Below are 122,869 nucleotides of genomic sequence, written 5' to 3'. Positions count from 1 at the left end.
GCTAAGTCCCATCTCCACTAATTGTCATTATAGCTCACGACTTTCACGCTGCCATGTTCTCTATCATTCTCTGCTGTCCACCAAACACACTCTAAAACACATCCAGTTGGCTGTGTAGGTAAAGTGCTGTATACACGTGAGGACCTAAGTTCTGATCCTCAGTGCTCACAAAGAAGCTGGTTACAGATCTGTAACCGCAGGACTGGGCAGTGGAGACGAACGGATCCGGGGGAGGTTGTTGTCTGACCAAAACGACCAGCTCCAGACTCGGTGAGAGATGTTGTCTCCAAGAATGTGGTGGAGGGCTGGTGAGATGGCTCAGCAGGTTGCTCTCCGTCGAGTCTGAAGACCTGAGTTTGGTCCCTGGAACCCACACGATGGGAAGAGGAAACGACCTCCTCACATTGTCCTCTGACTTCCACATGTGCAAAGGGGCATTTATGTATACAGATGCATACACACACTAAATATTGTTAATGATGATGATGATGATAGGGTGGATATGACAGAGGACAACACCTGCCATCGACCTCTGGTATCTGTGTGCATATGCACGAGCTTGTGTACCACACACATGAGTACATGCATGCGTTTTCTCTCTCTCTCTCTCTCTCTCTCTCTCTCTCTCTCTCTCTCTCTCACACACACACACACACACACACACACATACACACACATTTACACACACACATTCTTTGGGTTGTCATTTTCCTATAAAGACTGTTGGGCCAAATAAGATTTATTTAAATAAATTAGTATATTTTCTTCTGTTAATTTTTGTTAGATGGATCTCAGACATGGACTTAGAATGGTAGGTGTGTGAGAGGGGCGGGGAGGGGAACAACTCTGGCCATCAGGCGTGGGAGCAGGCACCCTTACCCAACGAGCCGTCTCATGGGCACCAAACCCTCCCTCCTGCCACAAGCAATTGAGAGGACAGTTTGTATAAGAACTTGTTATTCTTCCTTTCTAGGTCGCAAACTAAAATTGTAATTTTAAAATTTAGGAACCGGAGATTTGACAAGTGGAACTCATCCTGTCTTACTCTGTCTGGGTGTCCCTAATTAGTAGACGAGCCAGCTCGGGTCTCAGATTTTTTCCGCAGGGGTTTAGGCTTCCCTCATGATGAAGTATGGATATTCTTCAGTTTCCGAAGAGCCAAATTACTGTTTCTCTTCACATTCCCTATTATGCTCTGACAGATGACTTGGGAATCGATGGGAGCTTGGCTTCCAACAGGCATACATTAAGCTTCTGGTTCTACTGGGTGTGGCAGCTTTCAGAAAGCGATTTCGCTGACTTACACTCAGTATTACATTACTAAACAGTGAAAACCACGCAAAGGTGTATGGAGCTGGTCTGCCTGTGGGGCACACCACTGGGCTTGAAAGAGCAGGTGGTTGTGCTTGTGTCCTGCAAGGATCCGAGATGACAGAATGGCTTCCAGTTGTGGGGAACTGCTTCTCAGAAAGGTGGCTTCCTCTGGTATCTCAGAATCCTGAACCCTACTGGGCATACATCTTCCTACACACCATCTGTTTGGTGGCTATTATTTAGAATTATTTTTGCAGTTATTCGTATCTGGCTTTCTCTTTAGACTAGATGCTGCAGGAGGGAAGGGAACATATTCAATTCTGCACACTGGAGCATTTGGGCCAGTTGGTATAGTATTTAGTCGCCAGCAGGGGCTTCATTTTGTCTGGACGAAGAGCCATTTGTGGAGCTCTCAGTAAAATGAGCCATGTGTCGTCATTTCTATGCCTTTTTCACAAGGACATATGGAGACAGGTGCTATTTCCCCCAGGAAGCTCGGACAGAAGCAGCTCACTAACTTGCCCTCCTCCTCAGCTCGGCCTACTGGCGTTCCTCCTCCATGTGCTTCAGGCAGAGGTAGCCAAAGTGAGCAAGGCAGATGGAAGACTGCCTCAGAGAAGAAGCTATATCCAAGACCACGATGGAGCTCCTCTTCTTGGAGAGCAAGGGACTGGGGATAAGAGAGGGCACTTCAGATTGTGGCTGCTGCCTGCTCACTGGCCCTGCACCTCTCCTAGAACTTTCTGCTTCCATCTCCACTCAACTGATGCTGGCTGAAACAATCCCATGGTCCTTAATGCCTTCCCTAAGTCATGGCTTCCTGTAGATAACACTGACCCTGGCCTTTAGTGTGTTTTGAGATTTACTGGACTCACTTAAAGCTTAGACTGTCATTGAACCATAGATATCTATGACTGAGACCTCTTCACTAGACTGTGAGAGGGGGAACCATGCCCCAGTGACAGGAACTCACTTCTTCCTGCTCTGTTCCTCTCTTGCAGTCCTCGCTCTGGTTGATGACAAATGAGTTGCAAGTTCATTGAATGGCTACCTATAAGGGGACAGGATTGCAGGCTTACATACATAACACACCGATGATGTCCTTTAATAAACATGCTGGTGGGGACTGTACATAAGAATTCATCATGTGGAATTATACCCGGTCATAATGAAAAATGGGAAAATATCAGAAAATGGATAGATCTGGAATATATTAACTGAGGTAACCCAGGTCAAGGATGACAAATACATGGTTTTTCTCATATGCATCCTAGCTGTTAATGATTGTATGTATTTGTGGGGGACAAGGCATGAGACTGGAAAGGGAACCTCAAAAATAGAAAAAAGAAAACAGAGGTGTTGAGAAGGGGGGTAGGGTAGTAGAGAAAATGTGGCATGAAAAAAAATTGCTCCTGAGGGGGAAGGATACGAGGAGCTTGAAATGCTGTAATGGAATCTGCCAGATCAGCCCACAGTGGCTATCCAGCCCGCAGTGGCTGTCCATCATGAAGGGATGTCAGGGCAGGAACCCACAGCAGGAACTGAAGGAGAGGACGTGGAGGAGTGGTGCCTTCTGGCTAGTTCATCTGCTTTCTTTCTTTCTTTCTTTCTTTCTTTCTTTCTTTCTTTCTTTTTTTGGTTTTTCGAGACAGGGTTTCTCTGAGCTTTTGGTGCCTGTCCTGGAACTAGCTCCTGTAGACCAGGCTGGCCTCGGTTCATCTGCTTTCTTATACAACTCAGGATCATCTGCCCTGTGGTGGCCCTGCCCTCAGTGAGCTGGGCCCTCTCACATGTAGTGGGAGCTGCGGGCTGTGTTCCTGCCGCCCCAGCTCCTGGTAGCCTGGCTGGCTTATGCCCCAAAATAACAACACATAAACTCTATTCATTTAAACACTGCTTGACCCATTTCTGTTCATGTGTGTTGCACCCCAAGGTACACTTACCAGAAATATTCTAGCCTACGTCCATCCTGGGTTGGAGCTTCATCGCATCTGCCTCAGAGAGCAGAGCTAAGGTGTATGAGCTCACTTCCTCTTCCTCCCAGCATTCTGTTCTGTTTACTCCACCCACCTAAAGGCTGACCAATCAAATGGGCCAAGGCAGTTTCTTTATTAGCCAATGACCTTCCTCCATCAGACATAGAAAAGAAAACAATTGTTAGGCACCTCTGGGAATATTCTCCTCTATTCTTTTGATTTCAAGGGACAGTGTGGGGAGAGAAGCTGATTTAAAACCATATTTTGGGGATTGAATCCAGATCTTTGGGTGTGCTTGTCAAGTGTTATTCTACTGGGCTACACTCCTGGCTCCAGAATAATCTCTGGAGGAATGCCAAGACTGTTTTCAGGCACATGTCATTGCCCAGTATCATGTACGGCTGTCCATGTCTAAGCTCGAAGACGGTGCTTTTTGGGGTCATTATCTCTACCCAAAATCACATGTAATTTCAAGTGATAGTCTCTGCGTTTTCACATAGGAAAGGTGTTGTGTTACAAAGGCATGTTGCAGTGAATGTTGTACAATAGGTGATCTCTCTTTTGGCTGTGGCCCTACTCCAGGCTCATCCTCACTTGCTGAACATCTTGGGGAGACTGAGAATCCATGTTGCTTGTACAGCAGCAGGGGTGGGGTGTACCTGGAGGTAGATCAATGCAGTTGTCTGCCCCGGGACTTCAAATTACAGGGGCACCACAAAAAGGTGGGGAAAGAGAGCCCACTCATTCATCTCAGGAGCTGAATTGCCTGCTGGTCCCTACCCACAGTTCACCCACTGCCTACCCAGAGGCCTGTTCCCCTCCCTGGTTCTCTTGCCTCTCTGTCTCTGGGAGCTCCTGGACGTCAGGTTTAAAGGAAATTCCAATTCCCCAAACTCCAAAAGACAGTCCAAATATTCAGAACTGGGCTCAACCTGGACTCCAGGAGGATCTCTGTAGTTCGATAAAAGCAGGTGTTCCTCAGGAACTGGAGGAGCCAGCTCTGTGTGCCAAAAGGAGTCATTTCCTTCATCTCCGGCAAAAAAGACAGAATTCACATACACTGTGTGGCACGGTTCAACACATCAAGGCCCACGCTGGCCTCCAGGCTCCCTCGGTTCCTACCCACAAGTACTGGCTATACATCTCAGGCCCCCCACACTAGCGTCCTGGCCCTCCCTTCCCCAAGTTACGCCCCTTCTTATAACCCAGCTGTTCTCACTTTGCTTTCTCTCTTTATCCCTAGCTGTTCTCCCCTCTCCACAGATTGCCCTGGCCATTTCCAATTTACTGGATATGTTCAGTCTGCTGGCTATGTTCAGCCTATTTCTTTCTCTCTCTGCTCTGGATGCCTCCAGATGCCTCTGGCTGTTCTCTCTCTCTCTCTCTCTCTCTCTCTCTCTCTCTCTCTCTCTCTCTCTCTCTCTCTCTCTCTCTCTCTCTCTCTCTCTCCCTCCTCTCTCATCTACAAGAAAAAACCTTCCCATACCATGGAGAGGTCATGTTGTCAGTTTATATGTGGGTCATGGCCTTACTTTGAGGTCGCTTCCTGTTTCTGTTTCTAGAATTGCTTTCTCTTGCCTGTCATCTACATCCAAGATCTATATTGCCTTACAAAAGCCACAACCTGGTGGAATTGTGAGACTCCAGTAACCCAATTTAACACCCTTTTTTTCCAGGACGAGAAGTTGAAGTCTCTGTGCAGGAACAGAACTGAAGGAAAAGATCTCCTTCTCAGGCCTGTTGTAGGACTGGTTTTATTTTAAAGCCCTTTAAAATATAAAGCATGACCTCTTTCTTTATCCCTTTGTCTTTGAAACTGTAATATTTAATAGAGGATAATACCTTCAAAGTTCTGATGTCCTCCACAATTGACAGTTTGCTTTGAGTAGTGTAAGACTGATTTCTAGGTAGGACTAGATTTGGCATCTCACCAAGCCAGACGTCCTGGCCTGTCCTTATACGGAGCCGAACTCTGACTCCTTGCAAATGTTCCTTCTTGAGTTTGGAAAGGAAGTGGATGGCTCTGGGGAAGTTTCTGGGCTGGGCTTCCCGAAGTGCCTGTTTACAGCTTCCAGCCGGACTCTTCCAGCTGGGAGCCTGGGGAGGAACTTCACTTAAACAATGCAAAATCCCTCATGCTTTTGGGGAAAGCCTTTCAGTAACTGAGCCGCCTTCCCAGCCGTTAAGGCCAGAAACTGTGTTGGAGACAGCTCTCCCGCAGCTGTGGTCCAGTGTTTTCAGGGGTGCTAGGCCAGTCTTAGCTCAGGTGAGCTCTGTCATGGCTGCCCTGAGCTGGAGTGAGATTTAAGAAGGGAGTGGTAACTACATATGTGCCAGAAATGATGTGAAACATTATGTGTGTTTGAGTTCATTCATTTCTTCCTATGTGGCTAAGAGAGGAGTCTGTCATTCCTTCCTGTGGTGGTGTGAATAAAAATGCTCCCCTCCCCCAGTGGCTCATATAAGCGAATGCTTGGCCATTGGGGAGTGGCACCACTTGACAGGGATTAGTGGGTGTGGCCTTCTTGGAGCAAGTGTGCAATGGGGTGGGGTTTGGAGGTTCAAATGCTCTGCCTAGGAGCAGATTCTTTCTCTCTTCCCGCTTCCTGTAGATCCAGATGTAGAACTCTTAACTTCCCCAACACCATGTTTGCCTATTGCTACCATGCTCCCTACCATGATGATAATGGACTACACTCTGCATCTGTAAGCCATTCGCAATAAAATCCTTTCCTTTCGAAGAGTTGCTGTGGTCCCGGTGTTTCCTGGCAGCAACAGGACCCTGACTGAGACAACCCCCTTTATGAGGAAAGAATAGGCAGAGAGTCAAGTCCCTTGCTCAGTTCAAGCTCACAGCAAACTGAAGGCTTGCGATTTGAATACAAGCAGGTGTGTTTTCTTTTCCTGTGCTGGAGTCAAAACCAGGGCCTCACTTGTGCTAGGTAAATGCCCTACCCACCGAGCAACACTCTCAGCTCTTCTAGTCCGTCCTTTCAGACACAGACACTTTCTCTAGGGAGCTAAGTAGGTCTTTTTCCCTAGGAACAAAAACCTCAGTCCGGATAAATGCCTTTCCCGAAGCCTTTCTAGTTGTCTCCATTTGAAGGTTGTTATGAAGGACTACCCTACAACAATTCTCTATCATAGCCTTCTCTTCTGTCTACCCGTGTAACCAGACTTCAAAGACCTCATTTAGGTGGTAGTTATGAAGAATCATAACAACTACAGGGGGATTTTCTTGAGGGGGGGATTAGATGCTCATAAAATAAGATCAATAAGTAATGTGTTAATTGACTTTTTCAAAGAAATTCTTTTAGCTCATCTCAAGCTCCTCTGAGATGAAAAGGATTAACTATAATGCAAAATCCCCCAGTAAGGTCAAAAAAAGAAAGGAGCATGAGTCTTTGAAAAGGCCCCTTTTTCTTTAAGAAACACAATTCCCTACTTGAAATTTGTTAGAGAGAGACAGGAAATATCTCTACTCGATTTAGGCCAACAGACAGTGTTGGCTCCTTTCTCTCTTTTGGTGTGGGTGGCCTGGGGTGGGGTTGGGCTGAACCAGGGCCTGGCCTGCTAGGTCAGGCTCTGTGCCGAGCTCCACCCCCATCTTTAGACTTTCTCCCTTAGCAGTTTATTAGTACAGAGTCCCAGCTCGTCAAAACAAAACGACAACCGCCATGCTGAGTGGCAGAGAGTGTGACTTTTCTTTTCCTCTGTTACTTTTTATTCAGAGTGAAAATTTCAGTAGGAATAAAGCGTTGTTTACTTCAGCTCTAAGAGACTAAGATTAGAAGGAAGGCTTTCTGGGCTTCAGTAATTGGTGCTTTTTAACACAATAATTAAACCAGAGAAAGACAGAGAAAACCTCTTTCAATGCTGCGTGTTTGTGCTAGAAGTTTATGTGTGTCCATTTGGATGCACATATGTTTTAGCACAGGTGTAAGAGCGTGAGCCGTGCGTGCACATGTGCATGTGTATGTGTGTGTGGCCCATGGAAGCCAGAAGAGGACATTGGATCCCTAGACACTGGAGTCCCAAGTGACTGTAGGCCACTCCTTCCATGTGGGTGCTGGCCCCTGAAGTCCACCTCCTCAGCACTGGTCTTACAAGCATCCCAGGTTATTACACCTGGCACTTTTCTGAAGTTTCAGGCATGGAATCCAGGTCCTCATGCTTTTGGGGAAAGCCTTTCAGTAACTGAGCTGCCTTCCCAGCTGCTAAGGCCAGAAACTGTATTGGAGACAGCTCTCCCACAGCTGTGGTCCAGAGACTATGCAGGTTGGGATGGCGTGTGCAGAATGAGGGAACAGCAGGAAGAGGAGCAGGGAAGACCCGAGGAGCCAGCTGTGTGTGTGTGGGTGTGGGTGTGTGTGTGGTTTACCGGAACCCTGGTAAAGGCAGTGTGACATTCCATCTTTCCTCAGAGTAACTGAGGATCATGGAGCTTCTTTTCTCAGCCAAGCATTCAGATCTGGTTACTTAATAGATTTGATTTTACTTTATATTTACTGATCTTATTTTATGTATGTGAGTGTTTTGACTATATGTGCACTACAGGAGTGAGTGCCTGATGTCCAAGAGCGAGTCAGATCCCTGGAGGCAGAGTGCAGTGCAGACTCTAATTGGTCTTAATAATACAAACCCAGTGTCAGACATTAAGGGGTGAAAGAGAAGCAGAGCAGCCAGCCACAAATTCTTACCTCTATGAAATCCTCAGACAGAATGGGGTATCCTGTCTCTACAAGTCCTCAGACTGAATGCCCTGAGCTCCTGTCTCCTCCCGCCTTATATGTCTCTCTCTGCCCAGCCATATCACTCCTGTCTCCACCTCCCTAGTGCTGGGAGTAAAGGTGTGGGATCCAAGAACCACAAGAATGTGTACCATACTTGTGATTAGCCTCTGGACCATCTCTCCAGCCCTAGAACTTCGTTTCTTAAGGGGCTCTGTCTGAACATTCAGCCCAAGTACCTGACACAAAAATTACCCAGTGTTTGCTAATGAACAGAGAACTCAAAGGACACCAAATTGAGGTCACAGAAGCAAGGAAGGGTTACCTGGAGGAGGGGACACGGGTAAGGTGAAGGATCCTCAGAGGATGGGCTGGTCAAGAGGAAAGAAATGCATGCACGTGGTGGATGTGAGGAGTGAGGGGGGCGAGAAGGGAGTTGGAAGGATGGCGCAGTGGGAGGGACACTCTCAGTACAAGCTCGAGGATCCGAGTTCAGCTCTCCAGCGCACAGGTAAATAAATACCCGGGGTGGAGGGGTGGTGGCAGCCCATCTGCAATTCCAGAGCTCAGAGGGCAGAGACAGGAGATCCCCAAAGTAAGCTGGCTAGGGAGACTAGCTGGAATGGTGGGTTCTGGGTTCAACGGAAAGACCCTGCCTCAAAAGCTAAGGTGCAAAACGATCTAAAAAGATTCCTGATGCCATGTGTTGTCTAGTGAATTTTAAGAAAGATGCTTCACGTGTGCCCACACACATGCTGACATGACACACTCTGACATCACACATATAGATGCATTAAAAAGTAATTGAGAAAAAAATCATGTAGTATACAAAACAAATGGGATCTTTCAGCAAGGCCTAGGTATCTTCCAACACACACACAGAACACACACACACCATGAACACATATGTGACCTTCTAACATTCAAAAGATAGAAGTGTGTTCTCTTTGTAAATGAGTTCCTATTCCAACGACACTGCAGTAATTAATATATGGGGAGATGTGGCCTTTTGTTATGCTTGAGAATGTCAGAGTTCTTCAGGGGAGAACTGACAATATTGTGATCTATTGCAATATTTTTCACGCGGTATAATTTGAGCATGTAACTGCTTAACCAATTAAAGATTAAGCAGGCAGGCTTGAAATGCTACCGCACAGCTGAAAGAATGATTTATTATCCCAAAGGTTACTGGACTACGGGGAAGCCAGAGCACACTGAGAGAAAACCACAGTCTGCTGCTGTTAGTTGGTGTTCCTGAGCAAGGTTTTCCTGTTAACCCAGAGAAAAGATGTTTCTTAACCCTAACTCTCAGAGAGTTCCAGTACACAATCTGAAGGGCGTGGGAAGGCTCTGTTAGCTATGGGCAGATATGACTATTACCGGTGAAGCAAACATATATCCTAGAGAAATTATAATTGCTTTCTTCCTAGTTGTATCTAAATAACAATTTTTAAATCAATGACATAAGAGTATTGAGACACTGGAAGGCTTGGGGAATTCCGTCTATACTACTGGGGTCATAATGTAGCCAGATTTAGAAAAATACAGCCATATAAACACAATTCCATTCATGTTGAAGATGCTATCCTGATTTGGGGAGCACATTGGTTGGTGACATCAATATCGTGGCTCTTTCAATTCAAATGCATTTCTTGCAGGGCTCAGGCATGGCATGGTTACAATATACCATAGAGAAGGTAGAAGCCGTATAAAGCAATGGGTAACTGGTGAGAATTTCTGCAGGTTTTCTCTCATTTGAGTCTTGTGGGAAGAACTGATGTAAATGCTTGTTAGACTGGCAGGGTCCAGGGTGTACAGGAATGCTCCTGAATCTTGGCTCAAGCCCATGAAGACTTTAATTAGGGAAAATCAGATTTGTACCCTTAGTCTGTGCTGATACCGCTGCTGTGGATGGATTAGAAGGGGTTTGAGCCCTGTCCTGAGACCAGCAGGTGCCTATTACCTTGGGGCTGAAGAAAACAGGAAGCAAGCTTGAAGCAATAGGGTGGAAGACAATGCAACAAAGAAGCAAGTGCCAGCCCTTGGTACTCGGCAGGAAATGCATCAAGAAGCAAGGGTTTGGGAAAATGGAACGCTGTGTGTCCAACTAAGACAGAATATGAGACAGAACAGATGATGAATTCAACTTGGCCATCTTTAGATTAAGCCCAGTGGGACACACAAATACTGCTGTCTGGTAGGAAGTTGGCAAAAAGGCTGGAAGCCAAAAGTGACGTCCGAGCTTTAGGTAAGAAGCTGGGTGTCATCAGCATATTGGTGATGGTGGCTGTGGAGGCCATACATTGTCCAGCAGATTTCTTTACTCAAACTAATAACTTAATTTTGGATAAGAGAAACATAAAAGATATTTCAGATGAAACCCCACTTTACTTGGGGAAATGCACACACATGCATGTAGACTCAAGACCCGCACAAGATTGAGCTGGTAACACTCCATTACGAGTGGGGGTCAGAGTCTTAAGAGCTCAACCCCTACCTGAGGAACCACTAACAACTAATGGCTGCTAGAGGAAGGAGACCTTTTCCTCAATGGTGTAATTACTAGTATGCTGCCCGTGGTCCAATAAATAACCCTATGCCTAAGTTCATGCTAAGAGCCTTAATGAAACACAATACATTATAAAAATTAAATGAAAAGACATGAGAGTAGTATAGGAACTTGTTAGTAAAAGGAAGAAATTCAGAAGGGGATAATAGGATGGGAATAATGGGGCTGGATATGGTTAAAATTGTTATACATATATTTGAAATTATCAAAGAATAAATTAAAATATTTTTAATTATGTGTATTTGTGTCTGTATGTGCAGATGACTGCAGGTGCCTACAGAGGGTGTTGCATCGCTGGGACCTGGCATTGCAGGTGGCTGTGAGCTGCCCAGTGTGGGAGCTGGGAACTGAACTTTGCTCCTCTGTAAGAGCAGTTATTATGAGCTCTCACCCGCTGAGCCATCTCTCCAGCCCCATAAAAATATTTTCAAACCGCATCTGTGAATGGACTAGATAGATCTGTAATTAAATAAACGACAAGCACAGGTTCATAAAAACCAATAAATATTCTCCCAAACTTTATTCTGCAATTTGTTTCGGTTTCAGCTTTAAAACTTGCCTACTTCAAAGAAGTAAAAAAGGCAACATTTGGATGCGCTACGTGGAGGGCTTTATCCCTGCTTTTAAAAATCAATGAGCCTTTCATTCTTTAAGTTTGCCAATTTCAGACCACTTGGTGTGTATTCCCACTTGGTACTGACACTGGCAGTGAGTGGACCAGCTGCCGCCTCTGCAGCGGACTCAGGCGGAAACGCCCAGGCGGAGTGGCAGCCTGGGTGCTATTCAGCAAGCGAATGCGTTATTTAGTGCATGACTTCTCATGGGGAACTCCGAGCCTTTGCTCTAGAGTCTTTGCCAGAGACGGCGTGGTTTTAAAAGGGATGTGTAGGATGCCCGCTTTGATGGTTAAACTGTCCACTTGACGGGGGTTTAAAATCAGTTTAAAACCGGTGAGGCACGCCTTGGGTATGTCTGACGCTGGTGTTTCTGGGGAGCTAACCGAAGGGAAAAGACTCACCTGAATGTGAGCAGCACAGTGCTGCAGGGTAGCGGAACAAAAGGCGGAGAAGGCCAGCCAAGTATGGCTTTCTCCCTCCCTCAGCTTCCTGGCAACCATAAAGTGAACGGTTCCACTCTGTCACAGTGTCCTGTAGCCGTGATGTTCGGCCCCAGTGTGCGCCTCTGAAACAGCGAGCCCATATCAGTCCTTCCTACTTTAAGTTGTTTCTGTCAGGAAGTCCAAGCTTTCAATGGTTACTTAAGTACTTTAAAAGGTCTGGGACGGCCAAAGTGATTCCACACCTCTCTATATGCACCAAATGCACCCTGCCAAGGAACTTATAAGCCCACGTTCCGGTTCTGGGAAGTCATCAGGACTCTAGTCCATTGTGTGCTTTCTATTTATTGCTCTCCTTTGAGTGAACTGAGCTGTGGAGCAGAGCGGAGATTCAGATTCATTCAACCCCAACGCATTGTGTCTGCAGCTTTTCCCATCAGTTAGGAGCGGGGGAGACAGAAGTTGCAGACGCGGGCATTTAAATGCCCTGGCGCTACATTTGTGGAGAGGAGCAGATTGTAAACTGTCTCCTGCAAATATGATCTGCATCTGGGCAGCAAGCTCCTAACTCCAAACCGCAGACTCAATTTGGTTGCCTGGCGTTTCTCTCCAGAAGTTTCTATAGCCATTATGGGTCCCAGAACCATTCAGGTTGATAAGGATGATGGGGGAGAGTATCTGGCTAATGCAGCTGGAGTTGGAGTCTTTTTCCTGTGAGACGGAAACGTGACGTTTTCCCGCTTAGATTAACACTGTCTTTAGAAGTTAGGCATTGAGAACGCTGGGTTTGCGCTATCCTGAGAAATCAAGGGGAGACGCGCATAGTTATCAACATGGGCCCTGAAACGTCTAAGAAACTCAAGTCATAGACACCCCCAAGGACTTTTGTCTTTTCTTATAAATTAATCTGTGTATTTCTTGCTTTTCATGTCTGACAAGAGTCTATAATTTCATCTCCCCATGAGAAACAATATATTTAGACTCTTGATTTTTTAAAATGTACTTATATAATTCTCTTATTAATACATTTTTATTCAAAAGTTTTAATTACTTGGGTCTGGAGAGATGGCTCAGTGGTTAACGGAATTGTCTGCCCTTCCGAAGGACCCAGGCTCAATTCCAGCGCCCACATGGCAGCTCACAGCTGTCTGTAACTCCACTACCAGGGACTCTAATGCCTCTGCTGACCTCCTCCGTCACCAGGCAAGCATGTGGTGCATAGACATACATCAAGTAAAACACTCGTACACAGTAAAGAATTTACATGTAAGAGCTCTTCACTTACTTTACAAACAGGGCTGGAATCCTTCTGGACGATTCTGTCAAATTCTGGCATTCGTGCCCACTTGTCCCCTTGTACCTGTGGTTCTAGCATGGTTCCTGGCTTTTTTCTGTAGTTTTTTTTTTGTTTTTTTGTTTTTTTTTTTTTTTTGCGCTTTTTCAAGACAGGGTTTCTCTGTGATCTTGGAGCCTGTCCTGGAACTAGCTCTTGTAGACCAGGCTGGTCTCGAACTCACAGAGATCTGCCTGCCTCTGCCTCCCGAGTGCTGGGATTAAAGGTGTGCACCACCACTGCCCGGCCATTTCATTCTTTTGTAAAAATGGTTTCACAGCATTCCACAGTTAACCTAATTTTCACTACCGTTAATCTGACTTTGAAGTCTTGACAGGTGAATTCTTCAAAGCAAAATCTACAGCAAGCCAATTAAGTGCTAAGTAGGGTACTGGGAATACGACAGAGGGCAAAGCAATGAGAAATCCTCCCTTGTGGAAATCACATCCCAGCGGAAGAAAGAGAGTAGAAACACGCAGGACTTAAGGATTTTACATGAATATGCCCTAAAGGGAAAAAGAGCAAGCAGGGGAGGTGCTCCATTCAACAGACTTCATTGTTATTGTTTTGAACCAGGGACTCATATAGCCCAGGCTGGCCTTGAACCCCCTCTGTAGCCAAGGATGATCTTAACCCCTGATCCTCTGTCCTATACCTCCTGATTGCTGGGATTACAGGCGTGTCCCACAGCAGGCGTTTAAATGGAGACCTCAAAAAATATAGCGGGAGCATGAGGCCATGCAGTAGAAGAGCGTCCCTAAGATGCTCGCTCGGATCAAATGCCTTTTTATGGACAGACATGGCCAGAGTCTGTCTTGCAGCTCATTGTTTGCTTTCTGGTCCTGTTTCAGTTCCCAGCAGGGAGCTGCTTCCTCCGGTCCTCACTTTGTTCGAAGATGGCTGACAGACTTTCGTGTAGCCGCTTCCCAGTCAACAAAAGACCATCTGAGTTTTCAGGGAGCCACGGTCACTCAGCACAGGAGGCTCACAACATGAGGACAATGAGGAGAATGGGACATGCAGGCGACTGGTCCTCTCCTGGGCTCCAAGGCGCTGGCAGGGACAATGTGGAGCAATTGCTCTGCTTGAGGCTGTGGGATCTAGAGAGGGGCATCCAGGGGTTATTAGAAGCAAAGAGTTCAGCCAGTGGGGAAACAAAAACCCAAATATTCTGTTTTAGTGTCAAGCAGGTATTGGCTCGTCCTTGGACTCTGTCTAGCCTTTTGTACACAGCTGGGGTAGAAATCCTGCTCTTACAGTTATTAGTTGGCTAATCATAGGTGGCTTATCTTATCTCTGATACAGGCGTTTCGTCTGTAAATGGGTATGCTAGTAATAGTATCTGCCTTATGAGATGGGTGGGGGGATTAGATGAGACGGGAGGCAGAGTGTTTATATCAGGTGTCTGAAATACCGGAAGTGGTTGTTTGCTTCTGTCATCTCCACAGGCATTACCATCACCACCCCCATTACCAGCACTACCACTGTGTCTTGGCAGCAATACCAAAATCAGGGGGCAGGAGGCATCCACCAGCATTTTTTTTTTAATATTTCCAGAATCTTATGAAACTCAGTATTGAAGACACAACTTAAAACTTGTCTAGACAAGGGAGAGGATTAAAAACAGCCATGGTCCAGGAAGCCAATAGATGTTCAATGCCCAGAAATGGTGTTGATTACAGACTGGCTTCCCTGGCACCAGAGAAGGGGATGGGGAGGGAAGAGGAAATGGAGAGGTTTTCGTGTTGTCAAAGGCACCTGGGAGACTGGACAGTTAAGCTGCTTGGTTTAAATGTCTATGAAAGGATAAAAAAAAACCTGTGGTGAAAGCCACCCAGGGACCAAATAACTGTACATGCTCCAGTTTGGTCTCTCTAGGCCCTGTTTGTTCTCAGCTGCTTGAAAAGAAGCAAAGCCCACAACTCAAGCTTTTGGTTGTATACCTACCCCAGGGCTTTAGAGAGTTAAGCCTCTAGTTGGAGGCTGCTGGTTTGTGTCCCAGCTACTCAGACCTAAAATAATCACACAGAAACTGTATAAATTACAATATTGTTTGGCCTATTTTATGCATATTTCCAGCTAGCTCTTATATCTTTTTTTTTTTTTTTTTTTTTTTTTTGGTTTTTCGAGACAGGGTTTCTCTGTGGCTTTGGAGCCTGTCCTGGAACTAGCTCTTGTAGACCAGGCTGGTCTCGAACTCACAGAGATCCGCCTACCTCTGCCTCCCAAGTGCTGGGATTAAAGGCGTGCGCCACCACCGCCCGTAGCTCTTATATCTTAAATTAACCCATCTCTGTTAATCTGTGCATCACCATGAGGTCATGGCCTACTGGTAAAGCTCTGGAATGCTCCAGCAGGCGTCTTTCTCATTTTGCAGCTACATGGCTTCTCCTCGACTTTGCCTACTCTCTCTATATATCTTTTCCAGATTGGCAATATTCTGTTAAGCCACTGTCTGAAAGCAGCTTCTTTATTAACCAATGGCAATAAAACATACTCATAGCAAACAGAGGGGAATCCTACATCATAAGCCTGTAAACCTGAACATTCAAATTTCCCCAAGACTTTCCTCTGTTGTTGGGTGGCTCCATCTAGTAGTTCAAATGCTAGCTAGTGAGGTCAGACTGACTGGGTTCAAATACTGGCTCTGTTGCTACTCATGCCAGTTACTTAACCTGTCTGGGTCTTGGTGTTTTTGTTCTTGTGGTGGAGATTATAGTCTGTGTCTGCCCAGTTGGGAGACTGTGAATATTTAATGGGGCCATGCACTGAGTGCTCAGCACACAGCCCAGCATACAGTATGTGTGCACTAATGATCATGGTTGGAGTTCTGAGTGGATGGTTTTCTGATAAGTGGGGAGAGAGAAGTGCCGGGAGAGGGGAAAGATGGGCAGATTGTTCAAAAACAAAAAAACAACTGGTCTTGGAAGCTGTGTATTTTAATGGCTTAAAAAAAAAAAAAACCCTGCTAGAGAAACAGGATAAAGATGGCAAGGACTCAAAGGCAGAGCTTGGCTTTGCTTTGTGCCGAGGTTTCACCCATCTGGCCTTGGCGTCTACACTGGCTTTTTCTTCCAAATAGCATCCGAGAAGCTTGCCTGTGGAACATGAAGGGCAGGAAGACAGACCAGCTCAGAATCGCTCCAAATGTCTGCACTCTGAAGGCACTAGAGATATCCACGTGTTACTCTTTTCAGGTTAAACTTCTTTCGAGACTAATGCGAGAGGCGGGCCAGTCAGGTGAGCTGCAGCCACTACAGGCTGACATAATCCTATTGCTTTTTGGCCAACAGCTCATGCAGAGAAAAATCCTCTGTGATCCAGACGAGGGTAAATTTAGCTCAGATCTCAACACAAAATCTAACCCTCTGCAGTCAGACTCTATTCCAGATCTGTGATGGCCTCAGACACTGGCAGGAGTAGAAATAACATTAATGATTCTCACGATTTGGGTTGTCATAATTTGATTATAAAGGCTGTACGTTCAAAGTGTGCAATAACTCCTTGATTTTAGGACGGAACACAAAAGAATGAAGAAAATGATGTTTTTCTTCAGACCTTTTTAGTGGCAGATATTCTGGAAGATCATTTAGTATGGGTGAACACAGAAAATAAATGCAAACCTGCCTACGGGATGAGATAGCTCAGAAAATAAAACACACAGTTAAACACCTCATTTGTCTTCTTTCGTGTGAAGAATGGCTGATCTGAAGCCACTCCTGCGCCATTAGGAATTCCAATCAACTACAGAACCAGGACCCAATCTCACATGGATTTTCAGTATGGTCTTTTCTGAAGTGACTTTATAAGCACAGCAATTTAAGGAGCCAAGGTGAAGCCCAGATCTGAACATTAGAATGTAATGTTCTTAAGAGGAGGACCAAAGGGCAATTTCTTACATTATCAAAAAGTATAACAAACAAACAAAATCCCAAGTTTGGCCCTGTAGAGTAATTACTTTTATAAAACGAAGCACCATTTGAAGTACTGTAGCCTGGCCAACCTCATCTGCTCAGCACGTGCATGCATGTGAGCACGTGTGAGCATACACACAGCACTTCATTGTAGGACAAAGAGAAATGCAGCAATAACTTCAAACTTTTGTAGACTTGAGTGGACTCGTCTGCTTTTGTACCTCAAACAGGCACAGCGTGGCCAGCCTGCGCTAGTGCATCTCAGACAGCGTGGCCAGCCTGCGCTGGTGGCTCTCAGACAGCATGGCCAGCCTGCACTAGTGCATCTCAGACAGCGTGGCCAGCCTGCACTAGTGCATCTCAGACAGCGTGGCCAGCCTGTGCTGGTGGCTCTCAGACAGCATGGCCAGCCTGCGCTGGTGGCTCTCAGACAGCATGGCCAGCCTGCACTAGTGCATCTCAGACAGCGTGGCCAGCCTGCGCTGGTGGCTCTCAGACAGCATGGCCAGCCTGCACTAGTGCGTCTCAGACAGCATGGCCAGCCTGCACTAGTGCGTCTCAGACAGCGTGGCCAGCCTGCACTAATGCGTCTCAGACAGCGTGGCCAGCCTGCACTAATGCGTCTCAGACAGTGTGGCCAGCCTGTGCTAGTGCGTCTCAGACAGTGTGGCCAGTCTGCGCTAGTATCTCTGACAGTGTGGCCAGCCTGTGCTAGTGCGTCTCAGACAGCATGGCCAGCCTGCACTGGTGCCTCTCTGGAATTATAAGCACCTTGGGGCACGTTATTTCCACCCAGCACAGGAACACGTTTGCTTCCTGCATTGGGTTCTATCTGCCAATTTGCATGTTCCTTTAGCCAGCACTTTGTCAATGCTTCTTTCTTATGGGATGAATCTGAAATGTGCTCCTCCCCCACCCCAGGCTCCTGTTTTGAATGCTTGTTCCCCAGTTGGTGTTGTGTTTGTTGTTGTTGTTTTGTTTTGTGAGAGAGGACCTGGAAACTTTAGGTGTGGTGTGTGGAGGGACAGAGTTAATTGGTGAGAGTGTGCCCTTAGGGGCCTTTGAAGGTTTCATCTAGTTCCTGTTGGACTCTCAGCTCCCTTGATCTGCAGTGATGTGAAGAGCCTCCACCACACGCTCCCACAGCCACACACTGCCCAGTTTCACTGTACCTTCTCCATCAGGATGGACGGAAATCTTTAGAAACTGTGCCCAAAGAAAACCGTTCTTTCCTTAAGTAGTTTCTGCAGGTATAATGGGCACAGGCACACAAAAGTGTGAACACACTCGTGGTCCTGCATCAATGGTGTGCCATTCCTTTGCAGAGATGAAAAGTGTGAATGCGTTCCTGGTCCCTCTGTGCCTGAGGGAGGCCATTTCTTTGCTGGTGTGTAGGGCTTTCTTCTGTCACAGCTTCAGTAAAGTCACACTGCTGCTAGAACTCCGAGCTCACGTGAGACCAGAAATAGCACATACTCCTGTTCTCGCTGGGAGAGAATGCTAACTTAGCCCCGTCCTTTAAGATTTAGGACTCTGTCCTTTAGATCTGTATGTATCAATACCCCAAAGCAATTTTTCTTGAATGTTCTTTGCTTTGAAACATGCTTTGGATGCTTTTTATTTAATAGGGCACAGACGCAGGACTATGTTTAATATTTTCATCAGAATTCATTTTGTACTTGATGCAAAATCTGGCATTGCTTGTTCAGGGTAATTGTGTGCAGTGCAACGAAGCTAATTTATGTAAAGTATTATTGAGAGAATACCGAACTTCCATGGTAAGCCTATTGAGTCATTCATTCAGTAATAGACTCACATCTCCCCAGGTCTCCATCATGGGTTTTGACAGCTTTTAAAGCAAAACAAGGCAAAGCAGCCATTATGTTAAAGTGGTGGTGGAAACCGGTAAGGAGAGAGAGAAACCCTAGACAATGGGTCAGCGATTATTTCTCTTAAATAGTTTAATTTATAGACCATGGATCAGGAAACACTTTCAGTTCATGTCTCCACTTGGTAACTTGGATAATTTTTTTATTAAAAAATAAATAAATGAAATGTCAATAATGTTGCTTTCTTTAAAAATAGTTATCTATTATTTTAAAGAGTTTTTAAAAACTTTGTTGTATAATTAAAACTGTTGCCGTACAATAAATGGGTCTAATGTAGCCCAGGCTGACCTTGAACTTGCTATGTAGCCAAGGATGATCTTGAACTTTTGATCCTCCTGCCTTACCTCTTGAGTGCTAGGATTACAGTCACACACCACCACGTGTTTTGAGCTCCTCTTTCAGGTGTATGTCTGGTGCACACACATATTTGTGCAGGCACGCGTGTCACAGATCCACCTTGGCCATCTCTACAGTTCTTCATGTTATTTTCTTTTGAGACTTGACCTTCCACTGAACCTGGAGCTCATCAATTAGGCTGGGTGACCAGTGAGCCCCAGGGTCCTCCTATCTCCATCACCCGCTGCTGGGATTACAGGTGTGCACCCGGATTTTATTTTTATTTTATTTTTATTTTTTTGGTTTTTCGAGACAGGGTTTCTCTGTGGCCTTGGAGCCTGTCCTGGAACTAGCTCTTGTAGACCAGGCTGGTCTCGCACCTGGATTTTATATGGGTGCTGGGGATCCAAACCCAGGTTCTTACGTTTTTCTCAACACTTTGCCTGCTGAGCCACCACCCCAACACTGACAGCTGAGAGACCAAGTCTGGGATAGAATTCCTTTGAGGCATTTGTTTTTCTTCTATATTTCTAGTTAATGTACAAACCCATCTGATGTGGAAAAAAAATGTACACATCTAGAGTTTTCTTCTGCTCTAACATAAGAATTATAGAAGTCATAAAGCAAATGCGACATTGTTACCAGTTAATCACCACCATACTTAACATCAGAAACACTCCAGGTGTCAGGAAAGGAGAAGTGAATCTTTCCTTGGTTTTATAAGAGAACTTTATTTTTTCTAGGTCGCAAATAAATTGTCCTTCCGTTTTTATTTGGTTGTTTCAGGAGACATACAGCTGAGAAACAAAATAGGGACACACAAAAGTTCTGCTGAGACTTCAGATATCTACTCAACCTGTAGGGAACAGGGAGAATTGATTCTATCACAGAAAGAAAGGCAAAGGGACTTTCTCCCTTTCGAGACTCCACGCATCATTTGCCGTGGGAGAGCCACTGGGCATGACTATTTTTGACACTGCTGGTACAAATGTCAGTGAGGGTCTGGAACAGAAGCATACTACAGACTCCCAACCTGCCAAGAACAGGTGTGGCATTGCTGCTGCCGGCTGCAAGATCTTCGAGGCATCTCCCTGAACCAATATACCAGCATGCATCAGTATTTTCTACCCTTGCCACCACAGTGCGTGGGATCAGTTTAGTGAGTATTTTTGGAATGCAGGTCTGGGCTTCCACTATGCTAAAACCCCTTTAATTTTCTACTGAAATACATTCTAGCTTTCTAATTTTGCCACTGCATACCCTAAACTAAAATACGTCTGTCTTCAGGCCAGGCAGGTATGGTTGTGCACACCTTTAACCCCAGTACCTGGGAGGCAGAGACAGGCAGATCTTAGTGAATCTGAGGCCAGCCTGGTCTACATAAAGAGTTCCTGGCTAGCCATCTACATAGTGAGATCCTGTCTCAAAAATAAATATTTTTTCATACCCCTTTTCATACATATTTTTACCCTAGAGGTAATTTTGGTATTTAAAAGAAGTTCAAAGAGGTTGAAAAACTAATAAATTGAAGGGTAGCACATTTTAAGTAACTACCAGTTTACTTGGTTCTTCAAGTATTTTAAGGTTTAGAAAACATCTTAATATCTTTGAATATGTCAAGGGTTACTATAAATCATCTTTCAGAACATGTCTATTGAAGTGAGGTCACATCCTTTATGAAATACACATAGTAGGTGCTCAGTAAATCTTGTCACAAAACGAAGGACCACAAAAATATATTCATGCCCTTTTTAAAAACCAGATAAGTAGTGTTATTTTTGCTTGTGGTATTTATGCAACAAAATTAAGTTCAGTATAAGAACTGACTTAAAGGCATGTTTTAGAAAAATAGGGCATTTAAAAGTAGACATTTCAAAGACGAACAAAAGTCTAGGGTCTTCCTATAAATTTCTAAATAAAGCATGTTCGACCAGGAAAACACATATTTGTGAATGAACTGAAAATTAAAGGAAATTTTCAATATAACAAGTATAAGTTTAAGTTAATATAAAGAAAATACAATTATTGATAAAACAACAACAATATACATTAAGGGAAAAGTTAACCCTCTGTATTTGCAAAACTGTGCAAAATTGCTTGTAGTGTCCTCAGATGAGTGGTCCCGCCTGTGACTTTGAAGACCATCGCCTTTAAAAGGTGTGTAGTGAAGAGGCTTGGCCTACCCCCAAACTAGCTGGAGTCTGGCTGGGTCTCCGCTTTCGAGCAGCTGGTATGGATGTGGGAGACCTGCAATACCGGGAGCAGCAGCTGGAGGGCGTCCTGGATGTATGTGGTGCTATTGCAGCCCTGCAAGATGCAAAAATGGAGCTGAGGGATCGTTTCATAGTTCAGTTCAGTGACTGTCACCTTTTGACAACATTCTTTTCTGTCTGAGGAGAGGGAACGCCAACCATCAAACTACATCATGAAATTCTTAGAATGTTCGTCCGTGTAGCAAATGCAAACACATGTTTTTTGGATGGCACATGCCCGGGTCTAAATTATGTAAATTAATGAAGGGACTTCATTCAAAATGAGATAAATCATTGCCATGGGCTTTTAAGGGATGCCGGTATGTGTAGACCCATGGCCCAGTATGGCCAGTATTATCCACCCTTTCTCAGGTCAACCTTACGGCCCTAAAATCACAGGACAAAGGACACTAGAGACAAAACCACAGAGGATTTATAGAAAACTCTGCACAGAGAGATTATTGTAAAAATGGTGAAATTTAGGGTATCTAGAACACGAACATTTCTTCTGGGCCAGTGAATAAGAATTGGGTCTCATATTTGTGGTGCACAAATATGGTCAATTGCTGTGCTAATGTACAATTTAATCTGGAAGCCAGGACAGGAATTTGGGGTGGGAGAATGAGAGTTGAGACAGAATCTCCCTATACAGCTTGTGTTGGCCTTGAACTTACCATCCTCCTGCCTCCGACCTCTGAGTGCTAAGATTGCTGGTATACAGCACTACTGGCTTTCCAGGAGGTAGATTTTCTAATACTATATTCTGTTTTCGACTTCCAGGGTTTCTATTAACTGTGTCTGTTCCACTGGATTTGTCCCTGTAGCTCCTGCCCCTTCTGGTTGATCCATTCCATTGTGTGGCTGGGATCTAAGCAATAACACTCACTGCCACCGCTTTGTTAACTTTTGTCCATCGACAGTTTTGCTTAACAACGAGGCACAATGCCCAGCAATATTGCCATAGACAACATTTCTGATGCTTTGTAGTCTCCGGAGCTTTCCATTGACATCTAATGTGAAGATGATGGTATGTGTCTGTATCCTGCATCTGCTTGTCCGGCCCTGTGGCTACCCACTGCGAGTGGTTTACAGTCCGGTCTCCAATAGAAGACCCTCCTCCGCTGACCGCATGCAGAACACAGTGCCCAAGTTCTAAGAGTAAGAAGGCATCTTGGGCTGCTTCTCTCTTGCATCACTGGCGTCGTTTTGGCAGAGCCACAGCAGTGATGGGACAGCCTCCCTTTTGTGCGGCGGATGCTATGAAGTCCTAGTGAGCAGGCGGGGCGGGCCGTGAGCCTTCATCACATATTCTACCCTTGTTACTGAACGGGCAGGCATGCTGCATCCTTTTTGCTAACCTGGAGCTTAGACTTAGCTACACCAAAAGTTTTCGTGAACGATGGGAAAATGCCTGCCTTTATGGAAATCACCAGTGGGCAATAATCCTCCATGGCAGCCAATAATCACAGTGTCAAACTTGGCAGCAGAAATCTGCCTCTGCGGGGAGGGGAGTGAGGGGGAGTGAGGGAGAGACAGTAGCAGGAAATAACCTGCAAGCTCAGCATTTTCTTTTATAACCAGGAATTCATGAAAATTAGGCATTGTGGCTTCACCAGAGGTTTTACAGCTGCTGAGCTACAGAAATGCATACACACACACACACACACACACGACTGTTAGACTACTGGTGATAAAATTTAGACTTTTGATAACACTTGCTGACTGGGAGAAAGAAGAAAGAAAGAACATAGCTGTGACATTCGCTTTGATTTGGAGTACTTTTCTCTCTGGGGGCTACTTACCTCTAAAAACACACTATTGATCATGGGGTTAAGGACTTCAGCCTTCTTGTTGCTCTGTGAAATTGAAAATATAAAATTGACAGATTAAGGGCTTATACCGTAAGGTTTAGCACATCAAATGTACGACACTGCTTTGCAGAGGGAGGTCTTAGAGAGAGGAAGGAGAGCAGTGTGTGCTTACTGTAGACCAGGCTTCGTGTCTGCACCTTCCTTATGTGGTCTCTAGTTCTACCTGCAATCCTAGCAGGGGATTGGTGCTGTGATAAGCATAGGTGCTAGATGAAGAAATAACAATCCCGAAGGCTGGGCAATTTGTGCAAGTTCACTTTGCTAGAAATGTAAACTAAGATCTTTTCAGTTGTTGGAAGCTTATAGCTGATTGGATCCTGTCTTTTTGCACAAGGTGTTTGTCTGACACCATCCTACACCCTACACTTCCAGGGCTGATAGTGAAATCGTCATGGTTTTGATTACTGTGTTTGAAAACTCTTTTTGGTCTCTATGTAGCCCAGATTGGCCTCAAACTCATGAACCCCCTGCCTCAGACTTCCGGAGACTGGAATTACAGACATGCCTCATGCCTCACCGCACATTTTAATTAAGACAGCTGTATAGCTTACTGAGATTTTTATTCTTGAGAGTTTCATTCTACTTATTTTTAATTATGTATATAGATATTTGTTGGTGTGGAGTATGTGCATATAAGAGCAGGTGCCCTCAGGGGCCAGAAGAGGGCACTGGATTCCCTGGAGCTGTAATCATAGGTGGTTATAATCTGCTCTATGTGGGTGTTTGGAACTGAACTTGGGTCTTCTGCAAAAGTAGTCCATGCTATTAACTGCCGAGTCATCGCTCCAGGTCCTGAGTTTTTGTATGTTTTTTTTTGTTTCATATTTTGGTTTTTCCAAAATTTTTGGGCGGGTTAAGTCCTTCTTTTATTTATCCTGGTAGTTCAGTCTGTCTGTCTGTCTGTCCTTTCTTCGTCCCCTTTGTTCCCTCTTTCCTTCTTTCCCCACCTCGCTGCAAACACGAGTTCCAGGTTCTCTACCAGAAGAGCAATAAGGTGCAAACACCCTCAAATATAACTTTCAAACACGCATGCAGAATCAGGTTTGAAGAGCACAGGGATGTGTTAAGCATGGAGAACAAATCCCTACTTCAGGCGCTCTGAAAGGCAGAGACGACCATTATCCTTACTTGTACTATTCAGCTGTCAATCAGCAGACTTCCCTATCTAAACTGCTCAATCTACTCCTACAACAATGAATCATTAATGGGGCATCTTAGTGGGCTGCCTTCCCTTGCCGTTCCTGGGAGGCTCTATGGCAAACAAAAGCACATGAATTAAATATATCTTCCCAGAGAAGCCTCCCTTCGCTGGCATTGCGTTACTCTACAGAGGGCTAGGCCTTGCTGAGGGAACCGCAATGGAGTCTTGCGGGAAGTGGGGGAGAACATCTTTAAAAATGCAGTCATTTTAGTAAGTAACCCGCAAATCCATTATTAGGACATGCTTTCACGTTTATGGGATTATCAATAAACCTCTAAGATATGATCAAAACGAGGGCAGTAAAATTGCATTGGTTTTCAGAACCAATGAGATGTGTGAGCAATTTAAACGGAGTCTGGAGAGCAATACGCACTCATTAGTTCCAAGTTACGAATAATGGCTGTTTTGGAGGACAGAAACAATGACAGATGCGAATGATTCATCACAGCTGCAGACAGGGGCTCTGCTGTGGTGTGGTGGCATCCCTGTAGGCTCCCTTCTGAGATGCAGTAGCTTTCACTGTCTCCAAACAGACAACACATTTGCTGATTTTTGCACCTGAAAATGTCAGTGCGCGTGTTTGTATCTGCACACAACTGTAAGTCCAAGCACGTGCCCACTTGCTGGAAACTTGCTTCAGCCAGTGGAGTCCCTAGCTCAGGCACGGACCTTGACTTGGTAACCCTAGGGCTCATTACCAATGCAGAACCTCCATCCTCAGCTCACATAGACTGACTGAGCGAGAACCTGCATTTGAACGAGGTCTCCAGGTGGTCAATGTCATCGGTAGGGTTTGAGAAGCACTATGTTAGAGTATGATATGGCACAAGGAGAAGAAAACACTGTCACAAACACTACCCACCCCAGGGAAAAGCCTATTTTAACACAAATCATATAAAAACCACAGACACCCCTGGGACACTCAACAGTTGGCTATCTGATGCTTGATGCTGCAGTGGGGAGCCCAGAGACCGACGAAGAGGCCTGGACGCATGTGGTCACCTCTCTGGAACCTGGGTTCCTCAGCTAGTGAACTGCAGAAAGTGAGGAGGTGGAACAGAGGAGGTTGGGGACCTGAATGGGTGAAGTCAGCCCTGTACTGCGGGGTAAACACACGATTCCCACCAAAGACTGTCACCAAGTAACTGGGAGTACAGAGTGTGCTTCATCTCGCCTGCCATGCCAATGGAGTCCACCACCCATCACTCTGCTTACAGACAAGGAGATACCATTGCTGAAAGCCCAAAATTAGATAAGGCCAAGATATGACAAGCAAGCCAGACTCTTGACAGCAGAATGGACTGGCAGCCTGTAGCTCACCCTTTATCAGACTGACTTACGGAAGTGTGGGGACAGATATCCTACTTCTTTTAAGAACTTGCTTTGGACCTAACGTACAGTTACGGCACAGCAGCTGCATAGTCTGTGTGTCACAGTCTTGTCCCCAGCCACTGCTGAGTGACACCATCTGACCCACCCAATGGTCTTTCTGAAGTTCGCACCCAGGGGAAAGGAAAGGGAAAGGAGAAGCATATTCCAGCGGTGTTTCGGACTGTGGGTGAGCTCTATTCTTGGGTCTCCAGGGCTGTGCAGTCTTCCACTGCCTTTCATAAAGCCCCCCATTTATCTGAGGAATTTATAACTCATCCCAGGGGCCTAGAAGAGAGCAGAACCCTGGTGGCAGACTTCCAGGCATCCCCAGAAAACTACATAGCAATCAGATACCCTAACTGAAACCTGTCTCCTGTGTCTCTGGGGAGAGCCAGATCTTGCATCCAGGACTTTAAAAGAGAAGTAGGAAGGTTGAAGAGAAATGGTTTCCACTTGTCTCTTACTACCCTATGAAGACAGGGCTTTAGAATATGAATTTTCTTTCTCCTGCCATGTATATGTGTGTAGCATGGAGGTACATGTGTGTGCACATAGGCATGGAGGCCAGAGGTTGATGCTAGGTCTTCCTCAATCACACTCTTATTTACTGAGACAGGGTCTCTTGCTGAACCTGGAGCTAGTCAATTTGGCTACTCTAGCTAGCCAGCTTGACCTGAGGGAGCCCCTAGTCCCGCCCCACCCCCAGAGCACTGACATTGCAGGTGGGTTCTGGGGATCTGAACTCAGATTCTCAACCTTGCACATCCAAGCCTTTATCTACTAAACTATCTTCCCAGCCCATCTGTCACCTGGGCCAGAAAAGGGACAGAAAAAAGCAACCTGGATATGTAATCAGAAGCCACACATTGAAATAAATGGAGAGTTTTTCAAAGCTATTATCTTGAGAACAGAAACACTTAGATCTTAATTGGCATTTTGTTTTTCTTTTGAAACTCTTATCATATGTAACTTATAATAGAGAGGACAATATGAGTGATAATATTTAAAGTTAATTGTGTTAGTAGCGACTCTTGAGTAGTGAAATCATATATGATAAGCAATGGAAAAAAACCTTCATTTTACACTCTTTCTTTTGATGTATGATCTGATCACTCACCCCATAATTCAGACAGACAGCAGACTGGAGCCGGCAGCCCAGACGGACAGTGGACTGGAACCCACAGCCCAGATGGACAGTGGACTGGAGCCTGCAGCCCAGATGGACGGCAGACTGGAACCCACAGCCCAGATGGAGAAGAACCCTCGGCCTGATTTTAGCAAACAGCATGACACAGCTCTACTTATGGAGTTGTCTCCAAAGGTGTCATATTCCTGACTTCTCTTCACAGCTCCGCTTCCCTAAACAATGCAAGAAAATGGTCCAAACTGTATTCTTACCCCAACAGTGGTTAGAGAATCTGTAAACTTCTTCGATAAGGAGGCTACTTCATTGCACATTGCTGTGGTCAATCTGAAATAAGAACAAAGAGGTTCGGGAGTTTTTCATAAAGTAAAGGAACTTAACCCTTGAGACAATTATTGACATGAATGCTGCCTGACATCAAAAGGACAGCGCCTAAGTCTGAAGTCACTCAACAGAAATGAGCAGTTTTCCTCGACAGTTGTCCACAGGCACTGTTTCCTTTCCAGTTTAATTAAGGAATAATCATCTAATTAGTTTGCCCTCCTTTTAGAATCGAAGCCATGTTCAGGGAAATATCAGGCCTGAGAACCATTTTCATAGGACTGGAAATTCAGGCCAGGTGGCTTTCCTCCAGCATCTGGGTCATTTTAAAATAATGGCTGCTCACCGAGGCACTTAATCACATGTCACCCAGTGACTAACTCAACCTGCCAGGTTACCTGCATGGAACATGCAGCAGTAATCACAGAGAGGGGATTAAAACACAGGTATTTCACACACACGCACACACACGCACACACACACGCATGCACGCACGCACGCGTCCCCACACACATATGCACACACTTTCTGTTGCCAGGGGACAACCCAGGGTCTTGTACTGATGAAGCAAGTGCTCTACCCCTTGCCTGCCCTTTAAGCAGTGTGTCACTGTGTGGTCCAGACTGACCTGCCTTGAATAACCGGAGATCTCCTGCCTCAGCTTACAGAGAGTTGGGGCTATGGGCATGCCCCACCATCCAGCTTCTCTCTGTATCCTGATTACATTTTTACTACATGCCTCAAAATAATGATCCCCTGGAAAATGTGTTTGGGATACCTCAAAATTCGAACTTTACTTTGGCCATTCTACTTCTAAGTCTTTACTCCAAATAAAGCAAGACAGACAAAATTAGTGAGAATGTTTATCCTAACACCACAGATGACAAAAACTGAAAACAATATAATTGCCAAACAACGTGTGTTCTGTCTGATTTTGTCCTAACAATTAGAGCGGGTGATTTAATGGTGATTTAAAGGCTATTAGGAAAACAATAGTTCCATGTTCTCCTAAAGTCAGTGAAGGAGTTTTTCTTTTTTGAAGGGACTCTATCTAAACTGCATATTCAGAGTTTTCTTTGTGTGTATGTAGGTGCATATGCCACATGTTGGGGAGGGAGGTGTGTGTTTACATGTGTGTGGAGGTCAGAGGTCAATATCTGAGCATTCCTTAATCTGCCCAATCTCCCTCCTTCCCGCCCTCTTAATTGCTTGCTTGCTTGCTTGCTTCCTTTTCTTCCTTCCTCCCTCCCTCTCTCCTTCCCTCCCTCCCTTCTTTCCTTCCTTTCTTCCTCCCTTCTTTCCTTCCTTCCTTTCTTTGATTTTTCAAGACAGGGCATCTCTGTGTAGCCCTGCTCATCCTGGAACTCACTCTTTAGACCAGGCTGGTCTCAGAGACCCACCTGCCTCTGCCCCCTAAGTGCTGAGACTAAAGATGTGCAGCAGCACATCCAGCTGGGTCTGATCTTATTTCCTGAGACAAGCTCTCTCATTGAACATGAAAACTCGCAAGTTCAGCTTAAGCCCCAGGGCTCCTCTCTCTCCACTTCTCCAGCTCTGAGACTGCAGGTACCTGCAACTCTTCTGGCTCTTTGTAAGAGGACTGAGGATGAAGTCGGCTCCTCAGGTGAACACAGCAAGTACTTTACTGAATCTGCCCCCTGCCCAGTCCCCCACTCCTCCTGTATGCTGCTGGGGAATAGACCTAGGATCTCCACGTGCTAATCCAGCCCTGTCACTGAACTACAGCCCTGGGCCTAAGCAGTAGGCTGATGGACTCCACGGAGGCATCCATCCATCGGAAATTTGTACGTAGGAAGCATCATGGGCCAGGCCAGGAGACGGCAGAGAACCATGCTGTGTGTTCTTGGGCAGGTGGTGGAAGGGCACTCACTGAACTGACCAGCTTGGGGCCGGTGCAGCTTGAGGAGGTTGGCACAAACAGGGCAGGGGTCAAAAGGTGCTCAGAGCAAGGTCCAGGATTCATGCCCTGGGACTTCTGAGCCTCAGCCCTCTTCCTTCCAATCTGTATGGTGAAGACAGAGCAGTCTCTAGATTCTGTCTTCAGCATTTCAGAGCTTCCTGCTTTGTTGTTCTCTTTTCCTTTCGTATGTTAGAAAGTACACGATCCTATAGAATTATTGCATAAGATATAATTTCTTTCTAAATACATAATTTGCCTTGTCAGATGTAGTAAGATTAGCAAGCTGGGAAGTAATGTGGATAATGTGTGTGTGTGTTTGTGTATGTGTGTGTGTGTCCCAATGTATTTTCTTGGGGGCTACTTGGGCTCCCTTGTTTCAGTAAGAATGGAGGGATATTTGGACATCAGCTAACATTCCATGTCATAATATATAATTATACACATAAAAGTTAATGACTTATTTTTAGCTCTGTTTTTGATTTTCAAGAAGATTCCACACCAACTGTTTTCCAGTGTGCATATATATACATATACATGTATATATTTATGTATAGTGTTTGCATAACACTAGATAAACTAATAATAACAACAACTGCTTACTGAAGAACTTAAACTGAAATGCATGATGCAGGAATGCAGCCTACAGAGAACTGGCTTGCAGCAGTGGCTATCATGTCCAGAAATATAGACTATACAGGGCCCGTAAAGTCTCTAAACCGGTGGTGTGTGTTTGTCTACTTTAGGATATCCTTGCTCTGCTGGTGTGGCATAAAAATAGAATTCCCCTCAATGTTCTGTGCTGAATGATTTAGTGTGCCTTCTTTTTCTTTTTGTCTATTTCAAGACAGGACTTCCCCATGTAGCCCTGGATGTCCTGGAACTCACTCTGCAGACTATACTGGCCTCAAACTCACAGAGACTCACCTGCATCTGCCTCCCGAGTGCCAGGATTAAAGGTGTGCACCACTAACGCCCAGCTTATTATGTCTCCTCTTAAATCTCCTATGTTACATTATTATTATTTACTACTATATAACATATTTCCTAAGGGCATCCTTATCTTTTGAAATGACCATCGAGTAACAGAACAGTTGACATGAAAATCTAAATCTTCAGCTGCTTGGAGTATGTGCATATGTGCATTTGAATGGCATACACGCATGCACACACATGTACACACATGTACACGCACAGACACACACATGTGGGAGCACACACACACAATTTAAAAAGTAAGAATTAAAGTGGCATTTACTTTATCAGAACTTTCGCTTGGTCCTGAGCTGGTTTCTCCTCTTCTTGTCCATGAAGAATTAACTCTGCAACTTTATGAAGTTGCTCAATACAGCGCGCAGTTACTTCAGCAAGACTTTCGATGGATAACATGTACACTTCCTGAAATGAATGCACGCAAGGGAATTATTCACAAAAACAAACCTCTTTCCAAAAATCCCTGTCACCTTACCAAAAAAAAAAAGAGATGCTGCTAAGCACACACTATACTACTGAGCTACCCCCCGCCCCTAGATGATGTGATCCTGTATCCGTATATAACTCAAGGGTGGGGTGATGCTTTAGTCAGTAAAGTGCTTCTGCATGAGCATGAGGACCGGGTATGGATCCTCACCTGCACACCTCTAACCCCAGACTGAAGGATGGAGACAAGCTGATCCCTGGGGGTGATGGGCCATAGCCAACTGGGGGACTCCAGGTTCAGTGTGAGACATGAACTCAAAAGGAAATAAGATGGAGAGTGACTAAAAAGGATGGGAAAAGTCAACCTCTGACCTCCGCACAGAGACAAACGGTGCATACAGTGTGTGTGTGTGTGCGCACACGCGCGCTGCCAGGTCCCCAGGGATAAGACAAGCCTAGTCACACCTGTGTCCTCAACAGAGGCAGGTGGTGAGTGAGGTGTGGAAGGAAAGCTCCTTAGAGAACACGCTTCCTCCGCGTGATCTCCCTTAGTCGCTTGAAAGTTCGAACCCGGCATAGCGAGCAATTAGCGCAGATGACTCTGGAGCACGGGCAGGACATAAAGCATCGCATAGACATTAAACTGCAGCAAAGAAGCCACAGCATGAACGTTTTTAGGGGAAGAAAAGAGCTTCAATTACCTCCTTAGTGAGGGAACATAAAGGAAATTTATAGTAACAAATTTGCATGTAAGATGGAGATTTACTGTAAAGATAAATCAACTATGCTCCGGAAGATCTTGCTGCTTCTAAATTATGAAGTTATGGAGACAAGCTACAAAGTGTGCGGAAGTGTACAGGAAGTTAAGCCGTATGGCGTCTTCGAGTAGGGGAACTCTCACTTTCTAGAAGGCAGGGCACGGTGTGAATGGGAAGTGGCTATACACACCTGAAAAGAAGCTGACATAAAGCAATTATTGATAACTGTGGGTGATGTGGTGTGGATTTACCTCTACAGTCTTAGTTCCTTTTCCCCCCGTTTTGTCTTCTTCGGGTTCTTTGGCTTGCTCTTCCTTTTCTTCCTTCTTCTCTTCTTCCTCTGGTCTTTTGGTCACATCTATTGACACCAGGCTTTGATCCTCTTCTACCCAGTCATGAGCTTTCTTCATGGCCTGCAAAGGCCCCAAACAAACAAGACATTTGCCATGGGAATGGGGAAACCAAGTCATTTCAAGCCGGACCCTCCAGGGTGGATGTGTGGGGCCATTCCTTCAGGGCCTAAGACGGCAACCTCGTTGTTTGTAGAAACTATAGACGAGGGAAAGAGGGTGGAAGGGAAAGTGCACAGAGCATGTTGAAGGGCTCTAGAAGTTTAGAAAGGCCATTTAAGAGATAATTGATTTGTTTTTATTTTACGTGCATTGGTGTCTTGCCTGCATGTATGTCTGTGTGAGGGCTTCAGATCTTGAAGTTACAGACAGCAGTGAGCTGCCATGTGGGTGCTGGGAATTGAACCTGGGTCCTTTGTAAGAGCAGTCAGTACTCTTACCCTCTGAGCCCATCGCTCCAGATCCTAAAGAGAATCTTTTAAAATGATATTCAGATGAGAATAAAAAGAACAGACAGGCTGTACCATGTACGGTGTAGTCTTCGTGTTTCATGGCCAGCGACAGAAGACGAGCTGCAGCTTTTCTTGTAGGCATTAGAAATTAGTAAAGGGTCATGGCTACAGCGAATTTCCTCATGTAGTGGTTTTTCTAATCATCTCAGAACCGATAATGTATAGTGATGGAAGGAAGAACCATGGCTTTGCTCCTTCTGACTCAGGGCGGGCCCTCCAACCCCTACCAGGAGTGCAGCATAAACAACCCCTGACCCACAAAATCGTGGCGATTTGGAAGCTGCAGAAACCATTTCCCTGGTCCGGTCTGTGGCTTCCTGAATTCAGAGAAAGTTCAGCCTCATGCAGGACTCATCAGATCCTTCACACGGTTTGCTTAAGTAGACACTGTCACTCATCTGACGCTGAACTACTTACCGTAAAGCCTATGCGTCCAAGCTTAACAGGTCAGAATGTTGGGGGGCGGGAATTTAAGAGCTAGGAGATTAGGGGAGAGGCATCCTAAAACATCCTCTTTTGGGAATAAAGGCTGACCCACGCAACTGAGAAATCCCCACGCTCCTCTCCCACCAGTGCTGCAAGGAGACGAACGAGGCGATTTCCCAGTGTTCAAGTCCCTGAGCTGCCGGATCAGGGACCCCTAACAGAGAGAAAGAAATTACCCATCTGCCACCTCTATACCTCATTCTGCCCTTTCTTCACGCATTGGGATAGGTGAGTGGCTATACAAACCTCTGCTAGATAAGGTAAGAGAAAAGGAGAGAAAAAACCATTTAATGTTCAGTGTCTTCATAGGAAACCCCACAGCAAGACTCTGTACTAACTTGCAAAATGCACTGTGGTGTTAAAGGAAACTGGACCGCCAAAGCTGGACCGTCCTAAGACAGTTCTAGCAGCAGCAGCAGCCCCGGTGGGAGGAGAGGTATGACTCTCAACTCTCAAAACTGGCCTCTCTCTTTAAGAGGCAGGGCAAAGAGTAGAGTCTGGAAAAGGCCCCTGGTGATTCCCCTCCACCTCACTTTGAAGATAACCGGCTTCTGACAGAAATTTCTATTTCACTGTGAGAGATTAACTGACTTTTTCAAGGTCACAGATAATCACTAGTAAAATTACAGAAGGCAGGTCCCAGAATTCCCGCAGACATCACGTTGCCCCTTAGATACTAATTACCGACCTCAGACTCCTCTCCTTCGGCGGTGCCATAGGGGTTTGGTGTTTTTCCATTTCTGTGGAATCTTACAACTGAGACCCTACCTCCCCAAGTCCCTTCAAAACCAAAGGCACAGAATGGGTTGTTTCTGACCTTATTGAGTTTGTCAGGTGTGGCGGCGACGTGTAATTCGAACAGGAGTTCGGTAAGCATACTAGCAAATTCTTCGCCCTTTTCTTCTAGGCCTAGAAATAGAACATGACAGAAGTAAGGAGCGTGACTTATTTATTTTTCATCCTTCAGAATGTGGCAGCTCTCCTGACTTTGCAGCCTGTACGTGGGGTAGACTAAGGAGAGGCAGTGGCAGTGTGCCTTGGGGCTGCCTGGGAAGATGGATGTCACGTCTTCAATTGGTGAGCACAGCAGGGAAGCGGCAGGCTGCCTGAAGAGGGCTGCCAAGGCCTAGCTGCAGGCCTCTGGCACAAGGGCACCCCTAGGCTGGCTCAGACACCACAGAGGGTAGGGAGAGGCCTTGCGCGTTTTGGGACCACAGCTCTAGTGGCCCATAGCTAGTTGGTAAAAGAATAAGAGGACAGATAGAAGCACGACCCATGTCAGGCCTGAGAGGCCTGGTGTCCAGAGTGTTGCTAGGCTTCAGGCTGTGACTCTGATAATGCCCAGGGTGCCCTGCTGAGGAAGGGCTGCAGGGCTGAGTGAGCAGAATTCTCAGTTGGGTGTGTACATCATGTAACATCCTCTCTCTGGAGAAATTTCCCAAGGTTCCCTAGGATACCTGAGAGGCATTCTAATACTTTTTAATAATCTATTTTATCAGACTGGAAGCTACCTAAGGACAGAGAGGAATTTAACTCATTCCTAACCCAGTGACTGGAACATAGTACCTGGTAAAGAAAATATCACCTTGATGATACAGTATTTACCATATGTCTACAATACAATAATCACATGATATTTGTTATATAGTATAGTCATATATCATGAAATGAAAATAGATATTCCTGGTAGGAAAATTCAACAAAGAACTTTAAAAGTTGCAGTGTCCTTCTCTCCTTTGTGACTTCAAGACAAAGCTATCTTAAACCTTCAGGCAGTTGCTGAAGTACAGACTCTGGTTTCGCAGCTCCCTTGGGGGGAGAATAAAAGTAATCTGGTCTGATGGTACGTGTGCAAAGCCCTCCGTGAGTGCACCCAGGCTCATGCCAGAACCCAGGCGTACCTTTGGGGAAGGCTAAGGCATGCAAGAAACACTGTACCTCACACTTGCCTGGATACGCTAGTTTCAGCTTTATAGAAAAATGGTTAATAGGCAGCTCATAAAGATAGCCAGGGCGGCCTGTGGGTCTGCTCAAAATGTGTGTCGTTGATCTGTTTATTATGATCTATATTCTCACAAGGGAGACAGGTCAATAAACAAATGGATAAACAAAACATTTATGTCAAGTGGTGAATTTTATGGAGAAGTATAAACCGTGGGAGAAGGATGGGGTGGCTATAACTTAGGAACTTTAAAATATTTATTTATTTATTTATTTTATTATTATTATTATTTAGCAAGAGCTTTACTCTGAATGTTTGTGAGTCCCTAGAACTCGTGTTGAGTAATATTATGAGCAGCCGGGGCTTTAGGTCATGGCACCACGGCATTCTCGGGAATAATTAGTGTCCTTTGAAAAAGTCCCCAGGGAGCTGGCTGGCCTGTGCCCCCATGGAAGGACATAGCTAGAGGACCCCGCCTGTGGCCCAGAGATGGACCCCGCCTAGACACCAGATCTGCTAGCACCTGATCTTAGAAATCCATCTAAACCATGAGAAAAAGTCCCTGCTGTTTATGAGGCACACTGTGGCGCTTGCTGTGGGGGCCTGAACAGAAAAGGGGAGGAAGGAAGGAGGGAAGCTATGAAGAACGGACACACCCTTAGAAGCTGGACAGTCCTGAAACGTTTTTGTTCTGATTAAGCGTCAATTCCTGCCAAATACATTTAGTGTTTGTGTGTTCCTGTCAGTGTGGTACATAAGAACTCATTCACCCGAATTTTCCAGTTTTGCGAACAGTTCAACATTGTTGTGTTTGGTTCATATGGTAACTAAAAAGTGAAAGATAGAATTGGTGCAGCCACCACCTGACAGCCTCAGAGGTAAGGGGAGACACAGCCTTGCAGCCTGGCAGTGGCAGGGAATGTGCCTGTCAAAGTTCAGGGGACACTAAGGAGGCCAGAGGTGAGGTGTGTGACCTGGGGGTAGACAGAGCCTCAGGATGAGGCAAGGAGGGGAAAACTCTTTAGCCAGGAAGGGAAGTGCTCCTCTGCACTGTGGTTCTCAGAGCAGGAGTGTGGATGCCTGAAGAGACTCCATTAGCCAAGGAGCGGAGGTGGGAAGGGAGGGTGAGAAGGAGGAGGAAGGAGAGAGAGGAAGGAAGGGAGATTCCACCAGACTGCCTCAGCTTACCACTTCCTGTCCCCCCATGCCCCACACCCCATTAGCTGGGGATAATCAAACTCACTCTTAGTCCTTTTGTAAATTTTATTTTGTACTTTTGGAGAGTTACTCATGCTAAGCAAGCATCCTGGCACTGCATTATGAGAATCCCATCCTTCCCACTTTAGTTACTATAAGAGCCAAACGCAACATTGTTGAGTTGTTTTGGAAAAATGGAAACCATGTCCACTGACATGGACACACAAGGTTAAATACATTTGGTGGGAATCCACAGTAAATCAAAACACAAGTACTTAAGGTGGGTCCAGCTTTTAAATGTGCGTCAATTCTACTGGACATATACCAGTAACTTTTAGCATGTATCTCAGAGGGAAAAAAAATCACCAGAAATAAATAGATAAAAGCAGATGAAAATAAATGTTGCCACGAAGACTATTACTGCTATTCTCGGCCTGTATACATGGCCAAGAGAACTTCCCCAAGGCAATAAAAACAGAAAATGGACTTTTAAATTCTCCTCAGAGTCATGGTAAAGCAAATTAGAGAGCCATGCCGTTTGATGAGCCTGCACTGTGCCGGAAAGACAGGCGTGCAAACCATGAGCCAGTGTTATTTAGTGTGCAGGAGCCCAATATTAAATATATCTAGAAGATGACAGTTTATTATTATACTTCCTGAGACTACCAAATAAATTATTTAGTTGTTAGAGGCTTTTAGGAATATAAGTGCATTTATAAGAACAAAAAAATCACAACAACAACAACAAAAGGAACCTGATGAAAATGCTTAGATTTCTGCCAGAATTTTGCTGTTGGAATTTTTTTCACATTCCGCTGATAAAATTCCTTTCCCGTGTGTTTGGGTAACCCCTCCACCCTCCGGATTTTGGGTAACCCCTCCACCCTCCGGATTTTGGGTAACCCCTCCACCCTCCGGATTTTGGGTAACCCCTCCACCCTCCCGGAGCTGCCACACACCACGGGGTGGGGTTGGTTCTACAACAACACCTCTGGTATTCTCTCCCAGAGCCTCATTAAGAGTCTAAATGACATTTATTTATTAAATTAAGTTAATGAAAATTAATAGTGTTTTGATCATCTGGAGATGCCCTTTAGGGAAAATGGATCTATTACAGGAGCTAATAGGCTTTTGTCATGGAAAGAGAGACAAATTTACCATCTCTCCACCTTCCAGCCCCCAATTTTCTCAAAATATGACATTTAGCACTTCGGTGTGTGTGCGTGCGCATGTGTGCATGTGCGTGTTTGCGTGTCTGTGTGTGAAATCCAAAAACCTCAATTTACAGAATGAGGCTCTGTATTATGAAAACGTACCACGTTGCCTGTGGCGACATTTTCTTTCAGCAGTACAGACTCAAGTCTCCTCTCTAAGGAGCGGCACCGAAGAGAAGCGGTGTGATTTCACTCTGTTAGCAACGTATCTGATGTCTATGAGAACATGGAGTTGTGGGTGTGCATGTGTGTGTGTGTTCATGTGTCCCCGTGTGGGTGTGGATGCATCTGTGGCTGTGGCTATGTGCTTGCAGCATGCCTAGAGAGGCTGGAGGACAACACTGGTTCATTCCTCAGGGGTCTTTCCCATGTTGCTGGAGTCCAGGTCTCTCACTGACCAGGAACTTCACGGAAGAGGGAGAGGCCAGACTAGCTGGCCCACAACCTTGCTTCTGCCACCTCTTCCCGGCTGAGATTACAGGAGTATGTCACCGATTTTGGCAAGCACTCTATTGGCTGAGCCCTCTTCTCAGCTCTGGGGCCCATTTTAAAAAATCTTTTCTGAATGTCACGCCAGCAGAATCAAGATCTAATTCAGTATCATGAGCTTGAAGAAGAGCCTGATTGGGGTGATGGTTAGGGCTGGAAAGGGGCATCTATAGGTTTATCTTGGGTCCCCAAAGCCTTTGTGTTTGAGCTTTGGTTAAAGGCATATAATACTGCATCTGGTAACAAAACGTTTCCGTGACTTGACGGTGACAGTGTGAATGCGTATTGTCACCACTCTGCATGGTAGGGCATGACAGGTTCAATGATGGATAAAAGCTGCAGCTTACTCTGACTCCCCAGTCTCCCTGGTATTGTGTTGACACACTGCACAGCAAAAACACCAGCCAACGTATTTGAGCAGTTCTGTATGCCAAGATCCGTAGCGTATGTTTTTATGTATGTATTACTCTGAACCCTTCCGACAGCTCCTGGACTACGCAGCACTGTCTCTAGGATGTAGTAGAGATATATTCTCCTTTCATCAGAGCCAGGGGACTTGTTCAAGAAGTTACTGAAAAGGTTTCCAGTGGGATTTTCTATTGCTCCTAGAAGCAGCTAACCTTGTATCTGCGGTTGTTCTGACCATTGGCACAAACTCCAGGAAGCCCCTGTGGTATGGTGCCTATAACTGTCATATCCCTAGGAAGGCACCCTGTATACAGCAAATACTTGACTCTATTCCTCTCCCAAGTGGATGACCAGTGTGGTAACTGGTAATGGCCAACTTTGAGATTCTTTTCTCTTCTTAAAAGAAGCCTTGCTTCTCTTATATAGGCTCTGGATGCTGGTGGGTTCAGGTCACTTCTGAGGGGTGTGGGGGAGTGAATGAGAATGGCCTCATAGGCTCATATATTTGAATGCTGTCTCCAGTTGATGGACTGTTTAGGACAGATTAGGAGGTGTGGCCTTGTTGGAGGAGGTGTGTCACTGGGAGGGGGCTTTGAGGTTTCAAAGGTCCTTGCTAGATGTAAGTTCTTAGCTACTGCTCCCACTCCATGCCTGTCTGCTTGCCTCCACATTCGCCACCATAGTAGTCATGGACCAATCGTCTGAAACTGTAGTTAAATGCCTTCTTTTATAAACCGCCTTCACCATGGTGTCTCTTCATGGCAATAGAAAAGCAACTAAGACAAGGGGGAAGGCTGTCGAGATGTGTATACCTCACTCACTCACTCCGTGACCTTCAACTTGAAACACCTCATTCTGGGGCACTTGGAGAAATGGCACAACCACGGGCAGAACTGTAATTCTTGTGTGGTGCCGGGAACTGAACTGGGGTTCTCATGCGGCTAGGCACTGTTGTGTTGCTAGGCTACCAGCCTCCTACACCAGAACTGTACTATTCAGATCTCCACGTCCCATGTATTCACACGGGCCACATGTAAATGCACAACTCCTCCACACAGGGATGCAAAGGAATAACAAAGTTATCAAGACTTATGCACCATGGTCATCAGCCGCAGCTGACAACATCAACACGCAGAATTAGAAGTGCAATGTCCACGGTAGTCAGTTAGGCCTCGCCAACTGCGCTCTCGTCATTTAACTTTGGGCTGGTGACGAGCCAGGAACCATGCAGAGAAAGGGGCTCCTGCTCAGCAAAGAGAGGACTATACTGTGACCAGTCTAGGTACCCACAACAGCTGCACAGGGCATTCAAGATGAGCACTGGAATTAAGTAAACCCCAGTTCAAAGGGCTGTTTCTCAGCAACTGCGTCCCATGGGTTTATCTTGCTGTTTACGTCTCTTTACCTTGTTCTTCTGGACTTGCTTCACTCTCTGATTCTTTGGCTACAAAGATGTCTTTGATAGAAATTAGGTCATTTTTCAAGAGTTCTAGCTTCTCTCCATCCAGCGATGCTAAAAATGACTGGACCTGGAAAAAAAAATGATCATCTTAAGTGTCATCGTTTCTTCTCGTGAACACAGACTAGGTTGGCCTCGAACTCACAGAGATCCACCCACCTCTCTCAGTTTTCCCAAGACTGAAGTGAGAGAACAGCAGTGTGGGAGGTAAGGGAAAGTTGGCTCTATGCCCACCCGTTCAGAGCATCGGCTCCCTGGGCCTCAGGCTTTTCATTCTTTTGCTATTCCTGTTACATCTCAGTATATATTCCAGACTGGCCTTGGACTGACTTTAAGGTCCAGGCTGGTCTTGAACTTGAGCTCCTCTTGCCTCAGCTTCTGAATTACTGTTATAGAAACAAGTTGCAACGCAGGACTAATTACCTCGCTCCTAAAGCAGGACCCGCATTTCCTTATGGTCCCTTGTGCGGTAAAGAACAAATATGAAGCAAATGGCGCTGGTCAATGAGGGTGGGAACCATTTATCATAGTGGTTAAAACACATTTTGACCTCCAGACAGCTCAAATATCAGTTCCTCACTCACTAATTGTTGACCCTGTATAATTTATATTCCTATGCCTTGGCTCTCTCTATGAAGTAGGGGCTGTTTATATCTATCTTACAAGGTCACCTTGATCATTAAAGCAAAAGAACTGGCTTAAAACCTATGATGCTCAATAAATGAAATATCAAACACACACACACATAGCTACATAAGTACTTATTAGACAAGACTTACCCTAAGTTTACCAAAATGCCCAAGATACTTTTTCCTTTCTGAGTGCTAAGAGTCTAGAGCAGTTTCTCAAACTGTGGGCCGTGTATCAGATATCCTGAATATCAGATATTGACATTACGATTCCTAACAGTCACAGAATTACAGTTAGGAAGCAGCAGTGGAATAATTATATGGTTGAGGGCCAGCACAACCTGAGGAGCTGTATTAAAGGGTTACAGCATCAGGAAGGCCGAAAACCACTGCTGTGGAGGAAGGAAGAAACCCAAATCAACGGTTTCAGCCTGAATAGATGTGGGGGAAGGGCACAGCAGGGTCACTCTGCCTTAGGGAAGCTAAGGAGCTGGGCAAGGAGAGCTTGGGAGAGAACTGACCTCACCCCTGCTCCCCTTCGGAGTCTCTTTTGACAGTACCCTCTGTGCACACTTCAAAACAAGTACAGATGGCCAGCCATCCTCTGAAGACTAATTTGAATTTCTAGATTGGTCACGGGGCATGAAATATCATATTAGAAAATGAGGTAAGGCTGTAAGTTTTTATTTTTTCATTTTGCAAGTCAGATGCTGGAGGGAGCATCCGCAGAGGAGCTCAGTCCGCCCTGGGTTAGGTTGCAATGTTCATGGGGCAGTAGATCAACACACCAGGGTAAGAGTCAGGCAGGGCATCCAGGCTGACAGACTCCATTTTCCTGAGTGCTTAAGCACATCACTGGGTGCCTGCCCAAGGCTCTGGAGGACACTTGGCAGAAAATCAACAGGAAGCCCATTAGCCCTGCAGTTCGGCAGGTAGCAGCAAATGTGCCCCGCTCTGTGGCTCCTGGCCAGTCCTTCTGGCCTTGGCCTTCTGAGAGCCTGGCTTTTATTATGTTCTCTTTCTCCATTGGGCCACAGTGATGTGCACTGAATTGTAGTTGGATTCAAGAATAAATAATAAATAATCATGCATTCTTCAATACTAAAGGAATGCTGACTGACTGCTTGGTACTATGTAGAGTATTGTTCAGGTCACACGAGGGTACACAGGGTGTCCATGAAAAGAAAAAAATGCAACTGAGTGTAATGGAAACAAAATGATTTATTTTTCACATTTATTATGTATCACACTGCCAGGTCTGGCTTAGAACCAATCTGATCCTATTTAATACTGTGTGTGTATATGATGAAGGTGTGATATGTGTGTGCACAATGAAGGTGTGGTGTGTGTGTGTGTGTGCACGATGATGTGTGTGCATGATGACGGTGTGGTGTGTGTGTGCACAATGACAGTGTGGTGTGTGTGTGTGCATGATGACGGTGTGGTGTGTGTGTACACGATGATGGTGTGGTGTGTGTGTACATGATGACGGTGTGGTGTGGGTGTGCACAATGACAGTGTGGTGTGTGTGCGTGCACGATGACAGTGTATGTGTACATGACGGTGTGGTGTGTGTGTGCATGATGATGGTGTGATGTGTGTACATGATGATGGTGTGGTGTATGTGTACATGATGATGGTGTGGTGTGGGTGTGCATGATGATGGTGTGGTGTTGTGTTGTGCACGATGAAGGTGCAGTGTGTGTGTGCACGATGACTGTGTGTGTGTGCACGATGACGATGTGTGTGCATGAAGACCAGTGTGGTGTGGGTGTGCATGATGAAAGTGTGGTGTGTGTGCACAATGACAGTGTGTGTGTGCATGATGATGTGGTGTGTGTGTGCACGATGACGATGTGTGTGCATGAAGACCAGTGTGGTGTAGGTGTGCACGGACTGTTACGTTGTTATGTGGGTGTTAAGGTCTGACCCCCAGTCCTCATGATTACGTAGCAGGTACTTTTAACCACTGAGCCCTCTCTCCAGCACCAATTCTTCCTGCCTTCCTTTTTCCTTGCTGTGCCTGAGTCTCAGTCAATGAAATAACAGTGGACGTAATGAGCGTCCTTTCTTATCCACAGCTTTCAAATGGCAGCGTCCTCTCTACTTCCTCGGGTTGACGGGACTCAGAAGACCATAAAGCACTAGAGAATGGTGCCATCCAATACTCCTTTTAAACTTGGACACAGGAGAGTCCACAGGACACACAGGATGCTTCCTCTTCCAGAGTGCCCTCCAGGTTACTGAGAGGGTCTCTTTCCTGAGCTGTGTTGAGGCAGTGTGAACCCGGGTGATGACTAGAAGCGGGTGCTTGCAAGGGGATGTGGGTGGAGTTGGAACAATGGTATCTCCCTTACCCATGCACAGCAGTTTGAGGCAAAAGACAGTTGGAGCCTTAGACACGTAAGGTTGCCAGGTAAACATAGGCAACTCAGTTAAATTGTGTTTCAGACACGCAATGATTATTTTCTTAGTGTGTCTCAAATAATTTGTAGGATGTATTTATTGAGAGTTCAATTTTAGGGAGTCATCCTGTGAGGTTTTTTCCTACTGTCTGTTTTCGAGGTGGTTGAGACTTGAACTCAGGACCCTTCATATGCTAGGTAAGCCTTTTACCTCCCTCCAAACTACAAAGGCCTGAAGTCCTTTTCTTATTTACTTTATTTCTCACATGTTTAGTGTGTGCATGTGTGTGTCTGTGTGCGCACATAAAGGGCAGAGATTTTCTCCCTCTGCTCCGTGGGTGCCAGGGATCAAACTCAGGTCACAGTCTTGGCAGCAAGTGCTTGCACCAGATGTGCCATCTTGCTGGCCCTTATTTTTAAGTTTAGACTGAATTTAAATAATTTCTTTCAGCGCTAGGAACTGAACACAGGACCCTGTGCATTATCTATCCCTGAGCTTTATCCTCCGTCATTTTAAAATTTCTTTTCATCCACTTTTTAATCTGAGACAGAGTCTCCTTAGGTTGTCAAGGTTGGCCTTGAACTCATGCTGTAACCCAGACAATCCTCGAACTTGAAGCCAATCTGCCTCAGGCTCCTCAATGGCTGGGATTCAGGCCCATGTCACCATGCTTGTATCTATGGGGCACAGCGTGGTGACTGACATGTGTACACACTGGGTGCATCATGCCAGTGAACGTATCTATGAAACATTGCCTCACACCATTTTTGTGGTGAGAATGTTTCAAGTTTATGCTTTTAGCAATTTTGAATATGTACATTTCCATCACCCACAGTCACCGTGCTATAAATACATCTCTGGTAGCCACAGTGTGTCATTAGCTGTGCCTGAAGACCTCAATAAGGGCTTCCGCTTGTATTCCTGTTGAGGGCCTGTGTCCTTTAATCTAACCCCTGAGTACAGGAAGCTGCCTGCTGACCAGGTTCTCCGTTCTGGGCTGTCACAGGAGTGAAAATGACTTCTGCTGGTTTTCACATAGATTTGTAAGACTGCTTATGACAGCAGCACTCAGAACTTTTTACAAGTTCTGCATTTCTCCCTGAATGTCACAGAAAGCTCCAGGCTGGGGAAAGAAAGCAAAGCTTATGGAAACAATGCACAAAGGGAAGGAAGATATGGACCCCTCTAGGATGTTCCCCAAAGGTCCCTGAGTTGAAGGCTTGCTCCCTAGCTTGGAGTTACTGGAAGGTGGTAGAGCCTTTGTGGGTGGGGGTAGGGAGAGATGTTAGGTCACTGGAGACCTATCCTTGGAGGGGGCTGTGAGGTCTTGGCCTCTTCCTCTCTTTTGCTTCCTGGGCCTGAGTGAGTGGGTCATTCCACTCTCTTGTGCTGTCTCGCTGTATGGCCCAGAGCAACGTAGCCAACTCCTCATGGATGGGACCTTATGAAGTTCACACCTGTAATCTCAGCACTCAAGAGGCTGAGGCAGGAGGATTGTTTGAAGAACCCAAGGGCTGCTTTGCAATTGAGGTCTGTGATGGAACCAACCAGAATGCAACCTCTCTATTATTGTCAGGGTAGGGGCCAGTCTCCTGTAATGTTGTAAATAATAACAACAACAGATATTTACAGCATCAGAGCGCATGTGAAATACAAAGCTGTCAACACTATGTTTACTCAAACCCGTGGGTGCGCTAAGCAGCCGCTAGCATTTACTGAGCACCTTATTTGTACCAGGCTTGCTGCTACGAGCTCTTTTGCACGCTATCTCACGGAATCCCTTTAGAAATCCTGGCAAGGCGGGTTTTACCATCATTGTCATGTCAAGCAGATTGCAATAAGAGAGGTCCAGATTCCCACAGCCTCAAATTGATGCATAATAGCATAAAGGCTGATTCCAGACTCAGCTTTCACGGGGAGAATTTTGTGCTTTGGTGGGAAATTGCATTTTTATTTTTACCGGATTATGAGATTCTGAATGTAGGGAGCAATTTTACAACCGTGCAAATTGTGGAAGGCTGATGGCAGTGCAAAGCAAAGCCGTCTCTCTGCAGACACGCAGCCAGATTTTAGGTGAGTTTTGCAGGCGGAGGGCAAGCTGCCTCCCCCCGCCCCCTCCCCCTTTGGCAAACTTGGGTCTATTTGCAACTATGATTCAACATTCTTTTTCTGGTTTTCTCTACAGCTGGCCAGAACACCTGCCTATTTTCTTCATTTAATTAATGAGCTAAATAAGATCTTTATTAGGTGCTTATTTTGTATCAGTATGAGTCATGATTTTCATCGTTTTGTTTCATTTTTTTAAAAAAAATTATCCTTCAACAGTGTTTTGCTTGCTCGCTTGCTTTTTTAAAATAGTTTAATTTTTAAACTCTATTTGTGTGTGCACACGGAGGCCAGAGGACAGCCTGGGCGTGAATCAGTTCCCCGTCCACCTTGGGCGTCCTGGAGATTGAACTCGGGTAGTCAGGCTTGGCAGCACGTGCCTTTGCCCATGGAGCCATCCCGCTAGCACGGTTGGCTTCTTTCCTGAGACAGAGTCTCACGTAGCCTAGCCTTGCCTCCAATCCACAGTGAATCATCTTCCTGGCGTCATATGGGAGAGTATGAATGTATACTGTCTGTTTGGTGATCTAGGCTTCATAGGTTTCTCAGTGGGAGCATTTTCAAATAGGTCCTGGAGGGATGGCTTTGTCTTTTTTTGACCCAGATATTCTGATGAAGGTGACCAAATAAGTAACACTGAACTCATGAAAGAACACACACTTAAGGTCCACAGTCTAACAGAAACACAAGCCGTTCCGTCTTCACTGGGTAGAATAAAGGCACAGGCTGGTGAGGGATCTCTGATCGGGGAATGAGATCACCAAAAAGAGGGCCTGGCAGGCAAGTTTAAGAGCAGCCTTTTCTGCCCTGAAGAAGAGTAGTAAGGACTCTTGATTTGCTGAGCCTTCTGGGCTAGGTGGAATAACAGGTGAGCACAGGGCAGAGAGGAAACCATAAGCATCTAGAGGGGACATCAAACTGGACAGCACGTGAGACCTCAGCATAAGTCACGAGGTGAGAAAACATGTTGTTTTGCTAAGGAAACGCATCACCCAATAAGGCTGTTCAAATGACCCATGTGGATGTACCTTGCTCTCACTCTCATTGGACAGAATTTCCAAGGCTTCCAGGTGTGACAAACCTTGATATTCATCAAAAAGCAACCCGTAGTGTGCAGTCCTCTCCACTGTGAGCTGCTGGGCCAGCCTCTGCTTCTCCTTCTCCTTGGCCTCTCTCAGCATCTGCAGAGACACAATGGTCATGTACTAGACAGCTCCTTCCACGCTGCCTTCCTGTGCAAGATACAGAGGTGGTGGGGAAGATGGACATTATCTGAAAACAATCACCTTTATCACTTGGAATTTCTCAAAATGATTCTTTGTGAGTAGGTGGTAGTGGGTTCTCCCTCATGACCTCACTAGCTTTGGGTGAGTGGTTTGGTTTCCAGTACTAGGTATAATTTCCCTATTGTTGAGAGGACATTGGGTGCAATTAGAAAGCTGTTGGTTACTGCCTAGGTATCTGTGCCACTATTACACCCTTCCCCATGCTGGTCATTGCTTTAGTTCATGGGCATCAGAACTGGCTAGGACTATGGGTGGCTCTTGTTCCTTGGAGGCTTGCATGGTGCCTTCTGTGACCATAAAAAACTAGTCCTCAGGGAGGAGGTTTTCAGGTTCCCCATGAAGTCTCATCACCATGGCTACCGAAACAAGACATGAACAAAGACAACACCAATGGATATGCTAATGTGAAGGGGGAAGCTAGTGGGGCCTCAACCTATGCAAAAACCTATAGGCAACTAAGAAGTGCTGAGAGAAATAGTCTTCCCCAGGGAAGGGCCCCCAAGTATCCCAAACTGAATGGTCAGCCTGAAAACATATACATATATGTAACTTTATACAGACTAAGCAGGTTGTGTTTATATGCTTCAAAATTATACACACGCACACATTACAGCAATTAAGGAAATACACACACACACACACACACACACGTTAAGGGAATAGAGGCCACGAATTTGAGAGAGAGTAAGGGGCCCATGGAAAGGGTTGGAGAGAGGAAAAGGAGGGGGGAAGACAATGTAATTATATTTTATTTAAAATATACATTTTAAAAGAATGGCAAATAGATACACGATTGATACTGTTTACTAATATTTACCTATTCTGTTTCATTTCTCCTCTGAGCCAAGCAAAGCAAGCCTCCATGCCTAGGAGTAAGAGCAAAAGGAAGCACACAGGGGCTTCTGCGCACTGAGGTTTTCCCCACATGTGGTTGATTCTTTTTCTCAAGTGTCCACATTTTCTATACTGACAGTTTTCGGTGCACTGGACGTATAAAGGAGGAAATGACTACTCCAAGGGATGGCTGAGGAGAAGGGGTTTATTGTAGACAGGAGAGAGAGAGAACTGCCAGAGGCAGTGGACGAGCCCAGAGTCGGGAGAGGGAGTAACAGACAAACATGGCCGGCTGGTAGACTGAATGCAGCCATGACAGGAGAGAGACGGGGAGAGCGAGGGAGGAAGGAAAGAGAGACAGCAAAGAGGAGAGAGAGAGAGAGAGAGAGAGAGAGAGAGAGAGAGAGAGAGAGAGAGAGCAAGAAAGAGAAAGCAAAGAGCAAAAAGAGCCTGGCAGAAATGGAGAAATGTCAGGGTTATACAGGAATGAGAAGCTGGAGGAAGGGGAGCTGGGGTGAGAAGAGCTAAGAGGAGCCACAGGTACTGAGTGTGCCTGGAGGCCAGCATGCACTTTGGTATGCCAACAGCACCATAGTTAGCCTGACACTGAGAAATGCCAATTCTTTGCTATCTTACTGAGAATTCTGTTCCCAGGCAGATTTCAAAACAGAAAGAAGCTGGCCTGAGTTTCCTGTTACATTTAAAAAAAAATTTTCCAAAAAAACCAAAAACCAAAAAACCAAACCAAACCAAAACAAAACAAAAAAACCAAGCTGGGCGGTGGTGGCACATGCCTTTAATCCCAGCACTCGGGAGACAGAGGCAGGCGGATCTCTGGGAGTTCGAGGCCAGCCTGGTCTACAAGAGCTAGTTCCGGGACAGGCACCAAAGCTACAGAGAAACCCTGTCTCGAAAAACCAAAAAAAAAAAAAAAAAAAAAAAAAAAAAAAAAAAAAAAAAAAATTTCCACAAAGGAAGCATGAGGCATCTTCAATGAAAGGGGTTAACAAATGAACCCTGAATAGAAATCGGCTTATAGATGTTTGGGCAGAATTTCCATTCACATTAATAACTTCTGTCTTTCCTTCCTCAACTTCTTTCTTCTTTCCTCTCCTCTCCCTTCACTTCCCTTCCTCTTCCCTCCTATCACCGACATTTACAGTGTTGGGGATGGAACCTGGGCCTTGTGCATGCTAAGAAAGAGACACCCCCAACTCCTCCAGTTATTTTATTGTTTAAATACAAGGACGACAGAATGGAGGCTATCCATTATTAACAATATTCTGCACTTGCTTGCTTTGGTGCTAAGCATCTTTTATTTGATTTCTCATTAAGTTTACAAGGACATTAGGTTTATGGAGTCCTTTAATATCTGCAGAGAGCCCCATAAATACACGGGCCAAGGCCACAAGGTCACAGGGGGAAGATCATCCAGGAATAGAGGCTGGTGTTTATTATGTGCCAATAAAACAGGCAGCCTCATTTTCCTTTTGGGTTCTTAAGGTTGTTAGCCAAGAACTCGCTAGGCCGTGGAAGGAATTCTCTCTCCTGTCTCTCTTGAGGACTAAATTAGTAAGGTTCTGACTGTTAAGGTTTTCAAAATAACCCAGTGAAGCCATCACTGGGAAGGTTTAACACTTGTAATAAATCTCAGCAGCGGCCCTGACCTCAGAGCATTAGCGTTTGGGGTAGGGGTCGTCTTATTGGCATTAGCTGACAATACCCAGAGGACCCATACCATCCCCAAGCTCCTTAAGCTGTGTGGAATCTGGCACACTTCCACCCAGTCTTCCCTTTGGTCCTCCTTCACTGGGGATATGACAGGAACCTGCTCTGATGGTCCTCCTAGGCCCCATTGGTCCTCCTTCACTGGGCTCTGATGTGAACCTGCTCTGATGGTCCTCCCAGGCGCCATTGGTCCTCCTTCACTGGGGATCTGACAGGAACCTGCTCTGATGGTCCTCCTAGGCCCCATTGGTCCTCCTTCACTGGGCTCTGATGTGAACCTGCTCTGATGGTCCTCCCAGACCCCATTGGTCCTCCTTCACTGGGGATCTGACAGGAACCTGCTCTGATGGTCCTCCCAGGCCCCATTGGTCCTCCTTCACTGGGGATCTGACAGGAACCTGCTCTCATGGTCCTCCCAGGCCTCCGAAGCTTCCTGCCTGTTTTCTCTCAGATAGTAACTCCCTGAACATCTCAGCTCACCTCACGATCTACTCTGTGAGGAACAAGAGTGATCCACAGGCTGAAAGGCTTCCCTGTCCTAGGTCCTCCCTCCACCGCTCTCTTTTCACCAGAGTAGCCACAGTGATCCCTTCTGAGCCCAGGTCAGTTCCCGTCACCCTCCTCCCCCAGCTCACTGACAGCCCTGCAGGTGCTCTCCACGAGGCGCCAACATCTGCAGCCATCGCACCCTGCTCTCGTCTTTGACACCTCCCATTGTGACTCACTCTCTCAATTGTAGCGTCTTCACTGGCCTTTGTGGGTGCTGAGGACCACACTTCCCTGCACAGTGCAACCTTTTAAATGTAGCTAGTCTGCAGCTGTGACCAAAAAAATTATGGTAGTTTGGGAAAGGAACTCAGGCCCCCTCTTCATTTTACAACAAAAATAGCTAGGATTTGCCAGATTTTAGACTCAAGTTTTACTGCTCCAATATCATCATCATCTTACCTGGAACAGAAGTTGTACACGTATGTACACATGTGTGTCTTATCAGGTTCTGGGCTAGCTCATGTAACTGTCACAACATAGTTATCAGGAAGTATTGCTGTCACCTCGTAGCACAGGGGATAAACTGAGGCACAGAGCTGGAAAGCATGGAAAAATCTTCAACAGATTACTAAATAAATAAGTATGCAAGTGTGATTAATATACTGCCTTTTGGTGAGAGAGAGAGAGAGAGCGTGTGCACGCGTGTGCGCATGCACATATGTTTCATCTATATGCACAGCAACATGCATACTCCTATATCCAAATGCGCATTTATCACAATGTCTGTGTTTACTGACATCGTGCACAAGGGACCATTAACAGCGCTTGCTCCCCACGGGGATTTCAGAGGAGTGTGTCAGAAACTCAGCTTTCTCTCTACTTATTGTGCCACTTAAGTTTGAACGCGTGCTTTGACTTTATTGGCTGAAAGGAGAAAATCGAGAGAGGATCTAGATAGAGGATCTAGATAGAGGATCTCTAGTCCAACCTGAGACAAGGAAACGGTTCTCTCCATCAGCGTCTTGGTGCGCTTAAACCCTGGGTCGCTTTCTGCGAGGACATTCATGGTTTTCTTTCCAATGAATTCTAGAGCATCCAGACCTCCGCTTAAGACGCTTTTGCCCTGCAAATGAGAAAACCACGTGAGACTAGGTTTTCCTACAGCTTGCTGTTTTGCAATGGCCCGCAGTTCCCATGTACCCGTCACTCTCTTCAAATATTACAATCAATAGAAAACCACAAGTTTTTCACACCATGAGACTGAACATCTATATAAATCCTGCTTTGTTTTTCTCGAAAAAAGCATGTGTTCTATAATTGTGGTATTATTAAAAAATGGTGTTGAGGGGGGGAGGGAAACAGTACACGTTAGGGATTTGTGTCAGTAGCTCTGGGCATATCAATAGATATGTATCCAAGACAAAAAAATTAACAGATGACCCAATTGCCTTGTTCATTTGAAAGAATTTTAGCATAAGTAATGGTATTATTTGGGGTGGGTTATTAAAATGTCAAGTACTCAGGCTGATTTAGATGATTTTTTAATCCAGGGCCCTGAAGCAGCAGCCCCTCAGGCTGTTTCGGATGGTTCTTGCGTACTTTTGGAAACCGGCGAACACCAAATATAATTAGTACATTAATGAAGGAAGACAGCTTGCCTTCCGTGAACCTCCAGCTGTAGAAGTTGTTCTGTTAGCCAGGTATCAGTCTGGAAAATCCCTTTGCCAGACACTGTCTTCCTCTTAGCGGAAATTAAAACAGCCGAGGCGCGCACACACTGCTCAAATGAACAGAATCACTTACTTTGAAGCCTCCAGACAGGACTGCAGCAAGACAACATGAATTACAACCTGCAAACACCTGCATTTTCCTCACCTTACACGAAAATGCCAGATTTTATTTTTATATCATCTACATGTGCTTTTCAATCACCATAATTACATTTCCATTTCCGGCATTTAGAATTTGTTTTCAAATCCAGGACCAAATCGATACTTATACGATGGAACAGATTTGTAAGCAGACACTTTGAAGGATGCTAGGGGTTCAGTATAAAGGCCCCCCCCCCCCCCCACTGGCTCATGAACATCCTTGGTCCTCATCTACCAGTGTTATTTGAGGAAGTTCTAGAAGCTTCAGGAGGTGGAGCCTCATTGGAGGAAGTAGGCCAGTGTGTGTGGGGTGTGCCTTAAAGGTTATATTTGGGCTTCAGTCCTTCCTCTTTCTCTGCATCCCGGCTGCCAGAAGGCAAAGAGCCCCCTGTGTTCTTACTCCCACTCCTGCAATGTCCTGTCCAAGCACGTGGGGCCAAGCAGCAGTGACGAAAGCATCTCAAACCACAAGCAAAATAAACCTTCTTCCCTGTCTTATTTCTGCTAGTCGTTCTGTGCCAGCGACGATAAAAGCAGCTAATACAGAGGACGGTGGCTCCTCAGCGGCTCGTACTTTCTCACGCTTTGCTCTACGTGGCCCCCAACAGCCTGCCACAACAGGTCACAGAGAATAAAGTGAGAACAGGAAGCACAGGTGCATTGCTGGACAAGGGCGAGCTTGCATATGGGCTGGGGACTGTGAGAAGGGGGCTGTGCGGGTTCAGGAGGATACCGGAAGGGAGCTGAGGATGTGGATGGTGCACTCAAGAATGAATCGATTGCTCAGGACTGGCAAGATGGCTCCGTCGGTAAAGGCAATTGTACTGTGAGAACCCGAGGACTGAGTTCCATGCCCAGAAGCCACATAAAGCAGAAGGAGAGAACTGACCCCATAAAGCTCTCATGTTCATAAGAGCATCACAGTTCAGGTGCCCCTACCCCATCAGATGCACACACAATAACAAATTTAATTTTAAAAAGGGGGTGTGATGACAAGCCATGAGTTCATGTTTTTATGCCAGAGTTACCAAATGAGCTTCCTCCACTCCCATGGGCACCCTTGAGCGGCTCTGCCATGGGACTTCTCAAACATTCTTGATACGCCTCCTTCTTCCTGCCCAGCCGAGGGCTCTCGAGATGCAAGTACCGGACAGTCATTTTCTTTACTCCTGGCATACTTTCCCTCTAACAACTGTGTGAGATAATGTCCCCTGCTCGTCTACAGTCCCCTTCTCTCCCATAGTGCATTGCACTCCACTGTTGAGCTGACTTCATATGACACAATCTGGCGTCAGCTCTTGGCTCCTGTTGCGCATGGAGGACAATCACCTCTCTTCAAAGTCACAAACAGATAAGTGATTAAAAAGGACATGAGCGGCCGGGCGGTGGTGGCGCACGCCTTTAATCCCAGCACTTGGGAGGCAGAGGCAGGCGTATCTCTGTGAGTTCGAGACCAGCCTGGTCTACAAGAGTTAGTTCCAGGACAGGCTCCAAAACCACAGAGAAACCCTGTCTCTAAAAACCAAATAAATAAATAAATAAATAAATAAATAAATAAATAAATATAAAAAGGACATGAGCCAAATTTTAGAAAATCTAGTTAGTTTGTTCTAGATAGTAGAGTGAGTCTTTTCTTCCTGGCCCTGAGGACCAGCTAGCTCCCCCATCTCACTTGGGGTGCCTCGGCTTCCTTTCAGCACTATCAGTGTTTTGTTGCCGATAGGAGAGCAAGCTTCCTTCAGGGGTGAGAATGGTTATGTATCAGTCGTTTTAAAAATCAACTTACATAAAGATGAATAAATAAACAGGAAGGGCAGGACTTGCAGGGATACATTAGGGTTCTGCAAGGAAGGGCAGAGTAGGGGCTGCAGGAGTATGGCAGGGCGGGTCTCTGGGCTATTCCTCCTGACTTGTTACGAGTCCTTTGTATGTAGACGATTTCATAATTTTAAGAAAACTGAGACATGATCCAGGAAGAACAGCTGTCCCGGCTCTGAGTTCCTTCCCCCACCCAGATGTTGCCCTTGCGGCTGCTGGGAAGGACACTGTTAAATCAGATTGGGGGGAAAATGTCTCTTCTAAATCACTCTCTTCTTTCAAACACGGGCTGTATTTCATCTTGCCCTTATTATTTCAGATCCAAGGTTATACCTACTCTGTAGCAAAACAGCATAACAAACTGTAATCCAAAGTCATGAGCAAGGCTGCCTTTTCTCTGATGTATCTGGGTCACGAGATGGAGCGATCAAAAGAAATGAGCCACTAGGGAAAAGGACCGGCTCGGGACTCACAGTGTTTTGAACCGCGTTGGTGAGGGCTGACAGCATGCCCCTCGACCCTGCTGCCCCTGGCGGAGGAGAAGTGTGGGGGCCTCTGGCAGGGTCCTGATCTGGAGTCACATCTGTCACAGCAAGAGAGAAGACCCCTGTTAGAATCCGTTTTGCTGATCTGAGCTTGGGCTTTTTTTCCCACTGTGCAGTTGTGCACACAGCATAATAAAATCCCCTGAACACTAGGTGAACCACTCACTTTCAGAGAGTCCGTTGTTGACATCAGTTGGGACCCCTTCAGGAGACCTGGAATTGGCACTGTGGATTCGTAGGGTTGCCCCAGCCTTTTCTTTGACTGCTGTTAATCCATGACCTGTTGGGAAATAAATATATAGTTCACAGATACATTAGAAGCCCACATGGTCTATAACCCCTGGGCTGGTCTCACAAAACCACACAAACCCATCTGGCCTTGGGGGTGTCCACCCTGAATAAAACAAAATACTCAGCAGCAGGGTATTTAGATTCCTTGGGTTAGGGCCCAAAGATGAGCTCAGCTTTATCAAGGCTGAGGGACCATAAAGAAACCACCCTCCTTTTGTATCCAGACCCATTTGCTTTCTGCCTCTCACATGGCTGTCTTTCACACTAAGATTCCAACTTCAAGCCAGTGTTTTTGAATGGCATGGCTGTCTCATCTTCCTCATACTTTTCCAAGTGTCTTATGACTGAGACACAATTTGTTTTCATTGTTGCTTGTTTTTTGAGGTCCTAGCACGTCGCAGGTGCTCAGTTAACCCTGGCTGAATTGAAGTCAGATGAGCTTCAATACATTTCTATGTGTGAACCTCGACATGGTGGCACACGTCTATGATTCCAACACTCAGGAGGTGGAGGCAGAAGGATGCAAGCTTGAGGTTAGCCTGGTCTACAAAGCATTATAGGTCAGTGTGAGCTACGTAGCAAGCTCCTGTCTTAAAGCAAAACAAAACAAAATAAAACCCCCAAATCAAAACAAACAAACAAACAAACAAAACCCACTGCATTTTCTTAAAAGTGCACCATGAAGAATCTTGGACTGATCTGAAGGCTCTAAATTAAAAAAGGTCAGTCAGTGGGAAAATCAGGAAGCAAACAGCACAAACCAAACTGAAGGTCACTGGTTTTACTCCACTGGGCAGGTAACACCTGTATCCCCAAGAAGGGGCAGTCCTTTATTTCCAAGCCACTGACTTACTAAGTCCTTGATGAATACAGAGCAGACCTTCTCATCCACTGAGCAAAAATCAACCCTTGACTTGGTAGGAAACAGTCTTTTCCCCATTTCATCCAAAGACAGCCTGACATCCTCCACTAAGATGAGCCGCTGCCTTTCTGTATTCCCAGACAGGAAGAAGCAACCAAAACATGTGTGGTCCTCATGGCTATCGGAGTTCTAGAAGAAAATGCAGCCTGTGCTATCTCCATCCGGGTGCCTGCCACCTGCCTTGGCATGCAAGAAGAAAGGAAGGACGTCTCCAGGGACCTTGGGTTGTTTCAAACACAACCTAGGGGCAAAGTGCCAAATCAGAACTAAGCAGAACCAGTCAAAATCACAAAGCACTGTCCAAATGACTGTTCACCCATCTCCAGAGTTAGAGGAAGACACAGATGAATCCGGAGAGTAGTATTTTGGGCCTGACGTCAATGCTTACAACCCGTGTTAAAATCTGGAGGTGGAGGCATGAGTTTGTAGTCTCAGAACGAGGGAGGCAGAGAGAGACAGGTGGATCCCTGGGGCCTGATGGCCAGACATTCTGATTGAATCCGTAAGTTGCAGGCCAAGTGAACCATGCTGTTCCCAAGGGCAAGGTGGACAGCATCCCGAGGAATGGCTTTTGAGGCTAACTCTGGCCCCTGCATATCCTACACATGCACGCCCACACACGAACACATCCTACACACAAAATGTTATTTTATCAATTAGAATCTGATTTATCAAAGCAACCTCAACACAAGGCAATGGTATTTGTTGGTTCCAGCGAAAATCGTTAGTCATCATGGATTACCTACAACCCCTGAAAACCTAGGAAACATGATTTACAACCTCAATTACAATAGAAATATGTGCCTACACTCATGCAGATAATTAAACACAGCTCAAACTCATTACTGAGTGACTTGAAAAAACAAACTGCAAAACCCACGACTTAATTATAAGCTTTCAATCTGGCTTGAATTATTTCTTTCTAGCCTCCAATGAATTCCAAACATTTCAATAGAATTTCATCAAAATTTCAGCAAAGACTTAAGTCACTGACTTCAGATTCTTTAAGGTCTTTTTCTTAAAAAACAAAACAAGACAAATAACAACAACAACGAAAAGACTGCACAGGCAAATCTCCAGCCAGGATACATAGCTATAGATCTCTGAGAGCACCAATCAGAGTAAGTGAGCTTTGGGGGCTGGGGGTGAGGGTGGGGGCACAGCCTGCTCTGGAGCTCAGGAAGCCTTACATCATCATCACCCTTTGACCTTCTGCATCCCTGGCAGGTTAGGATCCTGTCTGTTCCTCTGTAGGAAGAACAGCCTATCCTCATCTCAGAGCACGAAGGACTATCAGTTTGTAGTTCCAGTACTTGGAAGGCAGAGGTAGGAGGATCAGGAGTTCAAGACCAGCCTCCACGATCTAACAAGTGCAAGGCCTACCTGGGCTACACAAGACACTGTCTCAACACTAACCAACAAAAGGGGGAGAAAGCCTCACAAATGACCGCCTATGAGTGTGCATGAACTGTCTCTAGAAAAATCCCTTTGTTTTAGGACTGAAACAGTTTTTATGTGCATGTAAGCAAGATGTAATTTAATTGAACAGAGATAACAAGAAGCTGCTGTTCTCTGATTAACAGTTCTAATTGTCTGTATGTGAGTAAAAGAAAATATTTTCTGAATTCTACTAGAAATTCAAAGTTAAGTTTTACGTTTCCCCAAAAGCTGTAGTTTTTTAAAAATAGGTAGAGATCGCCACGCCCTATTTAGCCAAGTCACTTCTAAAGCTTGACTTAGTGTGACATCTAGTGCCCAGAAGAAGGAAATCATAACAGAGCCACTGGCATTTTGATGACTCCATTTCCAGAGACAGTGGCTGGATTCTACCAGCAAGAGAAAGACAACACACGTATGCGACACTATTTAGCGTAGTTTGTAGATTAACTTCACGCTGCCACAGATCCTAACTATCCTAAAACACAGAAGGCCCCAGAATCCCAAGGCTTTGAGGCTGGGGCTGGGACTGGGGCTGGTTTTTGTGCTGCAGTAGAAGGTGAGCACTGGAAATCAAAACAAACAACCAAAGCAAAACCAGAGAAACAACAAATCCAAATCAAAACACCACGACTGCAAGACCGGCGTAGGACAGCATCACTTAGAAGCACTCAGCCATCAGCTGGTACTTAGGTCACCTGTACTGACTCTCTAAAGACAAGCAGTCTGCACCAAAGTCAGCCTAGGACCACCGCTTTACTCTTAGCAATACATTCTAAAATTAAGCTATGTCTACAATATGCTTGTGGAAAGTCAGAGCTGATTTTCATGATATCGCTCTGAAGTTATCAATATTATTAATTTTTTGGTCATTTTTCTGTATTTTTAACATTTCCTCCCTTTGGTTTCTATGTGGAATGACAAATATTTTTATTGCAGTTTGTGAATTTTCCCACAGGCATGAATGGCAGATGATTAAGTCCTCCTAGACTATGACACAATTTGTCTGTGAGTGACACAGATGCCTTTAAGAGGGAGGGTCCGGGCTGGAGAGATGGCTCAGTGGTTAAGAGCACTGGCTGCTCTTCCAGAGGACCTGAGTTCATTTCCCAACAACCGCATGATGGCTCACAACCATCTATAATGAGATCTGGTGCCCTCTTCTGGCCTGCAGAGAGAACACTACACATGATAAATAATCTTAACAAATAAATAAATGAATAAAATGAGGGAGAGTCCCCTGAAAAGAACTGTTGGCTGAGAAATGCTTGATTTCACATATACATTGAGACGGTTGCTTTTTTACAATAAACCACAAGACAAGAAGGAATCATGTAGAGGAGACAGACACCCATCCGTGTGCTAAATGTTTCCAGTCGGCCCCGTGGCCCGTGGCTACACATACGTGATTCCTTCTGCAGGTAACTATGAGGTGGAAAGTGGGAAGGGGTCTTAAGCTTTCTCAAGTTCCCTGTTCGCTCTTTTTCAAATAAAGAACCTAGGTGTCACAAAGAGCACCTGCAAGGTGTAGCACTGCGTCACGGTGTCTTACCACGACAGGTTAGAGGCACTCAAGACTGAGTCTCACAGCCTGCAAGCACAGTTCAGTGTTCACTCCAAGAAAGCACCACCTTCCAAATGTTTCTATTCTGTTTTCTTTCCTGCCAACTCTGAAGACTCACACCCTGTACTTCGGTCGCCTTGTGAGCTTCACTTGTGTTTCTAGCGCTGTTGGCAGCCATATGGGAAGGACTGTGTTCTGCTGCCTCTCCACAAACGAATTACCCTGGGGGTAACAAGAGGCTTTGAGTGGAAATCAATCGTAGTTGAATGTGGTTACTTTCTTTCTTTTCTGTCTGGAGGCAATTTATAAACCTTCAAGAGCTTCTCTGTGGCTATGAGCCCTCTGCCTTCTAATAACTTTCTTTGCCTCACAATGATAAACTGCTCATGAGACAAAGACCTGGGATTGGCCTTGTTTTTGAATGTCATGGAAGGTACCCCTCAACACCAAATTAGCAACTCAGGCAGGAACCTATAACTTAAAAAAAAAATGTGTTTTTCTATTTCTAAATATTTTTTTTGTTTTTTTATTTTGGTTTTTTTTTTTTTTTTTTTTTTTGGTTTTTCAAGACAGGGTTTCTCTGTGGTTTTGGAGCCTGTCCTGGAACTAGCTCTTGTAGACCAGGCTGGTCTCTAACTCACAGAGATCCGCCTGCCTCTGCCTCCCAAGTGCTGGGATTATTTTTATCTTTTTTTTTTTTTTTTACAATTTTACATATGTACATTTTGCGTACTTACTGACTAACCTCACCTCCTATGTCCTACCTCTCCTTACCCATTCATATCTCTCTCTTTCTCTGCACATGCGTGCGCGCGTGCACACACAGACACACACACTCGTGCATTTGTATGTGTTCCACTGAGATTAATGAGAGCTGCCATGACTTTGGAGAAATCTGTCGGAGCTTGGAGCATCAGCAGCATTGGAACCCATAACTTCACAGAATCCCTGTTCACAGATGGTCCCGCTCCAACCCCCACTCCGGCAATGACTTTTCCATTGTCTTTTGAGAATCCAAGTCCCGACCACTGCTTTCTGGTTCCAGCCTTGAGACCCCTAACACCATCTCCTCTCATGCTGTTTAGTTCTGTGTAAGGTCTGCAAAGAAATTCATCTATGTTTAAAGTATACTGGTTTTAGGGTAGTTCAAGACACACAAATCAATCAATGCAAACACAGTACATAAACAGATTCAAGGACAGAAAAAAAACAGTATATATTGCTGTTACTTGGGATTTATGATGTTAGTGCTGATTATCAACTTTACTGGATTAAGAAACACCTAGACAAAAAGTGGATGTCTTTGGATATGCCTTTGATGGTGTTTTCCAGAGAGGATTGATGATTAATCCCTTGATGAATTTACAGAATAACATTGCTGGGAGGTGATGAAAAGGGCTTATGAGAAAATGAGTCTCATGGAGTGTGTCCTTGGAACTCTAGCCAGTCTGTCTCCCACCTGAGTTCCCCCTTGTCCTGCCTCCTGTCTTCTATGAGGTGAGGGAGAGAACTTCCTCTGAAACAGGCTCCTGTCACCATGGTGACACCTCATCCTGGATGCAGAAACACTGAGGCCAGTGACCACAGACTGCACCTCTGAAGCCCTGAGCCAATGCGCGGTTCCTCCCTTTAAGTTACCCTCAGGTATTTGGCCACAGTGACGCAAAGGTCACTACTACAGGCCATTGCTGTTGAGTACATTGCAGAGCTACACTAGCTATGCTATGCATTGACTGGAAGTCTATAAAATATGCCTTGAGAGCAATCCAGGAAGGATACCCAGTGACATTTCTTCTGAGGTCACGGGGGCAGTGACAGTGAGTGGTGATGGACAATGCTAGTATCAGCTCCGCTAAAGTTTGTCCAAAGACACCAAGTAGTCAATACCTGGACCTGGACTCTTGACCCAAGGGGACTGTAAGACAGTAAGTGTAGACTGATTTTAAGTCTCCAAAATTTTTGTGGTAGTGTTGTTGTTTATTTGTTTTGTTTTGTTTTGAGACAGGGTTTCTCTGTGTAGCCCTGGCTGTCCTGGAATACATATTCACAGAGATCCTCCTGCCTCTGAGTGCTGGGATTAGAGGGGTGTGCCATCATCATCACCCACCTCTGGTAGGTATATTAAACTCCATTCGAGTTTAGGGAGATCTGTAAATGTGACTGCATGAAAGCATAGCTTGACCACACGAGAGCGAGATGGTTAGTGACAGCTGGATCAGCTCTAGAGTCACCTAGGAGACAATCCTCCAGGCATACCTTTCCTGTATCACTGAGGCTAAACTAGTCTCTGAGTGTATCTTGTTAAGTTAATTAAGGGAGGACCTGCCCATTGTTGTAGGGCCATATATTTTTTTTTTATTTATTTATTAAAGATTTCTGCCTTTTCCCCGCCACCACCTCCCATTTCCCTCCCCCTCCCCCATCAAGTCCCCCTCCCTCATCATCCCTAAGAGTAATCCGGGTTCCCTGCCCTGTGGGAAGTCCAAGGACCACCCACCTCCATCCAGGTGTAGTAAGGTGAGCATCCAAACTGCCTAGTCTTTCACAAAGCCAGTACGTGCAGTAGGATCAAAAACCCATTGCCATTGTTCTTGAGTTCTCAGTAGACCTCTTTGTCCGCTATGTTCAGCGAGTCCGGTTTTATCCCATGCTTTTTCAGACCCAGGCCAGCTGGCCTTGGTGAGTTCCTGATAGAACATCCCCATTGTCTCAGTGTGTGGGTGCACCCCTCGCGGTCCTGAGTTCCTTGCTCGTGCTCTGTCTCCTGCTCTTGATTTGGACCTTGAGATTTCAGTCCGGTGCTCCAATGTGGGTCTTTGTCTCTGTCTCCTTTCATCGTGCAGGGCCATATATTATACAGGCCCATATGCCTACATTGTACGGCAGCCAGACTCTCAGGCCATAGTTTGCACCTGGCCTCACAGAAGGCAGTCACTTAGCCTTTCCAGACAAACCTAACAAAGGGTCAGGATATGCTAATGCTGTTCTGCTCCTTCTTTGTAATTTGAAGGATGCAATTCAGCCTACGTGACAGAGCTGGCATACAGAGCAGGAAGATAGGAAGATGTGACAGAGGAGGCATAGATAGGTGTGGATGTGACCTTAGACCTTTGCCCTGTTACCTAGGAAACAGAATACTAGTGAATTTCTCCCTTGGTTTACGTTTTGGTATAAAATCTGTTTGGAGAGTAAACGCAAGTGAATTTTCAGGATGTGAACTCAGGATTTCATGAGGGATCTCTGAAAATCTCCCTACCGAAAAAGCCATGTGAATTGTGTCTTTGACCCCACACCTCCCCTCTGGTCCAGAGAAATAATTTATGGTCCAGGCTGGCACTGAACCTCGACACATTCTGGGTGGCTCCATTCTCTGGGGTGTGATCCTGGACTGTATAAGAATGAGAAAATTGGCCAGCAGGATGGCTATACAGGTCAAAGTTCTTCCCACTAAGTCTGATGACCTGAGTTCAATCTCCAGGACCAACACGGTGGAAGGAGAGCTGCCTCCTGCAGGCTGTCTTCTGATCTCCATGCGTGGACTGTGCTGCCCCGCAACAATAATAACAAATACAATGTAATAAAATGTTTAGAAAGAAAAAAGAAAAAGTGGACCAAATACAAGCATTAATCATTTTCTGCTTCCTGGCCACGGCCAGAATATGACAAGTCATCTCGAGCTCCCGCAGTCATGTCTTCCCTGCCGTGATGGACTGTACCCTAGAACTGTGAGAAACCCTTCTCCTTAAGTTGCTTTTGTCAAGATGTTGTGCAACAGCAATAGGGAAAAAAACTAGGGGTGACAGTGGGAATGGGGTGACAGCGACTGGCACAATGATGATGTTGGTCCATGGGCAGGACCATAAGCTCTAGGCTCTGTTGGGTCAACTGTTATGCTGGGGGCAACCAGCAGGGCCTTTAAGTGGCTGTGAAGGCAGCAACATCCTGTAGTTATCATCTTCATGGTGCCTCAGGTAGAGGGACTTCAAAAGTAACACCAAGCCCAAGTGAAGGTTGCGATGGGAGATTCTGCCAACAGGCCTAAAGGACAGAGTGCGATGCACACAGAGTCGCAGCCTGCCTTCCCTGCACAGGCAGCACCACATCTACTGGTTACACCTGAAGCAGGTAACAGAAGCCAGATGCTCTGGAGTATAGTCCACCAGAAGCAAGGTACGCACCTGCCAAGGCCAGATGACATAAAGAGAATGCTGGGATGTTGCACCAACAGGAAAGCAACCTGTCAGTGCTGAGAAGCCCCCCACAAAAGTTCAGGGAAGTCCAGATCCAGTGAATAGGTGAACCACTGATGGGTGAGACATAATGGAGAACTCACTGGGGTGTTGGGGAGTATCTGCAGGAGGGCACTTCAAGGTGTGCTCAGAAAGGACCCACGACCATTCGTTCCCACAGGGACGATGATTTCTTTGTGCACTGCAGACTGTGTATTTACAGTTTAAAGAGAAAACGCATTGAACCTTCTGTTGTGGAATATTTGTTTAACCATGTAAAGATGTATCACATTTGTTTAATTATGTAAAGATGTGGTACTGTTTTACCTTGCCTGCCTAAGGCATCCGATTGGTCTAATAAAAGGCTGAATGGTCAATAGTAAGGAAGGAGGTATAGGTGTAACTTCCAGGCAAGGGAAATAAGTAGGAAGAGGAATTTAGGCTTGAGAAAGAAAGAAAGAAAGAAAGAAAGAGAGAGAGAGAGAGAGAGAGAGAGAGAGAGAAAGAAAGAAAGAAAGAAAGAAAGAAAGAAAGAAAGAAAGAAAGAAAAGGAGATGCCAGGGAGAAACCAGGGTCCAATCAACCAGACATGGAGGAATCAGAAAAGTAGGACATACAGAATAAAAGAAAGATAAAAAGCCCTGAAGCAAAACAGGTTAAATTAAGTTAAAAAGAATGAGTGGGACAAGCCCAAGCTAAGGCCTAGCATTCACAATTAACAATAAGTCTCTAAATGCAGACCTTGGCCAGGCCTGTGGGCTTAAGGCTTGACTTTCACAGACCAAGGAGGGGGCAGAGCAACCTGCCAGAGTTTCTCGGTGGAGGGCCTATCTGTTACTTAACAGCTTAAGGTTTGGCTCATATGCTCAGAGAACACTATGGGTGCACAATGAAAGAGGTCCAGACTGAAAAAAAATCTTTAAACAGGTTACAGTGTGAAGAGGTACTTAAGAAAGAAAAGAAAATATATATAGACCGTCACAGAAAAAGTAAATAGTTTAAAAACAATTAGGTAAAGTCTTTAAAGAAAGAGTAAAATAGTATAAAAATAATAAGCCATGTAAAGATGGGAGATACACAGGGAGTCTGGATCCTGTATGGTGCTTTGTTGACTTTGAATTTTTTGAATGCTGCTGGGTGAACCACAGCTGCTAAGGGACAATGGATTGTAAAAGGAAATGCTGAATTAAACCAGCCGAGATACTTTAGGGATGCCTTAACTTTAAAATGGAATTCAGAAAGTGTATTGTGTTGGGGAAAGATTATGTTTTTATTTCCACAGGAAATGAGAGGCTGTGGATTCCTTCAAAATTAATAGAGATCAGATTTGACTGAGGGAGACACCCTGAAAAATCCTGGCTACAGACATAAAGAAATAAACCTAGAAAACCTAAACAGGTAACATATATGCTGATCCCTTGACATGGGAACAGCTCTGAGGCTGGATGAGACATGGTAAATCTTGCTGGTTACACAGTCCTCATGACTTACTATTACATGGCATCTTTTCATATAGCACGGGCAGAAGTTTGGTTATACAGTTCTGTTGTAAAATATTATTTTAAGATCTGTTATATTTGTGCACGCTGTGGAACATTTGTTTTAATGATGCAAAGATGTGTTGCCTTCTTTTATGTTGCATTTAACTCGAGAATCTGTGTTACTTTGCCTGTATGAAACACCTGTTGCTGGTCTAACAAAGAGCTGAATGGCCAATAGCAAGGCAGGAGAAAGGATAGGCGGGGCTTAGGGTGTTGTGTCCACGCAATTCATTTAAAAATGTAGTATAAAGTTCTAGTTCTTGAAAACTATTATTACAGAATGCTTAGGATAATTTAAGAATGCAGGTTGGTAGTAGTCATCTATAACAATCAAACACGTTACATATGTTTCCAAAGTTAAACAGATGCATTTTAGATAGATAGGTGATTTTCAAATGCTTCAGAGACCTACAGAATATGGCATTAAGATGTTTAATAACCTAAGACTTAGTGCGACATTGCTCCTGACAGCACCAATCTACTTCATAGAAGGATGATGGGTACTGAAGAACCTCCATATGGAGTTTGCGTTCATTTTGGGTTAGTAATACAAGTTAGGATAGAAGTAAATTAGGTACACAACTTTGGATTCACCAAAATAGGATAGAGTATTTTCTATGAATTTTCCAAATGCAAATGGACTAGATATTACAAATGTAATTCTTACTTGATAATTGTTCTTATTGTATATAGTTGTACTATGTTGAAGCTAAAAAATTCATTTTCCTTTTTATTTAGACAAAAAGGGAAAAATGTTGCTTAATATTTTTTTTAACTATGCAAAGAGAAGAAGAGAGTTGTTCAGCTAAATGCATTCAAGGGATGGCAAGGCCCTCTCTCAAACAAACAGAACACAGAAGTGACATAAAAACAAACAAATGGAAACTATTAGAGTTGGATGATAAAACACATAGCTATAAGTAAGCTGGGTGTGGTGGTGCATACATGTAATTCCAGCATTCAGGAGGCTGACACAGGAGAATCACAAGTTCAAGGTCAGCCTAGACTATACAATAAGACTCAATCTTCAAAAAACCTGTATGTGTATCTGTATTTATGTATACGCATGTGTGTACATATGCATTTATCTATATCTTAAATATATACTTTTAGGGATAATAATAATAGTGGTTTAAAACCACATTATGTGGTTTCCAAATCCCACCCCAAACAATACTGACGTGAACACTGAAAATGGATTTCTCATGGCAAATGTTAAACTTCACCAATATATGCTATGTCACCATCTCTGTCCCATCAAGCTTCTGAACTCTGTTCTGGTGCAACACCCATCACTTACCTACTGTGGCTGATGCAGATGAGAGCAGAGATTTCCCCCAGGATCCCCAGCCTGCCCATCCTCCTGCCTGTGGCGGAGAGTCCACAGCCTGCAGAAATAAACATTAGCAGCAGGTCAGATATTCACTTTGTCCCTGAATGGAAAAACATTCATTCAGAGATGTAGAGAAGATTTCAGAACAAAACAACACCAAGTTAACCATATCTCCTGGGCATATAGTTTATATGGGTCATAAAAGAGTATCTTGAGCCACATTGCAGTATGTACTTTGGAACCAAACGTAGTAATGGAAGTGTTGGCTCCTGTGGACTTGGCCCACTGTGAGAAGGGAGCTGTACTCCTCCCCTTCCATGAAAGACAGGGACAAGGTCTGGTAGGGCTGAGGGGTGGGGTTAGGGGAGTGGAGGGGGCAAGGAAATGTAACACATTAGAATACAAAAGTGATGGAAAATATTTAAAATGATCCTGATTTAGCCCATACTTATACAGAGCTAAATACGTGTATCTTTCAAGACAGTTAACTTCCAGACATGTGGAGTGGGGATGGGAATGGTAGTGTGGTTGGTGAGTGGCGGTGCCCAACACCACTAAGTGTCCAATAGGGGCATCAACTAGCCTGGAGGGGTGTGGTGGTGACAGAAAGCTTTATGGAATATATTTTTTAAAAAATATTTATTTATTTATTATGTATACAATATTCTGTCTGTGTGTATGCCTGCAGGGCAGAAGAGGGCACCAGACCCCATTACAGATGGTTGTGAGCCACCATGTGGTTGCTGGGAATTGAACTCAGGACCTTTGGAAGAGCAGGCAATGCTCTTAACCTCTGAGCCACCCCTCCAGCCCCTTTATGGGATATTTGAATTCAAGCTGTGGGTTTCGCTCAAATGACCCTTGCCACTCAGCTCTCACCAGCAAGGGTGAAACTCTTCCTGGCCGATGCAGTCGAATTCTGTCTCCCTGGAGACTGTGGTTTAGTGTGAGTTGTTTGTTTAAACACAATGTGAAAACTCAGGCAGTGTGGGCCACCCTAGTCTATTCGCTGAGCCAGTGAAGTGAAAGCAGGCCGTGCAGGATGGAGCTGCACCCAGGCTTCTTTTCTGAGATACTTTCCTGAAGCATCTCAGCTCTGTGATTTCTAGTTTTGGGACCGGCCTCATTCCCAGTTTTGTGTTCTGGAAGATTCCCTCAGTTTGGCTTCCCTTCCTTCCTTCCCTCTTGATCTCTCTTTTTGTCTCCCTCCCTTTCTTTCTTGTTCTGGTCACTAATCCACCCCCAGAGTCAAGCAGAGTGCTTTGGTATTTGTTGGATAAATGGCCGACATTCATCCATTTTCTCTCTCAGGTCTGCAGGAGATTCTGTTAATCGCGTCAAGTGAGTCCAACGCATTTAGCGGAAGCACAGCTTCCTCTTACTGTTCACAAACATCATAGAAAGCAAAGGAAGAATAAATACATTGACCAAGTATTCTAGCTTTTTAAGTAGGAACGAAGGGAAGGAGGCCTATATAATCCATAGATTCTGTAGCTCTGAGGCTGGCCGTCAGTCATCCCAGTTCCCTTTTCCCTGTTGCCTCTTACTCTTGCAGATAAAGGCGGTATCATGCCCAGTTTTTCACCAAAATGTGTATAAATAAGGAAATGTTGGCTTTTGTGATAAATTTGCAGTTATGGCCATTGGCAACTCTTTCTCTTCCTTGGGCCCTGAATGTCGATATGATGCTTAACCGTGAAGCAGTCACTTTTGCTGCTTCACGGAAAGGTCAGGGAAGCAGCAACCCTGGTCCTGATGCTGACGGGCACTATGCCAACACCAGGAGCTGCTTGTCTGTATCTTTCCTTTTATGGGAGAAAAATACATTGCTGCTCTGTAAACCTCTATGTGTTGGATTTTAGTTATTTATATCTTGATGCATTCCTAACTGATTTATTCAATAAACACCAAACAGCATCCATCCAGCAGAGACATGAGAAATGAAAAGCCCATAGACTTGAATTGCTTAAGCTCAAGTCTAGGTTCTGCCGTTCTGGACAATGAGTTTCTAAGGTTCCTCTAAACCCTCATTCATTCATTAAAAAATGACATAAAAAGACAGAAGAGAGCTTTCAGAATGGGGCAGGGGATATACTCAGTGCTACTATAGACTTTTATGAAATTGTACACAGAAGATACTTAGTGAAATTTATATATATATCAGAACCAGTAACTCCACAGGTTTTGTGAAGATTAAAAGAATCATTTCATATAAAGTTTTGAGTGGAATCCCTGTCATATAAACAGTCTGTGGGTGTTAGATAGTAACAACACGGAACGTCAGCCTTAAGGCTACGATGTACAAAGGTTGGCAAGCTGGCCGTCAGTTTTTCCCTCTGTCTGGAAACAGAGGGTGAGGGGAACACTCATGACTCATGACGGTCTGCAACTCGTTTGTGGTGCCTGCATTGATCACCTCGCCTGGCAACTGAATCCAGTGGCAATTTTGTGCCGTCAGGAATACAGGTGTTAGCTGATGACTAACATCACCATTCATATGGCCAATCACTGCCCATGACTAGGAAGGACAATACACGCAGGGGTGACAGCTTCTGACTGAAATCTATACAATATTTAATATGCCCTGACAGTTGGTAATTGACTAGCAAATGGAAAAGAAATGTCAAATGACTCTAGAATGTTTTGCCGTGTAATAAGCAATACTTCAACTGCTTTATTAAAGTCCTTGACATTGAGCTGGGGTGTCTAGACAAGTTGTAAGGAATATTTGTAATCAACAGAAAAATCCTCAAGTGGCTAGCTGTACACAGTTAACAAAAATTACAAACTAAAGATTAACTGTGAATTATATATCTCATCATAAACATTGTCTCCACTAACTGGTCATTATGGCACACACTTAGAAGCCTATAAAATTGCAACATAGGACCGCTGAGATGGCTCAGTGGGTAAAAGCACTTGCCACACACGCTTGATGTCCTGAGTTCAAGCCCTGGTAAGGGCAGAAGGAAAGAACCTTCTCCACAAAGTTCTCTGACCTCTACATGTGTGCTATGGTAACACGTGCAAACACACACATACACAGCCAACTAAAAGTAAAATAATCAGAGTGGGTGAGCTTGCACCCCACATTATTAAATGTTGTCATAAAGCCTTTTGTTCCTCATCCTTTGCCTATGTATCTCCCACCTGCTACAACAGAGACCATCACGGCCTAACGCAGACATCATCCTATGAGAACTCTACATTTTTTTCTCCTTCTCACGGAGTCAGAAGAATGAGTTTGGATAGTAGGAGCAAATCAGGCTTAGATCTAACAAGGACATCTAAAACCTCATTGGAAGGGCTGGAGTGAGAATCAGCTGATGGCTCAGCTGTTAAGAGCGCACACCTTTAATCCCAGCACTCAGAAGCAGAGGCAGGCAGATTTCTGTGAGTTTGAGGCCAGCCTGGTCTACAAAGAGAGTTCCAGAACAGCAAGAAGAGCTGGAGAGATGGCTCAGTGGTTAAGGGCACTGATTGCTCTTTCAGAAGACCTGGGTTTAATTCCCAGCACTCACATAATGCTTCACAACCATCTATAACTCAGTCTCAGGGGATCCAATCCCCTCTTCTGAAATCTGCAGGCACCAGCCATGCATGAGATGCACAGACATATGTGTAGACAAAAACACCCATATATACAAAATAAGTAAATAAAATTTATATCAAAAATAAAACCTAGTTGGTCCTTTGAACAATGGCAACCGTTGTGTGGTACTAAGCATATCTAACAATGCAGGAATCCATGGAGCTCAAAGTTCCTCAGTCAGAAAAGACATTTGAATACTTAGCGTCCTGCTTAACATCAAATAAAAAGTACTTTTTAGGACGGAGCTGTGGCTTAGTGGTAGAGTACTTGACTGACAGGAGCAAGGCCCCAAGTTTCGTCCCTCACACCATCAATATCACCAGCAAAATGACGGCATCATTTACTGAGGCTGCGAGTGTGGCTCGGTCACAAAGTTCGCCTAGCTTACACGTGAAACCCTGGGTTAGATTTCTAGGAAAACAATGAACTGCTTGTTTATTTGTGTGAACATGTTCAAAACTATAAACAGATAGAAAGTAAAAACCACCACCAAATACAAAGACCATCTACAGTTAGGTGGAAAATAAGAGACCAACCTGAATGTCCCATCCCCAAGACAGATGAGAAATCTGGTACTGTGTACGTCTTTGTACCGGGGTGCTGGCCATTGGATCCGGGAGATCAAGCCTTCCTCCAGTTCGGTAACTCACGGCACAGATACTCTAACCTTAGTAGGGAGGTTGCAAGCTGTCCTGGGCACTTACAGCCCTGTCAGAAGGTCTGGTTTGCAACGGCCTCAGTTATTTCCAAGTAATTTTCTTCCCTGATGAATATACACAACTCAACTCTAGGAAGATTTAAAAATTAAATGTAGAAAGGCTAAAGCCTCAAAGTCACGCTACTAATGTTTTCTGGTGCACATTTGACCTTTTCTGTCCTACTAATATTTATGGAACTTAACAGGGTGACAAGGTTTGAAAACCAATTTACAATGAATAGCTGAATTATCACCTTAGAGACTTTAAGCCAAAACTGTGCCACATTTAGGAATACTATATTAACATTTAGGTCTTTAAGTCTACTCTATAAATTTAATAGCTTTATAACAATTATTAAGTACTCAGCAAGGTTTTGTAACCTAGAGATAAATGATGTACTTAAAAGGAAATAGAATGTATCACATTTTTGTTATTTAGAACATTTGAATGTATTCAAGTTGGGAAAAAAGGACCAAACATTAATCAAATCTCCCTGGAAAGAGGCTGCTCAGTTTTGCTTGGCTTGCATAGAGAATCATGATTTGTGAGATGAATGTAATCCCAAGGGAGAATTGAGTGTTTAAAATTGCAGTCTTAATAAACTAAACACTAATTGTTTAAATTAATTAAGCAACTAAGCAGATATTTTTTTTTAATTTTATTACTGTTTTATGATTTTCTTAGAACTTTTCCTAAGCAGATATTTTTATATACAACATGCACACCAGCTTACACCAAAACCCATCAAAGGACCTAAATCTAGGGATCCCAAAGCCAATTGATGATTTTGTCCTTCCTGTTGTCATGGAAATAGTGTCATCCTCTTAGTTACACTGTCTTTTCCATCTGACTCCTGCAGGGTTGGAGTGGGATGGTTCTCCATCCCGTCTTTGTTTATCTCCATCAGTGACTCCTCACATCAATCATGTCCAGTGTCTCCACCATGGCACTACTGTAGAAACAAGGGGTTTCTTTCAGACTTCTCTGGTGTATGCGCCATGTCTTTCTTCTCCACCTCTTCGGAAAGGTGGCTGTCTTCTGTGCCCGCTGCTGTTACCACTTTTCCATCTAACACAGCAAGATTCCTCCTGGCACCCTTCAAGGAGCCATTCCTTGGTGTCAAGCTATGGACTCATGTTAGTCGTTATCATTTGACCTCCCATAGGATCTGAAGCTTAACCATATTTAGATTTAAAGTTCTCTAGTTTCATAGCAGCGGAGTCAGTCTACTTTTCTTCATCATAACAAAAAATCAGAGGCAGGTACATTTTATGAGGAAAAAGGGTTAACTTAGTTCACAGATCTGGAGATTCTGAGGCAAGCTCAGTACTGGCTGCCGAGGACCTCACAGTGGATGGTGGACAGTGGGAGCATGTGAGGAAGGAATTACATCTCAAAATAGGAAGTCAGAGAACAACTCAGGGCTTAGCTCATCACAGCTTAACAACTCATTCTTGTGAGAGCTCTAGAGTCTCATGAGAGGTACCTAAACCGTTTCTTAGGACAGCTTCCTCAGGAACTAAGGGACGCCCACTGAGCTCTACTTCCCAAAGGTCCAGCTTCCCAATATCACCACACTGAGAACCTACCTTTTAATCTTATCTCTTAGAGGTTGTCTTAGTTAGGGTTTCTATGCTGGGGATACACCATGACCACGGCAACTCTTAGAAAGGAAAACATTTAATCGAGGCATTGGCTTATGGTTTCAGAGGTTCGGTCCATTTTCATCATGGTGGGGAGCATGGTAGCATGCAGGCAGACATGGTGCTGGAGAAGTAGCTGAGAGTGCTCCATCTCTCAGGCAACAGGAAGTCAACTAAGACACTGGGCAGTATCCTGAGCATAGGAAACCTCAAAGCCTGCTCCCACAATGACACACTTCCTCTAACAAGGCCATACCCACTCCAACAAAGCCACACCTCCTAATAGTGCCACTCCCTATGAGATTATGGGGGCCAATTACATTCAAGCTACACAGAGATCCAAGTTAAACTCTATCCAATAGCACTGCCTCTGCCCGATCTTCTCATTATTACTTTTTTATTGTCAGCATTTAGGACTATGATTTCAGTTATTTTTAGAACATTCTTCAATACATAGTAGATATTATGTATGCTTCTTATATTAAGTTACAATTAAGTTAATTCCAATAAAATATGTACAGTCCAGGTCAACAGGGCATCCTCACTGGGAAAGTCATGCTCCTGAGGCAGCCATAATAGGCAATTCTATTATCCCTGCCCCCATCAACATCTGATGCTTTGCTAGTTAGCATTCTGAATTGCAGAACTGATTTTAATAGGGAACACAGTGTACTTTTTCTAGAATCCTGAATATCTGAAAAGAAAGGTGTTCATGATTCGTAGATGGTTAAATACATTTAAGAGAGTCTTCCCACCTTTACGTGTCCAGGCATAAGGAAGCCTTTTGGGCCAGCTAGTCTACAGTCAGTGCACTCTGGGTTCAGTGAAAGATACTCTCAGAATATAAGGTTGGAATACAAAGGTGTAGGACTCGGGGTTAACCTCTAGCTTCCACATTTGTGTGCACACATGTGCAAGCACACACACACCCCAGAATCTAGAGAAACTTGACCTGGGCTGAGTCTTTTAAGGATCACTAGGCTGGTACCTCTTGCAAGATCCATAAAAACAAGCCTCATTCGTATCATCCTCAATGAAAACTAACCTTTCTGAACTAGGGGAAAGACTTCAAGACTGGTTTAAATTAGCGCTCCAGGGAAGGCTTTCCCCACACTGCAGTGGTCACTGCTTCTCTATGACTGCCTGTCCTAGCTAGACCACAGAAATCCTGTAGACGCCACATTCCTCAGCTTTCTGGTGGCATGCAGCTGGAAGAGGTGCTGGAGGAGGTATCCTGACATCCGAGGTTCAAGGGAGGATGGGGACTCTCTCCCGCAGATGTTTAGAGTAAATCATGCGGAAAGGCTTAACGTCATGGCTCCTGAGGACAGAGGAGAAGTCCTGAGGACAGACAGTTTCTTTGAGAGCAGAAATGGTGTGATCAGAGCAGTGTGATGGAAAGTCCCGATTAACAACATGATTGAACTAAAAAAACCTAGGAGTGCTGCCTGTGAGTGTGTCTGGAGGTGTTTTCAGAGGCAATCACACACAAGGGCGCCAACCTCGTGAGTGCACCAATCCCTTGGTGGATTCATAACATTAAGGCATTATTAGCAGATGGTAAACATATGAAGCAGGATGCCACTGGGGACATATCCTGGGGAACTCAAAGGGTCCTAGCCTCTTCAGGTATCTTCCTTCTCTCTGCTTCCTGTCTACCACAAGGTGAAACATACTCTCCGTCATATGCTCTTGCTGCTGTGATGTTTGGACAAAGTCACCATGGCCCACGCCCTCTGAAACTATGATTCAGAGTAAATATTCCCTCTCCTTAGGTTGTCTGTGCTGGGTGTTTGTGTACAGCAACATAAAATAACTGATCCAGTCGTCCCTGGCAGACTGCTGGCCACATCCTGTCCTCTGGTCTCGTCCTGGTCAACACCACTCTACTGTCTGGTAAAAGTTAACAGAATGGTAGGACCCAGATTCAAAGCAACTATGCAGATACAGTTCATTTAAAGACAGACATTTATGCACAGGGGTTGATGAGACTTTATCAGGCTTAGCTACCTTAGGATCAAGGAGGCTTTTGAGCCTGACTATTTTCCAATAGAATCTTTCATACTAAGGAACCTGTGTTCAGCAGCCAAGTAACCAATTTAGAAATGAATTTCTATTTCAAGAGCTTCCTTCCTGCCTGCCTGTTTCTATTCTTTTCTAAAGAATTTATTAAAGAAAAACTATCTGGCTTGATGGTTATTTTCTTCATTGCAAAAATATTTCCTGTAAATAGCAAACAAAAGGCAAATATAATAAAAGACTAGTATTTAAAGATGACGCACAAAATTGATCACTTCTAATAACAACTTAAGGAACTCAGGATAAGAAACTAAGGGAGAGAACAGAATGTCCTGTAGACAGAAAGTAGGGTTCAACTTGAAGGTCAGAAAAGAAAAATAGCCAGCCATTGGCTCTTACCTCTACCTCAGTCCGAAATGGCAATCCTGCCTCCACGAATCTCAGAATGAGACTGTGTGTGAGAGCTGTCTCCTCCTGTCTTATATTCCTCTCTAGCGCTGGGATTAAAGGCATGCGCCACTACCACCCAGTTTCTATGGCAAACTAGTGTGGCTACTGGGATTAAAGGTGTGTGTCACCACTGCCTGGTCTGTAAGGTTTATCAGTGCAGCTGTTTTATTCTCTAAACTCCAGGCAAGCTTTATTTATTAAATATAAATAAAATGCCACTATGATGTCCTTTTCTGGTAATTCCTTAAGTGAGGCTAAATTTGCTCCCACACAGAGGGTTAAAATCTGACTCTAAAGAATAAATGTAAATATTTTAAAGGCCATTAGACAGCATGACCATTTACCAAAATAAAAGCAAGTTCTACCTTAGAGCCTATGACTGCCTAAGCCATGAGCTTTTCACTAGGATTACGGTACCAAACTTGAAATTCTTTCCTGTGAAACAGGCCTCACAGCAAATCACAAAGTGGTTGGTTTCTCTGGTTACTCGCATGCCACTATTGCACCAGCAGCCCCTCCTGCCCGCCATCAGGGTGCAGTGCTGAGGGAGACCACTGATAACTTCTCTCCCACAACAGCTCGCATAGTAACTTCCAGCACTCTGAAAGCTAGCCCACAGGAAAGAAGTTTCCCCAGGAAGTTGAGATTGATTTCTCTATGTTCTATAGCCAAAGTGTATGGTACCTTCAGCAATAGAGTCACACCATGTAGTGATGGTTGACAGCCATCGACAGTGTTGGTAGCCTATGTTTGACATATCTTAGGGTAACTGTGATATTCATTTAATAACTTATGTCTTCTAGGAGCAACACTGTCCACCTATGCAGGGTAAAATTCTGCTCTAATTCTTTTTTTTATTAAGTTGTGTTTTGAAATTACCTTACTAACTAGTGGGTTTTCATCTTTTAAATAGACCCTAAGCTTCAGCTTAACCACCACTACCCTTTCCTCGCCCCCATTCCCTGGCTCCTATCCTTACTTAATTCTTTGACATTCAGTCCCCCGCCCTGTGGTCATTTCCACTTTACATTTTAAGTTGGCTTTGAGATAGTAGCTTCCATATCATACCCAGCTTCCGGGGCTTAGCCCATCCCTTCCACCCCTGACTTCACCCATAGTCCTGCCACAACACAAATGGGCAAAACTAACTCAACTTAGGGAACTATTAAAAAATACATGAATTTGTTTGTGGGAAAAGGGGGAGGTTATAGATGTGGAATTATCATATTTCATTGTGTATGTATGTGTATGAAGTTCTCAAAAATCAAGGAAAGAAAACCTGACCCAGGATTGACCTCGAGTCCCTCTCTGCTTTCTGCTCCTCTGGTTACAAACATGCATATAAGCACTGCCATCATTCCCTGGTTCTGCCAAAGCTCTGGATGCTGTGCCACACAGATACATGCAGAGCCTCAGACCCAGGCTGGGGGTTACAGACAGTTTCTATACAGCCATCTAGATATCTCCGGGATGCATTCTGTGAAGAAATTCACACCTTCCTAAAGTTCTTGCAATGCTAGTCGGGAGGTGAGTGTGTGTGTGTGTGTGTGTGTGCGTGTATATGCTTCCATGCATGCGTGTGTGTGAGTGCACGCGTGCATGCATGAATGTGTGTGTGTGTGTGTGTGTGTGTGTGGCGTAGGGGAAAAGGTGGGATGTGAGTTGCCAGTCAGCTCTACTCCTGTCAGCAGAGCTGTATGCGGTGTGTTCACAGCAAGTGTCATCCCATTTCACTCCATTTATCCAACCGCCTGTGCAGGCGGATACAGCAGGGCACAGTGGCGTCTTTTACACTTATTTCACCAACAACCCTATTATTGTTATCAGGAGCCTGCAGTTTGGAATGTGTAATTTATTCATCAGCACATGGATTCTGAATTAGCAGAGCCACTTTTTGAAATGAAAACTTTTTAGATATTTTTTCAAGTTTTATTTTCTGTGTATACATATTTTGTCTCCATGTATGTCTGTGTGCCACGTGTGGACCTGGTACCTGGAAGACGCCTTCAGTATGAAGAGATCTGACAAGAACATCATGTCCTCCATAACTGGAGTTACACTGTGTGGGTGCTGGGAACTGAACCTGGGTTCTCTGCAAGAGCAGCAAGTGCTCTTAACTGCACCATCTCTCCAGCTCTTAGTGGAATTCTTTTTTAAGTGATTTAGTGTGGTTTCTTCAAGTCTTTCCTAACAAATGAGATAGTTTGGTTATACTTTTAAAACCATACTATTATTATTATTATTGTTGTTGTTGTTATTAATATTGTAGACAGGATCTCATCTTGCCTAGGCTGGCCTTACTATAGTTCAGGATGACCTTGAATTCGATCCTCCTGCTTCCTCATCCTGCTGAGTTTACCAGTTTTACCTGACACTAAGGGTTGAACCCAGAGCTTGCTTTATGTACGCTAGGCAAGCACTCCGCCTAGTAAGCTATGTCCTCACCCTGTCCCTATATATCAGCAGTACTACTTACAGGTTCAAACCTCTTTCTTGCAGTAGAAACAAGTATGTAGGATGGGTTCAGAATTAGGAAGACTTAGTGTGAATCTCCACTCTTCCCTATTCTGCTCTCTTCTGGGGAATAACAGGATCTTTTGTGTCCATACCTGGTTAATAGTACACAATTTGCCAGCTTGGCACTTAGGTGTGTCCTGTTATGGAATAATCCTTTTGTACACTGTGAAAATGTGTTACTCTCGTTATTAATAAAGAGCTGACATGCCAATAGCTAAGCAAGAAGAGGTTAGCTGGGAGAGCCAAACTGAGAGACCGCTGGGATCTAGGCTGGAGGGCCTTGCTCTCTAGAGCCTAGCCCCTGGCCGCACATCCTGCGACCCAACCCTACCCCAAAAAGCCCCAGAGACCTGGGAGCAGCCTCCCCATACCTGCAGCCCTCCCCCCCTACATCTATGACCACCTGGCCCTGACTGAAACTGTAAAGGAGGCCTCACAGCTGCAGCAGTGATCACCAGAGGCACGGTCCCGCCTGCACCTCTGTATTGTTAGGGGATCAGTCAGAAATTTTCAAAGGATGCTCAATCATGCCACAAGGACATATGCTCAACTCTGTTCATAGCAGCTTTGTTTGTCACAGCCAGAACCTAGAAACAACCTAAATGCTCCCGACCAAAGACTGGATAAGGAAAATGTGGTACATTTACACAATGGAGTACTACACAGCAGAAAAAAACGACATCTTGAATTTTGCAGGAAAATGAATGGAGCTAGAAAACATTATATTGAGTGAGGTAACTCAGACACAGAAAGACAATTACCACATGTACTCACTCATAGGTTGTTTTAAAACATAAAACAAAGAAAACCAGCCTACAAACCACAATCCCAGAGAATTTAGACAACAATGAGGATACCAAGAGAGTTACATATATCTAATCTACATGAGAAGTAGAAAAAGATCTTCTGAGTAAATTGGAAGCATGGGGACCTTGGGGGAGGGCTGAAGGGGGAAAGGGGAGAGGCAGATGGGGAGCAGAGAAAAATGTAGAGCTCAAGAAAAATCAATAAAAAAGAAAAATTATTATAAAAATAAAAAAGAATATCAGCTTACATGTAGTAAATAAAATATTGCTAAGTATCCTAAAAAAAAAGAAAATTTGAAGGAGCAGATAAAACTAAAATGTGTTTGAAATGTTTCTTTTTATTGTATTATACCCTTAAGGCTTAATGAAAGCAAGTATGATTGGGGCAAGGTTAAGAAGCATTTGTTGGGTCCCTCTAATTTTCTCAAATGGTCTATGATTTACAGAAAGAAATTAGGGAGACTTCTACAAAAAAGTTACCTGATATGACAGGAATGGATATTATGGAAAGTCTTGCAGATACCGTAGCTTCATTCAACCCTATGAATCATTTTAATAGAACTTTTATTGTAGCAGGTGTTGCTCTTGTCCTAGCAAAAATAGCCTTACTAGTTTTAAAATATGTTTTGGTCTACTTACGTAAGATTGTAAGAAGATAGATAGAAAAAGACTGCATATACTGTGATCCTACATTACCTTCGAAATAATGAAATTTTGTATAAGGGAAACCCTTCTCTGTGGCATAATGTCCCGCTGGCCTGGCGCTGGAGGGATAGCAAGCAACTTCCTCTAGCCATGAAGCCCCGCTGGGCTACACCTGGTCTAGCTCTGGAGTTTTTCACTTGGCCCCTAATCCATCCTTTGCTTTGCAGATAACTTTTGTTGCCCATGGATACAAAGCCTATGAGAAACTTGGTTTAGAGGAAAACTGGAAAACGGTGGTACCTCATGAATCAGGTGTTTGTACCTGGCATTGTATTTTTGGAAATTTCATTCAATTTGTTTTGAGATACGGAAATCTACTAGCTAAAGTGTAAATATGGAAAAAATTACAGATGCCAAGAGGCAAAGGGAAAACGTTTCAGTCCACCTAGGCTGAGGCCCCTGCAGCTGCAAAGGCTAAATTCATTCTCAGGGTGTCTCTGAGTTGTCATTTCATGGACTCGTATGAACCCACGTACCAGTGATGCATTATTTATGACATAGTTACTGTATTTATTGTTTATAGTTTTTCTTATATTTGTTATAGCCTTCTTTTTTATTTTAGACAAAAAAGAGGACATTTTATTTGTGTTTTAATAAATAAAGCTTGCCTGAAGATCAGAGTGCAAAGCTAGCCACACTAGTCAGCCATATAGGTCAAGCAGTGGTGGTGCACACCTTTAATCCCAGCACTAGAGAGGAATATAAGGCGGATGAGACAGGAAATTGCTCTCGTTTCAGTCTAAAGATTTCACAGAGGTAAGAGTTCTTTAGTAGCTTGACTGCTTTGCTTTTCTTATCTTCAGCTTGAAACCCCCTAAAGAGCTAGTTAGTAACCAGCCTAAGCTATTGGCTGAGTGAGCTGGAGGGACAGAAAACCCCACCCACAGTGTCCCACTCCTACCTCTGGGTATGTTATGGCTATTGTTTCTATTTAAAGACTAGTTTTTAAAAAACTACTTAGAGAAAGGATGAGTTGACTTGCTCTCTCTCAATGTCATTATCTTTAGTTTCATTTTTGTGTGCTGAGGATCGTATTCCTGGACCATGCCCATGCTAGTCAAATGCTCTATTACTGTGCCAAACACCTACTCCTCTTCAGATGTTTCTGAAGCACTGGATTGGCACCACAGAATTTTAGAACCGAAGTGGTACCAAGAGATCACCTCCTCAAAGAGTCATTAAGAGTTTCTTCATGGTTCTTTGTTCTGCAACAATTATTTTAAATCCTGGACAAACATGAGAACTATCTGAAGCTCCTTAAAAGGCCCCATCCACGAGTCAGACTCCATTAGGGTGGCACTCAGGAGTCAGTTCATTTATTTATTTATTAAAGATTTCTGCCTTCTCCCCGCCACCGCCTCCCATTTCCCTCCCCCTCCCCCATCCAGTCCCCCTCCCTCGTCATCCCTAAGAGTAATCCAGGTTCCCTGCCCTGTGGGAAGTCCAAGGACCATCCACCTCCATCCAGGTCTAGTAAGGTGAGCCTCCAAACTGCCTAGGCTCCCACAAAGCCAGTACGTGCAGTAGGATCAAAAACTCATTGCCATTGTTCTTGAGTTCTCAGTAGTCACCAAGGCCAGCTGGCCTGGGTCTGAAAAAGCATGGGATAAAACCGGACTCGCTGAACATAACGGACAATGAGTCAGTTCATTTTAAGCATCCCTGGTGACTGGGATGCTTGTCTAGAGTTGAGATCCTCTGCTCTGGGAGTCTGTGGTCCTTAGGGGGTCATGGCTGGCCTCAAAGACTTTATACGTGACCTCTCAGGGGAGACAAACTTTTGTGGATATTTTCCATATCTTATCCAAATGCCTAGCTGGCTCTCAAGTCTCCTCCACACCATCCCCACAGAATGACCATTTAGCTTTGGTTAGAACTCCAGGCCTGTCCACTCTGTACCAGGACAGCTATGAGTGCAACCCAACACAAAACTGTAAACTTTCTTAAGATACTGTGAGACTGTTTTGCATTTTGTTTTTGTTTTTTGTTTTTGTAATTTGATTGTGTGGCTCTTGAGAGTAGACTTTGTGGGTAACCTGTTGCAATGCCAAAGCTTGGATGTTTCCAGTGACAGAAGATCAGTCCCTCCTCTCTCTGGAAGCTCATACTATCTTTGAGCAGGTCTGAGAGTCAAACCTTTGAGGATGATAAAAAGAAGCCACACCTTGAATACAAGTCATAAGACATTGGAAACAATCATTGAAGACTTCATGTGACAAGTCCTATTTTATAGAAAAAAAAATTGAGACAGAGAATTGATACTTCTTGACCAAACGACACAGTTAATAACAAACTGGAAAATGGATGGTCAGACTTCTTGGTTCCCTGTTTCATGTCTATTCTTGGAACACTACACTCAGACACTTCTAAGGGATTTGAGGTGCACACCTTGAGATTAACGAGGCTAGTCCTTGGTGAAAGCTGAGCCCTGACCCTCTCATGCACCATCATTCTAGACCACCCAAACAGCTCGTCTTCTACCTCCTGTCCTGTGCCATGCCTGCAGGGAAAGCACCAGGAAATAAAGCTTAGATGACCATGTTGTCAGAGCACAAGGAATGCCTATAATCCCAGCACTCAGGAGGCTAAGGCGGGAGAATGAATTGGAAGCCAGCCTGGGGAACATGGCAAAACCTTGTCCCAAAACCCCTTCTCCCTACAAAAACCAAGGTACCTATGGGTAGACACCGGCCCAGCTTATCCTACCTACAGAGGGACAAGTGTAGGTACTGGGGGAGGGGCACCAAGTGAGCTCTGCTTCTGGTTCCCAGGAAAGTGACAGGTGATAACAGACTTGTGATCTAAATGCAGAAGGCCTCCACAGTGGACCTTTGGCTATGCAGCAGAACACCAAGGGGTCTGCAGAGCCCCCCGGTACTTGTCATTTGGGATTGTTAAGGCTAACACTGTATCGTTTATTACCCACTGAGCAGTCCAGGACAAGCTGCTTGTCATCTTTGAGTTTAGGTGCCTCACCTATGAACTGGAGTCAGAAATACCTAGCTTTGAACCATTGCATGGAGTGAACCACACAGCACGCCCGGAGGCCAGCAGAGCTCCTGGCATACAGACCATGTCTAGTAACTGATGGCTGTCATGATTCTTAACACAAGGATCAAAACACAAAATCAGATCCACAAGTTCCTTTTCTGAATGTCTTCCTTCCCACCACACAGCAGGCACGTGCGCAGTCACAGCACGTTGTAAACTCTCAAACAGGCGGAGTTTGGCTCAAAGGGTGCGCTTGTGGGTTGATAGGGTACCACTTCAGAATATGGATTTGAACTTCCCTGTGGAGCTTATGTTGGAATCTAATTTCCATGAGACAGTAAGAAGTAGGACCTTTAAGGACTAGCTAAAAGATCAAGGCTGTAGCTCAGCGGTAGTGAATTTTCCTAGAATTGGAGAGACCCAGTTTGATTACCAGCACTCAAAACAAACAAACAAACACAGGTGATCAGGGTTCTGCCATCATAAATGGATGAACTCATTCATGGGCTCAGTCCATCAGTGAGGTAGCTCAGGAATGGGCAGCTTTAATAACCAGTAGGCAAGGTCTCTCGTGCACAACTTATCTCTTGTCAAGCGATGCCTTGAGCTACCTTGGGACACTGCCTGCGTGAAGGCCATCATTTTATATAACCCCTCATCCCTGCTGTAGAGCTGTGAATCAGAATAAACCTCTTTTATTGAGAACTTATCCAATCTGTGACATTGTGTTATTAGCAACAGCTAGCAGCCAGAGATTGGGTATCAGGAAGAGTTTAGGTTAAAACATGGTGACTCTTGCCGGGCGCTGGTGGCTCACGCCTTTAATCCCAGCACTCAGGAGGCAGAGGTGGGCGAATCTCCATGAGTTTGAAACCAACCTGGTTCTACAAGAGCTAGCTCCAGAACATCGAAGTATGCTACAGAGAAACCCTGTCTTGAAAAAAACAAAAACAACCAACCAAAACAAACAAAAATCATGGTGACTCTTACCACATCGTTCTGTTCTTTCAGAGGAATGTCAGATCCAGTATCTCCCTCGAGGCTGACGGAATCAATGCACTCAGCCAGCGTGTCCTCGGTCACTTCTCCATTGAGGGGGGCCTCCTCGGCATCACTGACCTTGGCCTGCTCTAGAAGCCCTGTAGGGGCAGTCTCTGCACATGCAGCTGTGGTCTCATGCTGCTCTCTGGTATGGTCAGCTGGAACTGGCTCATCTGAAGTCATAGCTGGACCACACGGCAGTTCTTCTTCAACTGGGGAGTCACTCTGGGGCATCTCCGCAGCATCTTCTCTGACTTCATTGGCTATGATGTCACTGGCATCATCAGACATTTTAATATCTGTCAAGGGGATCGCAAACACTTGTGTTGGCAACATTCATTCAATTCAATTATGCCAAGTGGGGGTAAGCTCTCGTCGATCAAGAAGTAACTCTATGTGATCTTACGTAGCCAGAATAATGGCTTATAAAGATATCTACCTTTTAACTCTGGTCCCTGTTGCTGCTGTCTTACATGGCAATAGGAACTCTGGTTGCTGCTAAGGATCTTGGCATGGGAAATCTGGCTTCATTTCTCTGAGTGGCCCTAACTGTAATCACAAGTTCCTAGTTGTCACAAGTGTCACTCACCAGAGTGAACAAAAGAAGGATGGACATGATGGAGAAGCAGAGTGGCATGTGGAGAAGAAGGTGACATGCCAGGAGCAGAGCCTGAAGGGATGCACTTTGAGAAAGAGGGAGAGGCCACAAGCCAAGGACTGAGGCAGCCACCAAAGGCTAAAGAAGGCAAGGAAACCATTTTTCCCTTCCAGAGTCTAGGAGGAACCAGTCCCACCACCATCTTGACCTAAGCTCAGGAGAAATCCGTATCTGACCTCTAAACTGCAAATGCGCATTGTATAAGTCATGGAGTCTGTTGGAAGAGACAGCCAGCACTGCAGACAGGGCTCTGATGGGATTCAGTCTCAAGATTGTACAGGGTTCAAACTTCTATCTTATTGCTTACTGAAAGTGTACCTTTTAAGCCTCGGTTTTCTGATCTGAAAGATGATTTTGAGGCCAGCCTGGGCTGCTTATAGGTATATCATGTCTCAAAACAAACAAAAAAATCAAAACAAAAAAATAAAGAACAAAGAATGGCTGAGTTTTATCCCAGACCCACATGGTGGAAAGAAAGAACCTACTCCTGCCAAGTGGTCCTCTGACTCCACAAGTGAATTATTACAAGTGGGAAGTCTCCACAACAAATGAAAGAACGAATGAATTAATTAATTAGTTAATTTTTCTCTGAAGAATAAAAGATGCATCTGTGAACTTGTTTAAAAAGTGCTATTAGTTTTGCGGAGTCATCAAACACACGCAGGGACTTACAGACACACATGGCTCCCCTGTCCTTTGTAACAGTGAAGGGCTTGTTGTGGCTCTCAGCCTCCTGCTCCCATTCCGCAGACATGGAATGGGTGAGCGTAGGTTTGAGAGGCTCATAGAAAGGGGAAGGAGAAGTGACAGCTACTGACGGGTTCTCTCGGAGGGGACAAGAGTAGTGGCAGTGGTTGTATAGGTGTGTAAAATATACCAAAAAACACTGACCACAATGCCTAAAAACAGTGTGAATTTTCTGATCTGTGAATTATAGCTTAATATGCTGACATAGAGAAAGGTCTACGGCCAGATAACTAATTCCAGTAGCCAACTGAATCTCTGTCCATGTCTTATTCTTAACGGCAGGCCTCTTTTCCTTGCGTGTTTCTCACAACAAATCCTATATTTCTGCCAACAACAGGTTTAAAATCTCAGTGCTGTTGTCCAGGAAACCTTTGCCCTCTTAAGAATACATAGTATATTGAAGGCACAGACTCTAAAGAACACCACTACCGACATTTTCCTAAACCAGCCCAATTTCTAGCTGCATTCTAAATCCTTATCCTTCTGTCCACAGGTAAGCAGCCCCTGCCCTTCATCATGGCAGCTCATTCGCAGCAGACGAAGATCATTTCAGAGAGCCAAACCCGGTCTGTGGGGTGCCTGACCCCAGCCAGTGCATTTACAACATAACTCTTCCACATGAGGCTCAGGGACACCGTGGAGGAGAGGACAGAAAGATCGTAAGATCCACAGGACCAGGACGTCTGCTGTGAGGTGGTGTCTTCCATATGTTAGGGAAGCTGCACCCATGAAATCTTAACAATATAGTCACCTGCTCAAGACCTGCCTAACGACAACAACACCAGCTGACAAGCTGAAGTGGGTGGGAGCAATCTCACAAGGCTCTGCCCCTAAATGAAGAGCTACAGGTGACTAGTGGCTGCTAAGAGGAGACTCCAATAGGTTACCTAAACCCAAGTGGTCAGCCATAAACAAATACACATATGAGCAGTACTAAATGTGTATTCATATACACACATGTGTATCCATAGTTACACACATATATGTATATATATATATATATATATGTATATGTAACAATCATTAAAGGTGAGGTCATGAATTTGAGGCAATGGGGAACATGGAAGGAGTTGGAGGGGGTGATGATGGTGGGAATGTTGTAAATAAAATCCTTGTGCATAAAATTTTAATAAATTGTAAATTAAGAAAGAGAATATAAAACACACAGAGCTATGATTTACTGAGTGCTTACAGTAGCCAGGGCATGCAAATGTATTGCTTTCTGTGGATTAGATACACTGAGCTCCATTTTCCAGACCAGAAAACTGAGGCATAGAGGGCACACCTTCAGTAGCTGACAGAATTACAGTTGGAGAAATGTGTGACCTTGAGATTGAACCCCATCAGAGTCTTTGGTGTTCACAAGCCATGCCCACTTTCCTACTTATTCACTGCCAGAACCTCATTGTGGGCCTGCTGTGATTTCACCTTTAGGTTTTCCTTCTCCCCTTTTGCTATTCCCCAAATCCACCTTCTTTGCCTCCTAATTACATACACAGCTTTGCTGTCTACATCTCAGAGACTCCCTAGCCCTAGCCCCACTGAGGTGCAGCCATACTCCTACTGGCATCTGAGGACCGGCACGCTGATCCCACTAGGATTGGCTCCTACTATACCTTTCCAAACACAAAACGAGACACTACGATCTGCCGACACATTCACAACAGACTGCAGCTGGCTACTGAAACCTAATCCTCCACAATGCGAGGGTCCAGAAGACGAACCCTTCACCAACTGTAAGACCCAAAACGATGAGAGGCACCAGCGCGCGCAAAGGGCTTTGCTCTTCTCTTTCACCAAACCTCAGGGTTGAAGACTCTGCTGTTCAGTTGGAATGAATTAAATGTAATGGATTTAACCCCGCCTAGAGTAGCCTGGTTGCCAGAGCAGCGTGCACTCACCAAAGGCCAGGTGAGCTGTACATAGTTACCGTGACAGGAAGGACAAGCAAAGCAAATGTCTGTGAGGGCTTGTATGACGCTACGGGCTTTCGTAACGGCTGATTGATCAGATAAGAAGTCTGCTAAGTGCTTATTCTCTCTGAATTGGGTAAATGTATTGCTTTGCTTATATTTTAAAAGTTCAGGTAAAACCATCACATCCTTCCTTCCTTGTGTCTCCCAAATAGATTTACTGTTTCTTCTTATTCCGGGAGTGCTTTGCTTCTATGGCATCTTGGGCAATTAGAATTCCCTGATTATAGTTACTCGAGGCATTGTTCTTACTCTGCAAATTCAATGGAGATCTTGATTTTTCAAAATATTTTACGTGTGTGTTTTCTGCACATATTGGGAAGCTCAAGAAACATGTTCAACACTTAAGACTGTGTAGAGAATGGAGGTGGTTTCAATTGACTCTATGATGAGATGTTCCTTCTCAGCTCTGTTCTGTGACTACAGCCAGCGCCAGAGAGAGTCAGCCTATGAAGACGAAAGGTTTATCTTGACTCACATCTTGGGTGGGTTTAGTCTATGCCTGCTTAGTCCCTAACTTCTGAGTGAAGTCACACATCATAGCAATAACGGATGTCACTTGGTGGCCAGAACCTCTCACTTCATAGTCAGGAAGCAAAACAGAAGAACTGAGGTCTCACTGTCTCCTTCCAGAGTGCACTCCCAATGCCTGGAATTCCTTCTACGAGGCCCTACTTCTCAAGTTCCCGCCTCCCTTTAGTGCCACGTGAAGGGTTAAGCTGTGCGCACACGAGCCTTGCAAGAAAACCGGATTTTAAATATAAACTCTAAAATTAAATTAGAATTCTCTTTTTAAGCCAAACTCATTCTGGGACTTCAGCACTCTTGTGAGCAAGACTGCAGTTGGGAAAGGCAAAGACTATTTGCTTTGCTCGAACTAGTGTGTGAAGTCTAAGGCAGGGTTTGTGGGCTGTGGGCAGTCAAGGAGTCTGGACTGGCCGACAGGGGACATCTGAAAAGGTATTGTCATTTAGAAGCGGTAATGAAAACTTCCCGAGCTGAGCCTGGCCTAGGGTAAGAGGCTGCCAAAGTACAACTTGCTGCTCCAGTCTTGCCCTTCGCCCTGCCCTGCCCGGGTAAATAAAGTTTTATTGACCACAGATGAACCTTCCTATTCGCATGCAGCTACTGTTTCTCCATAACAGCAAATCACTGCAGATGCAACACAGACCACGAGGCTGGAAAGAAACTGAGATGGAAATACAGTGGAGCCTAGCACAGAGAACACTAGCCCTGGACCTGGGCGCCTAGAGATTTCTCTTTCTTTCCCTTGCTGTCTTGCCCAATCTTCTAGAGACAATCTTTTAAGAAGAAACAGCACATTCACACACGAACATCATCTTTATCTCTGGGGTTTTTTGTTTGTTTGTTTGTTTCATTTATTTATTTATTTTCAACTATAGCTGGTCACAGGCTTTATCTGAGACCTTTATTTCTTCATAAACTAATTTGAACACCCCTGTTATTAGTCTGGATCTTTAAGAAGCACCAATTAGTTTTCTTTAGCTTTTTCTTTCCCCTTTCTTTCTTTTTGAAATAGCGCCTTACTACGTAGACTGGCCTAGAACTTGCTATGTAGACCAGGCTGGCCTCAAACTCACAGCGATCTGCCTGCTTCAGCCTCCCAAGTGCTGGGATTAAAGGCGTATATCACCATGTACAGCAATTTTAACTTTTCTGTAAGCAGGAATATGAGAACAAATGTGGCCATGATAAACATTAATGGGCAAATGAAAACCACAACGGATTGCTTTTGTGATTTGTCTTAATTATGCTATTATAACACTTACAGACATTCTAACATACTGTGACATATGTCATATGACCTGCATGCTGACTGGCTAATACCTATGTTGCTCTGTCCAGGAACACAATATCCAGAGTTTTTAGTAAGCATTCAAAGTTTATCACGGGGTGTCTGTCCTTTGAGAGATCTCAGCCGCCATCTTGGACGCATGGGTATGTCAAACTGCGTAAAGGTAGAAATCCATTTCCACATGACATAGCAAGCCCTTAAGGCATGTGCTCCTGGCAGAAATGACACACTGGTGTTCCCTGTCCTTCCGCGCCCAGGGCCTAAGATTATGTCAAGTCAGCAGCCCATGGGCCTTTGGAGTCAGGTTTTTCTAGAGCTCCTAGCTGACTGTAGAACTCCGAAGCCTGAAGCTATCTGAACTGTGCTCTAGATGGACAGCTGTTTCTGAGCAGGGACTCGTGAAGCGCACGGGACACAGCTGTAGCGAGGACCACGTGTCCCGGAGAGGTACATCACTTCCTATCTGCACAGTTCGGAAGTCTCTTCTGATTTTGGTTTGGAACACTGATCTCTGCAGCCATCCGTGTCTGTGGCTTTGACCCACAGAAACAAGGAGGCTGCTTCAGGAAGCTCCAAGGAGAGGAGGGGGGGGGAACACATAATGGAGTCTTTGTAGGGTGGGAATAAGTTGGTTTTTCATGAGCAAATGTATTCATCACCTAAAATGCTCCTGGGCCCATCGGAACAGCTATATCACAGCACCCCAAGTGAGGGCAGAAGGCACGGGGCTAGATTTCGGAAATGAGAAAGGTGCCAGGGGCTAAAACAAATCATTAAAAAGTCATTCAGGGGTGGAGGGTGGCTCAGTGCGGGAGTGCTTGCCCAACACATGCAAGGCACTGGGTTTGATTCCTAGCACTGAAAAAAAGAAAATCAAAAGAAGGAAGGGAAGATGGAAAGAAAATAAGTAAAATAGCCTAATAAATAAACAATACCCCTGAAGTAGTGCAAGGGAGAATCGTGACCCCGGCTTGGCATAAGTGTTCAGGCGGGTGCATGTACGCACAAATACCTAGGATGAGAAATGAGCTCTTGGCAGTCAGGATGCACATCTGTAGGGCTCAGGCTATACATGCGTGACTGCATGGAGGAACAGTGAGGAACATTCTGAAGTGGGAAGGGCTAGACAGGGGTCTCCGTCTGACTGCAGTGTCTCTTTGTAGGCAAAGGGCGCTTGCTCATTCGCACTGGGCTTCCTGCTCCCTCTTCTGTGAAGCTGGAGCGTACAACATGATCTGGAAACTTTGTTCCCAAGTCCTGACTGCAGAGAAAAATCAGGGCAGGGATTTAAGGTTCTCCTAAATCTAAATTTATTCAAAGTAATGCTTGGCCTTCCTCGCACCATTTAGTGTCCATGCTTTTCTTGGTATTAAAGTGTCCTGAACCGACAGTAGGTGGCTTATTGTCTGAATGAGCTCACTTGGTGAGATGCAAATGTGGTAACATGACCTCTGTCCCAGGTGGCCTCCCTTCCTTCACAAAAGAGGCTCGGAGAATGATGGATGAACCTACAGAGGAAAGGCTCCCAGACCTGTCCAGTTTACACAGTGCACATGCTGAGCCCCTAGGCCTGTCTCTACACCTGACAGGCATTTTCTGAACCACAGAGGAGACCTATATTTGCTTGACTTAAAAATCAAGCGGGGCTGGAGAGATGGCTCAGTGGTTAAGCCCACTGGCTGCTCTTCCAGAGGTCTCCGGGAGGGGTGGATTCCCAGCACCCACATAGCAGCTCACAACTCTCTGTAAGTCCAGCTCCAGGGGCTCCAATGCCACCTTCTGGCCTCCATGGGTCCTGCATGTACAAGGCCCACAGATACATGTATGCAGGTCAAATACCCACCCAACTACATCTCCCCCCCCACACACACTCACACACACAATACCACTACGGGTATTCTGGGGCCCTTCCTGATCCAAGACCACCCTATCTCTTGCACCCCAACACTTCTTGTACTTCTGACTTCTCACACTGGCCCTCCCTACTCACACTGCTCCTAAACCTTCAGGCTGGCTGCCACCACTGATGTCATGTCTTCCTGTCAAGCTAATTCCCAGTCCCTTCGCTACTCAGCATCTAATGTCACCCTTAACTTCGAAATTGCTCTTTGTGTACTCCACACCCTCCCAACAATGAACCGTTCCTCTGTCACTGTCCTGAGACTTCCACAGACTTCTCTATTGCCTTTAGAAGTCTCTCCTGTCATCCTTCAGGCCTTGCTGTGATGCACAGGACCCTGCTTCTTTCTGAACCATAAATATTTACTGGACTGAAATATACTGCGTTTGATACTAATTTAAAAGAAGTGATGTTTCACATAAGCCTGGTCTGATGAAAGAAATAGCTACTTACAGGTCCGAATCCCCGAAATTCAGGGAGGTTCCCCTCCCCCCCTTCGAATTCCTTCTTGTGCTTCAAATTTCACCCTTCATTCCTTCGCTGAAGGCTTTCAATGTAAGAAGTTAATCAGAACATCCCAGGACTGATAGATGAAGGAGAGAGCCTAGGGATAGGGGTTGCGAGGAAGGAGTCTCTAGGAAGCCCAGAGAGCGTGGGGAGGCCTCTCAGGATGACCCTTGAGCTGGGGAGTCGCAGGGAGGAGTTCAAGGAGTGCTGATTTAAAAAGCCATCTGCTTCAATCAAGAGGTTCAGGGTGGAAACTATTATGGCCGAGATAATGCTCCTACAACCTGCAGAAAGTCCTCCTTTAAGAAAAGCCGGTGGAATTCTGGGGCTGACTGATGGCTGGGAAATACTCACCAGATTCCTTGGAGAAGACAAGCCGGCTGGGTAGAAGGACTGCATTTGGGGTGGGGAAGAGGGAACCCAAGAGGAGACCCCAGGATGTTGCTTGGGCAGGAGAGCAGGCATGCTGGGGGCACGCCGGGGAGGGGTGATGGACCAGGATGGAGACCAAGGCCTGAGCTCGGTTTTCCGAGGGCAAAGGCAGGCACACCCTAGGGATGGAGGTCTTTGCCTTGTAGGGACAGGATCACTCAGTGCTTCGCCCTGGGAAGACCCCACCGCTCGCTCCCCGACTTGGGACACTTGGCGAAACTTTTCAGAGTGGTTTGTGCCAAGACTCCAGCAGCCGGCTCCGCGGAGCTCCAAGCGGGACGAGGGTGCAGACCCGGCGTGCGGGCGTGTGGGTGTGTGCATGAGCGTGGACACGGAGCGACACACACTCACACACACACACTCACACGCCCGCACCCACTCAAGGCCCTCGGCCGCGTCGCCCGCGTCTCCCCCGACCTTCGTCCCCAAGCAAGCGGGTTTCTCTGGACCACTTCTCCGCTGCAGGCTTCTCGCGACCCAAAGAGAACAGGGGTCGCGGCGCTCGGGTCCCCGCCCGCCCGGGAAGGGATGGGGAGAAGGCGCCCCGGGCTCTTACCGCTTGGCCGCCGAGTGCGCGCCGGAGCCCCGGGTCCCGCCCCGCCACGTCGGCAGGACCGGCGGGGACGCGGCTGCAGGGGAGGGACCGGCCAAGCTGCCCCGCCCCGGGCCGCCCTCCTACGCCTGGCCCGGCCCAACTGCAACCTGACCTGTGGCGAACTCAGCTGTCCCAGCTCGGTGGTCCCGGGACAACGCCGGGTCTCTTGGCTTCCTTCAGAAACACCGGGAAAGCCCTGCACTGTCCTAAGGAAGGGGTCCCCTGGGCTGCACTGTGGGATCCCCAGATTCTAAGTTAGGTGGAAATCTTTGACCACGTCATCGGTGGGAGTGGGATGTTATTAAAAACAACAACAAAAGGAATCAATCAAACAGACCACACTTCGTAGAAGGTCAACTTGAAAATATGGATCAAGTTCATTCTCTTTGGCTTGGGGATTGCACATTTGCGTTTGGCATGGAAAAATATATTTGTCCTGAGCAAACAAATGTGTGTGTGTGTGTGTGTGTTAACTACTTGTACTGTGGGTAGCCGGAAGCACACTGGATACCCCACAATCAGGGATTAATGACATGACCTGTAGTAACGCCAAACAATCGGGTCAGCTATATCAAAAAACACGATTTATTTCAATGAAGGCCATATAGAAAGGCTTTTCTTAATATGGGTCTTAAGGGCGGGAAAGCTAACTAAATATATGCATTAGTAGGAACTACTTCTGTAAATATGTATGTGTACATGATTCAAATTCGGGAAAACAGTTTAGAAACAGTGGGTCTCTGACTGATGTGTTTAAGGCTAATTTTCTCCTTTTCCCTTTACGGGTCACAATCTTCTTTTAAAATATGGCATAACCCTGTCTCGAAAAATAAAAAAAAACAGAAACAAAAACAAAAAAATATAAAATATGGCATACACATGCTAAGAATTTATGAAGCTGAGGTAAAACCAAGGTGTGTCCTTTGACCTGTCTCTTGTCGATCCCAGGCTTAAGCAGTTAATGGCTTGGTAGTTATGTGGCTGAGGCTGCCTTAGGCAACCTGTGGCGATGCACGCTTGCTTGTGCAGTGTGTGGTAGCCCCTGGAACAGAGAGAAGGGATCTCAGTTCCCTACTATTTCCCCTCCGCTATGCCTTTTGCTTCATCAAATACCTGTTCTACGAAACTTTGCACATATTGAGAGAAGGGATCTCAGTTCCCTACTATTTCCCCTCCGCTATGCCTTTTGCTTCATCAAATACCTGTTCTACGAAACTTTGCACATATTGAGTGAGTTGAAATGAATGAAAGTTGCATTTGGGTGCCATACTGGTGCCAAGGGTTACTTTAATTCTCACTTGGGGCCTGGGAACGTAGCTTTCTCCCCTATTCCCTGATGGGGAGCCTCAGATACAGGGGAATAAACAAGTGAGGACACATATACCAAATCGGAGGACCTGGTGGACAAGTGGGGTAATATTACATGGATAACAGTAGTTGTGTGTGCAACCCCTACACCCATTCTTCTAGGACACCAGCCAATAACTGGTACACACCTCCTGACATCTACATTCAGGCCACACCCAAGCACACACTTCTTTAGTTTTGTGGTCCTCTGTCCTTCATGGCCTCTCTCCTGTTAGCATCCATTGAATGTATGTAGTCTTTGAACATGAATGTCATTATAAGATACATTTCTAGTGTGTGTGCTTTTTACTGTGCCTAGATGATGTTACGCAACAGACATTCTATCTTCACTCAATATGAGTGATTATCTAGTCTGGTGCCTTCTAGATCTTCTGTTGCTCTGATCTGTTATGGGGGTGCCCCATAATGGCATCAGATGAATTTTACACACACAATGCCTTAAGCGGAGGATGTCTGAGCCTCTAGCTCCTTGGAATCACACTTCAGGCCATAGCAAGCATCCCTTTCTGTGTCCCTTTCTGGGATAGTTCTCTGTCATACGTGTCCAGGATGGGACTGTGGGTTATACAGGTTCATTTTTCCTGTTTTCTATATTTTTCTTCTGAATGAGGACTGCCTCCTTTATGTGGCTTCTCTCTTTTTTCAGCATTTGATGCTGCTGACCTTTTTGATATTGTCAGTCCATTTCATATAAAGTGCCACATATCTTAACATTGCTTTATCTGATCACCATTTTTTTGGGGGGGTTGGTGTGGTATTGGAGACAGGGTTTCTCTGTGTAGTCCTGGTTGTCCTGGAACTAGCCCTGTAGTCTAGGCCAGCCTTGAACTCCCTGATATGTCTCTGTCTCTGCCCCCCCCTTTTTGTAAGATGCTTTCACTTTCTTGCAAAACTTCCATTTGTGTGTGTTCTTTTCCTTTGAAGAATTGTTTGTCCATTTCTGGGGAATTGCAAACAACAACAACAAAATCCCTTAGATTAGTACTTTGTGTATTTAAGGAGATTTTTTCACCAACCAGATATTCTTAATTTTAGTATAGACAGTTGACTTTTACTAGAAAGCTTACTGCTTTTTTTCTTTTATGGAAAAATGAGTGATGTGGGAGTCCCCTCTGTGTGCTGTGATTACCATTAATGAATAAAGAAACTGCTTTGGACCTATAGCAAAGCAGAACTTAGCTAGGCAGAGAAAGCTAGGCTGAATGCTGGGAGAAAGAAGGGCAGAGTCAGAGAGATGCCATGGAGCTGCTGGAGATAAACACTGGGAACTTTACCTGGTAAGTTACAGCCACGTGGCAATATACAGATTAATAGAAATGGATTAAATTAATATAAGAGTTAGCCAATAAGAAGCTAAAACTAATGGGCCACATAGTGATTTAATTAATACAGTTTCTGTGTGATTGTTTTGGGGCTAAGTGACCTCTTCATTACAAATGAGAAAGAACTTTCCAAGTGGCTCCAAGTGGAGATATTCAAGACTGATGCTTTTGGATTTCTAAACTAGTTAAGGTATTTCCAGTTGCTTCTGTTAATTTTGTTTTGTTTGTTTGTTTTTCTCTCATGTTGAGACTATTAAATGGGGCTGAAAATCTTACCTGGTCCACCACGATGTTGGCATTGTCTGTTCTGAGCCCTCAAACCCTGGTTGCCACTGGTTGTCACCAGGCTGTATCGGTCACTAACTTTTGTATGACACTTATCAACTATCTAAAATGCATCTTTTTGGAAGAGAAAGTTTTATTTTATTTTTAATCAAATGGGACAGTTTTCTAAACTTTGTCTGAAAATAAAAAGCCACTGATTTTCTACTAATCTTCGAGTCTGATTTTCACAAAAGCATGTCAACTTCTTTGAAAAAAAATTTTGGTGAGAATACATCATTCCTTTGAATTTTGTAACAATTAAATAATGCATGATTTTGTATACCCTTCCAGTTTTTATTCCTAATCATTAAAGCCCATCAGTGAATTTGGATACATGAATATTATGTATTCGGTCTCAACTGAATAAACGGGAATGTCTTTATTTAAAAATTAAATAAATTATAAATGCAAGATTAAGGAAAATGGCAACAACCCCATTCTTGTCCCTTTAATGTTCCTTTCATCATCATCTTCTTCTTCATTATTATCATCTTCTTTTTTATCATCATCATCTCCTGCATTATCATCATATTCTTTATCATCATCATCACCACTTTGGCAGTACTAGGGATTTATTAATGCTAAACATAAGCTACATTCCTAACCCTTTTTAAATTTTTAATTTTTGAGAACATCTTGCTCGGTGTGTGCCACCACCGCCTGACTTCACTATCATTTTAAGTGTGTGGATACTACTGTAGCTCTTCTTTACTGGTATAAAGACATAGATACATAGACAGCTCCTTTCTTGTTACAAAAATGGCAAGATGCTGGAGGTGGGGATGATGGGCATGTCTATAAGTCTAGAACACAGCCGAGCGAGACAGAAGAATTGCAAGCTTGAGATCAGCCAGGGCCACACAGCAAACTTGAGGCCAGCATGAGCTGCATATGGATACCCTATCTCAAAGTTTTTTTTTTTTTTTAAATTAAGGCAAGATTATCACATACTTTTTATTTTTCCTACAATTATCTTTCTTGGTCGACACGTGTCAATCAAAGCATTCTTCTAAGATCAACATTGTATTTTTTGGTATAACAATGTATGTGGTCACAATCAGGTCATTTCTGGTTCCTTTCTTATATTTTCCATATGGAATAAAGAAATTGAAGCTAATAAATGCTTTTTATTTTTATATTCATAGAAAAACTGGGAAGTCATCTGGATGTCACAAAGGGTGGAACGGCTTTAAATCGAGATTGGTCTTTGTGTTTTGAGCCAGAACTTAACACCCATCCTAGTGCTTGGCCCTTGTACCCCACTTTCCTCTTCAAAAACAGAACACAGAGCATTTCTCTCCCCTGTTTCTTCTAGTTCTGAAACTGTGACCCTTACTAAATTGTGTTCTGGGTGGGTCAGATAGGTTTCAATGAACCACTGACTTCAGCATCTGTGCTGTGACTTCTGTGCCTGCTGAGAGACAGCCATTGCCTCTGCTGTCCCTGCCACTCAGCTGAGGGCAGCAACCCAGTCAGCCAGGGAGGACTTCCTTTTTCTCCTTTAACCGAAAATCCACACCTGTGCAGCAAAGACTTATCGGCTGAACAATCCAAGCAACGAGGCGGTTCCTCATGCCACGCCCCACTGTAGATGATGTCCTGTATCCAAAAGCAGCTGCTTCCAAGCCAATTGGGTCTTTTCCAGATGTTTCACTTTTTTGAAACTTAATTTTTTAAAATTAATTTAAAACATGTTGGGCTGTTTGAAACATATAGAGAAGTCAAAGATAATAGAATAAATACTTATTTGTGGGCAAAAAAAATGAGAAAACGCCGCGACGAAGCTCAGATGTATCAAGTCTTAAGTTTTTGACTTATTTATTTTATAAGTTTTATTTTGAAAGAAAAAGTGTTAGGGATCTGTTTGAAAGAGCTTTCCTTTCTTTCTCCACATTCTTTGGAGGTCACTGTTGTTCTGAGGTAGTTGTGAATCTCTTCACCCATATTTTTGAGTGTTTACTGCCGATACCCTTATTGATAAATGCATAAAAATTTATTTAAATGCTATAAGTTATTTAAATTATATGTAAATCAACTAGAATTTTACAGATAACTATTGATAGTTGTTAATTCAACATTAAATTATTTGTTTATTTGAGATAGGGTCTCAAGTATCTCAGGCTAGCCTCAAAGTTGGTATGTAGACAAAGATGTCCTTAAACTGCTGATTCTCAGCCAATCATGGTGGCACCCCCCTTTAATCTCAGCACTCAGGAGTCAGAGACAGGTGGAGCTCCATGAGGTCGAGGCCAGCCTGGTCTACACAGCGAGTTCCAGGACTGCTAGGGCTGTTACACAAACCCTGCCTCGAAACTGCGTTCCTCCCACTCCCTGCAAAAATAAAAAAAAAAAAAAAATAAATAAGAGGCCCCTGATTCCTCTGACCCTACCTCCTCAGTGCTAGATGACAGGAATTCTCCTCTGTACCCAGTTTAGATAGTGCTGGGGATCACAGCCAAGGCATCCTGCATGCCTGACAACCACGCTACTACCTTAGAGCATTCCCAGTTCTAACAGTAAGTTTTGCTTGAGAATAATCATGTTCATCCATGTAACTCTAGGACAGTCATTTTGTTGTCCTTTAGACACCCATTCTGTGTCACAATGTATCGGTTTCCTACTTCGTGGATATTTAGTATGTTTCCTAGGTCACTCCTATACAGAGAAGTCTGCAATAGTCAGATGGCCTTTACAGGGCATGTCCCAGTTGCCCTCTGCTGTGATCCAACATGGCTGAATAATTTAGTCAACGCTTTTCCTTTTCCTTTTTTTTTTTTGTAAAGGTGTGCACTATCACATCTGCCTTGCTATTTTTTTAAAAAGATTTTTAAATTTATTATGTGTATACAGGGTTCTGTCTGCACATATGCCTGCAGGCCAGAAGAGGGTGCCAGATCTTACTACAGATGGTTGTGAACAGAGCTCTTAACTGCTGAGCTATCTTTCTAGCCCTAGACAATGTTTTTCTTTCTTTTTTTCTTTTTGCGTGTGTGTGTGTGTGTGCGTGCATGTACATATCTTCGTGTGTGGGTACATGTGTGTGTGCACATGCATGTGGAGGTTCAAGGTTGAGGCTGGGAATCATCCTCAATTGCTCTTTACCTTATTCAAGGAGGCAGAACCTATTGTTCAATCCCAGCGCTCACTGAGCTGGCTAGTCAACAGCCAGCTTGCTCTGATCATCCCAGCTCTGCCTGTCAAGGCTAGAATTACAATGGGCTTCCAGGCCCACCCTGTGTTTACTGGGGTTCTGGGGATCTGAACTCCAGGCCTCACACTTCTGTGTGGCAGGCACTTTCACCCCTGAGTCATCCCTCCACCCTTGCAACATAACTTTTCAAAAACATGTATTATGTAGCAAGTAATGCTGGCTTTACTCTGGAGGCCCTCCCTTGATAGCATACCAGGAGGAATAAAGGTTTCGTAGAACCTGTGAGGCGTAGAGTGTGGTGGGTGAGAAGGATTGGGGTCCGTCTACACTTCTGAGCAGAAAGGAAGACTTGCAGTTTTTTAATAGAAGGCTGCTGTGATTATGGGGTCTGAGTCTGGGGGGGGGGGTTGGGTGGATGGGACTGAATGGGCAGAGACAAATGCAGAGGCCAATAAGGAACTACTTCACTTATCCCTGTGATCCAGTGATGGCGATGATGGCCTTGACCTTAGCAATCTCATCATCAGAAGAATGTGATTTGGAGCATGAAAGGACTTTTTTTTTATTAATCTATATTGAAGAAAGCACAGAAAAATTAGTTCTTGGATTGGATGTAAATTTTGATAGCTTCAACTAGAGAAAGGAGTCACCAATTACTCCCAGGATCTTGGGAAAGATCAAAGAGAGATGAGAAAGGGTGTGAAGGGTAGTTTGGGAGATTAAGGTAGTGAGGATGTAACTGTTTGGTTCTCTACAAGAATGGCTTGGTAAGTGTTTAGCAGGCAATTGGATAGAAGGGTCTGCAGTTCAGGGAAATCTGGGTTGGAGATGGGTTACTGGGGAGTCACTGGCATTGATGCCAAGAGACAGGATGGGAGAAAGAAGAGAAGTTCAAAACGGAAAGGACCACAGAGTGGGGAGCATGCCAGTGAGTTCACAGGTATTTAATTCAAGGAAAGGGGAGGGAAGCTGGGTGTCCAGAACGCCCAGATGTTTCGGCCATGTAAAATGCTGCTTGATCTAAATGAGATGGAAAAGGAAACCCGACCACTGCGTTGGACATTATGATAGTCCGTTTACGACCTTGAAAAGCATTCTCTCTCTTGAGCAGCAGGGTAGGAAACCCGAACGGTGTCTTTTTAAGGGAACAGAAGGGGAATAACGGTGAGAGTGATGAGAAAAATATCAGCCGTATTCCGGTGTGAGGAGGAACAAGTGTGAGGAGGAACAAGGATGAGGAGGCTGTGCGTTTAATGTAAGGGTTTTGCTTTCTAGAGAAAGCGCCACGCTGAGTACACAATGCTGGCACTAAGGCAGAGAGAGGACACCGGTGAGAGCGACTTCCTGAGGAGACAAGGCAAGAGCGAGTCCTCTGCTGAGGGAGCAGCCCGGCTGGCAGAGCTTCGCAGATGGCAGGACCCTGCCCTATGGACAGGTCTGGTTTCCTTGTGCAATATGAAGCCTCATCAGCCAAGAATGAAGAATGAAGGGGAGGAAGGTCGGACAGTTAGAGGAGGGCGAGCGTGGAGCGTGAGAAAGGGGAGACAGTTGGGTCAGGGTGCAGAAGCTGTTACAATCGCACCCCTTCAGGTTGGGAGACAGTATACATTTTACATGAGACCAGCTCTGGGTGGTGCAGGTATTTACTCCCAACTCCCTTAAGCAGCTTGGGCTCCATGGTCCAGAGAAAAGAGCGACTTAACGTGGACTGGGGAGAGGGCATAAGGTAGCCCAGTGGGAATGCAGACGGACACAGCGAGCCTGGGGAATTGCTGGCATCAGAGGGAAGGACTTGAGGTGGAAATGGAAATCAGAACGCTGACAAAGTCAGATAGTGGCTGGAGCTGGAGCGCAGCCACTGGTATTAAAATTATCTGGGATATAATCAGGGGTTTTCTGCGTAACTGCGGAAGACCCTGGAATTAGCGAAGGGCTGGTGGGGCTCAACTTAGCAAACAAAACACCAAATCTGAAACATCAGGCAAACTGATTTCAAGGATTGGCTTCAGGATGTTGGAGGGAAAGACAGAGACGGGGAAATGAGGAAGAAAGTCAAGGACAAACACCTCCAGTCCCCTGGGAGCGCTCTGTTAGGAAACCAGACCCCAGGCTAGTAGTGTACAGGTCTCAGCTCCTATATCCTCCTACGGCATCGATAGAATCAGAAGGGCTTCAAACGTGGCATCAAAGCCTGGCTCCTCTGACCATTTATAAACAAATCAGGGCCCTGGACATGTTGGCAAGCTCCTGTTTCCTATCATTCTCACTCAGGCTTGGCATCACCAAGGGTCTGGATTTGTGTCTGTCTCAGGAGTGGGCAGTGATATGCAATGAATGGTATCTGAATCCGTGTTTTCCCAAGGGTAGTGAGGATGCCTGGTTGTGTACATCCCCATGTTAGAGCCGTTTCGACTTCCTCTGCTATCCCTCTGTTTATATCCTTGGCTTACCTTGCCCTCCCCTTTGGGTTTCTCAGTCACATTTATATTGATTTGTTGGAAACTTCATATATTTTGGATACTATCATATGGTTGTATGTACTACAAATACATTTTTTTTAACACAGCCGTGGCTTATCTCCCCCACAAAATCAAATAGCAAATGTTAGCTTTAATATCAGTACTTAATGTTTTGCTTCTGTTTGAACTGGGACAGGATATTAGCTGGCCTCGGGCCATGTTATCTTATTTATCCCGCTGTGGCATTTTTAAAAATAAAATAACATAAAGTTGGCACATGCTTACAATGTCAACACTGGGGAGCTGAGGCAAGAGAATTGCAAATTTGAGGCCCACCTGTGAGATATTAACTCAAAAAAATGACATATGTGTATGTATTTTTTTAAGGTGAGAGGGTCATATGATGGTAATGGTTCTTAGCTCTGCTGCTGGAAGACAAGAATTCTGAAGTAACCTCTGAGAAAGAATTATGCCTGTTCCAGGATATGTGTGCAATCCTGGTATTAATCTCCCGTGGCTGACATAATAAGTGGCTTAAAACAACAGCATTTATTCTGCTTAAGGTTCCAGAAGTCAGAGAATTGGAAATGAACGCAGGGTGGTGCTCCCTCAAGCCCCTGGCTGCAGGCATTCATCAGCTCTGTGTCCGAGTCCAATGGGTGTCTGCCTGTGCCTCTTCATGTGAGTCTTGGGCCTTGGCCCACAGTCTTGGGGCCACCCACCTCTGGCCATCCATTTCCTAGCTGCTCCGGAACCGTTGAAAGCGCCTCTCCCCCAGCACCTTTGTGAGGGTTGGCGAGAACTTGATGGGTCCTTGTGAAGAGCTCCGAGTAAAGCTGGCAGGAAGACAAACCCCGTCCACGTGTGCCAGGCCGTGGTGCTGCAACTTGCTTTGCTTCATTTGGCCACAGTGTCCTCTCATCTCCCTCCTTCCCCACTTAAAAACACGGCTGTCACAGGATTCAAACCCCCTTACTCTCCTGCCTTCTCTTTCGGGTGGTCCCTCCAGCCACCTGATGTTCATTATTAATCCCTGAAAGTCACAACTCTGACCATTCTGCAGTCTCAGCAAGGTCACACAACTTGGCCAAAGCCTCAGAGCTCACAAGTAGCCACGCGAGGAACTCAGCTCACTGTTCTTGCCTCTGCTCATTTCGCTGTCATATGTGGGCTCATCCATGTTACACGAATTTGAGTGGTTTGGTCTTCCCCTTGAAGGCGCTTCTGAGGATTGCAGCAACCCCAGCAAGAAAAGTGTCTACCTCCCCAAATGTCAACATTATTATGCAATACAGTTGAGACATGAGTCATGTGACCAGTTTTCAGTGATGTGTACGTGTGTGCCTGCGTGTGTGCGTGCGTGTGCCCACACGTTTGTGTGTATACGTATGTATCATATGTTCTCTTAAGAAGCAGGCTCAGTGTTGCCTGCAATCCCTCCCCGTCTCTGGCTCCTCTCCTGGTGACCTGGTCCCCTCTCCTGGTGACCCCCCTCACACCCGTGATCACAAGCTGCCAGCCTTGCCTCCCTCACTCCTTGCTGAGCCTCCCTGGTTCCAAGCAGACTTCCTCTTATGTTTGGTGAGTAAGGATGAACAGTAAGAGCTTTCTCTTCCCTTTCTCCTGAAAGTAGAAGTAATTTCTTCCTATGCTCAGCATTGTCCTACGTACAGTCTTAACTTGCTTTGGCAGTTAGATCAATTACGGGACGCTTATTTAGCTCCTGTATTCAGTTCTTTGCACAATCTAATCAAGTGAGAAGGCTCTTTACGGAAACACCTGGCTGAAGGGGCTGGCCTTCATTCTCTTTGCCTTCCAGCCTGGACTGGAAGCATCCTCAAATTCTAAAAAGTCTTTAGAAAACTAATTTCTAGTCTGATCTAGAAGGATTCCAGCATTGTTTGCTCTTCCAGGATGAAAAATTAGAACATGCAGCTGGGCGGTGGTGGCGCACGCCCTTAATCCTAGCATTCGGGAGGCAGAGGCAGGCGGATCTCTGTCAGTTCGAGACCAGCCTGGTCTACAAGAGCTAGTTCCAGCACAGGCCCCAAAGCTACAGAGAAACCCTGTCTCAAAAAACAAAGACAAAACAAAACAAAAAAAAAATTAGAACACCCAATAGTATCCAATGTTTGTCAGACTGTGAAGTCAGGCTAAATGTGTATCAGTCACAAAACTTCTCTTGAAAATTGACTTTCCTAAAAGGCAAGTGACGAGCTTAAGCTTATTTTATTTTTAAAGTATCTCTGTCAGTCACAAGATGTTCAAACCGTGCTTGAATGACAGGCATTTCTGGGGGGAAATGTGAAGGATTGTTATAGCAGGGAATCGAGTCTCATAACTTTCTGTCCCGGCAGCAATTTGAAATTTAGCCTGAAAACGTAAAACGTGCCTTAGATAAATATTTCTAGTAATTACAAAACGTTCATAATTTGCTCCAAGGATTTATAAGCTGTTTTAGACTGGAATGATTTTATACGTGGGGTAATTCCACCGAGGGTCAAGAGATGGCGCCAAACCACTCACGTACCGCTGTTCCCGGGCTAAGGACTGGGCTTGGTCAAGCTCATATTTTTTCAGAGCACTTCAGAGGTTACTTTCTTTTCTGAGAAGGAAGTCTTGGTGAGTAAGAAGGCTTTTCTGGATTTTTCAAATTGGATTTTTCAAATTATTGTGTTGACGCTTTAAATGAGAAAGAAAATGGTAACAGCATTGTAGGCAATAGGTAACCTTTCTTTGAAGTTTTTGCAAAAACGATTTTGTGTTTGGTGTTTTGAAGTGTGGCTATCGTTTGAACCACCTAAGACAAATGTGTGACTTAACGCTAGACAGAAAACAGCTGGCATTTCAACAGTAGCCAAGGAAGTGAGCAGACTCGTGTGGCTTTATCCCCCCGGTTTGGGCTGTTTTCTCCATTCACGGAGTTTAATCATTTGTAGCCGCGACAGCACACCGTCTGTATTGGTGTTGTTTCATTTCCCAGTCACGTAGTACTATAAACTTTAGTTGGTCGGTACCTCTCACTGATTCGTGAGCGTTGTGGAGGAAAGGCTAATTCAGTCGCTCCTATGTGATTTCATATCCCCAGCGCTAGTTTCTACCGTGCCCCGTGCCCACTGAACAAACATGATTTAAGTGGTGGAAGTCCCTGAGACCGGATTCCTAAACTCCGTGACCTCGAGTCCAGCACTCTTCCTCCACCCAGAGCTTGACAAAGCCAGGTTTCTCTTGTGTTTGTGTTGACTTGATGACAAAATTCTTCTCATGCTTGCCCTTGCTTACTGTTACTAACTACCCTTCCCCTTCTCGTAGCTTTAATTTTTACAGCGACTCCCTCCACCCGCCACCTTTGTGGTTTTTGAAATAGGGCTTGTGTTGACTGTTCCTTCTTTCTTTCACTTTTTGTTTGATGTATAAATCTTACTCCTGTCCATTCCTACTTCCTTTAGAAAGACAGAGACTCTTGAATTTTCCAGGGAGATCTTCCGGTTGTCCCACCCCCTCAACCACGTATACACTGAAGTTCGGGGCTGCTTCTCAGAATGCATACCCTAAGAACGGCTTGAGGTTTTGAGCAACTTCCAGGACTCACATGTGTCCTCGTGGTCACATGCGGCTGAATGACAGATCCCCTGAACAAGACACACACGCTGTCAGAAGAATTTGTAGGATGGGACTTCATCTATGAATATCAATTCTCTACCATCGTGTTGAAAATGCCAGCCCTCTTTATGTATGTATTAATGCTATCAATAATACAAGCATGATTATTTACATATAACATTTTATTTTGGGTATATTTCAAGTGGATTTTAAATTTTTCTAATTTATTAGTTCTTTGAGAATGTCGTACAATGTATTTTGATTGTATGCAGCACCCCCACACCCCCATAATTCCTGCCTGATCCACCCCTCTTCCCTATCTACCTACCTTAGAGGTCTCTTTTTTCCCCCTAAACACATCAAGACCTACTTGTGCTATCCATATACTCTTGGGCACGTGAGCTTCCACTGGAGTGGGTCAGACCTACCAAGGGCTCCACCCTGAAAGAAAACTGACTGTCCTCCCCCACAGCATATATTACATCCTAACCTCAGTTTCCCCTCCCTCTACTCCTCCCAATCCCTCACCCCCAGAACCACTCCTCCTCCATTTCCCGTTAGAAAAGAGCAGACCTCTCTGAGATATCAACCAAATGGCGTAACACGTTACAGTAAGACTGGACACATATCCTCTTATCAAGGCTGGACCAGGCAACCCAGTAGAAGGAAAGAGGTCCCAAAAATAGACAAAAGAGTCAGAGACAGCCTCCACTGCCACTGTTAGGAGTCCCACAAGAGCACCAAACTACATAACCATAATATATATGCAGAGGATCTAGCTCAGAGCCATGCGGGCTCCCTGATTGTTGCTTCAGTCTCTGCGAGCCCCTATGATCCTTGCTTGGTTGATTCTGTGGACCACGTTCTCCTGGTGTCTTTGACACCTCTGGCTCTTACAATCCTTCCTCCCCCTCCTCTGCAGGGTTCCTTGAGCTCTGCCTGATGTTTCTCCATCTGCTCCCATCAGCTGCTAGATGAAGCCTCTCCCAGTTATTGTGCGATACAAGGCTCTATTTAAGAAATGTCTGCTTTTGTGCCCCAAGCTCACAAATAATTTTACCTATAGAATAGAACCCCAGAGAGGGTGGAGCCATCCAGGGAGTCTCAGTCATTTGTCCTCCCTGAAACACGAGGTCTGCGGGCTTGGGCGCCTGCCTCCATGTCTCACTCAGATAGACTTTTCTTGTCATTCAATGTTATTGATATGAACATCAATGTCTGCGATTTTATGAGATGCACATGAGAACTTCTGGACTCTGGAAAAAATAGCTATTGCTGACATACTTTAGCCTCACACACCTTCTAGATTCTTTTATGGGCTTTATCTTTCCTTCCTGAAACATGCTCTCCCTATATAGCCAAGACTGGCCTGAAACTCTTAATCCCCTTGCCTGGGCTTCCCTAGGGCAGATTACCCTGCATTACTGTGGCTGGTTCCTCCGGTGTGTTTTGACAGTTCTCTCTCTTCTCCCATTTTGTGTAAACTGTAGGAACTTCCAAGCTTCTGATTGTCACCTGCTGAATCTCATTCCCTTCACGCTATAGCTTCTAGGCTAATAGTTGTCGGAGAAATGCATGCTCCTTTTTATGAAACACATGTCAAAGAGCTGAGATCCAAGGACTAAAAATAAATCTCTGGCATCAAAAGAACCAATGAAATGAACCTCTGCCAGGACCCGAAGGCTCCTGTTTCCCTGAAATGTGTCTGCCGACTTTGAGTTGTCAATGTGATTGTAATGGGAGGGGTGTGGAGAGGAAGCAGGATGCCACTGTGAGAATTAAGTTGTCGGTGGAGGCGTCTTTGACTTCAAAGGCCAGTACACAGTCTCTGGCTGGCTTCTGCCCCCTGTGGCTCAGATATTTTTCTATGCAATTCAGAGCCTGAGTGGCATGGATTCTTGCATGTGTATCTGTGTTGATGCCTCTACACCTCTTTGCCTTCCCTTCCTTGCCTCTGTCCCCTCTTCCTGTCTCTCCTCGTCCCACTTTCCTGGTGTCTACATATCCGTTCTCCCTTTCTCTTACTTCTCTGGCCTTTTGGTGTGTCTGTTCTTTGTTACCTCTGGCTCAGGTGACTGCAGCTAGTATATGTGTCCTCAACTTTTGTGTTTTTTTGACAACCACTGCCCAGGAGGTTGCTCCAGTCCTGAGAAAGTTCTGAGTAAGGAAGAAAGGTGATGCCCCTCCCCCGAATCCTTTATCCCCCCCAGACTAGTAAAAACACTTAATCGTGGTACTTTGATTAAAAGTTCATATTGTCCCCGGTAGTTACAGACTGAGAAAATTTCACATAAAAACATGGGCTAGTGATGACTGCTAGAGAGGAAATATCCGAGTTTCTGAGAAGTGGAAGCTTAAAAGCCATTATCTAATCTTTATTCACCTTAAAGTCTCTCTTATTTCTAGGACTTGAACTCAAGAAAAATGCCATGAAACAAATGGTGCAGTCCCTTTGAGCTAACCATTGCATCATGACCCGAGATAGAGAACCTGTTGCGGGAAGTTTTCATTTTGTTTGCATCCTGGCCTTCATAGTCGGAATCATGATCCAGTTCTCTGATGAACTTGAGTCTGCAGTAGACTATTCAAACAGGAACCTAACTCGTGTCCCCAAAGACCTGCCGCCAGGAACAAAATCCTTAAATCTGTCTCAAAACTCTATCCCCGAGCTGCAGATGTCTGATGTCCGCTTTCTGCCGGAGCTGAGGGTTCTGAGGCTCTCCCATAACAGAATCCAGACACTTGATTTTGGTGTGTTCAAGTTCAGCCCGGATTTAGAATATCTGGATGTCTCTCACAATCAGTTGCGAAACATCTCTGGCTGCCCTGCGGTGAGCTTGAAGCATTTAGACCTCTCATTCAATGACTTCGACCTGCTGCCCGTGTACAAGGAATTTGGCAACTTGATGCACCTGAGTTTCTTGGGATTAAGTGCTACGAAGTTCCGACAATTGGATCTGCTCCCAATTGCTCACTTGCACCTGAACTACATTCTTCTGGACTTAGTGGGTTATCAGGTCAAAGATGGTGAGAACGAAAGTCTTGAGGTTCTGAATACCAACGCTCTTCATTTGGTCTTTCATCCAAGTAGCTTGTTCTCTGTGCAAGTGAACATATCTGCGAATGCTTTGGAATGTTTACAATTGAGTAATATTAAATTGAATAATGGAAACTGCCAAAGGTTAATTACATTTTTATCAGAACTCACCAGAGGTCCAACCTTATTCAATTTGACTCTCCACCACGTGGAAACTACCTGGAAGTGCTTTGTTGAACTTCTCCAATTTCTTTGGCCCCGACCGGTGGAGTATCTCAATATTTACAACTTAACGATAATTGAAAGCATCAATTATGAAATTTTTGTTTACTCGAAGACAGCACTGAAGGCACTGACAATAGAGCATGTTACGAACCAGGTGTTTATCTTTGGAAAGGAAGCATTGTACTCTATATTTGCTAATATGAACATCAGGATGCTGACCCTCTCACACACACCTTTCATCCATATGATCTGCCCTCAGATCCAAAGCAAATTTACGTTTCTGAACTTTACCCAGAATGTTTTCACAGACAGTGTATTCCAAAACTGTTCCACCTTAAGGAGTCTGGAGACACTTATCTTACAAAAGAATAGCTTGAAGAACCTTTTCAAGGTCGGTCTCATGACTAAGAACATGGTCTCTCTGGAAACTTTGGATGTTAGTATGAATTCCTTGGACTCTCATGCATATGAGGAAACATGCACTTGGGCTGAGAGCATATTGGTGTTAAATCTTTCTTCAAATGTGCTTACTGACTCTGTCTTCAGATGCTTGCCCCCCAAGGTCAAGGTCCTCGACCTTCACAACAACAGAATAATGAGCATCCCTAAAGACATCACCTACCTGCAAGCTTTGCAGGAACTCAATGTTGCATCCAATTTTTTAACGGACCTTCCCGGATGCGGGGCCTTCAGCAGCCTTTCTGTGCTGGTCATCGAGCATAATACAGTTTCCCACCCCTCAGTGGGTTTCTTCCAGAGCTGTCAGAAGATCAGGTCCTTAGCAGCAGGGAACAACCCATTCCGATGTACATGTGAGCTGAGAGAGTTTATCCAAAACATAGGCCACGTATCAGGAGAAGTGGCAGAGGGCTGGCCCGATTCTTACAGGTGTGACTCCCCAGAAGGCGCTAAGGGGACCCCACTGCAGGACTTCCACATGCCTCCATTGTCCTGTGATACTGTTCTGCTGATTGTCACCGTCGGGGCCACTTTGCTGGTGTTGGCCGCCATCGTGGCCTTCCTCTGCCTCTACTTTGATCTGCCCTGGTACCTAAGGATGATGTGTCAGTGGACACAGACCCGGCACAGGGCCAGGAACATCCCCGAAGAGGAACTCCAGAGGAAACTCCAATTCCATGCTTTTGTCTCATACAGTGAACATGATTCTACCTGGGTGAAGAAGGAATTACTACCAAACCTAGAGAAAGATGGCATACGGGTTTGCCTCCATGAGAGAAACTTTATCCCTGGCAAGAGCATCGTGGAGAACATCATCCACTCCATCGAGAAGAGCTACAAGTCCATCTTCGTGTTGTCTCCCCACTTCATTCAGAGTGAGTGGTGCCATTATGAGCTCTACTTTGCCCATCACAATCTCTTCCACGAAGGCTCTGATAACCTAATCCTGATCTTGCTGGAGCCCATTCCACAGGATAACATTCCCAGTAGGTACCACAAGCTTCGGGCTCTTATGACACAGCGGACTTACTTGGAATGGCCTGCGGAGAAGAGCAAGCATGGACTCTTTTGGGCCAACCTTAGAGCTTCTTTTAGTACGAAGTTAATATTAGTCAATGAAGAGGATGTGGGAACTTGAAGTTTGGATTTTCAACTTAATGAACTGCCAACTTGGACTCAGATGAGCATTGTGGTTTTACGTTCCTAACTGGAGCTACTTCTCTTATGGTGTCCTAGTTCGGGGTCTGTGACTATGATGAACAGCATAACCAAATGCAGCTTATGGAAGGAAAGGTTTCTCTGGGCTTATGGTGGCAGTCTGTCATGAAGGGGAATCAAGCAGGAACTTAAAGCAGGAGTCTGGAGGCAGGAATTGAGGCAGAGACTGTGGAAGATTGCTGCTTTCAACCTTTCTCTCCGCATCTTGTTCCGTGTGCTTTCTTATTGCACTGAGGACCACCTGCCCAGAGGTGGCATCACCCGCTATGGGCTGGACCCTCCCACATCAATAGTAATCAAGAAAATGTCCCACAAGCCTGCTTGCAGTCTAATTGAGACATTTTCTTATTTGATGTTCTTTCTTCCCAAATGTGACCCCAGTTTGTGCCAAGTGGACAAAACAAAAACAAACAAACAAACAAGCAAAAACCTAACATGTATTATTTGGAGATAAAATGTCCCTAAAGGCTCACGCTTGAAGACCTTGAGGAAAATTCTGATGGTGCTATCCTAAGTAGTTTACGAAGGTGCTCACTTCATCAATGGAGTTACCTACTGCTGAGTTCACAGCTGTATGGGCCATTAGGATGGGGGGTCCTAAATCTAGGAAGTAGGTCATTAGGGACATGCCTTTGAAGGTTGTATTTTCTTCAAGGCTCATTTTTCTTTCTTTTCTTGATTTTTTTTGTTGTTGTTTTTCGAGACGGGTTTTTCTATGTCACAGTTTTGGCTGTTCTGGAACTCACCTCATAAACCAGGCTGGCCTTGAACTCACAGAGATCCACCTGCCTTTGCCTCCCAAGTGCTGGGATTAAAGGTGTGCGCCACCACTGCCCAGGGTTTTCTTGTTGTTCTTAAGTCAGGGTCTCATATGTAGTACAGACTGTCCCTCTGCATCCTAGTCATATTGCCTTCCAGAATTTCTCCTACAGGGATTCTAATGCAGAGGGAAGATATTATTTTAGAGTGGATATTTATACCTAATAAACCAAGTAAAAAATTAAAAACTTATGTGGAAAAAGTCTCTGAATTAATTATAAAAGGGAAGCTGAGACTTCGTCAACTAGCAGGTATAGACCCAGCAGAAATTATAGTGCCTTTTACTACTGAAGAAATAAAAAGGTTATGGGAAGACAATGAACCATGGCAAAGAGCTTGTGCTAATTTTTTTGGGGAAATTAATAGCAACTATCCCAAAAGTGGTAGACTTAACCTCATAAAGAGAACTTCTTGGATTCTTCCTAGAATTGTATGTGATGCTCCAATAACTGGAGCCCATACATTCTATACTGATGCAAATAAATCAGGGAAAGAAGGTTACAAGTCAGATGAATTGAATAAGGTGAAACAAAGCCCTTATAATTCTGTCCAGAAGGCAGAATTATATGCCATTCTTATGGTGCTAAGGGATTTTAAAGAACCTCTTAATATAGTTACAGATTCACAATATGCAGAAAGAGTTATCTTGCATATTGAAACTGCTGAATTTATACCAGATGACACAGAGTTGACTTCATTGTTTATCCAGGTACAAGACATAATCAGGAACAGGCTTTGTCCGATGTACATAACACACATCCGGTCCCATACAGGTTTGCCTGGTCCTCTAGCACAAGGCAACACTGAGATTGATCAATTATTGATTGGAAGCGTGTTGCAGGCCTCAGAATTCCATAAGAAGCATCATGTCAATAGTAAAGGCCTAAAGAAAGAATTTTCCATTACATGGCAACAAGCTGACATTATAAAGAGATGTCCTACTTTTTCTTTCTATAATCAAACACCGTTGCCTGCAGGGAGTAACCCAAAGGGTACTAAAAGAAATGAAATCTGGCAGATGGATGTGTTCAACTTTATGGAATTTGGTAAATTAAAATATGTACACCACACCATAGACACGTATTCAGGTTTTCAATGCCCTGAGCTTTTCTGCCCTGAGCTCAGAAAAGGCTGATTCAGTAATCACACATTTATTGGAAGTTATGGCCATCATGGGTATACCTGCACAAATAAAGACAGATAATGGTCCAGCATATGTATCTAAGAAAATGAAACGCTTTTTTGATTATTATAATATAAAACATATTACAGGTATACCAAATAATCCTACAGGTCAGGCAGTTATAGAAAGATCAAATCGTACTATAAAGGACATGCTGAACAAACAGAAAGGGACTGAAAATACCCCCAGAAATAGATTACATAATGCTTTATTAACCTTGAATTTTCTTAACGCTAATGAGAAAGGAACAGCAGCAGAAAGACATTGGATAATGGAAAAGTCTGCTGAACTAAATCAACCGATTTATTTCAAAGATGTGCTGACCTCTCAATGGAAGCCAGGAGATGTGCTACGTTGGGGAAGGGGTTTTGCTCTTGTTTCCACAGAAAAATTGTGGATACCATCAAAATTAATAAAGGTTCGATTTGAAGAGGAGAAACCTCTTGGAAAGGAGAAATGACAACTCATCCACAATAATGATATTCATACAGGTGGTAAGAAAAACATATAGAATGGGGGCAGGGTTCTGTTCTTATCTCCACAGGAAAACACTCATCTTTGAAAAATTCAAGGGACCCTGGATGTTTGGATACTGAAAGATGGAAAAATACCTGCCCAATAGGAACTATCAAGAAAACTGAATAGGTCGTGTAAGTAAAATATATTAGACCATATTTCTAAATTTATAGAGCTGGTTTTGAAGTGGGTCTCTGACTCAGTCCCTCTCCAATTCCAAGCCTGTTGGTAAGAGAAAAACCCAGAGTTTCTGGAGTTTCTGTCTCATGTCAAGAGCCATGATATGGGACAGAAAGAAATATGAGTTTAGAAAACATTTTTGCTTTTCTTCATATCTATCATACTTTTCATTGAATATATCTATCATGCCTTTCATTGAATATATATATATGTCTATATATGTCTATATGATTAATGTTTAAGTTTTTCACAATGAACAATGAGTTTTTCCTGCAGTGACATTTGAAGTTTCCAGGAAGAAGATGGGGCCTCACAACAACAACTCCACCTGGTTGATATGACGTCATGATACTGATAGTGCTACTATAAGACCTGTTTTGGGTACCAGCTGCACAAGACAGTTCCAACTTGGTTAGCTGAAACAGTGCACATCTTATACAACATTCTGGCCAGACCTGCACAAAATACTCAGAGACTATTTGCAATTTTAAAAGACATTGATCTTGAAATTTAACCATCATTTTACTTTCACAGGATCCCCCAGAAAGAACGTCGCCCCCATGACAGCTGGAAGTAATTCTAGAGGACGACGTCCCCTCTCCCAGTAAAGTTTGCCCTTGGGTTTAGGGACATCATTTAGGTGTTGATTATAATTAGTATACGGTTGAGGGTTGGGGGAGGAATTTTATAAGCTCAGGGATCATTTGAAAAAAAAAAAGAGGGATAAATTGTAATTGTGAGTTACTGTTTTTAGACAAATATATTGGTATCGATTCTTGTATATTGATACAAAGTTAAATTATATTGACTATTGTATGCGTGCATGCTTCTACCTCTGTTTAAAACATTTTTATGTATTGACATATATTGTATTGATATATATATATTGTATATATTTACCATATTGCAGTGTACATTTCTACCTCTGATTAAGAAACTTACATATTGTTTGTGTATTGATATATATTTACCATATTGCAATGTATATTTGTACATTGTTTATATTTGGAGGTCATTATCCTCATTTGTTACACAGTTGTTTATTGTCTTAGTCTTTAAGTTAGATAGATATTGAGAATTATATAGAGCAATAGTATTCTAAGTTTGTCATTTATAACTAGACTAATCAGGTTCTTTAGATACATAGAGATTATACTCAGTATAGATAGATAATCTTCAACCTCTTCAAAGAGGTGTAGAAAATGGCCTTTAATCTAACTCAGAGTTTTGTGGTAGTGAGACACAATTGCTCCTGGCAACACCGCTCTATTCCCGAGAGAATGTTGAGCGCCAAAGACACTCCACCTGGAGCCTTTCTTCTTGGATGAACTGGCCTTTGGGCAAAGAAATGCCCATACCTCAACCACTGATAGAGATACAGAGCGTGCATCAATGGATAAAACAGGACTGTCATATCCTGCCAAGACAGGGTAAAATAGTTTTTATAAGTTTCTTGCCTTTGAAAATGGTATGTCAGTTATGTTAGGCCTTAGCCAAAGTTGGTTGCTTCAACGCTGCAAACGTGACCTTGGGTGATTGCCCAGGTAGCTAGTTGTCTCTGAGATTTGTTGCAAGTTTTGGAAGTTGTTTGATTCCACTTCCTAATTACCCAGGTAACATTATTTTCCTTCTCAGATCTTCAATGGGGTTGAAGACTATATAAATCTAGTTACTTTTCTCTCATGACTTGGCCAAACTATTTATTATATAAGACCTAAGCTAGTTAGAATAGGATATTTGTGCTTATTGTATATAATTTCGTAGTAGGTTTAGAACTCTCTTACTTAAACAAAAGGGGGAGGTGTTGCGGGAGGTCCTTCCACTCCTCCAGCCAATAGCCGCTGAGATACCAGCCCATTGGGGTGTGGTCTCTCTCTCTTTAAAAAAGCGGCTACTTCCCTCCTCGCTCTCTCTTTACTTCCTGCTCCAGTTCCGCAACTAGACTCCTTCCTGATTGCGCAAAGAGCTGTTGTCTGGGACGGTGATCTGTAAGTTTTTCCCCTTTAAATAAATACCACCCTATTAATCATAATTCCAAACTGGTGTCGGATTGTTTGTGACTTACGCCTTCAGCTGACTAGTGTGGCTGCTGGGATTAAAGGTGTGTGCCCCCACTGCCTGACCTGTATGGCTGACTTGTGTGGCTGTTTTACATTCTGATCTTCAGGCAGGCTTTATTTATTAAAATGCAAGTGAAACATGACTGCAATATACACACAGAGGAGGAAGAAACACAATCTTCATATTTCTCTTTTATGGGACAGTCTGAGGGACATTAGTACTAGGTCTTCCTTAAGATTTTGGGAGATTTTTCAGTTTATTCATTATTATTTAATTGAAATTTTACATACCAATCCCAGTACCCACTCCCTCCCCAGTTTATTTTCTTTAATATGAGTTTTTAGAGTTTTCCTTGCTGGGGATAGGGAAACTGAGGGATTGCTAGGTAGGTAAAGCTCTGCTGCACAAGTGTGACAGCCTGAATATGGATCTGCCTTACCCATACAAATGCAAGGCAAGCGTGGTGACCGCCCTATAATACCAGTGCTGGGGAGGCAGAGACAAGGATCCCTGTGGCAAGCAGACCCAGTTAGACTAGATGAGTCGAAGAGCTCCAAGTTCAAGTGACAGGCCTTGCCTCAAAATACAAGGTAAAGAGTAATTATGTAATGGGGAGCTGCGGGCCTCTTCCCACAGCCCGGCTCATGGCTGCCTGGCTAGCTTATGCCCCAAAATAACGACACAAAAACTGTATTCTTTTAAACACTGCTTGGCCCATTAGCTCTAGCCCTTACTGGCTAATTCTCATATCACGATCAACCCATCTCTAATAATCTGTGTAGCATCAGTCTTACCAGGAAAGATTCAGCATGTCTGACCTGGCGGCTTGCTTCATCGCTTCTGGCTCTGAGAGGAGCTGCCCTGCATCTGAGCTCACTTCCTCTTCCTCCCAGCATTCTATTCTGTTTACTCCACCCACCTAAAGGCTGGCCAATCAAATGGGCCAAGGCAGTTTCTTTATTAGCCAATGACCTTCCTCCATCATAATTACACAAGACATACAGCTTCAGCTTCTGGCCTTCACACCCATGTGCACACATATGCATGCAAACATGCATGCACGCACACACACACCAAACCAAACAAAGAAACAAAAGACAGCTAACTCCTACAAAAACAGAAACTGGAGAGAGACAGCCTCTTCAACAATTGTAGGAAAAAGCTGGATGTCTACATATAGAAGAATAAAACTAGGTCCATATCTCCCACCTCATACAAAAAGAAATTCAGAATGCTGCAGAGACCCACCTTTAGACTGCTAAAGGAAAATACTCCAAAACACAGGCATAGAAAAGGACTCAGTAGTACAGGAAACAATCCAAAGAACCAACGAGTGGGGTTCCATGAATAAAACCTCCTGACCAGAAAAGCAAGCAATAATCAAAGTGAGGAGACAGCCTACAGAATGGGAAAGCATATTCGCCAACTACACATCTGATGTGGAAATAATAGCTGCAATCTATAACGAGGCATAAGAATTAAGCATTAAAGATTCCAAATCATTGGGCCAAATGAGCTAATGCATCAAACAAACACTTCTCACCAGAAGAAATATAGATTGCCAATAAATGCTTGCAAAGTGTTCAACACCCTTCAGCATTAGGAAAATACAAATGGAAACTGTGCTAAGATTCTATCCTGCTCTAGTCAGAAGGACCATAATGGAGAAACCAAATGACAACAAATGCCGGCAAGGATGTGGAAAGGGGGAATCTTTACACAGATTTGGTGTGAATGCAAACGTGTGCAATCACTATGGAAATAAGAATGAAAACTGACCAAAAGGCTAAAACTGGAGCTATTCTATGACCCAGTTACTCAACTCAGATTATATTCGAATTACATATTCAAGCTGGGACAAGCATAATGACACACATGCAAATGCCATAATTAAGCCCATTAACCCATATAGTAAGAGTTGCTTATCAACTTGATAGGATATAGGACCACCTAGGAGACAACCTCTGGGCATGTTTATGAGTGATTTTAGATCACTGAGGAGAGAGATGCATCCTCGATGTGGGTGGTCCCATTCCAAGGGCTAAGAGTCCTAATTAAATAAAAATGAGACAAGCTGAGAATCAGCTTTCATATCTGTCTTCTTACTTTCTGTGGACGTAGTGTGACCAACTGCCTCACCTACCTGTTGCCATGACTTCCTCATGCTGAGAAACTGTACCTTCAATAAGTTGTTTTATTTATCAATAAAGACTTGGGAGTCAGATGTTGGGGTGAAAACCTGCTAGATCAGAGAAGCTAAGAAGCAAATAGCTGACCTTTATTTTTGGTCAGAGACCGACTAAGAGAAGCATCTCTCCACACATCCAAACCAAAACAGCCTGCAAATCTTTAAGTCCCTCCCTACTCCTTCCTGCTTAACTCCCTACCCATCTTCCTGGGTCCTCCATACTCTCTATGGCTAATTCTTGTCAACTAGTAGCTGGCTTCACCCCTGATCCAAGGTTAATTCTATTAGCACAGTCTCAGAGTTTCACAGTGCAATCAAATATCCAACAACATTTCCCCCTTTTTGTCTAAATCAAAAGGAAAGGTTTTAAATTCTAACACAGTAAAACTATATGCAAAAGGAATTCAATGAAGAATGACATTCATAGTGTCTGCTCCATTGGTATTTGGCAAATTTGGGGAAAGTACTCAATTATCTATCCTGTCTTGGTGAGTTCAAAGTTCTATGACTAAACCACTTTTTAACCAATCTAGAAATATCTTTTTAGACCTTAAAATATTTTCTTAGATAAACAACTTAAGTTTTTACGCTTTTCAACCTTATAAACTTTACATCTCTTTTGTTTCACAGTGCAATCAAATCCCGCAACAGCCTGCCTCTCTTCCTTCCTTCCTTCCTTCCTTCCTTCCTTCCTTCCTTCCTTCCTTCCTTCCTTCTATTGCTTTTGTCTGGCATTGTAACAATAACAAAAAGGTAAATAATACAAAACCTTCAGGATTCTAAGTCAACACACCACAAACATGCCCCCATGTTTACTGCTATCCAGTCACAATGACCAGGGAATAGAGATAACACAGGTAAACCTCAGAAGATGAAGAAAATATGATTCATATACACAACAGAATATTACTCAGCTCCAAAGAAAAGTGGAATCATGGCATTTGCAGGGAAACGGGTGTACCTGCAAATCACTGTGTTAATCTTAATAAGACAAACAAATAAAGACAAATATCAGTTTCTTTCATAGGTAGAACCTATATTTAAAATTATATTTGAATTCTATGTTCAAATTGGAACAAAGTATAATTACACATATGCAAATGCATAATAAAGACCATTACTTTGTATGCCAATTTTAAAAGTTAATTTTAAAAAGAAAGAAAGTGCACTTCCCAGCTGGGCTTGCTGGTATATCTGCATAATCCCAGCACCCAGGAGTGAAGTCAGAGGATTGTGAATTCAAAGCCAGACAGATCTACACAGAAAGACTCTGTTTTCACAAAACAAAGCAATTATGAAGCATTATGCAGCTGGTAGTAAAATTCTTAATATAGAGAGATCCAGAATAGTCTACGTGAGCTGAGAAGGAAGGACTTGCACACTTCTGATTTTAAAACTCACTACAAGACTACAGTGACAAAATGGAGCCATCCAATGCAAGGACAAACAAGACAGTTAACAGGGTATAATTTACAAATTTAAAAGGTCATATTCTCTGAGAAGAGAAGGCTGCCCCAGAAGGGCTAGCTGTACTGATGCGTGGGTGTCTCTTGGATAATAGGGGAGACAGAAAGGGGTGAGGAGGCAGCTCACAGAGGATGGGGCGTGAGCTTGGAGGGGACAGGGACACGAGGACTATAATGTGCTTTGCCTTGAGCTCCACTTAATTTCCTTTCTTGGGTCGTTTTCTTTTTAAACAGAGTATCTTGATACTTTGACAATTTTGTATTATGTGTATAATATATGTTAGTCATATCTACTTGAACTCTCCACCCCCAACACATTCTTTCAGGCTCTCTCTCTCTCTCTCTCTTACCCTCCCTCCTTCCCTCCCTCCCTCCCTCCCTCCCTCCCTCCCTCCCTCCCTCCCTCCCTCCCTCCTTCCCTCTCCTCTCCTCTCCCATCATACTTTAGTGCTGCCTGTTGGATTGTTGACTGATGTTGGCTTGGTTTCGTGATCTCATGTGAGCAGACATACCTGGGGTGAGTTCGGGAGCGGGGTCACGGGATGTCCTGAAGGCCGCATTCCACAGCTCGCTTCCCCATCCCTCAGCTCTCACCTAATGCTTTGTCTTCCATGATGTTCCCTGAGCCTCGGGTGAAGGTTGCTATAGATGCCCTTTGTAGGGCGAGTGCTCAATAGTCACCTATTCTCAGCACTTTGAGGAGTGAGGAGTCTCCATTAAGCCTGAGCACTGCAGAGGCTCCTCTGGCTAAGGTTGAAGGCAGTGCTAATCTATGTTTATAAACAACAGTATTTAGAAGCCAGCTTGACAAAGTGTTCATTTAGTAAGACAACAGCTGTATAAGTTCCTCCCTAGGGCCTATAACCTCCTGACTCACAGTTGTTTGGCCAGGTTTACAGTACCAGGAAGGACTTCCTTCCTGTTGATTAGATCTGACTTAAGAATGGTTGGTTACCTCATAACCTTTGGGCCCCTATTGCACCAGTGGGCACATCCTAGGCATTTCTTTAGATCTTGGATCTTGAAGCCTGTGCCTTTAGGAGCTGTGATAACTATTCTTGGTTTTAAATTGATTCCATTTCAAATGAACTAAAAACTCAAGCTGCTGTGAGAGATTTTTAGTTAACTGGATCTTTTGAGGTAGGAAGACTCACCTTAAATCCTTAAATTTGAGATCAGAAGACCCACCCTAAATCTGAGCCACACCTTCTTATGATAGCCTATTTAAGGGATAGAAAAGAAGGAAGATTTTGATCTTTGCCTGCTTGCCCTCGCTCTCACTGGCAAGTGTTATGGAATAATCTTTTTGTACACTGTGAAGAAATGTCACTAGGATTGATTTAATAAAAAAGCTAAATGGCCAATAGCTAGGCAAGTTTTTTGGGGCAAAGAGGACTCTGGGAAGAATAGGGGCGGAGTTAAGAGGAGACACCAGAGATACAGAGCAAGCAGCATGGGTTTTACAAAGTAAAGATAACCAAGCCACGTAAAAGAATGTAGATGAAAAGATATAAGTTAATTTAAGTTATAAGAACTGGTTAGATACAAGCCTAAGCTATTGGCTGAGCTTTTATAATTAATAAAAAGTGTGGTTATTTGGGAGCTGGCTGGCAGAACAGGAAAAGTCCGACTACAGGCAAGTTCATTCCCTCACTGTTCTTAGAGCCTACTTCTTCGAGATCCTGATGTGTACTGAAGACCAGTTAAGACATCCAGCCTGGTGGGCTGAGCAACAACTGGATTCTTAGACTTTCCGTTTTAGATAGCCATTGCTGAACTAGCTGGACCACAGCCTGTAAGCCACTCCAACAAATCTCCTGTATATAAATACAGACTCATTTTGTTGTTTCTGTTCCCCTAGAGGACCCTGACTAATGCAGGAGCCAAGGGCTGATCTCTCAAAGACATCTCTGTCTCTGGTTACGATTTTAAAGGAAGAAGTGGTGGGGGCGGGGGCGTGCTTTACTTCTTTCTCAGTTTTATAAACATGTTTAACCACACATTTCCCTGAGCAGCAGAGATAGATCATTTGGGAACGGTAGCAGCTGTTCTTGCTTGTCAACTTGACTTCTGGAATTAAACATTCTCTGTTAAACCGATTCTGAGATGGGGAACATAAGAGGGGTCAAAAGGAAATCCCAGAGTTCTCAGTTTAGGGAAGTAGACCTCATTGTGTCCAGTAGAAAAGCTGATTCCGGTAGAGACGCGTGGAGGGTCAGAAGGAAGGGGTTTTGCTGTCTCGGCATTCACACAGCGACTGGATGAGCGTGGAGGCTGCTGTCATCCCTTAGCTTTGATTGCCCATTTGTTGTGGTCGTTTGATAAGAATTTGAGTTTGCTAACTGAAATCAAGTCAGTGGAAGTACCGAGGGTCTTATTTGAGAAAAAAGGGCCTTGGCTTTGGTGGCAGGTTTTTTTTTGTTTGTTTTATTTATTTATTTTTTTTGCATTTGCATTTGTCTGTTTTTTTTTTTGTTTGTTTGTTTTTTCACACAGAACTTTAAAAGCTGAAGATGAAGTTTCGAAGAAAGTTAGAAATATTAATGGGAAAACTTTGTCTCAAACTGCACCTGAAAGCCAGTGATCGAAAGGCTGGCATTTGTCTGAGGAACCGCTCACAAATTACCTTTCCTCTATGAGAAAAAAATCTCTTGCAAAACTTTGATCTTGCCTCCTGACTTCTACCTCCCAGTCACTAGACAGTGAGCTAATCAAAAGGCCAGAGGAAGCTGGACAGCGGTGGCACATGTCTTTAATCCCAGCATAGGCAGGCCAGTCTTCGTGAGTTCGAGGCCAGCCTGATCTACAGAATGAGTTCCAGGACATCCAGAGCTACATAGAGAAACCCTGTCTCGAGAAACAAACAGACAGAAAGACCAGAGGAAAAGCAGAGCAGATGAGTCACACCAGAATCATGACAGCATTGCCACAACCACCACGAGAAGCAGGTTGAATTGAGCCAAACACCGCTGCTGCACTCCACCAGTGGAGATGAAATGAGCCTACTTGCTGCAGTGAAAGATAAAGACAGAACCATGGCGAGACTACTCTATTTGACTGCAAGTCTACAAAGTCATTTCATAGGCCAGAGAACAGAACCTGGGCTTTAGCTTTCTATGTGATGTAATTCCAGTAATTAACAGTAGGTGGCAGTAATGAGACCCTTTTTGCAATGCTGAAAGCAGTTGCCAAAAGAAAAAAAAATGCTTGAGGAAGTGCTTGAATTTCTTATTGCTATGCCAGAGAGGCAAGTTGTCTTGGTAAGTAAAACAAATTACTTTACTCTTTTTAGAAATAAGGACAATGCTTGTTGCCACGTGGAAATAGAAAATGTCTCTATGATCAAGTTGTGCATGTTTCTCTAAATAGGCTTGCTTCAGGTAATTACTTACTGTGAACTGTGTGGCTTGAAACTAGTGTTTGTCCAACCTAAAGCAGAGAAAACCTTCAACCTTCATCTTGTGTGATTTGTTTTTAACAGCTCGTGTGTGTGGGGGGATGTGTGTGGGGGGGTGTGGGTGTGAGGGAGGGAGAGGGAGAGAGAGAGAGAGAGAGAGAGAGAGAGAGAGAGAGAGAGAGAGAGAGAGAGAGAGAGAGAGGAGCATTTGGTCACAGGTGTTTTTTTGTTTTTTGGACACAGCTGTTTTTGATTTTAAGTGACCTCCCCTCCCCTCCCCTCCCCTCCCCTCCCCTCCCCTCTCCTCTCCTCTCTCCTCTCCTCTCCTCTCCTCTCTTCTTCCCTCCCATCCTCTCCTGTCCCCTTTCCTCTCCTGTTTTCCATCCATATTCCTTTCACTGAAATGTTCAGGAGAATGGACAAGCTGTGACCTGCATACATTTGAGTGACCACACCGTCATAGTAAGTAATGATCAGAATTCCACATGTTGGAACTTACTACCCTCTGTGAGGCACCAAGAGAGAGGAAGCTCAATCTGACGATGGCATTTGGAGGTGGCCCTTTGGGAGGAAACTAGAATTGGATTCAATCAGATCATCAGAGTAGAGGCCCATGGTTGAATACTGGTGGCTTAATAAAAGCAGGGGGGAGGAACCAGAATACATATATATGTCCCCATCTCTTGCCTTGAGATGCCCCTTGCTGCCTAGGATTCTGCTATCACAGTCACTGCCAGATGTGACCCCTTGACTGTGGACCAAAACTGTAAGTAAAATTAACTTCTTTTCTTTGTCAAGCAGTCTGCCTCAGGAGTTTCGTTATCCCAGGGAAAAGAGTGTGCACAGTGGAACTCAGTTTCTCCGGGACAAATACACAGCTCCTTGTTAATGGAGAGGGTTACTTTCATTTTTATTCTGGGTTATTCTTACTGAATATTCTTGATGTTTTCCCAGACTATGGAAACTGTTCTGGGGAGCTAGAGGTCAAGGTGGAATTGTAGGGTTTGAAAATCCTCCCCAAGCCACATCCAAGTAGATGAATGCAGGAGTTTGCGAAGTCACACAGGAAGCCAACCAGAAATGCTTGCCCTCCATCCAGACCTTCCAGGGCTGGTTAATAGTTACTCTAGCTCAGAGAAAACTCTTCACACATGTTTGAAGAACTGAATTTAATGAGCCACGTTCATTGTGGGGGTGTTGTCCTATTTAAGATCAACCGAACCCTGATTGATATCCCCAGAGTTTCTGAGCAGAGATAAGGCAAACACGTTAGTTCTTTGTGCCATTTGATGCCAGCAAAGCTTGTCCTGGGTCATAAAAATGGACGTACATGTATCTGAAGGCTTTTATGCTTCAAAACTCCCCTTTCACTGCGCAGTTAATGAGTCATCCTTTTCTAGTTAATGGTAAGATGGTTTTGAGGTTCTAAAATAGACAGGGTTGGCCGGGCGGTGGTGGCGCACGCCTTTAATCCCAGCACTCGGGAGGCAGAGGCAGGCGGATCTCTGTGAGTTCAAGACCAGCCTGGTCTACAAGAGCTAGTTCCAGGACAGGCTCCAAAGCCACAGAGAAACCCTGTCTCGAAAAACCAAAAAAAAAAAATAATAATAATAATAAAAAATAAATAAATAAATAAATAAATAAATAAATAAATAAAATAGACAGGGTCAGTGACTATCATTAAGACTCTGCTCAACAATGTTTTGGAAGGGCATGGTGCTACATACATCCCAGCATTTTGGAGGCTGAGACAGGAGGATCACTGTGAGTTTGAGACCACCATTTTACATAGCTACAAAGTAAGTTCTAGGATAGCCAGGGTTATATATTGGGAGGTGTCCCAAAAACAAAAACGGTAACAACAAGAATTTAGTTTTGTTTGGACAAGAAAATTTAGATATTGATTTTCAGTGACTTTAGCGAGTTTGTTATCTATAATTTATAGCTCCAAATATCTAAAATTATTTAAATATCTAAAAGTATCTACAACAAATATCTAAAATTGATTTCTTTATGTTTATAATACTTTTATTTTTTGAAAAACACTTATTTTTTTTTATCTGGAGCGTGTGCCTGCGTTTGCATGTGCACATGTGGAGGTCTTTGGGATGCTGGAGCGGGATAGTTGGAACATTTCTCGGCCTTTCCCAGGGCAATCAATGCAGTGCAAAGGCTAGCCTTGCTTTTCACTTGACCGTTGACGCAGTCATCTTTATTGCTCAGAGATTTCCTGGTGGAGAACTCAGAATAGCCAGAACATCCGTGGACACCCCTGCAGAAAGGTCAGCCCGGGGAGAGCTCTGCATGTCTAGCCTGGGGAACTTTTATAGCACAGGGCTACCTCTCAGAATTGAATTCTTTATGTCTGTCTGCGCCGTTTGATGTCTGGTGAGGAACATGCGGGCAGGATCTGGCTCTTTGTTGGTATGCTGGTGGCTTGTCTTTAATGCCAGTCTAGGGGGTTAAATCAGTCTCCTGAGACAGCTGCCGAGCTGTGCAGTCTGTTAAAAGTCTCTAATGCTCATCTCAACTCAGCTCCCTCTGTCCTCACACCAGTGGAAAGGGGACGACAGACAGCATTCAAGGTCACAGGCAGGGGCTGATAACTAGAACAATGGGCACAACCCCAAACAATGTCTGGTGTGTCAGAGGGGGACATATTCATTTGATGAATGAACAAAAAAGATTTTCTGAAGTTTTTCCAGCCTCGAATCCCTCCAATATCGAATGAGTGAATTATTCTTATGACTCAGTATCCTTGTGACTCGTAGGATCTGTTGGGATTTGAATGTGAAATGTCTCCCAGAGGCTCGTGTGTTTGAACACTTGGTCCCCAGTTGGTGCTCTTTGGGAGGTGTTGGAATCTTTACGAGGTAGAGTCTTATAGGGGAAGTATATCTGTCATTGGGGATGGGGTTTGAAGGTTAATAGCCTTACCTCACTTCCTTCCTCTCGCTGTCGCCCGTATGTGGATGGAAAGGTGATCAGCAGGCTTTCCTGCTCCTGCAGCCATGCCTTCTCCACCATAACCCTGGAGCCCCTCCAGAGGCTATGCTTTCTCTACCATAATGACTCTGTCCCCTGGAACCCTTCCTGTTGTAATAGGAGCGGCGGGGCTGCGTCCCCGGCACCTGGCCGCCCGCATGGCTAGCTTATGCCCCGAAATAATTACACGGAAACTGTATTCTTTTGAACACTGCCTGGCCCATTAGTTCCAACCTTTTATTGGCTAGCTCTTACATATTGATCTAACCCATTTCTAATATTCTGTGTAGTACCACGAGCTGGCTTACCAGGGAGATCTTAACCTGCGTCTGTCTGGAGTGAGAGAATCATGGCGACTCCTGACTCGGCTTCTTTCTCCCAGCATTCTGTTCTGTTTACTCCACCCACCTAAGGGCTGGCCTATAAATGGGCCAAGGCAGTTTCTTTATTAAATGAAAGTAATTCCTCCATCATTTCCCCTTTTTCTGTTTAAACAAAAAAGGCTTTCACTTTAACATAGTAAGATTACATATAGCAAAATGGTTATCAAGTAAAAATTACAGTTACAATATTTATATCTATTTTATCTCTTATCATAACTAAGGAAAACTATAACTATAACTAACCATTCTTCAACTCCATCAAAGACTCCAGAAGGATATAATATTACCTAAGCAAACAAGAAATCCAAAACTCTAGAAATGACAGAGACATTTCGCTGCCTGGACAGTCACTCAAAGTTCCTCTGTACTGTTGTGGCATCCATCTCCAGCCTACAGGCCCATAGTATCCAGCAGACATTTTCATCAAGCAGGAAATTCCAAAGACAGTTCAGTCACTTTTTGCTGTGTCCTGCAGAATGTCTCGCAGACTCTTTTATGAGTCAGGAACCCCGAAAGACCATCTCACCTTTAGGCAAGTTCAGCAGTCCTCTCTCTGCGGGTTCTTTGCATCCAGTTTATGCATCAGTCCATGCAAGAGCAGTTTCTTGCCCAAATGGCTATCAAACTCCATAAGGAGCCTCTTCGATGCCCATCTTCCTCTTGAAGTAGATTGGTGCTGCCAGGAGCAGATGTGTCTCATTGTCATAAAAAGCCCTAAATTATTAAAACATTTAAAATGCCATATTCTGTAGTCTTTGAAAGATATGAAGAATGCCTATCTAACTGAAATATATCTCTATATATCTAGAAAATCTAACTAACATGACTACAAGCTTGACTATTATTGATGATTGTCCATTAACAACCTATATTTTCTAATTATACATTACATTTTAAATGAACTATACAATCACAATACCTTAATCAAGATCAGAAATACATATACATATAACAAAATTGACCTTAAAATCTATAT

At 44.4% G+C, this 122,869-nt stretch overlaps 3 protein-coding genes across 4 annotated transcripts in view; 2 read left to right on the top strand and 1 right to left on the bottom strand.

Annotated features, from left to right (window-relative positions):
- Positions 1 to 19,867: 19,867 nt before the first annotated feature.
- Positions 19,868 to 89,569, bottom strand: Fam114a1 (family with sequence similarity 114 member A1). The gene is made up of 14 exons (XM_057771916.1): positions 89,511 to 89,569; positions 80,871 to 81,220; positions 64,427 to 64,514; positions 53,309 to 53,422; positions 53,071 to 53,180; positions 49,897 to 50,031; positions 45,600 to 45,752; positions 39,377 to 39,500; positions 33,539 to 33,630; positions 31,625 to 31,786; positions 30,455 to 30,594; positions 27,212 to 27,284; positions 23,173 to 23,226; positions 19,868 to 21,425 (listed from the first exon to the last, which is right to left on the bottom strand). The coding sequence occupies exons 2-14, from the start codon at positions 81,210 to 81,212 to the stop codon at positions 21,309 to 21,311; spliced, it is 1,704 nt and encodes a 567-aa protein (XP_057627899.1). The 5' UTR covers positions 81,213 to 81,220; positions 89,511 to 89,569; the 3' UTR covers positions 19,868 to 21,308.
- Positions 89,570 to 104,203: 14,634 nt separating this feature from the next.
- Tlr6 (toll like receptor 6) lies at positions 104,204 to 107,126 on the top strand. The gene has a single exon (XM_057772597.1). The coding sequence runs from the start codon at positions 104,248 to 104,250 to the stop codon at positions 106,633 to 106,635; it is 2,388 nt and encodes a 795-aa protein (XP_057628580.1). The 5' UTR covers positions 104,204 to 104,247; the 3' UTR covers positions 106,636 to 107,126.
- An 11,248-nt stretch (positions 107,127 to 118,374) lies between these two features.
- The window catches only part of Tlr1 (toll like receptor 1), an 11,098-nt gene continuing 6,603 nt past the window's right edge, over positions 118,375 to 122,869 (top strand). Inside the window, exons 1-3 of one of the 2 annotated variants that reach the window (XM_057772278.1) lie at positions 118,375 to 118,388; positions 118,937 to 118,987; positions 120,749 to 120,807. The gene's annotated coding sequence lies outside the window, so the exon portion shown is untranslated. Of the gene's footprint in view, positions 118,389 to 118,936; positions 118,988 to 120,748; positions 120,808 to 122,869 lie in introns of those variants that run through there. The other variant, XM_057772280.1, reaches the window with a different exon arrangement.

Source organism: Chionomys nivalis, chromosome 6 (genome assembly GCF_950005125.1).
Source record: "Chionomys nivalis chromosome 6, mChiNiv1.1, whole genome shotgun sequence".
Taxonomy (NCBI): domain Eukaryota; kingdom Metazoa; phylum Chordata; class Mammalia; order Rodentia; family Cricetidae; genus Chionomys; species Chionomys nivalis.
The sequence above is the reverse complement of the archived record's forward strand: the minus strand, read 5'-3'. Positions and strand labels throughout refer to the sequence as shown.

Bases quoted from the DNA above. Each gene is read 5' to 3' on its own strand.
- Fam114a1 (XM_057771916.1), bottom strand. From the start codon at position 81,212: ATGTCTGATGATGCCAGTGACATCATAGCCAATGAAGTCAGAGAAGAT. The intron at 33,631-39,376 runs GTAAAGAGACGT...TTCTATTTCTAG, and splicing joins AGCAAGTCCAGAAGAACAAG to GCCTAGAAGAAAAGGGCGAA. The intron at 31,787-33,538 runs GTCAGAAACAAC...GGGCCTTTGCAG, and splicing joins CACCTGACAAACTCAATAAG to GCCATGAAGAAAGCTCATGA.
- Tlr6 (XM_057772597.1), top strand. From the start codon at position 104,248: ATGACCCGAGATAGAGAACCTGTTGCGGGAAGTTTTCATTTTGTTTGC.